At 36.9% G+C, this 105,008-nt stretch overlaps 1 protein-coding gene across 6 annotated transcripts; it reads right to left on the reverse strand.

The window, feature by feature from the left end:
* Positions 1-10,408: 10,408 nt before the first annotated feature.
* Positions 10,409-78,521, reverse strand: SCEL (sciellin). 6 transcript variants are annotated; one of them, XM_088051441.1, is made up of 20 exons: positions 78,326-78,521; positions 56,626-56,727; positions 56,428-56,535; positions 50,267-50,345; positions 47,050-47,167; positions 46,370-46,432; positions 45,990-46,061; positions 42,163-42,231; positions 40,440-40,505; positions 39,196-39,261; positions 37,141-37,173; positions 35,797-35,868; positions 24,453-24,512; positions 22,794-22,850; positions 21,758-21,817; positions 20,165-20,254; positions 16,665-16,739; positions 15,403-15,511; positions 12,971-13,073; positions 10,409-11,926 (listed from the first exon to the last, which is right to left on the reverse strand). In XM_088051441.1, the coding sequence occupies exons 4-20, from the start codon at positions 50,307-50,309 to the stop codon at positions 11,910-11,912; spliced, it is 1,173 nt and encodes a 390-aa protein (XP_087907567.1). In that variant the 5' UTR covers positions 50,310-50,345; positions 56,428-56,535; positions 56,626-56,727; positions 78,326-78,521; the 3' UTR covers positions 10,409-11,909. The 6 variants fall into 6 exon arrangements, with proteins under 6 accessions (XP_087907567.1, XP_087907566.1, XP_087907568.1 ...); XM_088051440.1 differs by having other exon boundaries at positions 56,613-56,727; XM_088051442.1 differs by lacking the exon at positions 40,440-40,505 and having other exon boundaries at positions 56,428-56,727.
* Positions 78,522-105,008: the final 26,487 nt, after the last annotated feature.

Raw genomic sequence — 105,008 nt, forward strand, 5'->3', positions numbered from 1 at the left:
GAAAGGTGCCTTCCCCCCACTGCACCCCACCGCGTCTCGCCCCGCCCGCGGGCTGGATCCGGCCCAGGGCGCCGCGCCTCTCGTGAGCCGTGTAATTAGAGCCTCGTGGTGTCAGGGTTGTAATTATGCAGATTGAGCGTGTGAGGGGAATGGGAATCACAAATAGAGGCTTTGTTGGGCTTGAAAGGAGCTAATTCAGCCAAAAGCTGCCGTTTGTAGGTTTGAAACGTGCTGATTCTGGGAGTTTTGGCGCAAAGCGAGGAAAGCGACGCGTTTTTCAAGTTCCGTCGGTGGTGAAGCAAAGATTGAACCGAGCATTGCAGAAAACGACGTAACTATGTATTGGTTATGTACAGGAGAACTGAAGTGAAAGATGCTCTCGTATTGAAATGACTCCCTTAACCAAATCCAGACACATAGGTGCGCTTGTAGCTTGCAAATCTTTGAGAGAGAGTGGGATGAATAATGTTCACTTATGGTAGTGGTTTTGCGTTGTCTTTCATTGCCCAGGACTGTAAGAAGCCATTGCTTGGGTCCCTTGCGTCACCTAGGAGGTGAGCAGAGATTCGGTGTTACCCAAGACAGCTCAGGCATCACACAACCCTCCTTCAGTTCATTTCCTCTGGCTACAGCTTTAGGGGACAACCTTCTAAGTCACAGTCCTAAGTCTCCTACAGCTCTGATAAGAAATCAGGAACAAATCTCGTAAATCAGGCAGGTTCAGATTAGATATTATAAAATACTTCTTCACCAAAAGTGTCATCAAGCATAAGAACAGAGTGCCCAGGGAAGTGGTTGAGTCACAATCCTGCAAATATTTAAAGGATGTATAGATGTGACACTTGGGGATGGTTTAGTTGGCGTTGCTAGGTTAGCAGACTCAGTGATCTTTGATGTCTTTGCCAGCCTAAATGATTCTGTGAGTCTAAGGGTTGTAAGCTGCCCAGCTACCCACTAAAAATAGTCACTGGTCAGTCGCTACCCAATTCTTGAACATCAGCTTTAGGCAGAGCACTATCAGCCACTGCTGCCTTCACCCTGCTTTGTTACTCTCAGGTTTCTGGTGTAAGGATGAACAGACACTGATTCTATGTTCAGGGCATCGGTCAACTTTGAAATCATCCAGCCTGTCACAATTTTGTCTCTTTTGTTTATAATCTGGAAACTTTCTTCTGCACAGGACAACAGCACTCTTGCAGTATAGATAACAACCAGTCCTTTAAGAATGACTAGAAAGGAAGCTAGAGTGGAGCACAAAGCATTGACTTCCAGATGATATAACTTCTATCAGTGAAGAGAGTAAACACACCCCCCCAGTGTACTGCTTTGCAACCAGATAGCGCTTAATCTAAAACTTTGGTGGTGTCTTCTTTGTCCCTTTGGAAGAAAGAAGAGGGAAATGTTGAGAGTGTAAAAGCCATCTGGCCCAAATTCTTCCATGTTTTATTAGAATGAGTAGCAGAATCTAGTTTTCACTACTACAGATAGCTGTAATCTTAATTCCCTCAAGTAAAAGGACAATTGAGCTTCTTTCTACATGTTTAGTCAGGGGAAAAAATGTGTATCTCTCAGTTTGTTATCACTAATAACAGTACTAGCCTTAATTCTTAGAAGTGCTTTGTTAATCCAGTAAAATTGCAAAATGATATAAAATATTAATTGGCAGCATATGTAATATTGAGTTTATTATACCTCACTACAGTGAAAGAAAAAAACAAGATGAAATTTATTATCAGTGCTGGAGGATGCAACAAGGCAGTAGAGATTCAGTTGTATATCATAACATTTTTTTCACTGAAAGAGTAGTTAGGCGTTTTAATAAATTGCCCGTGTAGGTGGTGGAACCACTGTCTCTGGAAGCATTCAAGAGGTGTCTGGATGTGGCAGTTGGGGATATGGTTTAGGGGTGATTATAGTGGTGCCAGGTTGATGGTTTGACTAGATGATCTTGGTCTCTTCCAGCCTTGATGATTCTGTGAAATACTCAAAATAGATTCAAAATGGAGGAAATCTTTATTTATTTATTTATTTTATTTGAACCAAGGATGCAAAGTCTTTTAGTGGACCAGGGAAAAAACCCAGTAAATAGGTCTCTGAAGTTTTCAGTTGTCAGAACTTAACAGTGTGATCTGGATATTGCAGCACTAAAAATATCTTGATGCAGACATCAGTTTGGAGATACATCAGGACACACATTTAAAGATGGGGTAGAGTATGTAGCATCATAGCACAGGATCTTAAGTCGCCATGGGAATGCTTGTCCTCAGTTATGAGTACAAGTAGTTGAAAATTTTCAAATGCCCTCTACTGTTTCTGTCACCTACACAAATGTTGCATGCAGGCATTCATTTCAGAACTCAGCTGCCAAAAAGAAAAAGCTTAGGACTCAGCATTGTGCCCTAGTATGGGTACAAATGCATCTTTCCCAGACAGACACATTGTTCATAGACATCATATCACCAAGAAAATGGTCCAGAGATCGACTCTTTCTTGACTGGGACTTCTTAAGTGAGATACCCAGTAGTATGGGTAGAAAACAGCTTAAAGTTATGCATAGTTGAGCTACCATGCTCCCAGTCAGCATGGAAGATGCTGGCTTTTCCAGGCGTTTCCTGTACAAGTGGATCTAGTAAAGGGAAAATATGCACTTCACTGTGTTATATTTGTTGCTCTAATTTAAGTGTACTTGTAATTTCACTAACACATAATTCCACTGATAACATAGCTTCAAAAAGAGGTGCTGGCAGGTAAAATTTTTGTTGATGAATACACCGTCCCATGGTTTTCAGGTTGGTCTGTTTGAATACTGCAAAGATGATTTGAACATATTAGTATTTTCAATTTAAATATAAATTTTTAAATATATAAATATATATAAAATTTAAATATATAAATATAAATAAAATAAATATATAAAATATAAAATTTTAAATATTAATTTTTAAATATAAATTACACTCCTCCCAATATTGACATTACTAATAAATTGTTAATGGGCTCCATTCAGTAGCCCAGCAATAGCTGATGAGTTTGATCAACCCAGAACTTCATCAGCACTTTACAAACCACACTGAAGACTTGATGGTTCCATTCTTTTTTTAAGGCATTGATAAAATGTGTCTAATAACAACTCCAAACACCCTAATGTGCCCATGAAACCTGTTACTCCTGGATTTGAGAAATTATATGCCCTAAATCAGTAGAAATCTGCTATAGGATGCTACTTACACAGTATCCTATAGTAGGAATTTCTGAATCAGCGTAGTTACTAATAGGCTGTCAATGCAGAGAACAAAGAAGCAGGAAGTCCGCAAATCCCATCTGCTCTTTTCTGGTAATAAGCTTGTTGCTTTATGCTGCAATAGCTGCAGGCTGGATCTGCCTTTCAGGCAAGCCAGTAAAGAATTAATTGCTGTAATCCAGTCTGGGCTATACAAAAGATGGGTAACAATAAGGTCAAAGCACGGACAGTAAACTCCTGGAGTCTTGTAAGGTTATTTTAAAGCACAGTTCCAGTCTGAAAAATGACTGTGAAAGTAGTTTTATAAAAATAGAGCCCCTATCATGCCAGAAGTCCATCCTATCCAGTATTCTGCCTTTAGCAAGGGCTGATAGTAGCTTCATAAGGAAAATATCTCAGAAACAAGAGAAATATTGAGGGATATTTTCCCTCTTTTAGAAGTCATTGAATCAGGACATCTGGATCATTTAATTTTGATAGCAACCAACGTGTAATAATATTCCATTTGCTGAGACCCATTTTTAAGCCATTTAAACATTAGGGCTCTACAACCCCCTATGGCAATTAGAGCTGCAATTTAATAATGTATTGTTAGAAAAACTACTTCTTATTATCTACTTTAAATCTGCTGCTTAGTAATTTGATTGGGTGCCCCTTAGTTCTGGTTTTCTGAGAAAGACAGAATGATTAATCATTCTCTATTCAGCTTCTCTTTGTCATTCATGACTATATAAAATTTAGATACTTCTCTTCCCAGCTGACAAGCCCTAATTTATATAGCCTTATCCCTACAGAAGTCGGGCCAAACCTCCCATTGTTTCCTGTCTCACTCCATAATGAAAATAGAATTTTCTAACCCACTGTTTTCTTTCTATTCTCACTGCATGTTTTCTTATAAAGCCAAATGATCTCAGTTAAAGAAATCAGCTTAACCAAAAGCATATTGGTGTCTTCAGAAACATTCATATATTCATGCCCTGATTTAAAAAAATCTGTGCACTCTCCTCCAATATATCATACATATCTAGATGCTTCTGTATTCTGTTATTTATTCCAATTTGTACAAATTGACTTGATAAAAAAAAAATAAGACTAAATGAAATGTAGTTACCTAGAGCAGTTTTCGTGTTTTTTTCAAGGCTGTTGCCCCAGCTGATGCTTCCAATTTCTTTGGCACCTAGCCTGCTTTGAATGGTAAGGTAAATGTTTCTGACATTGTTTCACTGTTTCAGCAATCTAATACCTGAGTTGGCCTAGAGGTTTTGTATAGACACTACCTAGACTTAGAAATTTGTTACTGTTAAATTTATATATTTACTCTGCATTATTTGAGCAATTAAACATTTTCCTTAAGTTACAGCATGTATTCTTCACTCTTGATGTCTCTTGGAAACATTTTGACTTCCTGTTGCTAATTTCATGCTAATTGACTTCCTCTTTTTTTATATTGTTTCCTTCCCTGAACTACCCTGGTTCCTTCAAGTTTTTTCCTTATTTAATTAATATTAAAGTGAATTTAATATTAATTCATATTAAATTGTAATCACCATTAGAATGGATTACATTAGAATGGATAACAAATCCAAAATTGCATCATTTCAGTGAGCTCGAATTGCTCCAGTGCTTATGGTATCCAAAGATATTGTCTGTGAATTAAGCTTAGGGTCTGCTAGTTTATAGATCCATCTAGAAGAATTATCCATGACAGCTCTTGTTCAAGGGGTTGTTATTTGATTGTTATCAAATCACTCTGACTTTCAAATGCTTTAGACCCTCCTCCCTTCCCATCCCTTATGTTTATTACAAACTGAAAGCATTAGCCTGAATCTTGCAAATCAGGTTGGGTTTCTTTCTAATGATCTTCATCGATAACAAAGACTAATTAGAATTTCAAAGAAGTTTGAATATTTACATTGTCTCCAGTATACAAGCATATTGGAGAGTATAATTTGGTTTACCACTGATGAATAAGAAAGAGAAGGTTGAGGGGGAGATATGATGTTCAAGGTTGTTAAAAAATGAGCTGATAATCTAAAAGTAGAATTTTTGAAACACTGTTTGAGTGTGAAGTGCTGAAGACCACAATGACAGAAATACAGCTTCTCTCCAAGAGGCTAAAAATCCACGACACACCTTCTTCCAAGACTCCAGAATTCAGCTTGACTTCAGGGAAAAGTGGCAGTTGATTCAGGAAAAATGCCTTATTTATAATAACGTGATTATACCAAATCATCTAATCCTGGTTATGATTTTTTCAATTTTTTTTCCCTTTTATTAATTTTTTGTCATCTTTACTTTTGTCTATTTGCATATAGCTGGAGAAAGAGATTCAAGAAATTCATCAACTTTGCAAAAAAAGTGGAAAAAAATTTAATATCCATGTTAACAAGTCCATCGTGTGCATACATAAGTGATTTTTACAGTTTGCAAAATGTTAGTAAGTGTAGGTCAACAGACTCAAAGCTTTATGATGCTGCAAAGTGGTTTAGAAGTTATCATCTTAAAAAAATAAACAGCAATATGCTTAGCATTGGTTATGTGATATATGTAGGAAAAATTAAATAATTGATAAAACCCTCAGTCCAGCAGTGTTTGAGAAGGCACATCTGAGTGGCACCATAGCAAAAGAGCATGGAAAATTTGCAGTTGCTTGCAAGGCTTTTCTTGTGTCAAAGTGGATGTGTTAGCTTTTCAGGTAGGAAATGGTTTAAAAAAATAAGTACCTTAACTTTCATTCAGATTCAGTTTGGTCAAGCAAGAATCTTTGCAGGAAAGCCCATTAATTTATTTTAATAATTTATTTTTTGCTGTCAGATGAGATAGAAAAAAAAAAGCCTATAAAAATAGTGTACAAAAGCTTGCATGTAAAAACTTGTCCTTGCTAATCTATAACCCACTGAATCACAAAAGATACAATAAAATGGCAAAGATACCTAGAGGGTAATTTAGGTACAGTTACAAAACTTACATCCAAACTTTTTTTTCTAGACCCACTGTTCCATAAACTGTATAACTTGCAGAGTACCTGAGATCTTTCCTGCATCACTAGAGTGGCATATAACCTTCCTTGCCCTTCCTCCTGCTATGCCAGAACTCCTGGGTCTGGGGTAGTGATGGATCTATCACAGGCGGTGATAGACCTATCAATCTTACTCCTTCTGGGTCCCTTTTGTCCATCCTGGAGACGTGCAGTCAGTTCTGGACACATTTCCAGGGCTGGGCAAGAGCTGGTCTAAAATCAGCCCTTCCTGGGACAATCTGGAAATAGAAGAAATGCAGTACAGCAAAGGTATTTCTTGAGTACATTCACTGGATTGATGAAGGGTGTACTAATTGTGGTATTATGAAAAGAGTGTATTCTTCTTAGCTAGATCTTTTCCTTGTGTTTGTTCCAATTTCATGATGAGAAGTAAAGTCCCTGCTATCTTCACTCCCTGTTTTTTAATATGTGTTCCTACTGAGGAGATTCTGATTCTGAATTAGAAGGCAGGGAAGTTTTTAAATAGTCCTGGTGATCTCCAGATTAAAACCCAGAAACCACAGTTCTCAAAGAATGTGCCCCCCTCTGACTGGGTATCTGGGATGTCTCTCACTAGAGTGGAAGAGGCAGAAAAAATATTGTTCCTTCCTGGCTTTCCTCCTTCAGCTTTCCACAGATGTCAGTCATGTCAGACCTGGTACGCTTGTTCCCAGAAGGAGTTTTGCTGTAAGAAAACTGCTGCTTTGTTCAAAAGACTTTACTGTTACTTTGACATACGTTGCTTGGGCAGATGGATAAAGTCAATGCTCAAATGCATTATCAGTTGTGAAAACAACTAAAAACAGTGTTCAAATATGTTATCAGTTGCATACTTCTGTAGATTTCCCAAATATCATTTAACCATTTGGCTATTTGAAATTGAAATACTACAAATATGGTTAGCTGGATTTTCATTCTTAATTCCAAGATTTGAACTACATACAGGGATAATATAATTCAAAGTTCCATGGGTGGAAACTCCCTGGAGGAACCAGAAGATATGAAGACAGACCAATGTTTTCTGGGATATTCATCTTACAGTTGAGTTTGACTATTAATTTCAATGGCACCATTATTTACAACAACACTAGTACCATTAAAATTCCTTAATTGACTTATTTGCATAATGCTTTCATCTTTTTTGTAATTTCTCCCTTTTCTGCTTCTTTTAGTATTTAAACATGTGGAAAAAATGGCTTGAATGCCAGAAGTTTGTCCTTTCTTGCCAGAATTGATTTTGTCTTCTTTTTTTCCTGAGTAGGTAGTTTTAAAATGTTGGCTGCCAATTGTTTTGACCGCAATAGCTGTCTAAGCTCCCTAAACAGATGCCTGATGACTGCACAGCAATGCCAAGACTCAGACAAGTGCTTTTGGCATGATTATATTCAGATATTGATTCTTACAGGACCAAAACAGTCACTTTTAAGTCCTGGCACAGCCTGCAAGGCTGTAGCTGTCAATTTGTAACTGACACAGTTATAAAAACCCTATGAAAAACATATTCTGTTTCCAAGCAGCTTGCTTGGAAAGGGAGGTAAAGGGAATTTTTCTTGGGTCATTCATACAGGTGCAGCAGTACCACCCAGAGGCCACTGCTGTGTTGGACACTGGACAAAATGGAGAGAGCTCCTGTCCAAAAGGGCTCAGAGGCTGGAAAGACAAAGATACTAAGGCTTAGAAGAAATTATCATATTCAGAGATATTTAGAATAGTCTTCAGATGAAACCCCCCAAAACTTCACTCTCCTACTGTCCTACTCAAGCTAAATCTGACTGTAGACAACCCCTCTAATCATTCACACTGCTTTTAATTCTTAGTTAGACCACTTGGATGAGATGATGAAATTCCAGGATTTGGTCTTTGCTCCCAAGACAATCTATTTTTTTTTTATTCAGGAGTCATTCCCGAGTTATCAATAAGCATATAATGAATGTGTAAGCAGTGTGTGGCTATCCAGTGGAACATGGGCCATAAGGATCCAGCTTTCACTGGGCAGGGAATGTGGCAAAAGACTACTGGGAACATCTCCTTTATTCCACACACCCAGCTGTTCCACTGTGTTACACAACCTGCTTAGGTATGTTGGGAGAGACACTGAACTTTGCACTCCATTTTCTGGGCACAGTTCATCTGTTCAGAGAACACCATCTCCATGGTTTTAAAAGGTGGTAATTGAGGTATTCAAGAAGGTCTGATTTGAGCAGATTGTGCCAAGCGTATTTGAGAATACCTGCAGATTCTCCTCTCTGAAATGCAAGTCTGAATGTTTGAAAGTCCTGAATGTTTGTAAGTCCTAGTTTTACTGATGCAGGATATTAGAGATTAGTTGCTCAGGCCAGGAAAAGCACAACAGAAGAGGAGGCCTTTGAAGTCAAAAAAAGACCTTATCAGTTTAAGAATTCAGTTGTTCTGCATCAATTAAGCAGCTAAACAGAGCTACTTTGGTCAACAATTTCAGACTTTGGCACATCAAACCTACCTAAGTATTTAGTCTCTTTATCCTTTGTCTTTATGGAATGCTGGATGTCTGTGCTGCTCTGAAGAAAAATGAGGTGTCGTGATGCAGCAGAAGGAAAAAAAGGAGGCATTTCTCTCTCTTAGTCTGGTATATGCTAGTCTGAAAGCTGAAACCACCTCCTGGTGTAACAGTAACTACAATGAGCAATGTGCATGATCAGAGAGAAACAAACCAAGAGAGTGGGTACTTCTCATTGTAAACAAAGAGATTATGTTAAAATACCAAGGATCAAGGAAAGCAAGGAGTAATAGAGTTCTTACCTTATTGTTGTGAGTAAATAAACTGAACACCTGAAGCTATCTCAACACTACACACATCCCTATATGAAGAAGCAAGGAATAGAGGTGACCTACAGAATAAATGCAAGAGCCATTTGGTGTTCTCTACAAGCCTAGCTAAAGAGACTGTGTGAAGTAACAGAGGGTATGTCTTGTAAAACTGACACTGTCCCTTCATCCTCTTTCAAGAGGAGGAGGATGAGGAGACATGTTAGAGACGTTTGTCATTCTGTGTCAAGCACTGATAGGGAGGGATGCTCAGGCTGAGCATTCTGTAGAAACCTACAGAGAATACAACAGAATATATTAACACAGCAAAGATGTTCTTATGACATTCCTTGTTCTTGTAAATATCAGTAGCTTTGAAGCAATCTACATATTTAAATGCATCAATATGCATTTTATGCATTATTTCACTCCTTTCCTCTGATTGCTTGATTCCCCTCCCTGTAGAGCAGTGCCCCAGCTTTGTAAAATAAAGTATCCATTACACACTGAAAAAATGGGCCTGATGAATCACAAACCCCCACATAATTTAGTACATCATCTCTCAATACAGCTTTTCAGTCTAATTTAATGCATTATTGAAAATAACACATTCATTAAAACAGCTGCCAGCAAACTCTTCATTTGGATTGTTTTGTGGAAGGACTAGTCAAAGGGAAATGAAACACCACAGGCTAATGATATGCAAAAAGGAGAAAAAACATTTAAGTTTTGCTACATTGGTATTGAGATGTTAATATGATTTTTCTTAATGAGTACTGCTCTGCCAGATTTTATATGGTAAATCACAAACCTGGTGTTTCTTCTTAGCCAACTTACAACATATAATGAAAAATAACAAAAAAAAACACATGGCACAATTATCGGGGCTGTTCAGTGAGGATAACTTAATGAGCATAGAATTATTATTTATTGTTTCTTATTGCTACTTCTCCATCAATGAGCATTTAAGCAGCAGATATTTTCATCCAGAGCTCCTGATCTCTGGGGGAGTGAACTAAAATCTCTCATCCCCTCAAACACTAGGAATTCCTAGATTCTCATGTTCTGGCTCAAATGAATGTCTTACATCTTCCACTGTAACTGGGCTTTAGCAATAAATGCTGGTCTGTCAACAGGACCAAATCTGTGGACATTAAAATTTTGCCACTACTTTATTCAACCCATTGTGCAAATCATTGTTTCCTGGTAAAGCAGAGTTTTAACAATTACAGTTTAACTAGGATATGTCATCAGCAAGAGACACACACCAGAAAAAATATCAATAATTAAAGATTTATTAGAGTTACTGACATTAATTCATAAGATTTTCATAAAACAAAACAAAAAAAAAATCTACTGTCTCATGTCTCCATTCCATAATCAGTTTGAACATCCTTTAAGGCAGACAAAATCCTTACTCAGCTGCAGGCCCAGTGGTTTAAATTACACAGACATCCTCCTGCCTCCCCTATGAAATGTGCAATCAAGGAGAGTTTGACTAGGACAGCCACTCACCAGTCTATTATTAGTCTATGACTTTAATACTTTGTATGCCTTTAAGCTCTTGCCTAGGTCCACCAGCCTCCAAACACTAACTCTGTCATGGTCATATCCAGGAAGTCCTTTTAAACTGAGATGTAAGGCAGAAAAATCAGTTCTAAATAATTATAAACGAAAGCATCTCATGACAAAGACTAGTAGTCAATACCTTTGTCTGTCCAGTAAGCCACTGAACTATTGATTATTTTAGGCAACATATTATAACAGTGCATGAATTCTTTCAGTTTCTATACTTGTATATACATACACTCTCCAAAAGGAAAAAAAAATGCTTTCACTCTAGTCTCAAAGGAAGGAGCATATCTGACCTAGTGTAGATGTCTAAAAATCTGAGTTGTTCATTCCAGGTTCCTTTGCAAACCATGGAAGTAAGATAGATGTACACTGGTTAACGTCACAGTAAAATAGATGTTTGCAATCTGACCAATTGAATTGCCTCCTAAAAATGTCTGCTTCTCTGTATAAGATAGGATCGATCAAGTAACTCAGAAAAAGAAGTCTACACTGTAGATGTATAAATTTAAGCAAGATGAATCCATCCAAAGTGTTTACATAGTCAATTTAATAAAGTAGGAAATATAAATACAACATAATGTCATGCAAAATATATATTTCATTATTTCATGGCAACTATTTAGTGTGCACTTCTTTAAAAAATGGTCATTAAGTAGTTACCAGAATTACAAACATAGAGTGGGGTGGTTTTACTTAAATCCCTCTAGCAATTTTTGTCTAGAATACTTCTGCAGTTGCAGAGATGCATTTTCCAAAGATGAGTTGTTCCATCTCAAATTTATCATTTAAGTTACTTGGGAAGAACCTTTCTCTGGAGGTTGAAGGTGCAGTATGAACCCACTTCCTTCTGCATGAAAACAGCAGTTTAAACTGAATAGCTGACTTCTAAATGGCTAATCTTGATGAGGTGACTCCCATGCATGTTTTATTAAGCATAGAACTTTATATGGGAGGAAAAGGGAATACAGCCTTTTAAAAAATCAATGTGTAGGAATGTCCTGACATTCAGAAAATTTCAATAAATTATCATTGATTTTACATACAATTTAGTGGTTTCATAGATCTGGTAAATATACTGACCAATATCTTGTTTTGCTTCCTGCAATGTGTGTATGAAAATGCATCTAAATTCTCATTAAATTAATTCCTTTGATAACCATGCAGTAGGACTTCATTCAGAGAATTCCCAGCAGTAAAAATGAATAATTTCCCACAGTGTTTTGAATTAACAGGCCAATACAGTTAACTAAACAATAGTAACTTCTTCATTATATATTCTGTATATCAAAATTAGTAGATCCATTTTTCTGCAAGAGAGAAAAGATTGGTCAGAGATGCCAAGCAAAGCAGTATGCTCTAAATGTCCTACAAGGAAACTTTAGATTTTTTTGATTTTTTTTTTTTTAGAATGTCTACTGAAGTCTAACTGTCTATCTTGTAACTTGATGAAATAAGACATAAAAATTTATTGTGCTTAATACAGAGACCCTTGGTATATCTTTCTACAGTTTTATAACGGTTTCTATGCTTTGTTAATTTTCTAATCTGATTATTTGCAAAATTTCCCATTCCCATCAGATTTTGCAATGACTTAATAACAAAAATATTTTAAGGAAACAAATTTTTAATATAATATTAGTTAACATGATCTTATCTCAGAGTTACATAGTTGAAAACCAGTTTATCAGAGGATTTAATCTAAGTCTCTGTCTTAATTTGGTACAGAGGTACTAATTTATACTGTTGTGAAATAGTAATTGCCATGAAAAGAGAAGAATTAAAATCCAGTAACTTCTAGAAAAATTAATAAAACAAAATGTTCATTTGTTCATGCCTTGCACATTTTTTCACTCACCTTGCTCCTCACAAAGGTAATAATCACATAATCACAGTGTAATATTTTCAGTATGATTTCATAGATTTTGTATCTTCTACTGGTCACAATTACTCCACTAGGTGAAAATACCTTTGCTCCCTGGCTTATTTGTTTCAATAGAACAATCTGATTCTCAGATGGCCTTGCAATTTATTCTCACTTCCAGGGCAAGGTGCCATTGCCTCCCTCCAAGTGCCTCTATTGATTGCATAGGTACAACTTTACAGAGAGGCTTGAAGAGATGAACTTGCAGTGCAACCAAGATCCCCCTCACAGGTACAGAATAATTGTGTCTAGAACATGGGGTTGGATATCATCTTAAGCACCCTTGCTTACTGAAGTAGATGCTTTGAAAATGTTTAAGTACACACAAATAAGCAAAAGCAACAGCTCTGCTGTCATATACTGAAGTCTTTTGAATGAAGTTCACTAAATGTTTTTTCCCACATTCAGTATTACATGTCTTGTGCCTTACCTTTAACTTTGGAATAACAAGGCTCACAGTGCACAGTTTGTTTATAAATCCAAATGCTGTCTCCTGCTTTTAGATCTTCCAGAGGTCTCTTACATACTTCACACTTCAACACACAAGTCAAAGAATGAAAAAAATTAAAATGAAACATTTCTCTAATACTCATACCCAGCATGATTTCCTTTAGGAAACAAGCAACCCCAGACCAGAATAGGAGTTATTAGTACCACATCATAAAAACTGAGCTCTGGAAGAATAGTTTTAGACAACAGGAAGTTAGGTATCTGACTGTGTCATCTTTAGGCATCTAAAGATCAGATACCATTGTCTCAACTGGTTGCCTAGGTACTCATTATACTCAACAACCCTGTCCTTCCCCCAGACATTTCCAAAGGGTACTTTTACTTTCTCTCTCTTAGCTTAGGGGTTTATGCTACAGTAAGATGTATCACCATTTTGAGATCCTTTTTATTCTTTACTGAATAAAGGAAGAATGATCACACATAATCATACAACTCAGAGTATATCTTAAATAATCTAGACCTGTTTATTTAAAAATACCTTATGACACTTTATCTTAACAGTTAACTATGTCTCCCATTCTTGCAAAATCTGGACGCTGCTTTCACAAATGTCTCAAAAAAGCTCATTTTTTGAGATAGAGAAGCATTGCCCATGTTTCACATATGAAAATGCATAGATACACACAGAAGCTGACTTACCAAGATCACAAGGAAGGCCTACAGTGGATCAAGGAGCATGGTAACTTGATACAGAAACTAGGATCTTGATACCCAGAAAATTTTATTTATTTAAATCTAATAAAAGAATAGTGAATTCTGGCTTCTTTGTATATTTTATCCACTGATAAGTGAAAATCAGGATTAGTATTAAGGTGTTGTTAAAACAATCTGCTGTCTTCACTGATTTTATATTTCTTTGTTTAAATCAGCAAAAGGATGGCTATGTCTTTAAAGCTCTGATCACCAATATTAGCTAGAATTTTTACACAGAGAAAAAAAAATCTACAATTTGGGTTATTTACTTTTGGTATATACCTTTACAAGGATATGAAGATGGTGTACTGCTGTCAGCTATGGGCAAATCTCTAATAGGTACGGGGTATTTGTAAGGAGCTAAATGAATATTGACGATAAGAAATTGCACTACTTAGCTAAATACGTAACTGCAAGCATGAACCACAGACCTACATCAATTCTTGGGTTTTTTTTGGACAATGCTTTCATAAGATTGTAGTTATACAAAAATTAAGCTGAATATTGATGGCCAGGCATGTCCCCAGTTGATTGTAGGTAACAAAAAAATATAGTTTGAAAAATAAGCATAAATATTTAACAGATAATTCAGCCACTACCAACATGTTAATACTCTTAACTAACAAAAAGTCCTTTCTTCTTTATGTGGGTTGATCTAAAAAGAATGGAAGCAGACCAGATCTTGTATTTACTTGGAATAATAGTATTGAGGAACTATTACACAGTAGTTCTCATGTGACATAGTACATAGTAGTTCTCATGGCAGAAAATGCCTTTCAGGAGCTCACAGAGCTCAGAGTCAACAAAAGAGTCCACAGTGAACAAAAAGCACATGCAGCTTCATACATGTGAAGTGCAACCTTAGTGCTGTATTCTGATTTGTGGTACTTTTCATGTAGTAAATAGGGACTAGAACTGCTGTCAGAAGCAGAAACAGAAGCTGTGCAGGACTGGGTGGAAATATGAACTATGCTAATGCAGTGATTTTGCTGAGTATTGTTTGTTAGAACAACAAACTCTGTGCGTTCCAAGCAGAAATAAGACAAATGAGGCAGAAAGAAAACAGACTATGGGATTGAGCACTGCCAGGCATACCCTGAAAAAAGTTTAAGAGCAAATTTTAGGCTGAGGCTTAGGGTTTGGATTACAAACAAAAAAGAAATTTCTGCTGTGCTTTCATTCTTAATGGAACTAGGAAAAAAATTACCTACTTTTTAATAATTAAGACTGCTTAAGATGTCAATCAAGACTATCTACAAAACTTCATAAAAAACTGAATAAAATTTTACAATATGAAGAAAATATAAGTTGATATAATTCACTGTATCAGACTTGAAGTGAAGGCTTATAAATGTGTAGGACTCAAAGAATACATTCAGCTGCATCCTTTATCTTGCTCTTTGTTGCAAGGGAGGAGTGGCAAGGAGGAGAGTAGAGAGAGGAGGAGGGAGAGATATAGAAAGAAAAAAGGGATTGTGTAGGGAAGAGAGGGAAAAAGAGAGATTAGTATTTCCTACATTTATCTTCTACTCCAGTCTCAAGACTTATTCTCCCAGGTGGAGAAGGCCTAAGGCCTAAATAATCTCTTATTATAGGTATACTATAATGCAGCTATTACTATCAAATTTTATTTCTTGGTAGCAGGTGAAATCTTCTTACCTTGAAGCAAGTTGAATGACAGTGAATTTGCAAGGCATCTAAGATCATTTTGGCATCTATGCCCAAGGGCTTCCTGCAGTATGTGCATATATCTTTTCCCATTATACTCCTGTGTATATAATACAACATCAGCTGTCAGAAAAAGAGCTGCCATTGAGATCTCAAGCAGAAAATTGATAAGGTTAGCACAATGCGTGGGAAAGACATTTGTATACTGTACAACGGCCATTGATGGAAAAATGTCATTTGTGTATTCTCTCCCTTCCAGTTGACAGGTGTCATACATGGTCTCCTCTGATGGGCAAATTACTGAGTATAATTGTCAAGTAGCAAAAATACCTTGGTGGATAGAATGGTCTTCTCTGGTGAACTGAATTAAGCTGCTGAATATCTGGGAGCATGTACACTAAATAGGGATAAAGTGGAGGGGAATGATTTTAATGTTTTAATCACAAAAGTAAACTGGTAGTTGAATCAAACTGCCATAATTAGATCAGTCTGGTTCCCAGAATTCTATGCAATGCAGAAGTGCCTGAAAACTTTTTTGACTTTCTGCACTGCAGACAGAACTCATACCTTCATGGCAATTATAATGAATATATGTATAGAACAGCCTACAAGGTATTCGTGATAGTAATATTTTAAATTTTTTTCTCAGCTCTTGTTGGACTCCTACGTGACATCACTGTACTTTGTCTGGATACAATTGTTGGTGTTGTTTTATCATTACAAAATCAATGGTCTTGTTCCTTTCCTGTCAGTGACAAACTGCTGTACTAATATTTAATCATCCCAAGTTCTTTATCCTTATGTTGGAAAGGAGATAAGTTATTTTGATCAGGTATTTCCAGATAGTAGGGCTGTCTGAAAAAAAAGATAGTCTTCAACAGCAGTCTCTTGTGAACCTATTCCTCCACACTTGTACATAAATTGGTCATTACTGTTCTCACAAAGGAAGGAAATTTTGCAGAGTAAGTGGCTGCCTGAGATAGAAACCTACAGAATCACAAAGCTAACTCTGTCACTTAAGGCATTGGCTCTTGTTTCTATAGATATTTTAAAATGTCAACTGTGACAAGCCTAACATAATATTAGGCTGAACTGTGGTAATGATTTGATGGCAAGATCTCACTGAAAGAGAGCTTTGTTTGAAAAGCTGTCTCATGATGGTGACTTCCACTGCTCTCTTTTGTCTGAGGACTTGAATGCTTATGTAAATGTGTGTCCTTTGGTACTCTATGATGTTATTAATGTGTACTTACCGATCAGAAGTAGAATAAACAGTTTTGATAGTATTTCCAGTTATATTTTCTTCATAGATACCAAGTGATGATTTGCTGTGAAGCAGAGAGTACATAGCTATCACTAAGCAGTACATTTTTGTAAAGGTTTCACTACATTGATGATAATATGCAAAATAAACATGCTTGCAAAAAAAAATCATACATGGTGATGAGTTCTTTTTCTGGTTTTTTTACAACCATAAAGAATGAGGTATCAAATAAAAAGTGTAAATTAATAATATAGTAATATTTGTAATATAGTGTCTTTAGACTGTTCTATTTTTGAATGATTCTTCAGCATTTCAAAATTAAATCCAGAAGCTGATTGAGAAAAATTTATGTAACAGTATTGGGTTTCCTGTGCTGATATCTCAGCCTAAATGATACATATCAGAAAATGGTGACAGACTACATTTTTCTTTTTCCTCTGCTTCTTTCACTTGTCCTCAAAAAGCTGTCAAACAGCCAAACAAAATTACAACATGTCCCTAGAATTAGAGTGAGGGTCTTTGTAATACAGGCTTTTCAGTGTATGATTTGTTTTCACTACAGTAACTGTATTGTTCCTTATAACAGAGTAGAAAGGGTTATACTGAATTTAATTATCAGGGAAGTTAAATCTTCCATTTTTAACAGTCCCATTTCCAAGTTACTTAAATGTCAGTTTTGTTTCCATGGAAGGGGTTAACATGTATGTGACAGTTGAAGAAGTAATCTTGCCATATGTGTTTTCAAGATTTCTGAGTTGATTTATTAATCCTACTCTCCAGAAATTCTTAAGGTATATAGTAATTATTACATGTTGCATATCATTCTTAAATAATATTCTGCTATGTTAGGAGCAATTATTTATAATCATGTGTATTTAACAAACATTGGGTTTTATGCGGGAAAATATAAGAGATTGGTAACATTTAAGGCGTTATGAAGGTCAGATGCTCTTTTCTACATACCTGTATTTCGTAAAGTACATATGCCTTATTTCCATACAACACCAGAAATGTATTTAAATTGCACAGTTACTGATAAGCTGAAACTATAAATCTTTTATTTATATTTCATAGAACATAGCAATGGGCTTGTTATTTAATCAGAATGTAACAAACCTGGGTTTGCTCACCACAGAGGAAGTATCTCCTTGAATGAACACCCAGTGCTCCATTTATATTTCAGGTGAGATGAAAGTAAGCTTACTAAGTAGGAATGCAAACTAAAGCTAAGTGATCAGCTTTTGAAAGAGTTTCTCTGTCTGAGAAATTCTCCTGACCACGAATGTGCATAGCACATGTCACAGGGTGGAGTATATTATTAGTGCAGTTGCCTAAAGTTTCTTGCTACAGTGAAAAGTGGCAAAGGAATATAATTTCTCTGTAAAGTATGAGCCTGTAATTCTTTTTTATTTTTTTTGTTAAGCTTATTTTTCCCAAATCTTCCATTTAATTTATTGTATTTAACTGCACAATCTTGGGCAAACTGAGTACTGTGCATGGCACACTCAACATAATATGGGTCTTTACACGCTGCATGCCTAAAAGTAACATTATCTTACAGGAAGCTGTATACTTTCCTCAAGTGTCCTAGTGTAGAGAACAGCATCCCTTGGATTTTACTAACTGACTGGAGTATTATGATTGAAACACACAAAAACATATATAACCACAGCTTAGGTAGAAAACCACAACTGGAATGTATAAAACAAAATATGCTAAAGCTAAAGCAAAAATATTTCCAAAGCATCAGGTTTTAACCTTGTCAACTGAAAGTGCAAGGAAACTCAGAACATTTAAATAAATGCATAGTGTGACAGCTTGATGAGACACCAAGTGAAAACTGAGTCCCAGTGTAGCCTGAGAGCTGTGCACCTTATCACGTCCCTTCTTTCAGTTCGTATCAGTCACTCCTTCACTTGCTGTATGAACAATGACTTGTTCATACAACAAAGTACTCAACAATAAATACTCTGTAGAATCTGTTGCATAAAACCTGAAAGAATAACCTACACAGACCATTCATTTAATAAGTCTTCATGAATTAAAATGGGATTAGAGCTTCAGGTGGAGGGTATAAAGTCTATCAAGTGTAAGGTAACATTGCATATTGCAGCACATTCTTTGCCCTGTCGTTCTTCTATTACTGTTCTCTATTTTAACTTTCAAAGATAATCAGAATATTAAAACTCAGAGCCTGTATGTACACAAAATTCTGAAAAATGTTAATTAATTTTTCTGTTGAATATTCATTTCAAATCTTAAATTATATGCTGTTTGGCTTTGTTTTTATTCTCAGACAATTTATGGGTTTGTCTTTCAAGGTCATGCAGAATTTTCACAATACACAGGTTTCAACTGTACTCGAACAGCAGATGTAAGAATATGAGGGATTAAAGATCATGTGCCCATTCATATCCACAGTAAGGACTGGGTGTGCAATCAATTAATCAAATTAACCTTAAGGTTAAGGATGGGGACATTGACCATAATTCCCATAAAGTACCAGATCTTTACTTTCCCTGTCAGTAAGGCTCAATAGATTTCTCCTCTCCCTGCTGAGTCTTCAGCCCTGACTCAGGCAGTTCACAGCTATTATACAGCAATACAACATACAGGTTATGTCTTTAAGCAATCCTTCCTACATAAAAAATGAATCTGTATAGATGGGTGGATTGATGCAGGAGAGAGGTCTTCTTAATCCAAAATAGTCAGGAACTATTCAAGAACTATATATATTTTTAGTAACTTTTTGTAACAATTATATTATTTTGTAACTATTTGTTGTCTTATTTTGTGATAATAATTTTGACCATGAAGAACAAGGTAACATTTCCTTTTATTTCAATTATTTCCTGATACCAATAGACCTGGTGTACAACTAGTTCTATTAGATATCCCTACATCACATTTTTCACTCAGATTTGCAATATGTGGGTTTGTAGAGGCAGAATCCAGCTAGAGCATGAATATTGTAAGAAAAATGGATTTTAAAATAGTTTGTTCTTGGTCAAAAATTCAGAATCCCTAGCTACAGTGTCAGTGATTGGATTGATGATATGTGGGTTCAGATTCATCCCATACAGGTTTAGGAAATTTAAAAGGCACTTTAAGTGAAGAATGTAATGTTTTCCTTACGGTTTCAGAAAGAAACAAGTTCATATGAAATAAGAGCATTCAGGAAATGCCTTTCCTCTATTGATTAGATAAGAATTCTGGCCTAACTGCCCTCCTAAATTTTATGTTTCAGGTATATCTCTAGAGCTACACAGGGTGTGTGTTCTGCTTCTCACTCAGTGCACTAGAGTTAGGATTTGTGACCTGTGCCTGGGATCCTGGATGCAGATTTGGAAAGGGGGTGGCATGATTCCAGAGATCAATGAGAGCTTTCTAAGCATTCCTGAAATTTCTTGCACAAAAAAGTTCTTTACGTATTTTTTTCAAGAAATAGCACTTTAGACATTACAGTACCAAATTAATTTTCCACAGTACCTGTTCTTTTTTTTACTGTCACTAGAGCAGTTTGTTTCTGGGAGACTATTTGGAGCCCTTGGAGGATTTTCATATCCTTTCTCAATTATCCTAAAATAAAAAAGAAACCACACAACAAGAAAATAAACTCTTTTCAGAAATCTCTTTCAGCTACACAGTTTTAATTTACACTTACAGTCATGAATGCAGAAGCTTGGTCTAGAAAAAACAGGTGAAACAAATTTACCTTATTATCGTTAAATTGTTGCTGGTGAAAAATAATGCAGCCATTTGACCTATAATTTTTATTCCTCCATTTTATGCTGATATATTCATATATATTCATATTGGAAACTTGATTTAACTTTAATTGAACTCTAGTTTCCTCAAAGTGCCTACTGGGGTTTTCAACTGTGCAATAATGTCTCAGTTGTTGAAAGCATTCCACATTTTCTTGTCAGTATTCCATAATGTTTTATTCTTAGGCTTACTATATTTCAGTTCCAAATTCTCTTTTTTTGGGTATACTACAGTTATGTTTTTATTAGAAATTACCAACTAAACAGATACATAGACTCATTTCAAAAAGCAGGGCTATGATTCAAGCAAGAGAAACCTCCTCCTGCAGTTTTCCCTGCCACAAAACATAACACACAAACAAACATAAAAATAGAATTTGCCAAACAAATGATAGGATTTCAGGAATAAGTGCTAATAATGTTTTTGATGATTTTACTAAGCAACTCAGATGAAGGCTGCTCCTGTTTGGTTCTGCCAAAGGTTATTCTCTGTAACAACATGATCATTATCTGCATTAACTCTGGATGTGTGGGCTGCAGCTTGATTATTTCAGTGAGCTTGCCAAGGACTGAGGCTCTGTTGAGCCCTCTCTCAATGCTTGTTGCGCTTTATATGCAGAGTGGTGCTGCAAGAAGCAGCACTTCCTTTGTGCCCGACTGCTGATGGGGCAAGGCCATGTCAGAACTAAAAGAGAAATTCATTCACTGGAGATGCTCAGTATATGCTTCCCTGGTCAAACTGTTGACCTGGAACTGCTGGGATAAAAATACTTTCTATTAAAAAATAGCAAAACTGCCTATATATACACAGATAACTACATTCTCCCTCTTTATGTGGATATACAACTAAGTGGATTACTCAAAAAAGACTCCATCAGATTGGTACCTAAAAACATACTACTAACCTCACTTTAATTAACCAAAATGGATCCTAGCTTTTGTAAATAATTAAATCTAGTAGCAGTAAAGCTTTCATACTAGGAATACCTTTTCTTATATTTATTTGAGATGCCAGCAGCTGAATTCACAGAACACTTAGATAAGCACAAAAATAGTTAGAAGGATCTTGTCACTAGTCATTTTCATTCTCCTTGAGGGTTTATAGGTTTGAGTCATTGCTTATCAAAATACATGCAGCTTTATTTTTGTATTTGGTTAATCAGGCACGTTTTAGAAATAATACAGATATCTTACTCACACTGGGCAAATTATCTCTGCTTGTATTAGGAATTCATATTTTCTGGTTTTACTAAACAGCTACAAGCCTCGATATTTGATCATTAAACTTTAGAGAGAACTATGAATTGATTCTTACCACTTTTTAATTTGGTCATCAGCAGACTTTACTTCAGTGTGATCCCCAAGGTCCCCATCGCTGAAAGTGAGAAAGACCTCACAATTAAATTATCTAAATTATTTACGTTGAAGAGGAAAAAAATTGTATGCATTTCCTAGGTAAGGTTCCTGACTACAACAAGTAAGTTATCTGTTCAGGCTTCGATATTTTTCAGTTCCTTTCCAATGTGACACTGCAAAAGAATTTCAAATGACTCAAAAATGTCAAGTCCATTACAGTATTATAGGATAATTCAGGCTGGAATTCAGGGACTTCAGGACCTCTCTGGTCCAACCTTCTGCTCAAAGCAGGGGCAGCACTGAGGCCAGACTAGGTTGCTCAAGTATTTGTCTAGTTGGGTTTTGAGAATCTTCAAGGAGAGAGGTGGCACAACCTCTCCAAGCAAGCTGCTCCACTGCTGAACTGCTGTCCATTAGCCAGTCAGAATGTCTCGTGTTTCAGCTCATGACCACTGTGTCACATCTTGGTGCCACACTACAGGTGAAGGTCCTGCCTACATCTTCCAAACTGACTGTGGCTCTGTCATTTTAACTTGATAACAGACTTGCATTCAGTTCAGGCATCAGTACCATGAGTTATGGAAATGCCTGCCAAAGTGTAACCCTTGCTTTGTTACCATATCCAGCCCAAATCTCACTTAGAACTGCTATTATCCAGGGTTCTGTACAGTCTCTAGGTCTATGTGGTCACATTTATACCAGTAACCATCAATCGTTGGCTGTTAAAAAGCTGATTTAATGTAATAAGTTTCATGTATTAACATGTCAGGTATGTAAAATATAAATTGACAGTAATATTGTACAAAAAATGCTCTATAATAAAAAAATATTAGCCATTGACACTTTTTTAAAGTTTGAAAAAAGGTAACTGTCAGCCTCATTTGAAAACAAATAAAAATCTAATTATTTTTACTGAACTGAACCTATTAATACCACTGTCCAATTAAACATAAATATTTTATAAACTTATAAGGGGCCAATTATGACAGGCTTGCCTCTTATGTTTCTGATCAGCAGTATTTTTTCCATCCAAATCTGAAAGGTCTTCTCCCCTGAAAAAAAAAACAAATAGAGCCTTTAAGGTATTCCCCCTATCTAGGAAAGGATAAACTGTCATAAAAGAAAGAAATATATTTAGGCACACATTTAAAAGGAAAAAAGTAAATGTTCAGCTAATTTTATTTTCAAAATTTACAAAAATCTTATGTTCTTGAAGAAAATATGTTTGTAATTTTCCCCTAGCAAGGTAAAGTTCTGTACCATTTATTTATTTATAGAAATTATTATCTAGTGCATCCAAGAAAATAAAAATGCTTTTTAAAATAGTATTAATGTCGTAGTTTAAGATTATTCTTTGCCAGTAAAGACAGTGAAGAAGAAACATGAAATTTCAAAGAATTTAGACTAAATTTACAGATTCCAAACAGCTTAATCTATGTTTGCATCATTTATTTGCAAAAGTGGATTTTTATTTAAACTAAGAAACTTCAGCTTCTGAAGAAAACACCTAAATATATGGCCAAATGTCCAAAATTTTGCTTCTGGAATGACAAGAAATTACCTCTGTCTGTCACCATGGTTAACAATTAAAGCACTGATCATGATAATTTAATTTATATTGAAAATATTAGTATCTGAACACTAACATATTTTACACATAAGGAAGCATTTTTTTTTATTATTTCATAAATACAATTAAACTAGAGGCTGGGTTTTCTTCTGTTTTCTTTACAATATTAAAATGGTTCAATGAATTATATGACTTATGAAAAGTACTGTAAGAAAAACCTCATGGTTCTCTTTGGGTAGAAGTAGAGCAGAACAAAAGGCCAAATTAGCTCTGTGAAACTCCTAATTTGGTCTTTTCAATCCATGATAAGCTTAGAACTTTGGATACTCCTAAAATTCAGTAATGTCTCAAAGCCTTGGACTCTATTCTAATAAATTCTCTCTGAATTAACATTAAAAAAAAAAAAAAAAGCCCAACTTTAGTGCTAAATGTCTAACTATATGTATGCATACGTGTGCATATATGTAAGATTATCTACTGTAAAAAAGATGATCACAGGTTGGCAACATTTATCTGTTGTTACTGTTTAGAACATGGTTCTTGAAACTCATCTGCAGAGTATCAGCGCTCAGTGTTGCAGATATAACGCAGCTCTCACTAGCAGAGTACCCCACCAGTTCCTCCCTTTCTCTGTGCTGAAGGGCTGCTTGCAGACCTCCAGAAACTTGGCTTGAAACTCACTGAACTGACACAGTGCTCAAAAAAGAAAGCTCGATCTGTTTTCTACGGATCACTTCCCTTGCTGATTGAAATGCTTTGTTACACCTTGCTGGGCAACACTTACCATCCATGAGTTCTAAGATACTTTGTTTACTGCCCCTTCTCTAACCATATCAAAATATTTCAGTGACAGTTTAATTGTAGAAGCATATAAGGCAGGTATGGAAACTTGCTATTGGTAGTACTTGTTCAGCTGACAGTGCACATGTCAGTGAATTAATCTGTATTGCATCAGGAATGCTACTGATCTATAAAAATTTTACAGATTAGCAACATTACCAACATTACCTTTCCTGACATTCTCATAGTTACAAACTACTCACTGCCTTAGAAAAGTAGGGCCTGAAAAACTTTGAACACTTACTCCTTGTCACTTGTGAAGGAACTTGAATTCGCCTTGCTGAGGTTATCAAGGCCTTGGCTCCTTTAGAGACAGAACAAAACCCAGATCAAATCATAATTAGAATAGCCAGCTTTCAATTAGTCATATTAAATACTCACTTTAAAAAAATGTTATAATTGACACATTTTTAATGGAAGGAAAAATTTAACTCATGACCATCATTTTAGTAATTCAAATGTATTCATAGATAAAGCAATATGCTCACCATATGCACATTAATCACATACTCTTCCTGGAACAAAAAGATGAAATTATATTTTGGAAACAAAAAGTTATACCTACTACTTTTTTCAAAAGGGATAATTCCTGCTGAACATGCATTGTGGAGAATATCAAAGAGTGTCTGACCCCTAACATGCTATGACAGAACAAAAAACCTTTAGCAAGTAGTACTATCAAACAAGTACTCCTGATATGTGAATCATATCTTACCTAAAAAAGTGATTATGCACTAAGTCTTTCTGTCTAAATAAATCAGTAATTTAAAAAAAGTTTTTTTGTCTATTTGGTAGGCTATCTAGACCAGCTTCTTCCCAAGTAAACTCTCCCTTCTCACAAGAAATGTCATATTTAAACTGAGAGGTGCTGAGATCTGGTTACATCCACTGATTCTTGCACTTCCACAAAGGGATAGAATGTCATTTATCATTACTCCTGATGTAAGGAAAAAAAAATCTTCCTTGAATTACATCTTGTTGGTTAATTAATTTTCCTTTTTCAATATACTTGATATATCAATACTTCAAAATACTGGCATATACTTCAATATTAATATATTAAACATATATTAATCTATAATATATAACTATTAACAATAGAAATGGAAATTAAGGTATTTTATACTTTTTGAATGGAACTTTTAGTAGTATCATGGCAAAACATGGAGCGTTGCTTTGACTACCTTTATTTCCCTTGAAAGGGTTGCACTGGTGTTAACATTTCTATAAAATGCTTAGTTTCTGTGAAAATGCATTTTCAGAATGCAAACCTCTACTTGAAAATTTTCCAGCAGCTTCACCTAAAAAGCTACCATCTAGTAACATTAGCTCACTACAAAAAAATTACAATTTTACTCCTCAAAAGAAAGCAAGGGGAAAGAATGATACGTTTGATGCCTTTGATGATATGACCTCCTATAGGACCTGTTATATAACCTGGCAGTCAACAATGTTCATATGTTTCTTTACTGACTTTTCATTCTGATCTGTTCCATCATGAAACAACATCTCCATGGAAGATAAAGGTAGCCTTTTCAGGTTTCTTCTTGGTCATACTTGCCAGATTTGGGACTCCCTTTGATAAGATTATCAAAATCTCCTTTTGTTTAGCAATTAAACATCTCAGTGCAAGGAGAGTCAACTGCCATTTAGCTAGAATTCCATACCAGTCATTAATAAATTATATACTTGTGGAAATTCTCTTTATATTATCACAGACTTAAGACTTTTCAGACTGTTCCTTCAGAAACTGAAGCCTTGCAGTTATCCAAAAATATCCTTGGTGAACTGGATGGCAAACTGCTTCCTCAGTATGTGGAGGCAGCAACACTAAAATTATAGTAAGTGTAAATAAGAGCTCAGGTAGTTACTTAACTTTCATTTTTGCAACTTTTATATTAAAAAAAACCTAATCAACCAAACCCAGCTGTGCATTTGTCTGACTAGAGTAAAATATGTATTATTACTTTTGTCTCTTGCATCCTCCATTTCTTTCTGTTCTTAGGGGTGTTTTAAATATCAAGTCTTCTCTAAAGTCTACTGACTTGAAATTGCAGCAATCTCAATTACAATCTCAAATGTGCTGCGCAACCTGCACATATACGTCAGCCTCATTGCTGTATATTCACCCAAAACATAGGAAGCAGCTTTGGGGCTCCTGTTGATTCTGCCTGCAGTCACATGGTTACATGCAGTTTACTCAGCAAAGTTATCAGTAGCCTTTCTGCTGACTTCTGCTGCCTTTCCCAGCACAGAGCAATGGAAAAGCTGTGACTGTAGCAAAGCTGTGCCCTGCAGGCCACTGTGTCTGTACCCTCCTGTGTCTGATTGTCAAAGGCATGTAAGTATTTGCAGAAGCAAATCCCAATGTGCTTCTAATGAGATTTAGGTCCATAATACAGATACATTTGAAATTTTTACTTGTGGTGTAGATAATCTGTTCACATTTTTATGATTTTCGATTTCATATTTTTAATAATCCCTCTGGGTTCCTCTTTCAGAATTAGATACCTTAATTGAAGAAGCCTTCCTATAAAAATATTCCAGTACAATGCAGATAAAATATGCTCCCACAACAAGGCCCAAATACAAGAACTTTCTGTGTTAATCTTTGTAAGGAATCCTAAAATATCTCAGTATTATTCTCTCAAATACTACATAATTGAATGAATAATGCTATAGAAATGTATTTTAGAACACTAGGAAGTTGTATCACCTATGTATTTGTTCTTGTAGGTAGTAGCTTTCTGTCAAAAGGGGAGGAAGAAACTCCTTTGAGATAAGCAGGAAAGATTCTGGCTGTAACACATGGGTTTTTTTAAGTTTTCACATGTATTTTAACACTCTTCCCACAGAACTGCAGATTCCTTTACCTTAAATTTCTCTGTTCACTTTGCAAAGAGTTTTCAAAAAAAGAATGTCAGTTACCTAAAATAGTTGGCCTGTTTGGAAGTAATGGGGGAAAGAAATTTCCAATATTTTAGGACTTACTCCTTCAGAAACACATGTACTGGCTTACATTATTCCTTGGTACAACTCAAAGGATAGATGAGTTAGCTCCCTTCTAATCTTTAAACCATTATGACTTTGTGGCCGACAGCATTTTGTTACTTCCTCTCACATTATTTTGTTCTTGTCAGTGCTTTGGGTATTTCAGTGCACTGACTGGTTTGCAAGGAAGATTTTACTTGCTATCTAGGAGAGGCTACATGTGCACTCTTTGCTTCTACAGCCTGATTCATAGAACACCAACCCTGAAGGGTCCTAATAAGTGAACAGAAACAGTTGCTGCTGCAGATGGCAGCACAAAAATACAGACTGACCTGTTCACATCATGGTTCCTATGAAAGAGAAGTTCTGTAAAACAGAACCTTGGGAGACATTAATTTATTGTACACTTCTTGAACTTTCAGCCTTATGAAGCATCTTGGCATGACTGCAGCCCGTAACCAGGACTGACATCCTGCAAGTCCTTTGCCTTGAGGTGGCTGGCTTAGCGCAAAGCAGAGGTCATAGGATACACAACTGCAAGTTACTGGTTCAAGTATTGTTCAGGTTATTTGCAACTAAAGAGCTGTTATTCATAAAAGGACAAAATGTAAGGTAGGACAAGCTGTAGGACGTGGGGCATAACTCAGAATTTATCTATGCTCAGGGCATACTTTTGCTGACTTTTTAAATCTCTCTTTGTTAGCAAAGTTACATTTACTTCTAAGCATTAGCATACAGTGCTATCAACCAGTGTCGATATTAGAACATAATCCAGCCTCACATTAAAAATTAGAGTAGATCTACATTACAGAACCTGAACAGAATTTCAGGTAAGGTTTCATTTGAGAGTTGTTACTGTGTTAAAAATCAGCAATATAACTTAAATATTTTTAATACTTCTAAAAGAGATGACAAGTATTAAAGTAGAAAAAGACTAACCTAAATTCATACATTTAAAAAGCTTGTGAATATTGGAATATCAGATGCAGTGAAAGGCTTCTGTGGAAAAGGATTTCCAGTTGCAAGTATAATTTTCCCTTGAAAAAATAAACTACTTTGGTGTCCAAGGCTGGCTGAATTGAGTTAATACTTCTTACATTTGTCAACAACTTTTAAAAACATAGATGATGATGGAAAACAGCAGCATGAAACTTCTATACAAAGCAATTTAGACAAACTAGGGGAAATATCGTTCAAATACGGTAGGTGGCCTGTAATAGATGATGACATTTTTCATAGATCATTCCAAAGGATGCCACCTCCAAGTGTAGTATTTTCTGAGACAGCCATTAAATCCCTGTGAACATTCTGCCTAGGGTGAGTATTTTTGAAATGGATGAGAATGAGCTAGATCAGACAGCCTGCCTGGAGGAGAATATATAGTTTGCTCACAAATTCAATAGGATGAAATCTTTTAATAAAGACTCAGGACATGACTGGAAGTTTTTTGGAACACCTAACTTAGGATATATTATTTGCATATATGCATTTTTGTATAAATTTTGCACATAAAAATATTTTAAATGGCAATACAGAATATTTTGTATATTGCATATTCTACAAAAGGATCTCAACTACTGAAGAAAACAAATTAATTTATTATAAAATAGAAAGATTAAGATTTGGATTAAGACCTTAAGGTCATTATTTTATATTTTATATATAATATAAATAAATTTATATTCATATTGTTAAAGTATGGAAGACAATTCTCTTGATTCATTTACTTTTCTGCTTATATGCGACCACCTCCTAAAAAAAACCCAAACAACAAAATAAAACAAGCCTATTCTGCCTTTAACAACATCTTTGCAGAAAAATGCACAAAATAGCACTGTGAATCCAAAAAAAGTCCTGCCCGAAAGGACAGAAAAACTCATGTGCAGCTGGGCTGCTGTAGGCCTCATGCTATAGACTTGTTAGCCATGAAATTTGCTGCTGCTCTCTGCTATTTTGCCTCTAGCTGCTTGTGTAAAATAGGATTAGAAATCTGACAACTAATGAAGACAGTCCAGCAGAATAAAAGACTAGAAAAGAACATAAATAAAGTAGGTTTTAAAAAAGCTGGCAAAGCAAGCTGTGTGCAAAATGTATGGCTCAGTTTAACCAGGGACTCCTATTCTGCCATATCTTGGATCCCTACGCCTCTCAGACACAAACAGTAATGGAAACTACATAAGGCTTGTGTGACAAGCTCTACAGAAATCTACAGAATTTTCAAAAGTTTAATATCTCTGATCCTTTATCAATATCAGCAAATGTTCCTTTTTTATGGAACAAGAGTGGTTTGCAATACCTGATTCTATTAATGTTATCACGAATCACGAAGTGTGATTTTTTTTCCCTTTTATGCTCTGTATCAAAAAGTTGGAGAAATTTAATTGTCTACATTTTCCTTTGTTTTTCAGTCTGCATTTAATTTCTAACTTCGTTCTCTTGAGATAGAGATCTAATATTTTCAGTCCTTCTGCTCTGTGATCTATGCTTATGAATCTCTCTTATTTCAGATAGTAGTTCTGAAATCCTAGTGTAACTGATGACAGGTCAGATTACCATCAAAAAGAAAAACACATATTAATCTGATCCACACATTCAAGCACTTCTCATATTCTGATTTCTTGGGGATTTTTTCATCTTGAAAACATTCAGATAAAGTTTCAATCAGTAAACATGAATCACACCAACAAAAAAAGCATTAGTGATGTTATTCTTTAGTGAAAGCAATGAAAATTTTTCTAATATTTGTATTTGAAAATTCTGATGGTAATGAAGAAAGTATCAATGCAAATAGACTGTCCTTAATGCTGAGGTGAAACTGAAGTTGATCCTAGACATGTGGGAGTGAAAAACGAAATTTTAAACAGACCCCAGCTAAGCCCTTGAACCTCAAAGATGAGGAAGCAGAGTACGTGCCCATGACTCTCTTGTTATTCAGTGATTACTTACCTAACCTGTAAAAGTCCTGAGCCTCTATCTAGTTCCAAATATTCCCTAATTATTGAAGCCATTCTTGCTTTGTTGCCTAGAACTTTATCATCCATCTTTGCTGATACACCAACAGTTGACATAGCATATACCAGTAATACCCAAGCACCAATATTGTGTTATTTTATGAACTAGAAAACTGAAGGACCATGCATATTCAGACTTGTTGGAATGCCTTTGAAGACTAGGGCACTTGATGTCAAAGCTGGGGATGCTCAGTGAGGTTTTGAATTTAGTCACTCCGTCATCATCAACATAATCATGAGCAATCTAGAGGCAGGTCTATTAAAGGAATCATGCACAGTATTTTTAATAGATCTGCATCTATTTTCTGATTAAAAGGCCTGAGCAGAATTATAAAAACTACTGAAATGACTCCCTATTTCTAATATATTATATAATAAGATATATATATATAATATTTTTAAATGTGATACCAAACAATTTGCATCTGATGTCCCTTCTTCAGTGATCTCACCCTGTTGACCTACAAAGTGTTCTGATCAACAGCTGCTTCTTCTGATATGATGGAATATGTAAAGACCGCACTAAGAAAGTCTGGCAAAAACCATATGGGAATTTTTTAATTGGACATGGCAGCACAGGAGAAAAAAAAAAAGCAACCAATTGCCAAGTGGGCTTTCCAACTCTGGAATAGAAGAATTGGGCTAGAGCATATTAATCAAGTCGGCTGTCTTACTGGGTAAAATTTAGCATCATGGGCCCAGCTGAATTTTGATCTGCTGCTATGGCTGCTTTACTGTCCCTGTATCATGTTTTTTCAAATATAACTGAGGATGAATAAAGGAACTTTTTGAGAGAAGATTGGCATTTATCCTGGAGAAGGGTGCATTTCCTTTCACACTGCTATGCTCACTAATCAGTGCCAGGAGCCCTTGCTCAGACCTTTCATCAATAACAACTGAGAGTTAGGGGACAGAAGAGGACTGCAGTCAACTGTGAAAACCAATTTACAATGTGCCAAAACAAGTGTAATGCTTAGCCCAGAGGACTTTGGAGTTAAATACGGAGGAAGAAGCTGTTGATCAGAATGTTTTATAGGAGATAGACTGGGAAAGATCACTGGAAAAAGACAACTTACTCAATTTTTCTGGAAGTATATGTATGACCCTGTAAACACTGTTAAAATTTCAGTTCAGAATAAGGGGCTCTTCACAGAAGCTGTGCAACAGTGAATCATTTGTATCAACATGCAGAAAAGCTGCAAACCAGTGTCAAAGTGAATGCCAAATCTATCAGAATTGAGAAATAGAAGGAGCCCGTCACTTGGAAGAGCCTTCTGCTGAAATGCAAAAAAAAATAAATTAAAAATTACTGTATTGATTTGTACTATCAAAAACAATTTAGGAAGTGTAAAGCAACTTCACTTTACCATAAAGAAACAATTGTCATTGCAGCAAAAGCAAGCTAGTGAATTGTGGGTGTGCTTATGTGAGTTCTGTTTCAGTATCCTTGCTTCCAACAACTTTTGAGGGACACAGGTGTCCTCCAGGACGTTTTAGAGGTCTCTAGATGGTCTAGCAAAAAAGTCAAAGTATATAAAAGACATCCCAAAGGAAAAGTCATACAGAAATTATGCTTTGAGGAGATATGCCTTTAAATTCTGGCCATCTAAACTTTAGTCCAACCTAAGATAATTCCTGTGAATATTTCTCGTGGTTCTTTGTAATTGTGTATTGTACAGACTCATAGAATGGTTTGGGTTCGACCTAAAAGACCATCCAGTTCCAACCCCCATGCCATGGACTGGGATACCTTTCACTAGACCAGGTTGCTCAGAGCTCCATCCAACCTGGCGTTGAACATTTCCAGGGATGGCAATCTAATGAGAAGACATAATTATCAATGTCTCAAAATGCACCTACATGTTTTCAATTCTGTGCTTTATGCAGCTCTCGATCAAGAAAGGTTTTGTCAATAAATATTCGTTTAGGAGACGTGACATCATTGTTTTAATTCCATTGGTTTGGTAAATTCCAAGTCAATAACAATTCACTTTTTTTTTCTTTTAATAGAACCCCTGTATCTTATATTTTTTCCACTTTTAAAAGTTTCCAGGCATTGATAGACACAGAGTTGTGAGTCCTTATAACAAGAGTTAGTTTAAGCACAGATAATTAATGTGTTGTTCTTTCACAATCTATTGCAATGAGAATCGGGAACACATTTTGGGTCAAATAGGAATATCATTAAAAAGGAGCATAGTACACACAGATTTACAGCACTGTCTGAATTTTCTACTACCTGAGAGGAGTAATAATAGCGAGTTACCCTCTACGTTAGGGGAAAAACTGGTACAGGAGAAGAATATAGGATTCTCTAAATTATGTCAGAAAAATTCTAGTCCCTTGTTTCTGTTCCCTGGAAATTGCCTATTACCCACATACTTGCAAATATACAGCTGAAATATTTTCTTCAGGACAACTTCTGTCACCGGCATACCAAAAAGACATCTTTATGTAAGGGTTTCTGCAATATGCCCTTTGCCCCTACAGACTAATAGTCTTTCCCTGGTAGCAGACAATCTCACTACAGATGCTGTAAGAGCTGAGTGAGATCTCTCTCTAATTTCTCATATAGGCCCTGTTACTATCGCCTCAAAGATTTTCCTCAGGTATGTCCAACATGAATTAATTCTGATATATCTATGAAAAATAAAAAATAAATTCATTACTTCTACAGTTTATGAACTTATGGAAATACAGCTTTTTGATTATCAGGCATTCTTGGGTGGCAACAACTTTGTAAATGCCCTGGTAAATGTGGCTCGCTGTGCCAAATACCATTACTTTCTGTAACAATATGTCGTTCAATACATATGATCCCCATTATAAAAGCCTTTTTATAGAAGCACACACTTTTTTGTATCCTAACTGTAATCATTAAAGACTGACTAAAGCTGTATTAAGCACCCCCAGAATATTTGAAGTGGTTTAACATGATTTTCTACAGAACATTGTTCTTTAAAAAATACCTGTTTTTAAACACCTGCATTTAATGGTTACTACAATTAGGGAAGGGGAAAAGGCAGAGGAAGAATTTTCCATCTTCACTGATGTGGAAATAAAGCACAAAAAGGACTTGATAAGCCACAAATTAAAGGCCCAATGAGGAAATCAGAAAAATGTCTCTGTATGTATCCAGTGTAGTGCTCATCTGCTGCATTTATGAGATACCAAGAGACCTGATTTGACCTGTTATGCTCTGAAAGATGCACAATTTTTAGGCAGTAATCTTCATATCATCTGTGTCCTAGCCTACTTATGCTGCTTAGACTATCTATAGATGCCCTAGCTAATCATGAGATGCCTATTCCATTGTCAATCATATGCAACAGGTGAAGGTCTGTATGTCCATGCCTTCAGACCTGAGATGTGTGTATACACACACACACACACACACACACACACACACACACACACACACACACACACACACACACACGCGCGCGCGCGCGCGCACACACACACACACACACACTGTATTTTAAGATGGATGTCAGGTCTAACTGTTGTCCTTAAAAATGATGCAATAATTGCTTTCTGGTTTTTGGGTTTTTTTTACAATTTTAGCCAGAAGAGAGTGTCTGACATCTTTTTAAGGTAAATCCTGTATGAAACATTTTCCTTGTATCATTAAACAGTTTTTTAGAAAGCCAGTTGCCATTTTCCACTTATTTTATACTGAAATTAATTCCTTATTCCTTTAACATCCCAATCAGAATCCTGAATGACAGACAATTTATCAGTTAAGTCTGACTTTAAAAGCATGACCTGAAAATCTTTCTATTCTAAGTAAAAATACAGGTAACTAAAGGATGTAAATTAAAACAGTATTCTAATACAAATTAATATTACTATATACACTCTTCATGTAACTGTTTACTTACCCTGTGTGACACAACCATTTTTACCAAAAAAATTATGTGCCATCTTTAATAGCAAAAGGGAACTTTTGCTGGCAGCTGATTAATGTATTTTTTGGCTAGCGAAAATGTAACAAAAATCTGTAGTTTTGTGAAGCTAACCCATCAGTAGCAGATGGATGACATCTGAAGCACCAGCCAAATGTAAAGGAATTATAGCAGCAGTAGAGAGGGCTGAATTTTGCCTACTAAGATTACAGACTACTTACAGTTTATGTAGTGACACAAATAGCAGTGCAGTGTTGCCATAGAAACTTGTAGACCAGTAAAATATTCCTCCACCTCTTCTCCAATGAAGGGACAGGAATACAGAGCTTGGTATGGTAATGAGAGCAACCAGGGGATGATGAATGTGAACTGATTGAGGGTGAGGATTAAGTCAGATCTTAACAAGCCCTTAGCAGTAAAGAAAGGCTGCGACTTCCCTAGTTAATGCTAGGCGTATTTAATTCTCTAAGATCTCCCACATTTGTTGACAGGAAAATGTTTCACTGAAACACTGCATTTTTTTTTTCCTTTTCCTAGGGATTACATTGTCAGACATCTTTTGGATGTTTTCTTAGTAATTTTGTACTGGTTTTATGTTTTTAGGGCTTTGGGGGTGGGGAACAGGATTCAAAATAGCATAGATTGTAGCTTCAGATCTCACAAAACTGAAGTTTATGAATCAAATAAAATTAGCTAATTTAAATTAATTTTAATGTCTGCACCGTTTAATATTTCTACATAAAAACTGTAAATGAGCTATTGTAATTCTCAGTGCCTATCTAGGAATCTCTTTCTAATTTAATTCATTTTATGATTGCATATTCAGGCATTTTTCTCTGGGCAAGGTCACAGAGTAAATTTTTTTGCATGTTCATAGAATCATAGAATGTCCTTGAGTTGGAACAGACTTTAAAAATCATCCAGGTCCAATCCCCTTCCCTTGCACGAGATGCATCTTCCACTAAACCAGGTTGCTTAGAGCCCCATCCAACCCTTCCTGTAACATTTCCAGGGATGGGGCTTTAAAAATTGCTTTAAAAATACAGCATCTCAATCAGTTCAGAACCTTTCAATTTGCTGAAATTTTAGTTAAAAAATGTCAACAAAAAAGTCTGTGTCTTTTCCTCCAACAATTTTTATGGTATTCTGCATATTTTCAAAGATTTCAAAGATACGCCTTCTAACTCATCCCTCAAAAACAAGCCCATCTGTTGAAACATGCTAATTTTGTCACCCTAACGGGTATATTTGGGTTTTCACTATTCAAAATGCTAACACCACAGTGCTCAAGTTGAGGTGTTTTTATATACATAGTAAAGTGTAGTTACTACCTCTCCCTGAAGAGCAAAGAAAATGCACTGTATAATCCATACTACCCCAATTTTTCTGTTTCAAAACATTTGCAGCAACTTAAAAAACACATATGCTGCTTTTTAGGATGCAGGCTGGACAGACTGAAAGATAAAAAATGAAACAGCTGAGATAACCTTGGAAGTCAGTGAGAGGGAACTCAGAGTTTGGACTTCTAGGCCAACGGTTAGGGACTGGAAAAATGCTGCATTAATCACATAGCATGTCCAAACAAGCTATCAAATAAGAAATAAAGCAAATTGAGTACTTAATATCCCAATAATCAATGCTTATGAAAACATTGTTTTGATTATACTGTTTATGTTACCTTGCTGTAGCTTGATCATCCACATCAGTCTTTGATTTCTGAGGGGTCACCTGTGCTGATGGAAGGGCAGCCCTGCAACAGGTGAAAACATATTTAAGGCTCAAGAAGATATTTGAAAACATGTTGTATCAATTAAATGGTTTATCATTGTAGATATTATATTTCTTTCAGGTGTAACTACAATGAGTTTGCATTATCTTTAGGAAATTAATTTTTTTTTTGTTTTTCTCTTTAAATATATATATCTATATAATGTGTATAAAGAATTATACATATATAAAAAAAGAAATGTAATCCTTTGGTTCACTAGATTACCACATCCACTGAGCCTTTTGAAAAAATAATATCCCTAAACTAGCTATTTTGCTAGTATGGACATAGCAATAAAGTGGACTTTCTTTACTGTTCAAGAACTATTTTAGTAGTATAAAAAACTTGAAAAACTGTTTCTCCTACCTAATGTATCCTATTTAGTAAAGACAAAACTTTTGTTTAACCAACAAGTTCTGAATTTTTAAAAGCTAAATAAATACACATTTACTCTTTCCTATTTTTCTTTATTTATGGGAACAATCAAATTGTTCACTACGGGGATACTAAAATTATGAGTAATTATAAGAGAAGGAGAAGGCAACAGAGTTTATGAGGGTTACCTGCTTCTTTAGAGAATTTTTCTATTGGTATGGCAACTAAACCATGACAAGTTGCATGGCTCTCTTAATTATAAGTCATGAAATTGCAGGATGGTTAAGTAATCTTTCCTTAATTTAGACCATGTGAAATGGACATTTAATTAATGAATTAATTTAATAAATTTATTTTCTAAAATTAGAGCAACCTTTGCAGACACTCAAGTTTAGAGTACTTTGCATCAATTCATCCTAATGCCTTCTATTACAAGCCTTTGCATGTGCAGAGCTTCTTGATTTAACTGTCTTTTTCTTCACGTTGCTTATACACTCTTTAACAATTTCTTTTACTTTGCATAGCTCACACTGTCTTTCACTGACTTTAGAACAGCAGTTGCATATAAAAGAGTATTTGCATTAGCAACATATATGACTGTGGAACTAAAACTGCAAAGCAGTTTTTAATGTTTTATGCAGTTTAATGTTTTTTCAATTTGAGTAAATATCCATTGAAGTGTTTTAAACTATATGCAAATAATAGTATTTCTGCAGGGAAGGAAGTCTTCATGCAGTTCTTCAACATCGACTATAGAGGAAGCCTCGCAGGTAAATTATACAATGTTTGTATTATAAATAAATGTAAAATAATAATCAAGGTTTATGCAAAGGAACGTGTTACATTTCTAAATCTTCTAAGAAGCAAAGTAAAACGTACGTTGTTGGAGCCTCTGAATTTTCTGAAGTGGTTCTAGAGAAAGAAAAGAGTAAACATTTCAGAAACCAAGTAGCAAAACGCTAGTATTGAAGCACTTTACAAGATTTAGATCAATCAACAGCAATTACTTTTACTTTCCCTTCCTTCCAAAATAATATATTTTTTTTAAATGTAGAATATATGTTTAACTCAAGTAGCATAATACTAAATTTAAACCATAATCTTTATGTCACTAAGACAATCATTCTTCAATTAACATTCTCCAGTTAATCACTTTGATTAATAGTGTTTTGTTTTCAGCACACAATCCACCACCATAAAACTCAAATACAGTGAGCTGCTTATAGTCTTAGCTCCAATTGCAATTTCTTTCAAGTGTTCTGTAAAGTGTGTTTAATCAGTGGGAACTGAGGCAAAGAACTCTGGAAGTTTATATATCATGTTTAACTATAAAAGGCTAGAATTACACCTCAGAATTACAAAAGTATATAAATATCCCTGACCAAGAAAACCCACATACCCATGATTGCTGGACTCCCTTCCTGAGGACAGCAGAACAGTCAGCCATTCTCAAATGTGAAGAAAAGACAGCTGACATAGCTCTTTGCTCAGTCTTTAAGACTGATAGTGACCTTTAGAAACTGTGCTTATTAGCATCTATACATGGCATTTTATTTCCTAAAACTCACAAGCAAGTAAAAACCTTTCCTTTGATAACTATTTTTAGTTATTGTAATATTCACAATTTGAAATAGCTTTTACATCTTCAAACCACTTTTAAAAGCTAAACTGAGTAATCATTAAATGCCCATCACTTTTTAAACAGCTGTTCATGATGGCAGCATTGTTACAGGATCCAGGAAGGGTTGTGAAAGCTTCAGAAAGAATATGCCTGTTTTCAGTCTTCTCTGAACTGTGAGACTGGAAGAGTAACTGGACAATTAATGTTGAGAAGAATACAGGAATTCTGGCTTGCTACTAGAAGCTGGGTGGATGCCATATAGTGCATTAACCCAAGCTTTCAGAATTACCATCAATTTAGCAAGACATTAAAATGAAGCCAGATAAGTTCTTCTCAGTTGGCACATTGAGAACATCTAGTAAGGACCAACTTCAAAGAAAATAAACTTTAACATCTCTAAGCTGTCTTTCTGCCAAGTGGAGAGTGACTTTGAATCTTGGCCAAACAGACAGAGGGTAGTAAACACAGAATAAGATTAAAAATAATTGCTAAACTTGGTTTTAAGTCTTCCAGTGCCAGACATTCCATAAACTCCCTGGGCAATAGTCCACCAAGGCCTATATCTAACATCACAGTGTATCCATTCATTTCTGTTTCATTTAATTTTCATCATTGCTGCACATGAGACTCATGTTGGAAGTCTCCCAGATTAAAACTAGGGAAGCAGAAAGCCATGCTGCAGCAAATAGTGGACATAAGCAAAGAGTATCATGAAGGTTTATTTATTAAAATTTTAAACCATCCATATTCTGCTTTTTGATAAAACCACGAGAAATGTTCCCTGTTCTCTTTGTATTCTGCCAGAAAACAACCACAACTTCAGAAATAAAAATCAAACATTCATCTGCAAGTAACTTTAGTCTGATTGTTTGCTCTTGGATACTTTGCTGACAGGGGACTTAGTAGATTTTGAAGTTTTGTTCACAGTGATACCCAAAAGGGCCAAGGGTGAGCCCCTGACTGCGAACCCAAATGACACCGACAGATCCCTGCCCTGAGGTCAGTCTCTCTACAGCACATTTACCTTGAGGAGAATTAACTGGAATAGTCCAAAGTGAAACTGCAAGCATGATAGAAAAATTTTGGGAGCACTCATTACCTCAGGTTGCCAGCACTTCATATACTCAGGCCCCAGTCAATGCTGGGCATCAAGCTGCCAAGAGTCCAAACAAGTACTTAGGCACGGGATGCTTTCTCTTTGCATGGCATCTTCTGCATCAAACTCAGTCCATCAAAGAACTGCCCTGTTCTCTTGCTCCCAAAATTAGCTCTAGCCAAGAGTTAGGAAATAACCAGCGATCACTGATACGCACCCTTGGCTTTCCACTGTTTCTGTCGGAGTCTTACTACTCGAAACTGGGGGAGGCATCCAAGATTGCCTGTAAATTTTAATAAATATTTTTTTCAGTATTAGTTTAATGCTCTGGTCCTGAACAGAATACTGTGAATGCTGGAATAAAATTGATGTAAAAATACCTAGAACTTTTCTTAAATTACCAGTATTTTTAAAGACCGCATGTTGATACTTTTTAGACCACATTTATAGAAAACTGAATAGAAAAGGAAACAATTCAGTATTTTTATTTATTTTGAAAAACGTATTTTGGGATGCTAGGTGGTCTTTTTTGCAATCTGAGTGGTACAAATAAATGGATCATTCATGGAAAGGACAACCAGATAAAATGCACAAAGAGTATCAAGTGTCAACACAAGAAACACAATCAGGCTTTTAGAGATCACATAAAGAGCACAAGCACTTTCAGTTCCTTTTTTGTTTGTGGTTTTTTTACCCTCAAAACTATCAATCCAGCAATTGTTTGTGAGGTTAAAACAATTACACCAGAAGCAGTGCAATGTATTGATGGCCTTTCATATCTTCCAAGAGCCTGAAGAGAACTACTGGACTGAAAACATCATATACTTCCACTAAACAGGTCTGTTAATATAAATTCGATGACATTTTCCTTTCTACATTCATTATTCTACTGATCACATTTTTCTGCATTAAATATGAAATAGAAAATCATGAATGAACAGAATTTTTGCTGGGAAGGATGCAGAAAAGTATGGCTATCACCAGCTGTAGCTTTTAAATTAAAAATGGATTTAGTTCTACACCCTGTTTTTATTCTTGCTTAGCTCTCTGAAATCCAGATTTTTAAAGGTAGCTGTGTATCATTCAGAAAACTGTGTGATTCATATGCACTGCAACAGCTCAGGGTCAAGTTTGGCATCAGAGATTTCACAATTACAGTGAGCTACAATGCTTGAAAACTGGACACTGAAAATGAGGACACCAGCTGAGTTGGTGGCTGCAGCCAAGTGTTAGCACCTATTGTGCCACCTCCACCAGGCTCACATAACTGGCTCTACAGAGACAAAACTTGTAAATCCCATGGAAAAAGACAAGAGGATCTAAAAGTTTGATTCTTGAAGCTTGTTGAGGAGTTTGAGTGTGCTGGAGGAGAAAGTTGGTAATTTAAATACAACTGTGATACATTACTGAGGCTTAACACAATATAGCCCCTGGCAACCAAGCAGTGGTGGTAATGAGTACCTCTTTTTCTTGATTGGAGAAGTGACTGCAGTGTTTGTGGATACTGCGTTAGGAGTCCAAGATTGTCTGTTAGGAAATATGCTTGGTGAGTTAATCTTCAGAAAGAGTATAATTTTAAATTATCTTAAAAAATATCATATTTCTGCTATCAGAATGGTACAAAAGTGTATGGTAAATGCTGTAACTATGTTTGTATACCTCAAAGGACACAAGATGTAGGAGACCTTAAGGGGTTCTGATGTTTAGACAGCTGCATTTTTACTTGATATCCAAAGTCACTTCTGACTTAAAATCTTGACTTCCATACGTACACTTTAGTCTCCAAACACTAATAATAATATCTTTCATTTTCTTACTTTAAATTTTGTTTCTTGTTCAATTAGAATGCTTTGTGTTATGATATGCTTGTAAAACTGACATATATAAAACCAAGGCAGTGATTTCTCATAAAATTTATCATAAGTTATATTCTTATCCTCTGCAATTCTTAATGATAGTAATTGGCAATTCATAATAACAGTAATTGAAGAATAGCACTTTACAAATCATTTTGCTCTCTGGCAGGAAAAAATATATTCAATTTAAATCTCTCTTAAGTCCCATTCAGAATTAATTGTTGGTCTGTTAATAAACCTTCTCAAAAAAAAACCCATAAAATCCAATTTATATGAAGCTTCATGTGTCATCATCACCATGATTTACAACATAGTGGTGCAAAATTATAATTTGAAAGAGTGACCTCAGTTGAACTTTAAATGCCAGAGATACTGATTTGCTCTTCAGATTAATAGCTCAATTCTCCACAAGATGACTTTTAATTGCTGTGCTCTCTAGAAACTATGTTCTGTGTAATTTATTACTGACAGAATTCTACTGACACTGATGAAAGCACAAAGCGATGTATTTGTCCCTTTGCATTTACAAGTATGGTGGCTGAGGTCTTCTGACTTTCCTTTCTTAAATGAAAATTTCAATTAGGGAATAGGTGTAAGTTTTTTAGAAAATAATTTTTCAGTGTTGTGGAATTATTTGACATGTATAGGGTGGCCACCTCTGAATTATAGCAACTTTTAAAAAATGTATCAACAATGTTATGCTAACTTATTTTAAATTAAAACTGTTTAATCAATAGATTGGTCTTCTGACAAAAAAAAAAGTTTCCACTGCAAAAATCAGCAATGTACAACAGCATTTTCCACTGAAAGCATTAATAGAATTTTTTCATTATCCTTCCTCAGAATTATGTATTTTATTTGGTAGATATTATGCAGATAAATCTAGAGCTCTAGAACATACCCATGTTTTTCAAAATACTCTTATTCTTTCTCTTTTTTTGTATTTAAAATACTGTAATTATTAAATAATCATTATGCTGAGTAAATGTGTAATCTGAGCTGGTCTCCCTTTTAAACTGTGTGGAGAAATTGAAAATTTTCTTTAAGGAGAATTGTTCTTATTTTAATGATTTTTTTTTCTCCTCACCAACTATAAAAAGAGTCCATGATAATTTAAATATAGATGCCTACGTTCCAGAGGTCAGGTGGTCAAATGAAGCATACACCAGGCCATATGCCATACAAATAATTTCTCTGTATAATCTTGGTATGTACATGAATTCTAAAGTTATGGTAATATATAAGAATGAGATAGTAATGCATGATAAATGATACATGATAAATTATAATACATAATACTTAGATGATACCGTTCCTGAAATTCATACCTGTTGTTTTGTTTATGGTTCAGAGTTGGGGACTTATTGATTTTATCAATATCACTTCCAGCTGGAATTCTGTCAGAAACACAGGAATTATTTCTAATACACACTCTATTTTTTAAAAAAAATCCATTTTCAATAAAATTAAAAGATGGAGTATCATTTTGCCCTGTGTACTGATATCCCAGTACCACAAATATCTCAGTATCACAAAAGGTAGATAATAGAAGCTGAAATTATATAAATTTAGTGCATTATTATATGAAGATTCTAAGTAGCTCATTGAAAAAGAGTTTTCCAAGATGATGTTCAAACAATAATACTGTATTAAACCTCACTGTTGCTAATAATTTATTACAACTCCTTTAAATTAGCTCAAAATACCAGAAAGAAAGCCATGTTCACTCAAGCAGTACACACATTGTCTTTTTCTCTGCCTCACCATTCCTAGAGATGCAACAGTCTTATTTATAGATTTAATAGTTCAATGTGATGTGAAAATAATCTAGTGCAAAATCCCTGGCAAAGCATGGGAGTACAGGAGTAACTTGTATCAAAGAATTTGGATTCTTTGTGTTTGAACTGATTTCATTGAGCCATGAAATTTACATGAAGAAACAACCACATGACTTTTCAAGCCCTTTGTGGATTCTATAGCTGTTGCCTAAAGCCCTTCAAAATTTTCACAGAAAACACATGAAGCTATCATAACTGAAGCAGATTAGGTTCTTATTTTATTCCAGCTTACTTCCTATACATGGAATATTCTTTAGTAAGAACTGGAGGGCTCTGAAAAGCTTAAAGTGATATACATTGAAATAGAGGACAAATACTAGACTGAGAGGGTTATTAAATATTTGATCTGTTTTGATTTGGTCTTAAATATTTGATTAAATCAGATGCCACACATCTTGAGCTACAACCTATATATATATTTTTTTTAATTATTTATTTATTCTCATCTATAAACTGAAGCTATAGATGCAAAACAACTACTCCTATAACTATAATCTGATGTTGCATACAAAATATTTTGTATCCTGCCTTCAAGCAGCACAGAATATTGCTGTATTTAATGAAAAGCCTTCCAGGGAGTTCTGGGACACAATCTGCACCAGGTGTGCTCTGTGTCTTCTGCAAATCTTGAATGCAGTTTTGCAAAGAGACCTCTCTTATCAGGAAAGCTTGTGACTGTGACAGCAGCTACAGTTGCTGGGAAGGTCACTAGAGGTCTCACTAACCCTGCTGCTATTGCTACAGATGCAAACTCGAGCGTTCCCTCTCATTCCCCCCTCTCCAGCGAACCAGCATTTCTTTCACATTTCATCGCGTATTTTCAAAATTCCAGCGCAATGCTTTACACTGTTCTGGTTTTTTTCTCATTTTAAAGCCTTAAGGGTTCGATCTGGCATCCTGCTCCATTACTGCCCAATGCAACAGAAGCTTTTTTAAAAAAACCTGAAAGAAAGGTAAGCATTATGTTAACTTCTCCTTGTATAACTTTCAAGCTTCTGATAAGGAATCAAAAAATACCCACAACGCTGTATCCAATACACATTCCTGGATCAATGGTCCATTTACACATGTATGTTTATCTGAACCAAGTTAAAATTCTGATCTCCACAGTATCTTCTGGTGGTGACTCCTACAATTAATATACACATTAAAGGAAAAATAAATGTTCTTTTTATCTCTTCTCTTCTCTTCTCTTCTCTTCTCTTCTCTTCTCTTCTCTTCTCTTCTCTTCTCTTCTCTTCTCTTCTCTTCTCTTCTCTTCTCTTCTCTTTCCTTTTTCCTTTTCTTTTCTCTTTTCTTTCCTTTTCTCTTTTCTTTCTTTTTCTTTCTTTCTCCCTCTCTCTCTCGGTGTTTCATTATTTTTTCTCAATTATCCAAACATTTATAGTCTTCATTCTTACAGTGCAACAAACAGAAAATATTCTTTCATTACTCAGTTTCCCCATATCATTCTTCTCCAAGCTGAGGACTGTTTGTTTTTTCAGACATTTTACATATGAAAGCTATTCCATCCTTTCTCACTTTCCCTGTTAATTTTTTTTTCTGATTCCATTGTAGTTTCTTCACATCAGTAAAATGATGCATGTAGTGTTTGAGATGTGCAAAGCAGGTTCATACCACACACTGCAATGGTTTCTGGTTTGCCCTCTGATCCTTTCCTACTAATTTCTATCTTTCCAAAGTATTCGATTATTAATAAAGCAAAACATGAAAGTATGTAAATTGCTTCTGCCTCATCTATCCAGATCTAATTGCTATAGATGTAGTTAGGATTTTGTGTTTCTGGAAGCTCTTCTGGGCTTAGAATCATTTAGTACATGGAAAAATAGCAATGTAATTTTCATCCCTACCTGACTTGTAAGGTTTCTCTCATCTTTTGCCAAATAGTTAGTTCCTAATAATACTTCTGCTTCCTCTGGGAAGGATGTTCTCCACCTAAAATCCTTTTTTGGTATACTTTGTCATCAGTTGCAGATATTGAACCTTTTATGTTAGATATTTGTTGTATGAAAAGACAAAGATAGCTTACAACCTGAAATAATTAAGAGACTTTAAGATCTCAGCATAAACCAAAAAGATATAGAGTACAAAAGAACAGAGCTCCTCAGTGACCCTGTAGATTTCTCCTGTGACTTCTAAATTAGCAATCAGGGTTCGAGGCATGAAAATCAACCTTTAAAAATTGTTTTGAAGTAAGTGGCCATCTGGATAAGTGCGACAAAGGTGATACATGCTACTTGGATTTCCAAAAATCTTCACAGAAGTCTGTTTTTAAGTAAACTGATCTCACATGGGTAATAGAGAAAAAACTGCTTAAAATGTAAGAAACAAAGGCTAGAAAGAAATGGCAAGTTTCCAGAGTGACAGGAGAGATCTGTACAAAACCTGTGTTCTTCCACACATTCATGAATTATCTAGGAAAAAGGAGAGTGGGATGATGCTGCTTGCCAATGTCGTTACTTCATGGTAGTCAAAACAAATGGCAACTGGCAAAGCTTTTCAGAAGTCATCTGCTAACATGTCAGATTTCTAAAATGGCAGATGACATTCACTTTTCTTGGATGCAACGTAATGCCTGCCAAGTGAAACTCTTGATCTCTAAACCTGCAATTATCACTCAGAAAATAAATCTTGGAATTATATAAATAACATTGTGAAAATTAAAACTCAATTCTTAGCAGCACTCAAAAGAGCAAACTCAGTGTTATGAAGTACACAGGGAGGAACTGCAAATGAAATAGTAATCACTGTTATTACTCCTCTGTGTATGTACAAGGTGTGCACCGTCTTAAATGCCTACACGGAGATTTGGATTCCTGGATCAAAAAAACCAATATGGAAACAGAAAAGATACAAAGAAGAGCAACAGGTAAATTGAAGTTATAGAATGGCTTCCTCATGATGAGTGAACCAACACAACAGGATTCACTGAGCAGTAGAAGAATAGGCAGGGTGATGATACTGCACAGGTCTCTAGCCTATTCTTTTTCAAACTCCTGTGGAGATGGCAAATTTTATGTAACAATTTCACATTGTTTCCTACAAGAGAATTAAGGATCATAAAATAAAATAATAGTGGTAAAACTCAACTAAATAAAGTGCACTTTTCCCACAGCATGCATTTAAGTGCTGGTTCTCATAGACTCAGTAAGTTCTGGATACCAGATGTTAATGGTGGCTGGATTTTGAAGATGCAACACAGAAAGAATCTGCAAACACAAGCATGGTCAGCACTGACTTCATTCATGCTTTCATTTTTAAGACCTCTCACAGGCATGACAATCACAATGTACAATCCCTCCAGAAAAAAGCCCTACCTGTCCAAGGTGGTGTCAGATCTGTATCGTCCAAGTACAGCTTTCTGATCTTCCTTTTCATTTGTGCTACTGCTGCAATAAAAAATTTAGAAATGCCACTTTGGTCATTGATTTTATTAAACAACTCATCATTAATAAGAGAGTAACTATGTCTCAGATTAAGGTATCATACACGGTTTTACACCTTCCAGGTATCAACAGATCTAACCCTGGATCCACTGCAGTGACCAATCATTGACATCGGAGTCAGATTTACATGAAAATATGTATAGACTAAAACCGAACAAAACAAGTTCTTTGCTTTGTTCATGACATAGTGAAAGGATATCCAGTTTTCTTTGGTAATAAAATTGGAAAGGTCTTTAGATACTCTACCATACCTGTGTAGGCTATCTTGGGATTTGTATTGGTTAAGCACAGCCCTTCCGTAGTTTTCATCAGCACTTAAAGCAAAAGAAAAACAATGAGTATTAAAAATAAATAACTTTTTCTTGGCAAAAGATTTCTGTCTTCAATCAGATTTCATAGCTGCCCACTACCACTGTAACTGCACCAGCTGCAGAACTCTGCAGTAGAAAACTCCAGACATTTTGGAGTAAGAATTATCTCTTCCTACAAGCTGTTCATGGACCAGATAATGATAACATGGTCCCAAGACATTGTTTCTGCTGTAATTTAAGTCCTGGTTTACATTAAAGTAAATCTAAACTGATTCTGACTTAGGCTCCTTAAAAGAACTTGGCAAGATTTACAATCTTGGTTATAGAAAGAAAAAGATCATAGTCTTGCAACCTAGACATGTGAAATGTGGGATTTTATTTGTAGGGCAGAACTTCACAAAATACCCAGCACTCAAAAGTCATAATGAAAAACAGTCAGTGACTATTCAGCAAACCAATACTTCCAAAAAGGAATAAATACCTCTTAAAGATAAATAAATGAGTTATTCGATTGAATTCCCCTAATTTTGTTTGATACCATCCATGGAAAAGTAGACTTTCCATGGAAAGGTACATGGCATACTTAAGTATGGAAAAAATGCATTTAATATTTTTCTTACCTTTCCTCCTCAGGCCTCTTCTTTATCCAGCTGTTATCTTGCAAAAGGGTCCGTCGTTTGTTAATATCATGAGTAGCCTGTTGTCTGCTTTTAATTGCAACAGAGGGGCTCTTCTTATCTGAAAATTCAGAGAAACATGTCTTAAAAATGAACATGTAGAAAAACTTTGTAAACCTAAAGTAATATTACATAGGTTGAAATAGGTAAAAATTTAATACTGATTGAATTTTCAGTTATCACACTTGTTTAATCCAGATTGCTTCTTGAAAAGTTTGTAGCTTCACCTTGAAGGGCCTGCAGAAGTCCAGCTTAGCAAACTAAATAGAGTTTCATCCTTAATATGAAACTGCTTCACATGTTTCTAATGTAAACACATTTCACAGATCCGATAAAGGAATTATGATATTTGCATACCGCAATAATCCCAGAAAAGTCAAACTAATTACTCCTGTTTCCTGGGGTGTTGTCTGTGGGTTTTGTATTTGCAGATGTATGATAGGATACAGATTTTAAACCAAGGCTAATCTTGAGGTGACCACTTGGCCCTCCAACTACACCCAACTCAAAATATGTGGATTTCCATATTTCTCAGAGTTGGATTCCCTCTGAAACTTTTTCCTCAAATGCTGAATGAAGAAAGACTCTTTTCTAGTCAGTTACTTAGTCTTACTGAACCTTAATTAGAGCAATACTTTCACATCAAATTCAACTAAAATTAGTGTATGGTTTCAAAGATTATTGGGAGAGACAGACTGACATGCTGAACAAACATGGAAGCCTTACTTTCTTTTGAAAACAACCTAAAATAACTTTGTCCAACAAGGCTGATATTTAGTTCATTGGTTATATATATTGGGTGAATATTATAACAGTGTGATATTCACTTAATTTAGGAGAATTTGGATTCTTCTCTGTATTAGAAAGCCGATGTTTATCTCTTTTTATTTTTTCATGAGGATTTTGGCCCTTTTTGCAATCAAAAATATGCAACAATTATTGTTCAGTATTCTCAGTCCACCTACACCTATATATCATCAGCCTGTTTGAGGCAAGACGAAATACTGATGTGATATTGTAACATGGGCTATTAAAATGAAAAGATAGAAGTTCAGATTGAATAGAAATTCCATCTTTTAATTGCTATATTTGCCGCAAATATTCCAGAGAAGGTGAAATATTAAATTTGAAAATATTTGTTAATACAATCAATTAATAAAAATTTTAAAAAAATATATTAAAAATACAGTGGATCTTGTGTTTTCTTCTAAAGACCCTCACGGTTTTCTCCATTAATTCCTCGCTCTCTGAGCATTCATGCAAAAGGATTTTCAAATTTCAGGAGACATCACTATCTGGTGTTCAGTAATTACACTGTAAACATTGTGTGTAGAAACACACTCCAGAGAAAACAGACACAGTAAGTAATATGTCATTTGTCAGAGCTGTGTTTTGGCATTCCACTCTGATTATAAGAAAATGTACTCCTTGCATTTAATACAAGAACTTCACCTGTAGTGATAGCATTAAAAATGACAAATAACTATAGTGAGTGGAAGACCAAATCGTAATAAAGCACCAAAATATTTAAGTGACAACAGCCAAGAGTGTATTTTTAAATATTTTTGTAAAAGCTGGTAGAGATAAAATTCTGTTAAAAAAATAAAAAGAGATCTGTAAAAAGAGATAAAATTCAGTCTAAAAATGTATATATCTCTGTAATTCAAACTGTGCCTGTTTTAATTCCCTGTAGTTGTGTCCATACTGCCCAGTGAAAGAGAAGGAATGAAAGGTTTAGACTCATCACTGATGTTGCCAAGTTGCAAAGGTTCTCTGATTCTGTGTTGGACTTGCTCTCTTCAAGATTGAGATGCTAGAGAAGTGGCAGATGTTTTAGAAACCACGGCTGTGATAGCACAGATGCGTGCTTCTGTCTCTTGGCCTTGATACCCAGGTTTGGCTTTTCTTCTTTTTAAGCAGCATAGATCTAGCCATTTGACAAATGACCAGGAACAGGAAAAATGTTTTTTTGCAAAAATGAGCTGACAATCACAGTAGATTAACGAAAACTAATTTATCCTCACTGCATGAATTCTGCATCAGCTTGTTCACTGCCAATTGCACTAGTTTTTCTCTTAAAAATATTTATTAAAATCTGACTTTAAAGACTTCAAAAAAACAAAGGCATCCAAAGGCTTGCCTGAATAGCTCCAGTGGGTTGTCAAAAATCACTTGGATTTCTCAGAAATTGTGGCTTTTTAAATGGAGAAGTGCAAAGAATGTTTCATGAAATCTTGTATAAAGGTGGTAGACAGGGAATATATATTGTTTTATTGCCACAAGAAACACTTCACAAGTGTTTAGCAGATTAGCAAGCAATCTGCTAATGCCTGAGGCCCTGGGCTAGCAGAACAGTACTCATTTCTGGCCTAATGAATTTTCTCCTGAGCTTCAGCTAAAAAATTAAACATAGATCTGATACAACAGATTAGGTCACATGAGCACAGGCAGATCCAGCTCCTCCCTGTCTCTACTTGACAATAAATATTTATGTCCTCAATACAGTAGAGCCAAGCAGCTCCCTGCTGTGGCTACATCAATTTTGGTGCACTTAAGCCTGCCACATCCCACCTGAACCAGGTCTTCATACATCTCGAAACCTCTCAGTCTACATAAATCTTTTTGAGGCTAAGGGAAATGGAAAATTTCATCACGTTTCTAGTTTGCCACTGGTTATTTCTCTGCATAGAAAGCAAATTCCAGCCCTCCTCGAGTTTTATTCCTCCAGAGGAGTAAACAATCCCATCAGACAATGAATAAACAGCTTTTCTCTCTCCTTCCCCCGTTCTACTTTTCCTCGATTTCTCCTCATTTTCCCTGTGCGAGTCAAAGAGACGGTGCTGAGACCAGTGGATCTTCCCACTGCCCTTGCAGCCACCCTGCTCCTGCGGGTTTCCCAACCCACACCAGCTTTCCCCGCACCACCACACTCTGCTGTCCGGGGAGATGTCTTGGCCTGAATCCCTGCCAGCCACAGGTGGTGCACAAAACCGATAGTTTGGCATCTGAAGAGGGGCGCAGTGGCTCTAATCACCCTCCTGCCACTGCCCCCTGAGGGAGGGAGCTGCGCCTGGGCCATGGAGAGGCCTGGACAGGAGGGAGGCCGCGCCTCAGCCTGCAAGCGCCCCTGGAGCAGGAAATGGAGGAGACTCAGTATTACCGCTTTGGTGAGGAGACTGTTTCCGTATGCTGAAAGCTGACATTTGTTCCGCGGGATTGTTCCGTCCTTCTGCGGGAATCTAAAAGTAAACATGACAAAAAAAAAGGGAAGTGAGCGTTGACAGCGAGATTTGGAATCAGCCCTAAAGACAGGTCAAGTTTGTTGTTCGCTTCTATCATCTCCTTGTACAAGTTTAGTGTGACAGGCTGGAATGGCTCAGGGCAGCTCTCCTCAGAGTGAATCTGGTGGCTTTTCCCTGCCTGGTGACAACGATGTGCATTCCTGCCCCTCTGCCTGTCACACGGCCTCTTCCCTGCTGGGAGCTCCTTTCTGAGGGCAATGGGTGCGGTGAGAGCCTTCAGGAGTACTGAAGGATGGGTTGAGGTGATAAGCTTCCTGGGAAGACGGTATCAGTCCCTGGCACAGCACCTGGAGCACAGGTGAGCTCATCCAGCCCTGCTGACGGGTCTCTCAGATTCAGCAGCTAATACAGAGGGCCAGGACAGAAATACGCAGTTCTGCTGCCCTGCTATAGTTTTCCAGTCACTGACTTCTTCCCTTATTTCAAATCAGGTCAAAAGCCTCCAACACTGATGATTAAAAAACAAACAAACAAACAAACAAACAAACAAACAAACCCCCCACACATTATTTGTGAGTTTTGGGAGTTCAGCCACTCAAAAGATTTCATGTTTTGCTTTGAAACTGGACTGTGAATACCGGCTTTGCTAGAGAAAGCATCAAGCAGAACATAATGACATTTTGAGGACATAAAATTCCCCCTTAAGTTAAAGAAGCCCCAAATGCTTACATTGACTTAAGAGTTTGGCCAAAACCGACGCTCTTTAGCAAATGGATTCCATTTTGTAAAGCAGCATTTTCCAAGAAAACGATGTTTTGCTGGAAAGCTCATAACCAGCTCCATTGTCAGTCTGCTAAAATTTACAGAAGCACCAGGAAACTGTTTCTGTGACAGAAGCAGTCTTTAAAAATCAGAAACATTCCTGGTTCTCTGGATGACAGGGCTATCCTTTTTTTCTTTTTGCAGACATAAAGTGTATTGCTCACACACCTAAAATAGAGTGGAGACGCCAGGGCCTGTGGCTGTTTCTTTACTAATGGAAGGTGTAGATTTTGCATTCTGGCAGAAGCTTAAGAATAATGCTTACTCTGACAATAAAACACTGTGGATGCCACAAAGGATTGCACTTAGAGCAGATTTTTCTTTTCCATGCTTTTGCTGCCCAACAACGAAAAAAGCTTATTATTAAAAAAACCCAAAATAAAATGCCAAAACACAACAAAAAACATAAAGAGAATCCCAAGTGGTCCCCCCCAAAAAAACAAGCCAAAAGAAACCTCACAAAAATATCCTAACATAAACAAACAAGCAAGCAAACAAAAAGAAGCATTAAAAAACTAGAGATCTTTTTAAAAAGTAAAGATATAAATATAAAACTAATACTGGGGTCCAAAGTCTGCATGTGTCTTAATCAGTTCTGAAATTCCAAATATTCTGTAGAGTTTAAAATTCGGGCATTTTGAAAGGCTCCTGTCTGCATTCCTTTTTTTTTAACCTTAGTTGTTGGTATCGAGCAAGCGTTGGCACAGGATATGTAGAAAACCTGTGACTGCTATATCTGGTTCCCACACAATAAAAATATGCTCAGGGCTATGGTTGGCCTTATATATATATATTGCAATAGGTTATAAAATACCTTTTAAAAATATTTATATAAGGTTTCAAGCATATGTGAACTGAATTTCCTAGAAACTGTTCAGGTAGGTTATCAAGCAATTAGGTTTTTTAGATAGCTACCCCTTTCACTATAAATTTTCCTGAACTGTCTCAGGATGATAGAGAAGTCTCTGGTTTACTTTTTCAGTTTAGGTACAGCTGGGTATCTGATGTAGTCAGTCCCAGGATAATAGAAAGTTTGATATTTCAGTATATTTTTAAGCAATGAGAACTGGCACTTCTTCATCTCAAGTAGTAGTTTGTATAGAAAGATTTTGGATTTATTTTCTATTAAGTACTTTTTAAGCCATTTTCTAAGGGAAATGACTCATAAAACTTTGAAAAAGGAGACTTCTTTTGTGAAAATTAAACCAAATTAAAAGCGACTATAAAGAGGTTTGCAATTCCTCTTGTATGCATGAGAGTCCAATGCGTTTCTTTCATCCTCCAACATTTAATTAAAACTGTTTTTTCTCATCCTGAATTATTTTTTTTAATATTTTTATGGCAAAACGATATTTCTGTTGCACATGTGTACAGCATCCAGAATAAACTGCTGCACAGTCTCCCAACCCAAAAGTAGTATGCATAAATGAATATAAGAAACAGGTACACTCCCTTTTCCAGTCAGCACTGAAAATGTGCCAGGAATTCTGAAATTTCAAACCCAGGAATTTTAGTCCTACAGAATAATGACATTTTGTCCTTAAGGCTTTTTTCTTACCTCTGAGCTTTCAAGTTTTATATCAAAGATTAATCCATTAAAATTTAAAATACAAATTAAAAAAAAATTACTTTAATCTGTAGCACAGACAATCAAGAATCATCAGAGTGAGGATTTAAATTTTAGGACTTAGAAATGAAAAGAATCTTGCATAAAAAGGCAGAATGGTGTGTGTTTGCATCTGTGTATTTGAAAAGGGGAGTCCCTTTGAGAAGGGACAAGAGATTAGGAGGATCACATTAGTTTAAAAATATCAGCTCATAAAGATCTGGAACTGTCACATTATTCACACAGGCTCATCTTCAGACCATAGGGAGATAAAAAAAAGTTTTTAACTTTGTAAATGAGACTGTGAGAAAGCAGGGTTATAGCTTTCTATACTATGCTGTAGTAGTAAATTATGTTCAGACATTCTTAATAAGATCCCAACCACCAAAGCAAAACAACTCAGCTGGAATGCAAAACAAAAACAAACAGGAATGCAACTCCAGTGTAATTTGAATTTAAAAACAGCGTCAGGAAACTCTAAACAAAAATTAAAACTGCCCTGGCCAGTCCAGTGAGCAGCTCCCAAATGGTTTAATGACATGCCAATCCTAGATTCAGACCCTCACACATTTTGTGGGAAATCCAAACATAATCCCAAGAAATTCAGAAAAAACTTCAGATATTACTTCAGGGAAAGTCAAAAGTCCATCTAACCTGGCAAAAAAATTACTCCACAAGCAGCACAAGTCTCCAACACTATTTTTATCACAAATAGCTATATTTACACTTCTACATCTCCTTTTCATCTCCTGCAGTGACTGATTAGCAGAATACCTCAGGCCTGCCTCTAAGTTCTGAAAGCTAGACCTTCTAGTTTTCAGATCATCTGAACACACCCATTCCTCCATTACAGAGTCCTTTTGCCATACTTCTGCTCTTGGCTGTAGCTATGTGATTAGGCTTCACACATATGCATTGCTGTATTTAAAAAAATACATAATAGAAGCATTTCCTTTAAGATTCATGTTTTCCACATCAGACGGAACTAGTTCCAACAAAAAATATCTTTGTTCTTTGGCTTCTAGCTATGACAGTGATTAAGACCATATTCATAAGTAGTCAGTTGATATGTATATTGCTTCTAATAAAACAATATTAATTTCCACAGCTTAGAGGCAAAAAGCCTCTGCATTATCATCACACTGTAAAATAAAGAATTCAGCACAGTAAATGTTGAAGGAGTGTTGAGAGAGAGATACACCTTCTTCTCTTAAAAGTCAAAATATTTGTAAATGTTTGTTTTTATAGTGAGGTTTTTCATATAAAGCATTGCCAAGTGCAAATGCCTAAAATGTCAAATTTCCTTTTATTATTAACTGGGTGATTGAAACAGTGGTAGCTGAACAACTGATTTAACAAAAGGAATGTTTCAGAATTTTCCTGTTATCCAGCTTCTCATGCTGTATTGCTAAACCTAAGTTGCAGACAAATTGCTGAGATTGGCATGTCCACATGAAACACCAGCTGGAACAAATGGGTTTCATATATGGCTCTACACAGTCACATCTTGCTGGCTACTGTTTGCTACATGACCAAGTTCCAGCTTTTTAAAAGCATCTAATATTTGCTACATGAAAAAGAAAATAGGCCTATACTTTGTTCTTTCTTTATCCCAAATATGAAGCTTGCCACCAAAATTTCATCTTCTTGAAGACCATTCTGCTCTGAAATAAGATGAACAGTCAGCCTCTTGTGAGCAACCAGAGCTCAAAATTTTAGAATTATTCCATTAGAACTGAAGACTTCAGCTCTACTTTTTGTTTTGCTTTGGTTTTTCTTGTAACTCTTAATCTTAATTCTATAGTGTGTGGCTTATCTTTCATTTATGACCTGAATGTGGAGAATATGACAGTTTAAAGAAAAGCACATTCGATTAAAACATTTGACCTTAATTACAATTATGAAACCCAACACTGTTTCCTTGCTTTCAGTTAACAACTTTCAAGCCAGCAAACTTCATTAATTCCTCCATCTTTCTCTTAAATATAGTGTGAGCAATCAACTGAATTAAGTAATTCTGACTTGATCCAGGATAAAGATGTCCAAGCCCTATAACTAAGACACTGGGGACACACATAATTGCATCTGTTCTTCTAGACAGGCACCTGCAAGTGTGTGCGAGGTAAAATCTTTCTGGTTTGGAAGTCAATACCAATTTTGCTGTTGTCTATATCCATCCTTTCTTCCCTCACAATAACAGTGCTGTGGCTGGGGCTGTCAGATCTACCTACCTATACTTACACTCAAATAAGAATCTCCTGATTGAAGATAAAGGCTGTTTTGCAAATCACCATCACAGCCAGAACCATTCAAGGCTGTACAGTCCTTCATACATCCAAACTTGTTACTACAGACAAGAATATGTTCTCTTAAAATAGCCTTAAAGGCTTTTTCTGTCAGATGCAGACCTATATGTATAACCGATGCTCTAATTTCTTCCCTACACAATTGCCGCCAGTAACATGATTCTGTTTGTTTGGTAATTTGTCTTTTTTGTGTGTGTGAAAACTACATTTGAAAATTACTACATTTATTTTACAGACATTAAACAATCACAAAAATGTATTCCTTAACGGATTTTTTTTCAGGAGTTAATCAGAGCAATAGCCATATAATACATTTGTGTACTTCTGGAAATAATACATTGTGTTTAAATAAATATTTTACTCTACCATTTTGTCCACAGAACTAATAAAACAGAAAAGAGTTCACACAGAAAATAGAAATAACATGTGTATTTGTGTAAGAAAGAAAACAGGCAAGGTAGGACTAGAGAACATGTGAATGTATGACAGCAATCATTCACTTATTTGTAGCTGAAAGAGCACTCAAAACTGGTTTTTCAAGACGTGGGCGGAGGAGATTCTGTTTTGAAAGAAGCTTTGGAACTGTCACTAATGTAAAATCAACCAAATCACAATCCAAATCAGTATGTGTTTTCAAATTAGAAATACACATTCAGTTGTAAATTTTTGGGGTTTTTTTATAGAGTGTAGAAAATGGGGTAATAATTTTAATTTTCTTTATTCAGCTCTGTCATTCAATTCACTGGGTTTTTGATGAAGAACCCTTCCTATTTATACATGTGTTCAGGTCATTAAATAGATAAGTCCGTGCATTAAAGTAGAATAGGTATTTTTGCAAAGGTGAAAATGAAAGGGAACTGTTGTTTTGGATTTTGTTTTTTTTCCAAAATAATAATGAAAAGATAACTCAAGAAAATGAGAAAAGAGTAAATACTCATTAATTTTAGATAAAAATTCCAGATAAAGAAGAAAACAAGCAGTAAAATGAACCAAAGACCAAAAATGACATTAAAACAGCCACTCATGAAAAGTGGTCTGAACAGTGAATTTATCATCAGAGAATTATCACTAGAATAAAATACAATTAGCAATATAATGTGAATAATAAAATAATTAAGACGGTATGGACAGAAGAAGTCAGAAAGGTCCAGGGAATCTGAACGCCTAAACTGCAAAACTTTTGGAGCTGCATTTTCATAGTCAAGTTCTCCATCCTTCTTGAAAATCAGATCCTTTGAAATGGCATCCTGAACTGGACATTAAGAAATCACAGAACATCTGAAAATGCAGGAGTTTCCCTATGTGGTAGGGAACAGCATAAAACCAGCACAGTAAACATCCTTACCTAGGTAGAAGTTAGTGTCCTAGCGTGGCTCAGTGTGGTTAGTCAGCCTGGAAGGGAGGCACAATCAAAGCAGACAGAGAGCTGAACTGTTCTTCCCCATCCAGCTGTCTGAAAAGTCAAGAGATTTCTCCTTCAGAGGCTGAGTCACTTAAGGAGGAGGTAGGAGGTGTGGAAAAGGGTGGCACCTTGTAGAAATACCAGATCAATTAAGAGTACGGGTGAGTTGTTATTCTTCTCTGCTTGCTGTTCTTTTCAAGTGCAGTAGGGTTGGGTTTCACAAAATGAACTGCCTTCACAGACCTTTAAACAGAAAACCAAGCAATTACCATTTGGAAAATATACTACAGTAATTTGGATTTTCCACAGAAATACACGTTGCAGAGCTGTAGGGCTGCCTCTCAGCTACAGACTTGCAGGTATTTACACGGGTGAACGTGAAGTAACACCGTATTTCACCAAAGTTCTGCAGAAGTGTTACGTGGACAACACACAGTGGAATCCAATCTGAGTTAAGTGTTTGCACCATTTGGGTATGTGGGCAGAGGCAAAAGATCTGGGGGGAAATCCCTCCCACACGAGATCTTGTTGCATGTCTTTCTTATCTCTGCACATTTGCATTCTCCTTCAGTACTGCCAGCAATAAACAAAGGAGGGAAGAACTTGTGTTTACTTTTTTTCTTTCTTTAAAATGGCTGCAGATAAGTTCATAGGCTAAGAACTGCCTTAATATTAGTAAACACAGTAGTATGAAATTAATACTTTTCTTATAGGAACACTGTATACAACTCCATGCTTCTGTTTAAGGTACAGAGGTTGTTTTTAATATATCTTATACAAGTCCACCTTATTTTATATTTGGGGAACTTTTGTAGTGAAATATATAATGAAATATGTGAGAGGTTGTTTAACAAGATGCTGGCCAACCTTTAGTCCTATTGTCTTTTGTGAAAATTAAGAATTTCTTTCAACTCCGAAAAAGCAAGCTGACATGAATTAACTTAGTAATTGCATGTATTTTTGTTCATTGTTACCTTTTCATAGACTTGGTACTTAGTAATATGAAGCTATTCTCCAAACATTGGTACTGTCTGATAAAATACAGCTGATGAAGCAGAGCTGCAGGCAAGAAAATACCACGTATAAACTACTAACTACCACAAATCTCAGAATTAATGAATACAAGCACATATACATTTCTAAATTTTGTACATTTCAAGTTCTGTGTCCCTTAAAGTCAAAAATACTTACAGCAGTCCTAGAATTTTCAGGTATTATGTGTTTATCTTTTTACAGTCAAGAAGAAATGTCTGTGAATACATCTCTTTACAGATATTTTGAGACATTTTGAGAGTTTGGTTGCCTCCCATATGAAACAGATGTCTTTCCTCATAAGAAACAAGGAATTAGCATTAAATGGGAATTAGCTTTAAAAAAATCTACATACACTTTAATTTGAAATGGACATCTAGCTTTTATTTGTAATAAAACCTGAGGCTAGGAATATCTTCTTTTTTGAAACATTTTTCTTTCATAATTCAGCTGCTACATGATATGAATTTGTTATCATTTTCCATTCAACCAGACAAGCCCCATTTGTAAATCAGAAATACACTTAACCTGTCTCACAACACTGCCTTCTTTAGCCAAAGTGTTTGAGAAACACAAATAGAGATGCAAACAATACAGTCTGGAGAAGTTAAATTGATATTTTCCTGTATTTATGGCCTTTGAACACAGAAGAAACTATAGAACAGAACAGGCCAGTTCTGCTACCCAAAAGAAGCCCAAGGCTTACACTAAGGAAGTCCTTGCTAAGTCTTTGGTGTCTGATGTGACAGAATATACAGTCTATAGGAAGATGCATACATATGAAATTCCAACAATGCTGACCTCAGCCTAGGAATAAAGCAGGCCAGGTGTCTTTTAGTGACTGGTCTGTGACAATGAGTATATTAATTGGATGGTGAATTTTTCGTGTTAGCTATGCTGACTACTTAATATTTCAAAACTGTAAAAAATTATTTAAACTTTTTTTTAGACTAAAGAAAATCTGACTTACTGATAAAGTCTGTCTCATTTTCTGTGTTGTAACCACATGCAAGCATTTTTCCCTATGAATAAAGAATATATGATGCAGTGCTGTTCATCAGGAATTGAACAGTTTCAGCATAACCATAATAGTGAAAATGACCCATAGCTATTTTCCATGAAAAAACTTCCCATACTGTAAAGAAATTCAGCTTCCAGAAATTCAGAGGAACTCAAACTTTGCCTCTGGATCTCAGTATAACAAGTAACACTCACAAAATCCAGCCTTGCCCAGTGTGTGAACTGTTCTGCTGTCAGGTTTCATTTTTCTTTTATTTCTCTAGTACAAGGTCCATATTAAATTGAAGGAAAGATAGAAGTGAAATACAGCAAAATGTAATTTCTCAGACTATTTCAGAACTTGAATTATATCTCCCTTACTACCTTTCTCGCTCTTAAGAAAACCTCCAAATTGAAGCATGGACAGACAGTATTCTAGACACAGATTTTTCCATAGTGTCAGGAAAGACCAGTGCAAAAAATACAAACAAGTTGTTTTGACAACTGATGACTATCAATTGAGTATGTGATTTAGCTGATCATTACATTGGGCCAAGTATTACTATTGATTTATCACATTTCAAGGACTTTTTTTTTTCTTTTTAGTTCAACAGTAAGGTGCTTTGCTGCAAAAAGTGACTTGTTTCGTATTTATCTATCAATAATCTACTTGGTGGGACTTAAGTAAATACTCAGGTTCTGCTTGTCATTCTCTCAAGAAGAAAAGAGGAAGTTCTCTGAAGAACAGATACAAATATAACTGCCAACATCCTAGGCTTATATAACTGGATATAACCCCATCAAAATCATTCTGATAGCTTGATTTAGCACAGTGTGTGGCCTGTCATGATTTATGATAGAAAACAAGACATATCTTAGAATTCCTCCCTACAATAAATCCTCTTTATCCTTTATTAATAACCAGCAGTAGGGACACATTAGTGATCAGTAATCAGAGGCCACTATCTCTTGCAGTGTAGATTTTTAACACAGTTTGAAGGACATTTCAAGCAGTCTCATTTTAAATACCTCATCTACAATGGAGGCTTATTTGCCATCCAAGGAATTTGCACAATGCCTGCTAAGAAACTGCCAATAGGGGATGTTGTCTTTTAAAATAGAGTAGCACTGGCAGAAAACTGAGCATAAGTATTTCAGAAGTGCCATAATTTAGATTTGAATGGTTTATTCAGTGTTATTAAAGTCAAATGCTTATAGCATCCTAGAGTGGCAATACATTACCATACTTCCCAACTCTCACAGTTTTCTGAAGAAGATGATTGCATTCAGTGTTCTTAGCTTCAGCTTATACACTTTTCTAAAAAGTCTATATCCCCTGATTGCTAGTAAAATGTATTTTTCTCTACATGATTTTCTTGCCAATCTTTGTTGTTTTTCCATTTCTCAGTACAAAACATACCACAAAATATTGTGCTATCTCCACATCTTTGTTAAGGTTTATAAGACCTTTGTTTTCATGGCATCATGAAAATAGCATAATGTAGCCTAGCTCCACTGAGTTTTTATGCAGATTCACAACACAGAGCTGGGAATGAGCAGTGACTCAGAAGACAATTTTTGGATAAATATGATTCTGTAGCTCCTCCCATAAAGGGAGGAATATGTTACTGAATAACTACATTTTCTTCATACATTCAGTCCTCTGAAAGAGAATTCCTGTAATACTTCAGACTTCCCAAGTAGGACTGGTTAACTGTGGTGTTATGGGTTATAATATTGTATAACTGGTATATCCAGAAGATTTGAAGACAGTCTAGCAAATAATGTTCAATTTTTTTAGTTTCATGATAGGATAAAGCAGCTACATTTGTGTTATTAAGTGAAACATACCAAAGCCCAATATCTGGCCTGAGGACAAGGAGCACAGCATGTTCTTTACCTGTATCACTAAAGTTGTTTTTCAAAAAGAACTATGTGGCCTCATCCACATCCTACTGAAAGCAGTCCAAAGCTTCTGTCCATGCCTAAGTCTTTATTCAGAGATGGAAAATTAGCATGAACAATACTGTGCCAAGGAGTGTACATGATAATAGTATGGACAAACAGAGGATATTGCTCAGGTCCAGATCCTACTCCTACTGAGTTAACTAGTATGGTCCTATTAATTTGCCTTGATTTCTCCAAATATAATTGTGTTCAATAGAGCTCATGTCAAAAGATGACTATTACTAAACACTCTGAAACATACAGATAGGTGTAGGCAGTGGATGGTGCCCAGCTGCTAGGCAGCATTTAGCAGACTGACACAGCTGTTTAGTGTAATCTTTATCAGGGAGGTGGGTTCCGCATCTGTGCCACCTGCACGTTTTTCTTGCTTAAGCTTAGTGTAAGCTCACTTGTGTATGTAGATAGCACTTCCAACAGGTTAAGTCAAAAAGGAAGGGGTCACTTGTGCAAAAAAGAACCCAGTGCAGCAAATAGAAAATGAAGTGATGCTCATGCATAGGGTGACATCTTCCTCTTGAAGGTGAATAGCACAAGGCACGCTCCTCCCTAAATTCCTAGTCCAGCCCTACATAAAATAAGATGATGGTCAGGACCTGTGCTACGTCTTTATACACAGTTACTTTTCACTGTGGCAAAAATAATTGACCAAGGGAATATATTGCCTATGGGTACACCCTTACCAAGAGGTATGTGTGACTCAGAACTAGATTATGAATGTCTCTATGAATCCTAGAAGCATTCATGGCTACAACACAGAGGAGAGGGAAATATCAGAAGTACGACTTTTTCCCGTGGGAAGGTTATTCTAACATTATAAATTCCCCCTGAAGATTCTTGTCCTCCTGCTCCTAGATAAACTTCTTAAAATAAAATATACTAATGATCTAATGTGAGATGGAAAGCCTCTTCCTTCATGGGCTGCCTTGCTCCTACTAGGATATGGGTTTTAAAGCTAGGTAAGCAATGTCCTGGGCTGCCTTGTGAAGGGCAACTACTGGCAGTGCCCAGTGCCTGTGGTACTTCATAACAACTTTGTTCTTTCCTTCATGCTCAAATCTAATTCATATACGAGGCTCATGCTGTTACAATCCAATGATTCAGAGATGCCTCTGCCCAAGTTTAGGTGCAGATGAGACCACATGCGCAAGTCAATAATAGATTTATTTGAACAATGAGCATGAGGTAGAGTGATAGAAAGAAATAGAAAAGAAGTGAGGGGGACAGGGGGATGGGAGGGAAACTTTTCACCATTTTTACATCTCTTATTAATTAGTATTCTATCTTCTATTGGTTAAATGGTTCCCTCGATTCTGAAGCTAATTAGTCTGCATGCCCAGTATTTTCCTGGAGTTGGTGGGTTTCTTGGGTCAGTGGGTTATGAGTCAGTGGACATGATCTCCTCCTGTGAATTGTATTTATTAGTTTCTTCTTAACTTCAAGTTCTGCCAAATGTCCTTGTAGCCTGTAAACTCTGCATTATTTGTGTCTGCAATCAGTGATACATTTTTCTTCCCAAGCTTTGTTAACCTTCCCCTAGACCTGAGATCACTGAAGCCTGTCAAGCCCTAAACTTCAGTGCGTTCTACAGACAAGTAATTTACCCTCCAACACGCAGATAACAGTACCACCTTTATATAGCCCAAGTTCCAGGTATCCACAGAGACATATATGGGGGGGCCCTGGTGGCCATTGGTGGTCACAGATGCTATCTGTCCCATAACTGGGATGATCCTTGTTTGACCGATGATATGTGTATGAGCCATCGCTTCTTTTCATTTGCCATGGTGATAATTTTTGTTCAGACCCTTTAACCAGGATGTGCTAACCAGATCTTGCCTCTACCAGGCCTGGAATTGGGGCTGTCCTGTCTCAAATTCCTCCCTTCTGTGCCCACTGTGGTGGCTTATCTTATGGCAAGTTCCTTCTGAGGCGTTACAGAATTTGAGACAGCCAACTGTGCTCTTTAACAACACACACTTAACTCTCTCAAAGAACAGATCAAGAAAGCAACAGCTTACCAATTGGATCACTTAGCATATGACTAAACCGAAGTTCAAATCATTCCTCCTTTTGATAACAGCTTATTTTTACCAGCAGACTACCTTAACCACTGAGTGATAATTTTTTGTGTGAGGGAACACAATTACCTGTAGTTTTCTACCTCCTGAAAGTTTAAATAGTCACTGGAGAAGGAATAATGCTACAGCCCTTTTACTATGGCATAAAAATATTGGCCTCACTACTGTCAAAATGAATATTTAGATATTAAGTATGGAATTCGCATTTTTCTTTTTATGTTGTAGTTTCTCAGCATTTTATCACTTGATTAAAATAGGTAGACATAAGACTTATTTTTAATATTATGTAGCAACAACTGTTGTGCAGAGACAGAAGAACTTAAAAACACTTTCACTAGATTAAGTTACTGCCAAAGTGAGTACAGCATTTCATGAAGTCTGATATGAAATACTGTAATGCACCAGAGATAATGCTGTGTTTTATGGAATAACTTTTGCCATCCAAGCCATTTCCTTTAGTTATTGTAGGTTGCTGATCCTGGGGAAATCCTTTCAACCAGTTAAAATAAGGCATGCAATCTTTTTTTAACCACACCTTTCTGAATACAGGAAGGAGCACTGTCAGAGCTTTTTCATATGCATTTTTTGAATGCTAAGAAAACCTTAGTCATAATGCAGACATATTTTCAGTCAGTCCATTGTTCTCCCAAAGGGTGTGGCAAAGTTCATAAACTAAAGGAGGAAGAAAAAATGCCATAAATAGTATGCAAAATGTCTAAAACTTTTCATATCTTCTAGTTGCCATAGAAAATGTCAGAGCAGCATCTTCTGCTTATAGCAGGTGCCAACACATTTCATGGAGGTATATATTATTGGGCCTGATTTCCCCACCATTTAAATAGGTCCTTACTCTGCAAATAACTGAAATATATTTCAGAAGCCTCCAAAAGTCTGATCCACAGCATGCTAAACTTGCATATTTTGATCTTGCACCACTGCCATTACTGCCTTAGCTAAAGAACACAGTTACTAGCTTTATCAGTTACTGATAAAATCAGTTATTTGAGGAAAATTGTGCTGAAAATCTGGCCAAGTCAAATGACACCCGTGTGGTACCAGCTGAATGGCTGTAACCAGTTGTGTAGCTTGTGTTATTGATAAATAGCTTATTTGTTAATTTGTTACCAGTACTGAATAAACAAGTAATGTTCACATAGGTGGCTAAAGAAATGAGAATCAGATTGTGACCAATAGTAGTAGAGGGAGTGTGAGAATTATGATTAGATGTGCTTTTTTCATTTAAGAGTGACTTTGTAATATTTCTATCAAATTCCCCACTGAGAGAACTCAGTGGGAAAGAACAAACAGTGCTGATCTCAGGAAAAGCCACCTCTTTAAAAGATGTTAGAAGAGACAAAGTTAAAAGGAGGAGATTTTTTCCTGCTCCTTGTCTGAAATTTTCTTACAGCATTTAATTGGTCATGGGCACTGTAAATACATAGGAGACAACCCCCACAGGCTGTTTTTTTTATAGTGCAGATAAGGAGATGTATCTGCCCCATAGAAGGATATCCATGTGAGGAAGTTCACATTACTCTTTATCTGATAGACTTGTTCTTCTCTCCTTGCCCTGGTATTGTGTTTGAATTTTATGCTAGGGCTAAGCAGCCTTCTCTTGTAATTCTTTCTTTTATTAATTGGATTAAATTAGTTGACTGAGAACTTGATTGTCATTTGAAAACCTACACAGAAATTTCATACCAATCAAAACAACCCAACGAACCAATATCCCACCTATTTATTGAAATCTTCCTTTGATGTACATTCCATACTGGTGTTATCAGCACACTTAACTGCTGTGCTTGATAGGCAAATATTACAGATGGTGATCCTGTTCTCTAGCCACATCAAAGTTGAATACGGGCATGGAAGAAAGGAAGGCTTTTCCCTGTTCCTGGAATATGCTGGCTGTGGTATAGTTAGCACAGAAGAGCTTATTGTAGAAGAGTTGTTAGAAAATGTGTTCTAAAATCAGTAACTGCAAAAATAAGACACAGATCAAAAAAATATGAATCAGAAGGGGTGCAATTGAACTTTAAAAGGTTCAGAGAATTAAAAAAAAAGATGATTGAAGATTCATAATTACTTCTCCCCACACTGAACAAATGCATCAGCTAAGACTGTCTTAGTGTGGTGAGAGGAGGTGTAAGTGTAAAAACATCAAAAACAGTATGAGAAGGGTGTACTTCAGTTCTCCTCCCAGTACAAGAGCTAGTTGGAATGAAAGAAGAGAAGAGAAGAGAAGAGAAGAGAAGAGAAGAGAAGAGAAGAGAAGAGAAGAGAAGAGAAGAGAAGAGAAGAGAAGAGAAGAGAAGAGAAGAGAAGAGAAGAGAAGAGAAGAGAAGAGAAGAGAAGAGAAGAGAAGAGAAGAGAAGAGAAGAGAAGAGAAGAGAAGAGAAGAAGAGGAAAAAGGAAAAAAGGAGAGATGTTTCTTTCTACATGTAGGATGTAAGCTGTCCTTGCTGCAGGAAGATGTATTTCCAATAGTTTATGAAATGCAAGTTTATTTATATATGTGTCTGTCTGTACTTGTGCATGTGTATATGTATGTGTATGCATGTATGTACTTATACTGGTATGTGTGTACCCATACATCAGATATCTCAATGAGACACAAGCTTGTTAAAGAGAAAAGCAGTGATGATTACTAAATAAACAGAAACTCCATTGGGCTAAAGAAGAGCATGACAAGCAAATTGATAGAGACTCTAAGGACACTTAAGGAGAGCAACTTAAATGCTCTCCCTCTTCTTCCACTCTTTCCTTAACTCCTGAATTTTGCTTTTGGCAAGTCTTGGAGACAGAATACAGGGCTGACTAAGAAGTGACACTGTCATGTTATGCCCCTATGGTCAAAATTTTTATAAGGCACGTAACTAAAATTTCATTAAAATTCTTTCCTAATTCTTTGATGATAATGCAAACAATCAGCAATACAATCAAAGTGATACCATTTTTCGGTGGAATGCCAATTCGTCAGGTTTTAAAATAAGCCTTAGTGAAGGGGTTGTCATTCAGCCCCTCAACTGAGAGTCATACAGCCTTGTCACTTTACTTTTTTTCAGAGTTTATTCTCTATTTACACGACAGATGTGGAGACTATGCATATATGTAAACATGGAGAGGATTTTACTTTGTTAGTACGTGTTTAAGACCCTTTCCTTACTAATAAATGCCTTTGCAAACCAGTAAAATTTTTCACCTGTTCAAACAACAGAAAAAATAGCAAAGCAGATTTATGATATGTGTTGAAATGTAGTTCATCTGCAGGAGTAAAACTGGAAATGGTATAATGGAAATTGAATCAGCCCTCCACATTCCCCTTCCATCTTCTCTGGAAAAGAATTCAGCTTGCTCTCCCTTATCCACAGAATTAGAAGGCTTAATAGCATTTCCAAGAATCTTCCAAGGAATAAACTTCAGGTACAGATTTCAATCACAAATTATGTGAAGGAAAAGAGAACACATTTTCTAAATTAATGCTTCTGTAAACAGGGCTTTATGAGCTAGCAAGCTGAAGAAATAACTGAGCTTTCTTCTTGCCTTTTCAAAATACTTGTCCTTTGATATAAACTGGCCAATAGACTGGTATTGAAATCAGTACATTTTAAATATCAACTCCTCTTTCCCTTTTATTTTGAGTAAATTATATTCTTCTAAAAATTGTTTTCCAAACTGTGAATACTTTGGAAAAAATGTTGGAAGAAAAAAACCTTTACATGAGTTTTAATGTTCAATACATGAAAAAGAACTGAAGGTTTTTTCATTTGTTTTAGTTGCTCTTGTTAAATGAAATATAAACAAGGCTAGGCTTTGAAATGGGATGATTTTTAAATAATTTGTGTGATATTACAAGGGAAAGAATCAGAACAAAATAATTATAATTATCTAGATGTAATCACAGAGGCCCAGATAAGTTCCTCAGGTTCCAGATTCTGCCACGGTGCAGTAAGAGCATAATGTGAGGAACACAGTAATTTCAGGTGTAGGCTTCTCTGGATCTCCATGCAGGCTATTAGCCTGAGAGAGCTAAATGCCAAATCATGTGTAAGTAAATAATTTGAATTCTACTCAATGAAGGAGATGCTAGACCAGTGACATCTATTTTCAAACACTTGTTTCCTGAGAGCTGGGCGAGATTTTCCATCACAGGCCCCATTTAGCAAAAAAAGCTAGGCTACATCAAAAGCTAGGCTTCTATCTCTAAATTTATCACTCAAGACACCCCTAATGTAATCTCACACCAATGCAGATCAAAGTAGGTCAGAGGATTGGGCTATGGAAGTTACTATTTCTCTTCACTGTTTTGAAAGGAAGCCTAAAAATGACAAGTCAGATATAGGCATCTACACTGTAGGTACCTATACATGTCAGATGAATTCCATATAATGGCAGGATTTCAAACCATTTTTTTTTGTCTTGCAGAAAGCAATGGCTTTTTGTCAAATTAAAAGGAAAAGGAAACAAGGATGCAGAGTTTTTTCTCTCTGACTGGACAAAGTTCAAGCTGCAAAGATTATGCTGCAGCCTCAACAGCACTGTGTCTGTAAAAATGTGCTCCCCTACTGCACTGTGGCCCCTTACACAAAAAGTGCAAACTAGAAAACTATAGAAAGTCTAGAAAACTATTATCTGTCTGTGTAGGAGTCTGACACACAAAGAAATTGTAAGATGAGAGAAGAGAGAAGACAGAAAAATAACGACAACAAAAAAATGCTTTCCTGACAGTTTTGTCCATTTCACTCATGGGTACTAAGGAAATATTACTTTTATTCTTAGAAAGAATATTTCATATTTTCCTGTATTTAAGTCCTCCAGCTATAGCAACAGTAAGACTTGAATTTTGGGGTTTAACTGCTTTACTTGTGGGTGTCTATATTCAATGTGTTCAGATCCCTAATCTTCAGATAAAACACTATAAATGAGTTTTGGCATCTTCTATGAATTTATGAATAGAACCTCATAGCATTGTACATAATCACAATCTTTGAATTCTAAATATTTTCTTCGTTTTCTTAATATAATTTTGAAATAAGCAATTCTGCTCCAGAATATTTGAGACTTCTAAACTCAGAGTGCTGAACTCATTTTAGGTTGAAGCAGAAAGCTCCAAGCTAGTGAGCTTTGTTGTAACTTAATTATATGGCCAAGCTGGGTGTGTGAACATATCCAGTGCGCACTGGAGAATAAATTGCTGGGTTTGGTTTTTCTTGATTTACAAGTTGCTATAAGTGGTGCATGTTCCCAGGGAGTGGTAAAAAGTAGGGGTGTGTTAAACAGGTTTAAGAACATTTTAAAGAAACACTGTCAGGTTTGAGACATAGTAGATTTGGTGTACATCCTCCCTCTTTCCAAATAACATTTTCTGTTTCTGTGGTTACAAACAGCTGAGTTGCACACTGACTCTCTGTTTAAGCAATACCACAAAACCCAGTGTAGCAGTTATGTGTCACACTGTTGCTCCCCTTTTTTTCTTTATTTTTGCCATCAGTGGGGAAACGAAACTGCCAGAATTGCTGTTCTTTGCACTCCTTGGAGAGCTCAGTACACGTGCCATTGAGTTCAGCCAGTAAAATCTTGTGGTTTTCTGCAAAAAATAGCTGTGGTGAAGACAAGCAGCTTCTGGATCAAACAATTTCTCTGCTCAGAGTTGTACAATAGTTATTTGGTAGTGTTGCTGGGGCCACCACTTCAAGGTCTGAAACTCCCCAGTATAAAGTCTGGGCTGCAAGTTCCCAGGAACCTTGGAAAACTCACATGATTTTGAACCTAAATCTTTTATGTTTCTCAGAAGTTTTACATGGAGAATGGACATAATTTTAAGTTTTTTATACACATAGCACTGATTTTGAGCCTTGGAGACCTAATGGATATTTCCTTCTTCTGGATATCCTACTGGAACTAAGGATAATTCCAAGTGAAAATGAGAGCAAACTTTCTTAAACAGATTTCACAAGAGATATCCATTTTGACAGCTTGTTTAGTGTAGGAGAACATAATCAGCTGAGAAGAGTATATATACAAAATTCTGTATATACAAACAACTATTTGCCATTATTGCAAACAACACTAAGGTCTTTGTTTAGAAGGATTCTAGGCAACATTTTGAAATCACTTTTTCTCCTCAAAGCCGGTAAATCTGTTAATTTTATTTATCTCTCCTGTGTCATTATGCTACAGTACTTACAGTGCTATTCAAAATTCTATAAAATAACATTCAACACCAAAAGGTCCAGCAGAATCATAGAATATCCTGAGCTGGAAGGGACCTACAGGATCATTGAGTCCAACTCCTGGCCCTGCATGGGACATCCTCAAGAACCACACCCCGTACCTGAGATCGTTGTCCAAACACCTCTTGACGTCTGGCAGGCTTTGTGTCATGACCTCTTCCCAGGAAAACTGTTCAGTCTTAGGTATTTGAGCAAATACACCTTTTAAATTCTCCCTTCCAAAGGTAATAAGGGAGTACCATGATATGCACACGAATCACTGTTTGCCAGAACAACACTTAGTCCATGAAAAAGGCGGAGTGCCGTTGTGATTTGCAAGTGCCAACTGTTTGGAAGACACGGACCAGAGGGAAGCTGAAATTTGGAAGCAGGTATCAAAGTAACTGAAGAGGACTTGAAATAATAATGAAGGAAAAATATGTCAAATTAAAAATGGAAGTGAGCAAGAAAGGATCTCAAAGGTCAAAGATCAGTCTGATTTCCTGTACTGACAATGCAAATCCTCCATGGCAATGTTCATGAAGAGTTTCTAGAGCAGTGTCCTTGTAAATGAAGATTAATGTATCCTACTGGTTTTAAGCAATGGTAGAGATGTTTGTGTAAAAAACAGAAAATTCTTTGCCCGGAAATTGCACACTTTAGAAAAACTGCAGTCAAATTAAGAGAGACAGGATGAGCAGTGATGTTGCATGAGAACTATGTCATGAACAATGCATGGCATGTCAACTATTCCATCCAAATGTCTTGTGTTTGGGACAGATGAATATCTGAATTATGCTGCAGAAGGAGCAAATAAAGGCAAACACAGAGGATAAGAGGGTTGATGAGTTACAAACAAGGGAACCAAGTGATTTGAAGACAATGCCACAAACAAGCAATACTCAAAAGTTTTGGCATGAGGGCAAGGGCCTCTCAATACAGTAGCCTCTCAATACAATTTTTTCTCTGGGTTTTGCAAGGTCAGCCTCCTAAACAGCCAAAGGTATCACTGCAGGGACTACATGTTCAGGAAACACCACAGAGATTGTCATGAATCAGTATCTCTATCATTTATCTAACTGTACAGTGCAGTGATCCAGTAAATGGGTGTTGACAATAGGTTTTGCAGTGAACGGCAAGGGTGCGGTTTGTTTATCAGTTTAAACTGATCTAGTACCACATTCCCACCAAAAGTAACATTTGTGCTTGGCTTGTGCTGCCCTTGACCATCTAGTCCCTTAGATTGCCTTGGTCAGATCATCAAACATCAAGATTTGATTCACTTCAAGTCTCATGATCAAAACAGCTGAAATAAAGCATGTGGAGAAAAAAAATATTCCAGGTAGGCCAAGTCCATTCCCTTGCCAGAGTGTGATTGGGTGGTTTACATCAGTCAGGAAACCAGCTCTTTTGAGTTAGCACCTTAATTTAGTAACTATTGGAACAAAAAATCCCCTCAAAACCAATATTTTTACCTCTCTCTAAATTCAGTCATATTGTTATTAGTGATTATTAGTAGTAATTTCCCTGCCCTAACAGCTACAATTTTTTTAATTCAAGAGGTCTCCCACAGGATTTCAATCGAAAGGACTTTCTAACACTTAGAAGGAACCACCTATGGCCTTTCTGAGGGTGCCTAAAGTTTCTTGAAATACTGCATTAGCTTTGCTCTCATCTGTAAGTCACACTTTGTTCAGATCTCTACATGCATACATATGGGAAAGGTTAGTAAAAACATAATTTGGTGTATATTTGGTAATTTGCCAATTATTACCAATTCATGTCCTTTTCCATATGGAGTAACTTTGTCTGATATCAACTTTTTTTCATATCAATGGTCTTTGATATCTTTCAGGCACTGCTGGGAAGGGTAAAATTTGAGGATGGGATTTGAATGACAGGAACTGTTATCACTTTAGGTTTAAAAGAAGCCATCTGATCTCCAAAGTAGTCAAATATGCTCCAGTACTTTAATCATCACTGCACTGGACTTACTGCAGTATACCATAGCATTTTTCTACTGGATAATCCAGAACTGGACACAGTACTCCAGATGTGGCCTCACCAATGTTGAAGAGCAAAAGGATTCTCTTCCTCATCCTGATGGCAATGCTCTTACAAATGTAGCCCAGGAAGCTGCTGCCCTTTTTTCCATGAAGGGTGTGTTAGTAGCTCATGGTCATCTGGTTTTCCATTTCCTGAAAACTTTCACTCCAAGGACCTTTTAAGCAAAGCAACTTTCCAGCCAGTGCATCCCCAGCATGTACTGGTGCTTGGGGTAATGCCTCCACAGATATAAGGGTTTGCCTTTACCAGTATTGAAGTTGAGATTCCTCCCTGCCCTGTTCTCCAGCTTGTGGCGGTCCCTCTGAAAGGTGGCACAACCAGCCAGTCTGCCCAGTTTGTATCATCGGTGAACCTGCTGAAGGTGCACTGTGCTCCTTCCTCCAGATCGCTCATAAATATGGAGAACAGTATCAGACCCACTACTGAGCCCTGGCATACAGCACTAGTGGCTTTACCAGATTAGATTCAGCCATCTAAAACACAGACCATCCTGCTTCTTGTGATGAAAGACCATTTCTCTTCTCCCTAAGCACCATGTACGCCATATAAATTGCTACTACCCCAGAGGGAAGACCAAGCCAGAATGAATAACTTTAGAAAGAAGCCCATGCTTTCTCTCTTTAATTATATACATCTTCTTTTCATGTGACAGCATTAACCTGCTTCCTTCCTCATTTTCTCCCATTCTTGCCACATCCCACCTCTGACAACCATGTAGAAAAAAATTAAGGGCTTCCTTGAACACTTCATTTAATAACAAACAAGAAGGAAGGAGGTAATCACCCATACATTGGCAACTCTATAATTATAAAGTCAATGAAATGTAAACCATCTTCTCTACTGCCTTCTAAATAATTTCTTGTAATTACTAAAATGTACTTATTTATTTTCATTCTTCCGTTGTGACAGAAATTACTATTAAAAAGTTTGCAAAAAAGAAAGAATATTAAAAACCCAAAGTCCCAAATTCATACCCAGGAAGATGTTGAAATGTAAGCATAAATTTGTATTAGAAGCAAAGGAGATGAACATAATAAATAGGCATGTTTTACTGCAGTATTTCCACTAAGGTATTTAATCACTTGCAGTTTTGTGTAAGTACTAGAGAAATTGCTCTGTGACGAGCATCCAAGCTAATCTGAGTATAGATGTACTGTATCTCATTAGCAGTAATACTATGGAAGGTAAAGTACACAACTGCTTTGATTTATCAACAAGGTACAGAATATGCATTCAAGTAAATATATGACCACACAGTAGAAGCAGACTTCATAGATAGTATGCAGATGAGTGAAACTTTAAGCAGTACTTTATGTGTTTTAATTTCACAGTAAATTTAATGTATGTATAATATAAATATTAGTTTACTGAGCTTAAATATGGTCATGTACAAAATTAAAGTTCCACATGACAAGCTTTCTCTATAGTTGTCCTGAAAAGTGTGCCACCATCCAGTCGGGAGGTGTCTCAGTTCTGGCCCCTGGGCTGTTCATGCAGAGTCTCTGATTCCAAGGTGGCCACATGTCCCTTGTATTACTTTCTCATCAATTTGTAGTTAATGGAGTGGTCCTTAGGCATTACCTTGAGGAAATGGTGGCGAACACCCACCCGTCTCCAGTTCCAGATGGGTATAGTACAGAATAAGGCACCTGCAAGCCAGATGTAAGACATACTCTGCCCTCAGTAATTCTGCACTGAGCACTCCTAGATGACTGCATAAAGAGAAAGGGAATTTCAGGTGGCTCCTTAATCAGGCATCTCTGGCTCCATTAATTATTTAAGGCAGGCAGAGATGGCCTGACTCAGCTTTGAGTGTAAGTGGCAGACACATCACTGGTGTGGTGAGGTCACATACCCTCTGGTTATGTCTGACATCCCTCAAACTTCTTTAATTTTATTGTTGAGACCTTTGAAAGTTCTACCTACAAATTCAGGGAGAAAGTTGATATTAAGACCAAGAAAAGTGCAAGTTCTGAAATCATCACAAAGCAGCACCAAACACAAGGGATTAGATTACTCCCTTGTAACAAACACAAGGAAATATCAGCTCACCTCTCCCAGTGGATAGGGATTTTTAGTAAGCATGCCTGGCATGCCCACCTGTGAATTGTTACAGGTGTTGGAGTGGGATCTGCCCCAGCTGTTGTTGCCCCTGCCTCCCAGCCTCATGAAGTGCCTTCAAGTCACAGCAACCATTCCATTTTGTTACACTGAAGTTTCAAATAAGGATCAGACTTGAGAGCTTCTGTAGTTCAGAATCATTCAGTGCAATAGACAGAAAAATCTGTGAAGAGTTTATTCATTATTTCTGGCACCACAAGATGAATTTTCAGGAGGCTGGTCAAGCTGTGTGGACAGATTTATAACTTTAATATTAGAGAAAGAGCAGTGCCCTTACTTCTGACTGCAGGTCCTTGCACCTTCCTCTGAAGCATCTCCCTCCAGGCTCCACCAGAAACAAATTACTGTCCTGGATAGGTCTAAGCTAGTGTGTCCATGCCTCTCTAAAGGAAAACATTAAAAGCAGAAGTGCACTTCTTCCTACCAGCCTTTGCAACAGAAAAGTGATTCGAACTATGGTATTGCCATTGAAATGTTACAAATGTTGAAACAGGGTTACCCCTCATTTTTAAGTGTGATAATTTATTTAATTGATTTCATTTTCTACACTCTCACTCAAAAAAAACCCCTCAAACCATATTTTCATCCAAATACTAATTAGTTCAAAGATCACAGGACAGGACTATATAGACAAGTCTGAAGAGGAGACATAGTGCTAATTTAATTTAATCACAATGTATTAAGTATTTACATAAATATAGTCCTCCAAGGAAAAAAACTTTTATTTTGCCAAGAGCAGTTCCTTGAAGGATGATACAGAAATAAATACTAAAGATATTACTACAAAATATTATTTAGAAGTTAAAGTATTCATTTTAATTATATTGGATAATACTGAGGCTTTCCATTCTTTCAAAACTTAATTTATTCTGCTTGCACCATTTTATAGTTGCTTTCAGATGCAGGCAGTACTTCTTTCTCCTGTAACAAAGTCGTATGTTCCATCCCCTTGGAAAGACACACTCTGTCTGAAATAATACAAAGACTCGGATAGTCTTCAACTGACTGGGCAACTGTAGAGGATAAAAGAGCCCCTCACCTTACTGTGGTCCAAGACAAGAACAGCTGCTTCCAGACAGGTGGGACTTTCTCGCAGACCCCAAATACAGACCCTGCCCTCTTCAAGGGCTGCCTTCTGTACTGCAGAGTTGCATCCACAGCAATCCCTTCCCTAGTTTACATTTCCTCCAGATCATTTAAGGACTCAAACCAAATAAAATCTATGCTTCAATGCAGGAGACTTTCTTTCAGGAATGGGGGCCTCAGGTACAGACAATATAATACAATGGTACTGTTCATTTAAACCTCCCCATGCATTCTCTGTTAAAAGCACTATTTCATTAATATTATTTCACTAATAAGGAAAATTTGACTGTAAATAATTTTTTATTTTACTATTCAAGCAAGAAGGCTGCGTAACAGAAACTGGTGAAAATTTGAACCATTCTGTAGCTCAGAGTTCATAGCAATGTTCACAATGGTAAAAAGGATACAGTATTTTAATAAGGAGCTTCTGCTAGAAAAATGCTGACTTATACAGTCCTATGCACTTAGTCTTTTGGAAGGTTAAACAAGCTATTCTGCAAAATGAAATTTAAATCTAAAACAGGAAGTATAAAAAAAACTCAGCCCACCTGTTGCATCTATCCAGAAAAATGTAAATTCTATAGGGAGGTCACTGTATTTGGAGTTCCCTACCAACATATGTATATGCCTCTGTAGAGGTATCTGCATGGCTTAAAGCAAATAGCTCGGTGTCTGCCTTACATCTAAACTGGGAGAAGAGTATCCAGAAGACCTAAAAGGAGTTTGGTGCAACACAGGTTTTCAGAGTGCCCCAATGAAGCAGTCAGTGCTGGGCACTTAATAAACCAGAGGAGATGCAGAAGCTTTATTATAAAATAAATATTATCACAGCTGGTGTAGTACGAAGGGGCCTCTCTTGTTTTATTCACAGTTTATGACATGTTATTTAATTTGTGATTGATACCCTGCTTTTACCCAGGAAAAGGTGGCCACAGCTGTGCTGCTTCCTACCTGTTAAACCAGAGGTTACTAAACCAAGGACATAGCAGTTTCTTTGTCTGGGCATTAACTCATTCATATTTTGCACACGCTCAAAGAGAAAGCACAAGGGAAAAGCAGGCATTCAAGCCATTTTTCTAAAGAAAATGTTAAAACTACAAATTGTGGAAAAAGAGGTTCCATCTTCCCACACATCAGACACCAGAAGAAATAACCATCCTGTGTTTTTCAGATTGTGCCTGTGTTACAGCTAAGAGTTATTCAGCTATTTTTCTTTTTATAAGCATATATACCATAAAAATGTCTTAGAACCTGAAAGCAATTTAAAACATCACTTGCCCTGTCTGTGTATGCTTGTATCTGTCCATAAGCCTCCTTCTACATTTGGCAAGGTAAATCCACAACTTCTGTCTTTAGCTCTTTTCAACCTTCTGAAAAAAATATAGATTTCATAATCCATCACAAGATCTCTTCTTTTTTTTCTGCAACATCGACTTTTTGAATCCCCCAGTTGTGTTAATAAAAGGTTATGATTGTTATAAAATGTAAAATGTGGTTTATAACCTGAGCTATATGGGGAAAGGATATCCAGATGAGTCCAGATGAGTCTTAACTATCCCTTTCTAGTCTGTATCCTGAGCACACACTTATGCCTGTGAGAGTAATGAATGTCTCTCAGTTACTGTGGTGTAGTCCTTTTTATTCACATGCATTCATTTATCTTCAGTTAACAAGAGAACTACCACCAAAAAATGCATCCACAGGAGGGATTCTGAGAGTTAAACCAAGTAACTGACACTCCTGTTTCTGCGCAGATCCTGCAGTGAAGACCATATAGACACTTGACAGACTTTATTGTGGGAACTGGTGCTTTTTATAAAAATGACATTTAATCTTAATTAAATTTGTACTGCAGATTCCATGAAAACAGAGCACCGAATTGCCATTCTGGATTCTAGAACATACGTACAGCGTGGTGCAATGTGCACTTTGAGCACTAGGTGGAAACAGAGAAATGAAAATTAGACCTGTTCTCAACCCTTCAGCATAACAAATGGAAGAGCTTTTCTTCCATTTCCACAGATCCCAGAAGGGAGGAATGGCAGCTAAAAAGCTAAATTTTGTTGGGGGGCTTCTATCATTCTCTCTTCTTTCACACAAGATTAAGAGAAAATATTATCCTTAGTCTTCTCAAAATTGATTTTTAATTGTCTTCCTTTAATTTTTGGGATACTTTATTCAGAGTGCTCAAATACATTTATGTTGGCTATTCTTCAAATATTTCCATGGAAATTAGACACATAGAAATTTTTCCTCTATTGCTAATGCAGTTCTGCAAAATTTTATGTTGAGCATATACTGCTGCTTTTGTCTGCTGACATTTGCTTGTTAGAGATTCTAAACAAATAAAATAGTGAAAATAGAAATGTAATATTTTCCTTTCACTTGCTTATGCAACAAGAAAATCAGAGCTAGAAAAGTTACCCTACTTTTGCTCCTTTTATCAGACAGTTCTAGGAGGCTCCTTATCAAAATATTTTTTGGGATTTTTTTTCATCTCAGGAAAGAGAACTGGAATTATATTTAGCTTTGGATGGTAGCCATATTTTATATATTATGTTGCTTGTGGAAAACTTGCTTCAGAAAAGTCTACGTGCAGCTGCAGCAAAAGCCCACAGAATCGAGGAGGAATGATGTGGCATTACACTGGAAACCACAAAGAAGAAGTGAGACACACAACAGCAGTTCTGGTCCAAGCATTTGTGGTCATGATGGGACATCCAGGCCTTCTCATCTTACTTCCATGTTCAATGGTGTAAGACCATCCAATTGAAAGGATATAGTCATAATTTATGCAGCCTCAAAAGAGTCTGACCTAGTCACGCCTCATCTTTTCAGTACTGTCTGCAGAGCTTGAAAGGTCTGGGTTGAGAAGCTGGTACTATTGGGACATCAAGGGAGATCTCTAGTTTTATTTAGAGTTCATGACATGCGGTTTCATTTGTGACTGTTACCCTGTTTCATTTTCACTTCTTCCAAATTCTATTTTTTTTTTTTCTTTAGCTAAAACATTGGTCATTACCAATAAGTTGCTCAACCTCATTGTGCATCATTGTCCAAGTTCTTCATCTATGACTGCTTTTTAACCAAGAAGAGACCAGACAACTCATATCTCAAGCCAATTTTATGAATTGAAGCAGATTTCAACTGCCTGAGGTAACTTAGTCAATTGGCTCAGATGCCAGAGCAAGTATTCATACTGATGGAATGCAAGTCAAAATCTGAACCAAACTTGAAACCTGTTGAAGCTTGGGGGTAACTAGGATTATTGTTCAAGATCCAAGAAAATATAATCTTCTATCTACTGTCTAAATATATTCAGTAAGTTAGATTAAGTTATTTCAAATATTCTAAATTTTCTAAACTCTGTAGGAACAACAGCTAAGCTAAATTCAAAGTGCTAATATCAGATAGGTGCATAAACCTACTGTCCACATTCCTGAAAGAAGTTTGTACATGATGTGTGCAATGAAGGTTAGATAGGCCAAGATACAAATGCAATTGTAAAGTAAAACCTTTGGTTCTGGAAAGGTTTTGAGTAATTCAGTGCCAGTAGGCATTACATAAAACCTGCCAGTGGGATACTGTATATTTCCTCGAAGATTTTTGAAAATAGCTTAAAAAATAAATAAACTCCATAGGACAAATAGTGAGTGTCTAGCTTAGTCCTTTTCCCTCATGAGGTGGTCATTCCAATCTTTATAATTATGGTCATCTTTTAGAGAAGACACATGTTAAATAGCATGAAAATCTCCTTGCAATATAATAAAAGTGTGTCACTCATCCTTCACTTACAACTGAAAGGTGATGAATTCCTAAATAAAGTACAGGAATTGTTAAACACGACTTTAAGAGGTTCTTGTGTACATTCACTAGCATCTCTGCTTGAAATAGTGTCAGAAGATACTGGCATGCATTCAATTTATCCTATTATTCCAAATCTGCCAGGTATTAGAGACTGGATTTTCTATCAATGGGACTTTTTAGTAATCTAGCTACATGACTGAACAGTTTCATGATGGCAACTTAAAGAATTCACATATTGGTTCTGAAATAAGGAGAAAAAAAATTACTTTTCAGGACAATCAGAACCCACATTACACATGTAAAGACGAGGTGAAAATTTCTCCCATTACACAGGGGAAGTTCTACTTGTAAATTAAACAGAGATTATATGGAAAACACTGCAAGTCAAGCACAGATGTTATTTTTTTTTATCTCAAATTAATTTCCATTTTAAGTTCCTCAGGTAAGCTTATTGCTACAACATGGACTCACCAATTTTGGCACCGAAGAGTGTAGCTCAGGAAAGCTTTCCAGATGCAAAAACTTCCACTGCTCACAAAGCCTTTGAAGACTTGGCCACTGAATAGAGGATGCCTGATGTGCTGTCTGTTACTACTCCCAACAGCTAAAATCCCTTTTCCACCAAGATTCAAGTTTCAGGCTCAAGCAGACTGGAAGTTTACCTCTGGTGTTATCTGCTTTTGCTGGCTAGCAGTTGCTGTTGGTGACTGGAAGTGTTACTAGGAGTGGTTTTGGCTCTGAATAGGATAGCTGTGAGTCAACATGTGGGATAAATCCAGACATGCCCAGCTTTCCTCCTGCTCTGTAAACACAGTGATCTGATACAGAAATCTGACTTTAGAGCACTTCAGATCTCTGCCTTTCTGACACATAAAGACTGTCTTCATTCTCAGCCTGATAGTCATGTGTCACAGGTTCTTTTTTGAGGCACTCGAAATTGCGATGACTTCCTTGCCTGCAAGGTCAAGCATGAGTGATAAGCATCAAGAGTGAGATCTTGGCTGTTGTAAAGCCCAGAGAAAAATCCCATTTATCTCAGCAGAATAATGGCATTGCCTCAAGACACTGCAGATAGTGGAGGAGACTTCCCACAGAACCCATTTTTTTCCTCTCCATTGTACTGTTCTGGCTACTTCTTTATATCTTCTCCATCTAGAGCCAGTCTCTTCTACCAGAAAACCTCTCATGACATATTTTCCCATCCTGTTTCCATTGCTTCTTCAAACAGGCTGCCTTTATATTCTTGTTTGTTTTGTTCAAGTTAAATTTCAGCTAATACTGTAATCTGGAATATTTACACACTATTTTTTTTTTCTGGGTGAATAGCTGTGTTAAAGCAAGAGTCATTCAGCCAAGTTCTTTAGAGTATGTCTTTATGCTACACATCAGGAGGATAGCAATTCCTTTCCTGGGTTTAATGTCACACATACCACATACAGTCTTGGCAGTGCAGACTATCTTCTGCAGACAGACTGGATTTTAAGCAGGTGACCAGCAGGTAGGCTGTATTCATTCACTGAAGCTCTTATGTCAATGCCACAGTAAAAATGGAATTTCATACATGAAATGTTAAAGAAATATATTCAATAGGCAAACTGCTACTGTTCTTTTGCAGGAGAGGACATCAGGAATTTGTGTTTCAAATGTTTGGAAATAAGGTGGTCATAGACAGAAACAGACATACATGGCCATATTCTTTGCAGTCTCTGCCTAATCCTGGTATCTCTAATAAGCAGAAGAAACAGACATCAACACAGTTTTTAAAATGTTTATTAAGAAAATTCAAGGAGAAATGAAGATAGAAAGAAATAAGAAGACTGACTCCAGTGAAGTCAGGATTCCTCCATGAGAGGCTACTTATATCACCTACATATCTACTTATGAATCTGTGAGGTTTTGTCCATATAACAGTTTAGAATTAAAAGGAACCCTTTGAGCTTTACTCTGACATCCTGTAAAGACCATTGGTATCCTGTAAATGGATGGTCATTCAAGGTCATCAGCCCAGTGAACTGCTCTGAATTTTGTTTATCTTAGAATGCATTTTTTTAAGATAAAGTGGATAATATAATTAATTAGACACTGTAGTATATATTTATCACAGATAGTAGAAAACTGGATCCTTGCAGTGATGCTAAATCTGCAACACAGGTATTTGCAGAATCCATATACAGGGCATAAAATATTTGCTCATTACTCAAATTAGGCCATCAAACTGGCAGGGCATGAAAGAATTCTAAAATGGTTCTCAGATAGTTTTCCATCATCCTTTAACACTACAAAATTTATTTGCCATTGTATCTTTGAGTAACCAGCTACAGGGTAATCTCTCCCTTAGTCATCAAAAAGTTTGACAGCACTTGATTAAAATGTAAGCATCTTAGATGCAGAGTTGCTTGTAGGAGACTTTTAGAACTTGAAGACTTACCTAAAGCAAAAAGTAGTTTATCTATGTGGCTTGCTTATCTTTTGGATGCTGGTCTCCCTCTTGGTAACTAAAATGTACTGAAAACAATTAATTATAAGCTCTGTATACACAGGTGTGCACATGCATGAACATACTCGTGTTTAATTTTCTCTACATCAAATTTCTCTTAGGAGTCTTGGATATCATAAACTGTAATGATATTATACAACTAAATAGACCAGTATCTGACAATGCTCAGTGAACAGCACTGAAAATACCACTTATATAATAATACATTAGGTTGATACCATCCTTTCCTATTGAACTAGTTCATAACTGGAAATTTGTTAGAATATTTAGCATATGCCATCATAAAATCACAGTGAATCATTAAATAGCTGCCCTAACCGCATTTTAATATGACAAGAGTGTATTTAATGTCAGTTAACAGTGAGTGTAACTCTAGAAATATACACTGCCTGTGAGTCTGTGTTTCTTGGATAGTAATTCAGGACATGTACATTTTATAATGTCAGTCCTCTGTCACCCCATCAAAACCTTTGGTTCAGTGACCCTTTCAAAATGGCGTAAATTCAAGAGCATATCAAGGAGTGGAGAGCTTAAAGCACACACAGTCACAAGTATTATCATGCACTCAGAATAATTGCTACTAAAAAAAGCCAGGGTCTATCAAGCAACATTTTAATCTTAATTCAGAGTAACTACATACAGTGTAATGTATACAGTGTAATGCTCCTCTCTGTAGTTTCTAGCTGGAGATTCTTAAAAATACTTTCCTTTCCAGCTGAAATGAAGGGAACTATTAAGGAATTCTCATTGACTGGTGTTTCCTCAAGTTACTGAGGATCACAACAGACTTTAAGTTACAAGTAGACACAACACCTCTTTCACTGTTTCATTTAGATTAATTCATTTGGATGGTTTTTAGATTAACAATCCAAAACCAAGCTGAATTTTGACTAACAGCATATCTTCTCATAGCTGTGCTTTAAATAGAAGCCTATTTGGCACATGAAAAAGGAAATCTTGTCTTACTACACACAATATATAGAGGCGTGACCTGTATTTTAAGAATTCAGTTCATAGCATTTTATGTTAATCTACTGTACTCTGCCTTCTATCACTGTAAAGAAGACAAATAATAAAAATTCATATTATATATAAATTGAAATTAACTGCTTTTCATCTTGAATAAAGAAATCACAAAATCAAGTTGTCCATTACAACACAGTATGGACACATGAAATTTTAAGAGAAAAAAATTGAAAACTCCCAGGAGGTGTAATTGTTTCTTTCATAGAAGGTAGCTCAGCAATAAATACCCAAATCTGTTCTTCAGTATTGAAATGACACATCCTAAACTATTCCAAGACATAAAGGACAAAGCCAGTCTTAATATGGCAAGAAATTCTTGTAAAATCTGCTGTGAACAAATCTAGGCCTGGTAGCTAAACCAGAAGGAAATATAACGTAATTACTTCCAGTGTTCTCACGGGGCCTTGCTCAGAGTCGTAACAATGAGAATTCACTCATTAACGATGTTCATCGCTGTTCTCATTAATTAACCTGTTTCCTTCTACAGGTGCAATAGAAGAAAAAATAAAATGATGGAGACATAAACTGTCAGCAGGTCTCTGAGCTTCATTGTGCAGAGGGGCTCCATGGGAAAGCCCCTTATTCACGAAGTAGCAGGGAGCAATGGCTGTCTCTTGCTGTGCCAGGGGAGAGCACACAGGCGAGCAGACAAAGAAATCAGCTGGTCACTTCAGCTTTGCAGAACCGGTGATCTCATCCTCTCCTCCCACTAGAACAGAGTAAAGAGCTGCTACACTTTGACTGATTGGTTTTATTTCATTACCTACTCTCCTGACATATAAGAGAAGTTAACGCCCAGTTCTTGATCACTTAAATTAATTTGGAATTATTAGACACAAGCCAGCTGATGATGACAGAGCTTGGGATTTTCTATTCCCTATATGAAAAGGAAAACAGTGCTGGACAGTTACATCAGTGCTTTTTAGCAAAGCATTAATAAATCATGTGGAGATTACTGATACTGATGATAACTCACAAGCAATACTTGAGAGCTCAAGTTCCTGAAAAGAACCACGTGCCTAAAACACACATTTCAATAATTATTTGTGTATTGAGAATGTCTCCCTTCTCTGTACTGATGACATGAAATTAATTCATGATTTATAGAAATACTATGGAAACACCTTGCTTGATTCAATGTTATGTTTGTATAAAAGTCGAAAGAGTATGAACGGAATTGGCTTCATTTTGAGAATTTTTTCTCGTGAACAGATGCCTAGGTTTATTCGTTGTTATTTAATAGCAGAGTTTAAATTTGTCTCATAAGTAACAAAAAAATATTGCTAAAATAATGCTGCTTCTCACTGCCATGGAAAATAGCAACATTATTTTAATGGCTGGACTGACTATCTACAGAACTGAAAAATGGATACCAAAAATAATCTACATGCCCAAATTCTACAAGTGACTAAACTATTTCAGAACTGTGTCACCTGACCTACCTTGTCATTTTGCACACTGGCAGACTGCTGAAAAAAACTCATTTCATATAGTTTGGCTCTCTTAACTCTTCCTTGCTTTGTGGTGTTATATCCATCCCTGGATGTTCTGCAGCTCTGCTTTTCTATTTTTTTAAACAAAAGCTGCTGCTTTGATCATCTCTAGCATGTGACAAGACACAAGACAAATGCTCCAATGGTGCAGTTAAGCACCCTCATAAGGAAACTTATTGGAGAAAAAAATTACCTCTGCACTTGAGACTAAAGAAAGGATTTACTCTTCGTTTGTTTATTCTCCTGCTGCAGGCAAAGTGCGACTGCCTCTGCAAAGGGAGAAGAGATTCCACCTTTTCTCAGCAGCAGTCAATGGCAGCTTGGGCTGGATTTCCCAGATTTGGAAGCACAGGAAATCATCTACAAACAGCTCCCAGGAACGCAAAATGTGCAATGAAACATGTGGCAACACTGAGTGATTAATAAACACATCACAGCTAGAATCTGGTTACACAACTAAGTGGTAAAACAGCCAGCTTGATAGAAGGACAGATTATAGAATGCCTTCACTTTTAAAAATTTAGGGAAGGAAGGAAAGAAGGGAGGAACAAAGGAGGGAGAAAGGGAATAGAAGGGAAGGAAAGGGAAGTGGAAGAAAATATAAAACAAAGGAGAGAGGGATGGTGGAAAGACTTGTGTTTCATTTTTTTAATATAAATACTTTTAAATTATTTTTTTAAATTCCTGATGAGCTAAATGAGTAAATAAAAAGTTAATATTAGAGAATCACAAAGGTTCTACAAAACAGCCTTTACAATTGACATATTCTGAGTTTCTTTTTGTTTTAACAGTTTTTGCTGTAGTAGAAATCTGTGCTCCATCTCTTTCCCATCCCCTAAAGATTTTCTGACGTAACCACTGGGACTGTGTTAACAATTCAGAATGACTCGGTCATGTTCTTCTGCCAGATCAAGCCTAACTGTTCCAAATCAAGCAGGAACTCCATGGTTTCAGTTAGACACTTCAAATATGTTCTTCTGAAAATAAACATTATGTCTTATTTCCTACAATGAGATGAGACAAACCACATCTTAAAAGAGTCCTAAAATTTCTAAGATACCAAAATAGTGATGTTTATTGGTCCAAGAAAATCCTCTATAAATAATTATTTAGAGTTAATGGTTTAAATACAAGCATAGATTTATATCAGAAATAACATTTATTGATACACCCATTTTGCTGTTACATTTTTGTACCAAAGAAATGACCCACTCCAATGACCAGGTAAGTAATTTCTCTCAGAAAGGAACAAGATGAAAAATAAACCCATTCACTTTTTAATAGGGCTCTGTCATCCTTTCTTCTAAATCTCAGAGGTACTTATGCTTATACGAGAGTCAGTTACAGTTCATCATGTTGCTCGAGCTCTACATTTGTAGCAGCACAATGCCATTAGTCATTTCCACAACCATAGGTATTAGAGATTGAAGTGACCTTTTAATGTCATCACATCCTACCCTGATTCCTACTATCCATGGCAACAGACTAATGTCAAACAGACAATTATGACTTCACTGCAAAGTGTAGCAACAGAGAAGCTGATTTCCAGTTTTAAGCTAAATTTCAGAAGTCTGAGACCTGGCTTTTGCCATCCTAATCAATGAAAATTATTTGTATTCCATTTGCAAGCTGTTCAATGGTCAAGGTATTTCTAACCACTCACCTCTCACTGAATAAAAATTTGATTATTTTTGGCAGAGGAAAGAAAATTAAAATGGCCACATGATGCAGATTAAATCGGTGTTTGATCCTAGAATCTTTCCAACAAAGGACAGCTTTTTTATACCACAGGGTGGACATGGTTTATCTGTCTCCCTTACCCCAATCAAAGCATGAAGGCAGGGATATTGCAGGGGTGGGGTATAGACAGCCCTATATCCATTTTTTATCATGTGGACTCCAGTGCAAAGCAGTTCTCAGTCCTATCCCAAATCACCCTGAAGGAACCACTCTGCTCCACATTGGACTAAAATAACACATCTACAATACAAGGTGTTGGAGAACCTGGGATAAACACAAGGTTCACCAATGTTGTAGCATAAATACAGTTTTGGAAATGAGCAGTTTGTATCTGCTGCACGTATCTGGGTGTGCAAGTGTCTGAAATGCAGTGCTGTGTAAAGATATTTCAGCTTGCATTAGACTAATTGCAATATAATGCAGTTTCAATGTAGCACTACACTTATGGGAATAGCCCTTCCTCAGAGGTGGGAATACTCACCCTGCCATGCTAGCACACATCTATTCCTGTAGGACCAGAGCTGGTGTGTATACAAGGCTATTTACTGGGCCATACCTGCCCATTCCAAGTGCACTGTGCTTCACTGAAATTCACTGGTGAGTTTGCTCAGATGTATAAACATTAGTACCTGAACATAATAGAAACAATAATCAAGCCTCCTTCAGCTGTGGTTAATTACATTCCTGCAGCAAATTTATTTTGCTTGCAAGAGTTTGAACGCCAAGAGTAATCACATCAAGATCATTTATCAAGAATTGAGATGTGAGACTCGATTTTGTAGCTGGACCTCTGTCTCTAATAGGATTTAAAGAACATTTCAGAAAGAATTAAAACCCTCACTATTATCATAGGGAGTTAGAGTCCTATGACATCTCACCTCTGATATAAACCCACAGGCTATTGCAGCTAGAGACCTATGGTGATATAGCATTAGGTAAGTGCAAAGTGCTTAAAAATGTACTCAGACAAGGTCATGTGTGAATGGGAAATTATTTTGTAATGAAGAAGGTTCATTTCCCACTGAAGCTCCAGTAATGAAACAGAAGAAAAGAGATATATTCTTAATTTGTCTCTATTCAAATGAATTCATGCTGAAATAAAAAAAAAGTTACACCTAATTTCACTTCAAAAGTACTGAATAGGACTACATAAGGGCTTACTTAAGGACTTGGCTCAGAGCTTTGTAAAATGCAGTGTTGGGAAACTGAGCATCTGTGGTTTTATATTTCAGGGATGATGCAAGGTTTTTCAACCTTTAAATTACAGCTTGTGCAAGCAATACTCTGTTATTTAACAGATTTGCAGATGTGTCCATCTCCAAGGCAATGGGCATTGCATTTCTGTGATTCAAATGGCTGTGATTCAAAATAATTCAAAGAATGAATGAATCCCACCCTCTCCTTCTCTAAAAGCTTCTAAACACTACTTGGAGGGATTCTAGCAGAGGCTATAATAGATTTGCATAAAGATACTCCTTGAAGATTTTGCATACATAAGAATTTTCCATCTCTATTTTAGAAGCAAAAGGCATGAGGGAGCTTTACTTGAACCAGTTATACAGGCAGCCACTGGCAAAGCTTAGTCCAAGTCTAAGTTCTTGCTAGACTCCTCCCTATCTGTCCATCTCCTGAAAAAATCCTAAATGGGGGAGGGGAGGGGAGGGGAGGGGAGGGGAGGGGAGGGGAGGGAGGGGAGGGGAGGGGAGGGGAGGGGGAGGGGAGGGGGGGGGAGGGAAGGGGGAGGGAGGGGAGGGGAGGGGAGGGGAGGGGAGGGGAGGGGAGGGGAGGGAGGCAGGAAGGAAGGCAGGTAGGCAGGAAGGAAGGAAGGAAGGAAGGCAGGTAGGAAGGAAGGCAGGAAAGCAGGAAGGCAGGAAGGAAGGAAGGAAGGAAGAAAGGAAGGAAGGAAGGCAGGCAGGAAGGAAGGAAGGTAGGAAGGAAGGCAGGCAGGAAGGAAGGCAGGAAGGAAGGCAGGAAGGAAGGAAGGAAGGCAGGAAGGAAGGAAGGAAGGAAGGAAGGAAGGAAGGAAGGAAGGAAGGAAGGAAGGAAGGAAGGAAGGAAGGAAGGAAGGAAGGAAGGAAGGAAGGCAGGAAGGAAGGAAGGAAGGAAGGAAGGAAGGAAGGAAGGAAGGCAGGCAGGAAGGAAGGCAGGAAGGAAGGAAGGAGGGGAGGCAGGAAGGAAGGCAGGAAGGAAGGCAGGAAGGAAGCAAGGAAGGAAGGAAGGCAGGCAGGATGGCAGGAAGGAAGGAAGGAAGGAAGGAAGGAAGGAAGGAAGGAAGGAAGGAAGGAAGGAAGGAAGGAAGGAAGGAAGGAAGGAAGGAAGGAAGGAAGGAAGGAAGGAAGGAAGGAAGGAAGGAAGGAAGGAAGGAAGGAAGGAAGGAAGGAAATTTTTCTTTGACTGTTGAACATATGGCATAAATAGCTGCATAGGTTTATGACTAATAATATCTGCAGTGATGCAAGCTACAATAATAGCTATTTCTCAGAAATAAAAGCTGAGTTCAGTGAAAGGACATTAGGTTACATGTGTACAATCGCTGGGAAATACTGACTGGCATTTTTCCTTTTAACCTTACTTGACAGTGTTACATTCCAATGGAAAACATTGCCAAGTCTCAGTTCAGCATAAAAACAACATGAGGAAAATACTCTGTAGCAAACAAACAGAACTAAAAACTGTTTGAATAAAAAAAAGTCACACTTGGAGCCACCAGCATCTCTGAAAGCCTGTTTATTTTGTTGCTTGAAATCTGACAGGCCCATGATTAATTAAATTTGCTACAATTAGAAGAAGTGTTTGGGGTAAACTAGAAATGCTTTGTTTTCTTTTTCACACTGGGACTCAGCTGACTTACATACCTCATCACAAGATGCAAGGATGTGGCAACTCTGCCCTTCTTGCTATGTGATAAACCCCCCTCCCCCCAAAAAAAAGGCTATGATAAAATTAGAAACAGAAATCTTGAAAGCTTAATATTTTACAAGATATTCTGCAATAGAGGTTTTTTGGGTTTTTTTTACACTTTGGTTTCATGATTTGGAGTTTTGGCTGTCAGTTTACAGTAATAAATCTCAGAGAGTCAGATTTGCGTGGGACTTAAGAGCCGCCTCAGCTCTCATAATGCTCTCTTTGCATTGGGCTGGAAATATCAGGCTGTTAACCTGGTCTTTCTGAAATAAAAGAAATAGTATCTTTTACTAGGAAAAATGTAAGATTTTGCCAGATTGTCAAAGGTGTTAGTTGAAATGAATCTTCTAAAAATTAACCTCTTGCTGTGCTGTGCTGTTTCCGCTTCTGAAAAATTTTCAGACTCTGACCCCTGAGCAATTTTTTATTTCCCAAAAGGGACAGACAATAAAGCCACTGTCTGTAAAAAAGAAGCAACGCTGTCCCTGTACAACAAAAGTCAGACTTCTCTCCTTTTTTCACAGTCAGGACAAGGATATTGAAGAAATATTTTTTGAGGGTTCCCCTCTGCACTTGTACTGCCACTGCCTGGGCTAGGAGCAGAGAGATGAAGGCTCCCCACAAGAAGGTGCCCCACCAGCTCCTGAGGAGACTATGGATCCAGAAAGAGATGCAGGAAGGTCTTGAAAATAAGTCCACCTGGTTATGTCTATATTGGCAAACCGATGCTGACATTGTGATTTTGCCATCTCTATTGTTAAAGAAGTAAAACAGTCCCTGGTATGGTTTAGGCCCTGAACCAATTCCTAAACAAATGCTCAGTACAGGCCCAGAGTTAGAGAAAAGCTGTGCACTATTTCCCAATAGATAGCTGGGATGTAGCAAGCTTGTTTATGAGTTGTAAGAACTAGACTAGTCCATGCCAGCTGGCCAGAGAGGATTGAAGCATGGATCCTGGCACTGCTGCATTTGCACACAGGGATAGCCCTGTGTTGATGAGAAAAAAGCTATGGTGTTTAGTACTGGGAATGGGATGAAATCAGTATGACTCCTGACATTAATAACACTTATGGAAGTGCCTAGAGAAACCTAGAGAGGTGAAAAACAGCTTATATCCTGTAGAGCAGTAATGCGGATTTGAGTAGGGAGGAAAGCAGATGGAGAGAATGGACATGCTATTCAGAGGGGAGAGAGGAAATGGGCTCCTCCCAGCACATTTTTGACATTAAAAGTCGAATGGTTTTCTTTTTTTATTCCTCAGTGTTTACAGATGTGTTCAGTATTTTCAAGATCCAAGATTTTTTTGTGTGTTCCTTTGTATCTTGGTCAACTATATTTCATGGCTTTGGGAGCTGTTGGCATTACAGCAAAATAAGATTGCCTTTCCATGTCATGGGCTTTTGTATAAATTCAAAATGCTGAGTAAAATCCCTCAAATTTTCCTATTTTTCAGATAAACTATTGGGAAGTATAAAAGGCTAATCAAGCTGAATGGAAAGGAGCAACTGCACATCTACTAAATTACCATGCTTTATAATCATTTTCAAATGGATTTTCTATCTGTAGACAAAGCTGACCATCAAGTTCAGTAGCAAAAATAAGACCTGTTTATTTGAATTTTCTGATAAGGTTCACTGCCTCTGCAGTAAGAGGCAAGAAATCCCAAGAAGTCAGACTGACAAATTTTAATAATTACTTTGTGTTGGAGGAGAGAGTGGCAATTTTATATCCTTACCCCTTTCTGAGATTATCCAATTGGCCAGGTTAATAAACCTGTTTCTATCACCTTCAAATTTACTTTGAAACAAATGAGGATTATTTCAATTGCACTTGTAAATGAAAAAAAAACCTCATTTAAACTCACCAGTTTTAATTCCTTCCCTTTATCATTCTTACCCCAACTAAGTCAAAAGAGGGTATTAAACACTACCCCTTCTTTAGGAATTCAGTAAGATAGATTAAATCCTAGGTTTTGACTATTTCATTGAATTAGAAGATAAATTTACTTTTGGTACACTGAATCACTAAAGCATATTAACAGCCATTTTAGATAGGTGTTAATTTAAACCCTAAACCAGCAAAGGTTTTTCATGTCCCTGAGCCCAAAATTATGTGGGTATTTTTCTTTTACACAGAGTGAGCTGAATTGAATGTTGATTTTATCGGACACCTACTTTTGCTGAAGTTTCATTTCCTGTGTGAACCTGTTCTGCAATGGCATTTTCACAGATAAATAACACACTAGATTCTACTGAAAGACAGATCATCTTACAGCATTTCTTACTGCCTTATGAAATAGTTGTTTCACCCATTACCTCCTCACTCCATCTTCATTAAACTGCCACACCCATATGACAACTTATGACAACAACATGTAGAATACACGAATTTAAGGAATGTAGGGGCCGCCAAGCAAATTTTGTTTCCATCAAGAATCACAAGAAGTTAACAATATAGTAGAGATACCTTGAATGTTGTGCTAAAATGGTCAGAGGAGAGAAAAGTCTGTGTCCTAATTTTCCAGTGCCACTAGACGTGGTAACTGATGTCTAGGTGGCAGCACTGCTTTCAGAGTCATCTCTACAGGGAAGTCTTCCCACTGCACCACGGAGCGGTGCTAATCCTGATGAGTCAAAATCAGCTAATGATTTCATACCACAGGAAGCCAAGTTGTGGAATGACGACAGACTACAATGTGCCAAGTGCCACAGACACACCAGAGATGTGTAAATGGAGAGAAAGATGAACTGAGACATCCTCCAGAACTATTTGGTTTCTTTCTACCTAAAAGGGCCTGGGGTGGAACCAGTATTGGGAGCAAATATGTGCCTCTGTATCCAACATTGCAAGTCTGCTTTATGCACCCTACCCCTAAAATCACAAAGACTCACCAATCACCTTCTTGTTTGCTTTTAATTTGCTTTATTAGGATTGACTTAACAAACATATCCCAAGTGTCTCACCAGCCATAACCTGAAACCTTACATCTGCTTTACCTCCACAAAGACCTCAATCCTTGATCTAAAAATAAGACAAGCTGCAATGAAGTTTGGTTCCATAAAAATAGCAAATGAACTTTGTAATTTTTCTTTATGTACCTCCAAAGGCAAAGACAGTGGTGTTACCCACTCTGTGTCAAATGATACGAATATTGGGACACTCACTAGAACCTGGGACATATTCCACCTTTTCTCCTGAAGCTGATGGAGACTCAAATCCACATCTCCCTTCTCTGAAAGGGTAATCTAACCATGGGGCTACAAGTCATACAGAAAAAGGAATGAATGGCAGGATTGTATAGTGACACAGATCCAGAAACAGAAGGAAGGAGCATCTGAACCCAAAGGAGCCTGATAGAGAAAGGATTTTTCTAGGATGTGGAGAAGGTGGGGTTGAGCTCTCCATCAGCAGAGTAGTGATCTGAATCTTAGGTTTCAATGCTTGAGCATGAGCTGAAATTATAAAGAAAAAAGCAAAGAGAACAACTCCATGTTATGATTTCAACTTTTAAAACTAAGAGTGTGCCCACCCAGAAGGAAAAAAAAATTGTCTTCAGGAGAAGACTTCTAGTAGTACATCACAACTAGAAAAAGGCTTTGTAAAAAGAAGCAAGGCACAAAAAGACTCATAGAGCACATGCTGTGGCAATTCAGAAGCTGTACTTGGCTTGGTGTTGCCATACCATGAAGTGCCAGTCAGTCTGGCTCTAAATGCCAGCTCAATGCAGAGAACCACTGTTACCCTCAGGAAAGTAATGGACAACCTACACCACCTTTGCACAGCTGCAAAGGCATCAAGGAACTCTTGAACTGCAGTGCAACAAGGGAAGTTTTTGTCCATCCTTTTCTTTCTGCTCCTGCCTTTCCTTCAGCCAAGACACACAGAGTCTTGCTCTTCCCCTCAAATCTAACTTGGTGAACCAACTTTGTGTTCCATTCACAAAGTATGCTCACACCACAAAGTGTTCTCACCACTCAGTCAATGTTTTTTCTTATCTAATTTCATCCTAGAATTTCTGCCTCTTAAAGCACAGATATAATGTCCCTGGATAATAAGACTGGGAATATTATCAGCTATTTATTTTTATACTGGTATTAGAAAGGCATGTCCTAGGTCTGAATCTCATTAAATAATTTCTCTACAAGTTTGGTATTTACATTCTATAGGCACATGGGAAAACATTGTAAATATTTATAATACTCTGGATGAGGAGACTTGAAAATCAGTAGAAAGAAGGTTTCCATTCTGCAGTGAAGACTGTGAACATTTGCTTTCCTAGATAAGATGTGCCTACTTTCATTTTGAAGGCTTGCCAGGTGGTAAGACTGAGTTAAAGTACCTGGCAAACGCGAGTTCTGGGTACATCTGAGCTGTCAGTTGGGCCTGCTTCTATTGCCCACGTGCACATGCTGGATCCTTCATGGAGAAACTTGGTTTCCAACCAGCTAAAACCTGGAAATGCCTCAATGACAAAACCATCTCAGAGCCTGCTCCAATAAGCATTATGGGTGGAAGCAAGCCAGCTCCCATCACCTCCACCTGGCCCAGGCTTCAAACCCCTTTCTAGCAGGCAGTGAGCTGTCATAATACATAACTCCTTATGCAAACACACCCTTGGCATCCTGCACAAATACACCAGTGTTTGAGATGCCTGGGAGTAAGTGGCTGCAAGGGATAGCTGCTGCATCTGTCATATCCTAGTGCTATAGATAGGGCCAGGCTGCTCGAGGGGGCGTGAAGCAAGTTGTAGAACACAATTCACTGATTGAAGAAATGGGAATCCATCCTTAGAGCAGGTGGTGGGACCAGCACAGACACAATCATCCTTTCACTGCTGAATCCTTTCAGACAGAGGTTGTGTGCAAGCCAAACACAGAGAAGTTGCAACTGAGAAAAGTCTGGTTATGCCAACTACTGAAGCTTATTTGAAGCTCATTTCCTGCTAAGTCTCAGCTTGAGAACTAGTATCAGCCAGTCATGCACTGAATGCCCTACTTACTAGGCTTACTTGCCTATATTTTTGGGGGAGGTGCTGTCTGTTTTTATTTTAACCACTGATAGAGACTGTGCTGAATGCTGTAGATCAGGTTTGGTTAACCAGCATTGCCCTGGGGCTTTGTGCTGTGTACAAATTCCTGCATGCACAACCTACTTTTTCTTGTTTGGTGACTCCTCCCAGATTCATTGTCCACTTTCACCCCAATTGCCTCTTTCTATTTTCTGTCCTTCTTGTAGTTCTGTCCAAATGTCTTATTATGTTCATTTTCTAGGATGTGTAAAATATTTTGTTATTTTTATCTACTTTTGTTTTTGCTGGGTTTTGGGTTTCTTTCTGGTTTGTTTTTGGGTTGTTTTTTTTTTTGGGGGGGGGGGTTTGTTTGTTTGTTTGTTTGTTTGTTTGTTTGTTTGTTTGTTTTGGGGTGGTCATTGTTGTTGCTGCTTTGGTTTGGTTTGGTTAGGGTTTTTGTTTTCTTTTCTTTTCTTTATGTCAGCTCTGTGATTACCTGCAACCTATTGCATAAGAACACAAACACATTGTTCAGGGTTTGGGGATTTTCTTTGATCATTAATAACTGAACTCTACAGAGGACTAGTAGAGTTCTGCATCGTCTACATTCAATAAATTGCTCAAAAGTGGCAATCTTTGTAGTTTTGTGAGTTATTATTCAAGTGACAATTTATTGAAAATTGCTTTTGGAATAAATATTAAAGTAATAATTGATAGATATTCAAGTAGTTTATTAGAATTCATATAAGAACTATACTATATGTCTTTTACCTAGTGGGTTTTTTTCCAGCAATTTTTTTTCTCTGACAATTTTTCTCCACTCATAGGACCAATTAAGTACTGACTTAGATATTGCTCACCATATTTCTTTGTTCTACAGACACCTGTTTCAAAATCTGATGACCTCATAATACTATAACTGATAAACTATTTTCTTCTTATATTTATTATTAAATATAAGTATTTTTCTACAACTAGATAGTTTTTAGAATTAGAATTATCATAAAAAGTAGATGAAGAACTTCAGCATTCAATGGATGTTTTAATATCTATATTCTAAACTTGTTCTCTAATCTATTTCACAAAGCCCATTTCATGATGATTTCTTATCCAGTGGTGGTCAAATTACCTGAGATTCTTCTACAAGGTAATTATTTGTTATGAAATCTTTGCTACTCTTAGTAGCAAGTAGATTAAGTTATAATCAAAGCCTGCTGACATTTCTTTCATTCCTCATCCATTTCATCTTTCCCAAGACAACTTCTCAGCTAGGCTTTACTTTCACTTCGCATTTCATCAACAATGCACATGACCCTGTTGCTTTTTCCACCTTGCACTATCTTCTTGTACTTATATTGGCTAGTCAACAAAAATCCCTTGAGTGGCAGCAGGCTCTTGCTGACCTCCTGTGTTGGTGGGTTCAAAATTAGGCGTGAGCCACACACCAGCCAGCAGTGCACCTTGTCAAAAGATGTTGAAGATGGCTGACATCATCCAGAACTGTATTAGTAGGAGAAGAGGCAGAATTTCTTAGGTCACATGAATAATAGTGTCCAGTTTTAGGCCTTCAGCACAGGAGGCAGCAGTAAACAGGGATGAGTTCAGTAGGGGCAAGTCAGCATGATTGTGGCTGGACCATTTGTCCCAAGAAGAAAGGTTGTAGGACTGGGGCTTGCTCAGTCAGGAGAAGAGATGGCTCTGGAGGGACATGATAGAAGCCCCCAGTATCTGCAGGCATGTCAGTAAGGAGATGGAGCCATGGTGAGAGGTGTGAGGCTGAGAGGCAGCAGGCACAAATTAATAAAAGGGTGTTTCAAAGAGGATATGAGGAAAGACTTTCATCCCATGAGTGCTGTCAGGAGGAGAAGGTTGTGCTGAGAGGTTACACCATCTCCATTCATGGAAGAGATGACCAGATAAATCCCTGAGCATCCTGGTCTGGCCTCAGAGCTGGTCATGATTTAAGCAGGAGACAGAGCTAGACCTCTCAAGGTTCCTCCTCTCTGAATCATACTGTAATTCCGTGGTTACAAGGATTTCCTGCAGAGCAGCATTAAATATCACATAATGCAATTCTCATAGATCCTCTTATTAAAACTGTTCAGATTTAGCATTTACCTGGTTAGCACAAAGACTGCATTTCATCACTTGTAACAATCATAGCTGATGGTGAGATCTAAAGCTTATTTCATATACTCTTTGCTATTGTGTGGAGACACTAGAGCACATTCATGCTCTTGTTCCTTGCCTTCTGTCTCCTAGCAACTCCATCTGCTGCCTTATTTTGAATGTTGGAAGCACAAGTCAGATTTATTTTTTCTAGTTGGTGAAAAGCTGCTCCTTCACTGATTCCAACATATCTTAGCACACAGTTTTATATTTAAGATGCTGGAGTGCCTTTTGCACAAGCAAAGATGATTTCATCCTGCATTCTGTCATGACAAGAACTTCTTTTCCACAGATCTAGGCCACTTCTTTACCCATGGGTTCTTGACCACGTAGGAGTTTTGGTGACTATTAGTATTGTCAGTTGTCTGCAAAAATCATTAATCCACCTTTGGTTTGAGGGAGTGATTCTGTTGGGTTTTGTTATTGGTTATTGTTTGGTCTTTCATGAGCTATAATTAGTCATTCTCTGGCATCCATATTTCACACAAATCTCTATTACTCATTCCCTGGCACATGACATATTTCCTTGCCAATATTTGTGGAGCACGCTGTGAGCTGAGTGGCGCTGAGAAATACGTAATAAAAGTGCTTATCCTGTACATGCCTGTCAGTTACACACCCGTTAAATTTAACTCATCCAGCTCCACTGTGATATTTTTATCCTTGACTACAAGTGATTAACCATTACAGCAACACAATCTCTAATCCCTCCAATGGATAAAACGATCAGGTGATGGGTAAAAAAAAGGAGGCAAAAATCAATCTGCACATGGAGGATGTGAGAACGCCTGAAGAGAGCACCAAAATATTGCAAAATATTTCACCTTTCTTAAAACATTTGATTCTTTATACATGGAGGAGTGACTTTTATTAACAAAGTAACAAACTGAAGCCTAAACCTTCTTTGTAGACTACAGAAAAATCATGATGACTTTAATGTATTTTCAACAGAATTGGAGCTGAACCTTTTGTTTTAGAGATCGGTGGCTCCCTAGTCTGAATTTTTCCCTCTTCAGTAGCTTTCATTCCTTTTCATAGTTGAAATGTTTGTTAGTCATGTCTCCAAAGCTTCTTCATTTATCTTTGCAACCGCTTCAGGCATTGCCTTTTCTGATATTAGTAAAATTTACTGTTGGGCTGCTCATTTTTGGAGTGGAGTCTGTGCTCAAAATTTGAAAAGGTGAATTGAGTGGGAAAATATTCAGGTTGGATTGTACCCTTAAACAGAATCTGAAACAGGAAAGCAGCAAGTGCAAAGGCTACAAAGTATTTACTGGTAAACATCCAAATGAATTTTCAGCTTTATAACTCATCATTCCTTGGAGTCTCTCTTTTGAGCTATAGGACTGAATTGTGACACTGAAACAAAATTGATGTAGTGATTGTAGCAGTTTTAGGAGACCAGATTAAAAGAAAATGCAATCATCAAAGTACATAACAGTGCAGGAATATGCAGCATACAGACTGTTAAGCTGTTACACAGCCAAATTATTTATTTTGACTCCATTACATATGACCCCTTATATAGAAGGGTGAGTTTCAAGAAAACCCACATAGCAACATTGTCCAGGATTTTAATTTTTAAAACATTCCTAAGCAATAACTAATGGCCCACAGTTAAACAGCACAGGTGATCATTGTGTTGGTATATAGATGATGTTATCAACTATAAAACCCCACCCCTTCCAAAATTCCCATGTGGAAACAAAGTAGAACGTAGCCCAGCAGCCCTTTCTCCCTGGAATCTAGAATCTGTTGAGGCTGTTGTGAACAGAACCAAAAATCAGCCAATTTAACAGAGCAAAATTATGACGATGAGTTAATCCTCCCAAATGTTTTGCCCATGACACAGTAACAAATAGAGAACAAGCATGGAACACACTGGCTGTTTGTGTTTATTTCTTCTGTAGTTGCTCCTGGCAACAATAAAATTAGCATGTAAAAAAGTATAGTAAGATACATATTGATTTTATTTTATGAATATATAGTTTTGAAAATGTAAAAAATAGTTGGGAAAAAAAAGAAATTTAAATGTTGATCTTTTTAAGATTTCTATTTTGATTTGCACAGCTGCAGTCTTCTATCATAGTGAACTAAAAGAGCAGTGAATACCAGGCAGCTGACACTTAAATCATATATATCTTCTAGTTTTCAGCTCAGCATCTGCTGCATCATTTCTCAGATTTCAAAGTGGCTGGGAAGAGAGACCAAGGATAAGAAAAGTGCATCTTTTCAGCAGTAAGCATGTTTTTTTCAGTAACAAAGGACTACAGGCCATTGTCCATTGCTATTACACGATTGAGGGGCACTCTGAATGTCTCATTTTAATTTAAAAAAAAATTTACCTCTATGATAGCAATTTGAGGGGAGAGGACGGTCACAGGAAAAAGAAACTTGACTCAAACATATCAAATTTTCATTTTCAGGAAAATGAACATACCCATTTTTCCAAAAGAAGTAATGTTACAGTGCAGACAAGCTGTTTCCAAGGCAGGGTAACACCTTCAACTACCTCCAGAAACCAGCTCAGGGAAGTTGTTGTCTTTTGTATTCTGCACTAGTTTTTAGTGCCAGAGCAGAGTTCTGATTTCAAGAATTTCTTCCTTAAAATGAAAGGGCCAGATTCTTCTCTTACACTTACAGAAACTAGGGGAGAAATACAATGGAGTAACACCATCATTGGAGCAAGGAAAGGATAAGAGACAAGAGCTTGAATATAGCTTTATTTATCATCCTTTCATTAAAAGAAATCAGAGTTAATTAGTCCAGTTAATTAGAGTTAATTAGCCCAGCAAAATTAAGATATTCCATGCATATCCTATTTAGCCTTTCTATTATCTTTCCCTACATTTTCTCTGTATTTGTCAGAGCTTATATAAAGGAGCATATCAGATGACTTTGGCCCACATCATTAGCGAAATCAATATGTTTTATTTTAGAGTCAAATTTAAAAAAAAGAAAATTGCCACGGAGAAAGCCAATCTTGAGCAGACAGTTCATGCCAAGGCAGATAAATCCCCAAAATCAGCAATCAGTATTTCACAAAACAGATTTATCCACAAACTAGAATTTAGAGACTGGCACTCAACACCAAAATGGGATGAAGTGGTGAGGTTCTCCTCCTACACTGGTGTTCATGGGCTAACCACGGGGGTGCTGCCAAGCTATAACTAGTCTGATGTGCTCAGAGCACCAGTTCTCATGAAGCTTTAGGGAAAAACTGATTAAGCTGCTGGGTCTAAAGAATGAGGATGCTTTTTCTTCCTCCAAACTTCCCACTGAAGAACAATAACCTTGTTTGGCAGTTCTTCGATTCGAACAAGCAGATGCATGGTCACAGCTGGAACAAGTGGCTTTTTGCAGTCAGGACTCACCACTGGGAAATATTTACTGATTCCTAAAGATTAAAGGCACATCTCAAAAACCATTCTTGTTTCTTAAAATACATTTGAAGGTTAACGAGTTGTGTTAGGTGATTTCAGATGCACTCTCCATGTTCCTCATGACCATTTCCATTTTTCAGGCAGTAAGAAGGTTGTCCAGGGAAGAGGGAATACTCTCAATTATTCCTGCTGAATATTTTTTACCTTGAATAAAACAACTAACTAACTTGTGACAGGGAGTGTCAGCACACAAATGAAGCCTGCTGTCCAATTAGGTTCATTACTCTGGATCCTAGATTAGTACAAGCACTTCACGCTGGGTCATGTTACTGTCTTTTAAAGATAGCTTCCCCTGTGTGTCTTACTGTCCAGCAGCTGTAACAGCTCTTTATCTGACTTGATGAGGTTTTATGCTTCCCCTCAAAAGCCCTGATTCTATACACACATGCACATTAGCACAGAAATACCTTTCCTGGCGTGCATGGTGCTCTCATCCCATGGTGCTGCAGGGTGAGTTCCCTAGCCAGCAGTGTCTTTGCAAGGCACATTTTGTAACAGCACATTTTTCTTTGAACGCAGCCCTGGTGTAAGAACCTAGTTAGGTGCTTTTCAAAACGTTAGTTGCGTTGCTTGGTTACAACACACAATATTTAAGAACTGGACAAAACAGACTTAAGTAACCTGGTGCAAGAAATCATCTAAAAAACAAAATCCAACGTACCACATAAACCCTGTTCTGGACAAATACAGATGAAATGCTAAAAAAGATGCTATTTTTGCCACAAACGTCAATAAAACAAGCTTTCCCCATTACAGCTCATTGACAATTCACCCAGTTTGAACAGTAGACATGAAAACTTATTCCTGGAAAAGGTTACTTTGCACATTGATTTTAAAATTGTGAAGTGCAATTTCAAAATACATCTGAGAGTTTTTGCTCCCAGTATATCAAGACTTATTATTAGTCTTCATATGATCTGTCTTCTGTCATTAAAAAGGATGCCGGGGGATAGGAATTCACTCTTGCAGTGCTAAATAAATACCATCATTAAGGAATATAAGATACTCAGCTTCAATAGCTCACTTTTATAGCAGTAATTTACTAGGTTTTTCTTATGACATAGCAGTACACTACACACTTAACAAGGATGTTCATAATCATTCAAATATTGAGACAAACCTCTGGCTGTTGCTATGATACAGCACTCATTTTACATTCCCATTTAGGTTAGAAGAACATTTGCTCTGCTGTTTACTACAAAAAAGGCAAGACAAAAAAAAAAATCTGTGTTTTATTTCCACTCCTATTTAAGGCTGCCTTAAAATAACTCACAATACCTCTTGCCCTGCCTTTTGTTAGAATTACAGGACTGAGACATCACATTAGATAACAGCATTGAGTCTCCCAGCTTATTGCTTTTAACCTAATTTCTATAACATTGAAAATTAATAAAAAATATTACATGTGGGCTCGTATGATGCATTTACATCTCTGATAAGGAAACAGCCCAGAAACAGTTACTGCTGGTTCTAATTTTCTCTTCCCCTTGTTCCAAATCTGAGATTTAAAAGGAGCTAGTAAAGGGGAGAATCATGGTGATGGCAGGTGTGAAGCTTGTCTTGGAGATATTTTGTTGGCATTGCAGATGAAGTGGAAAAATTAACAAGGAGAAAATTATTGAGAGGGGAAGATAAATAAGGGTGAGCTAAGGTGTTGATCTTTTCTTCTTTCCACTTTTTCTTGTCTTTCCATTTGAAGTTCTTGCCCTGTGGTTTCAAGTAGGATCTGGTACTGGCTCCCCTGTATCTCAGAATACTTCAAGCCCTGGTTGGGGCTGAAGGGACCTGTGAGTTCATCTGGTATAACCCCCTGCTAAAGCTGGTTTACCTTGAGCAGGCTGCACTGATTGTGACCAGGAGTTGGTTTATACGTCTCCATAGAAAGAGACTCAATGACATCTCTGAGGGTGACAGAGCAGAGCAAGGAAATTTTCCCTCACATTCACATGGAACTTCCTGTGTTTCAGTGCCCACCCCTTGCCCCTTGTCCTGTCACAGCACCACTGAAAAGAACCTGGCCCCACCTTTTCAACCCTTGCCCTTAAGATAGTTCTATACATTGATGACTCATCAGTCATCTCTTCAGGCTATACAGGCCCAGCTCTCTCATAACTTTTTAAATAATTGCTCCAGTTCTCTAAAATAATGCTCCACTGGATCATCTTCTTGTTCCTTGTCTTTCTCCTACTAGGGAGCCACAAAATGGACACAGCACTCCAGATTTGGCCTCATCAGGGCTGAGTAGAGGGGCAGGATCACCTCCTTCATCCTTCTGGAAAAGTTCTTCTTAATGCACCCCAGGATACCACTGGCCTTCTTAGCCACAAGAGCACACTGCTGGATCATGGACAGCTTGTTGTCCACCAGGATGCCCAGGTCCTTCTCCATAAAGCTTCTTTCCAGTTCATATTATCCTGCAGCTATTTTATGGCAGGATGGATTGTTTTGTCTGCTCTTGAGATAGTGATGAAGCTTCTTTACCCTGAAAAATTTAGTCTCTTCCCACACAGTCTTGTGTTCCACCTGGGGAATATATACCTACAACTATATGGTGTCTTTCTGGCTTTGCTGTGCTTTACATCCTTTCCTTCTTCCATGGAATAGCATTGCCTCTTTTGCTTTTTTCTACAATTTCAGAGACTCTAGAGGGTAAAAAGAGATAAGCAACACAGTTGTCCAGACCACTGCAGAAATGAGAAAAGTCTGAAGGAGAGCAGTGGCCATTGAGAGGAAGGAGGGAGTTTCCTTTCTACAACATCTCATACCCCTTTTCTCTTGCTATCTATTTGTCATTTCCTTAGAGCCTTACAGATCTTCCTCTCTCACCTCTTACCCCCATGGGATCTTCCTAGAAACCTGCTTCTCTGGAAAAGCTCATCACTGTCACAAGATTCGAGTTAGTTCTTCCCCTTAGCTGGAAGGGAAGTGGTAGCTTTGGAGATAAGGGAAAAAAGGTCTAACAAGCATCACAGTGGAGAGAGGTCAAGGCTGATCTGATCATATAATTGCCCTGATTATATGGTGGGCATATGCAACTCCAAAATCTCTGTTGGATGGGATTAATCCCTTAATTATATTATCAGGAGACGTTGTGAGTGCCTATGATAAGTTCAACTAGAGGGGATTTCGTGGCGATTGTTGGAGCTCTTTGTGTAAATACAGAATTGAGTATTCCAACAAGAGCATCAACCATGCAGGAGGACACTTAAAATACATAGGAAATAATCCCAGGCAGTGGGTGAAGACTTCTGTAGGTGTAGCAGTGCAGCCACGTGTCATATATTCATACTTTCAGAACGAAGCTGCTAAAGGTCTAAAATGGAGAAATTTCTGGTGTAACTATTCTGGCATAACAATATTAGCAATGGGTTGTTACACTGGTCTGATTATATCCCACCATAAATGCACTAGTGATTTTCCTCTGCAAACAAGCCTTGTAGAGGAAAGTGCAGTGTCTTTCATTACTTCCTGATGAAAGACTAAAATATAAAAAGAACAGCATGCAAAATCTGCCCTTTGAAAGGAAAAACAGCAATTCTGAGTGTCTGTTTTCCTCTCAGGCAAACACAAAGGAGTTGAAGGCAAGCCTGTTGTATGTCTGTTTTAGAGCTCTCTGCCCCTCATTTAATTAATGCACAGCACTGAGGAAGAGCTAAATCAGGCAAGTGATGCCATCAACTTGAATTAAGCTACCTGCAGGATTAGAAGTAGAAAGACTAAGACCTCAGAGTAGCAAATTCATTTCACTCTGTTTTCAAATGCAAATAGTTGCCTCTCAATTGTCAGTTTGATTCATCTGTTGGTTGTTTAGCACAATAAGGCTCTGATTCTGCTCCCTGATTGTGTCTCCTAGGCTGCTTTCTACCACAAACATACTCAGCTTCCATAGAATAATTGGGATGGAAGTGGAACAGTAAGTCCTCTGCAATTTTTAAGATATATATCAATATATATTGATGCATAAATATATCTCAAACTAGACAGAAAACCTTTCTCGTAGAGAACTTGTTCCATTAGTTGAATCCCTGAGCTTTCCGTTTGCAACGTGGTTTTATACCTATTTTATCTGTTATGTGGACAAGCTTTTTCTCACCTCTCAACTCCACTGTAATGATGGAGGGAGAAACATGGGAAGTCTCACATTATCTTACAACAGGTGCCACTATCCTGTGAAACTGCTTTATAGCTGCTCTCATTAGAATGTCTTCAGCAAGTTAAATTACTCGATAATAACTCATCTGTAACCAAGGACATATTTTCATCTGAAATGCAATTTTAATATGTAACCTGTCATTTTAACATATATATATTAGTTATTGTGGATGGGGGCACTGCTGACAGATTACTGTTGCTTTAATTTAAATTATTTGAAAAATCCAGTACAGGAGACTGTTCCAGTGTTTATCAGAAGCCTCACCACATCTTGAACCAAATTATTCCTAGTTGTACAATGCATACCTTTACCTTTACAGCTATGCTGAATCTTTCCAGAGCTTCTTTTTAATAATTTATTTGATCTGTCACAAAACTTATGTTTTATCTTGCTACAAAAAAAACATAACCAAAATAAAACCCATTAGGTCAATGTTATAATTTCTTTTTTTTTTTTTATTTTGAAGAAATTAAAATTGATATTATGTATCACTGCAAATTATTACAAAAGGAAAACAGTAATATATGGTGAGGTTATATATCATACCAAGGTGTTGAGTTGCACAGAGAAACTAAAAATGAGGAAAACCAGGAAAAGAATACAGCTTAGCAGAGCACATTTAAATGTTGAAACTGATTTTAAGAATGTATGATCCATTTGTCTGCATTTATAGTGTCTCAAAATTCTATTAAAAAAAAACAAAACATGGTTTATTTTAGCATTTCAAACTTTGTAGCAAGGATCACTGTGTGAGTCTTTGCTGCTTATAGGAAAATGTTTAGCCTTCTGAAACTAAATTTTTTTGAAAAACAGTGCTTATTAAAAGCAGCATATTTATGTAGCCCTCAGAAACCGAGGTACTTTATTGAGTGGATAGCAGGCTTACAGCTGCATTTGCCTACTCTGATTCTACAGGAGTCAGTACTCCTGGGTATGTGCCACCTATATCTACAATTCTGACTGAGGAGCAAAAGCTCAAAAGTTGGCACACTTCTCTGAATAAATATTTCAGGTCTTATTTCTTGAAGCTTCAATGTTGTTTTTTTGTTTTTTTTTAATATCTCGCCAGTTCAAACCTTCTTGCTTTGGCTTTATCATTGCATTGTCCTAAACTGGCAGTGAGACTCATTTGAGGGAAAGGTGCCTTAGAATATAGAAGTTTACGATGCCAAATCCTGATCAAATTTAGTAAAAAAAGGGAGGAAAAAACCAATAAATTACCTGGCAATTCTGATTTTGCAGCAAGAAATACCCTGGATATATTTATATTTCAATTGCAAAGTCAAATATGTGATCTGGCTTTAAAAAGTCAGAATGTCCTTAAGGGAGGCATAACAAATATGGTGAAATTGGGATTTGAGTTTTGTAATTTAACATATTGTGCTGGTTTTGTGTGGGATAGAATTCGTTTTCTTCATAGTATAGTAGCTGGTATGGGGCTATATTTTGGATTTCTGATGGAAACAAGATTGATAATATGATGGTTTTTTTGTTGCTGGGCAGTGCTTACACAGAGCCAGGGGCTTCTCTGCTCCTCACCCCACCCCACCATTGAGGAGGCTGGTGGTGCACGAGATGTTGGGAAGGGACAGATCTGGGGCAGCTGATACCAGCTGACCCAAGGGATATCCCTTACTGTCTGGTGTCATGCTCAGCATATAAACCCAGGGGAAAAGAAGAAAAAGGGGAACATTTGGAGTATGGAAATGGTGTTTGTCATCCCAAGTTATCATTTTGTGTGATGAGGCCCTGCTTCCCTGGGGATGGCTGAACACCTGCCTGCCCATGGGAAGCAGTGAATCAGATTATTCCTTGCTTTGCTTTTCTTGCATTTGTGGCTTTTCCTTTACCTGTTGAACTATCTTATCTCAGCCCATGAGTTTTCTCACTTTTACAGCTTTGATTGTCTCCCCCATCCTGCAGGTGGAGGAGTGAGTGAGCAGCACTGTGGGGGTGAGCTGCCTGCTGGGGTTAAACCACAACACTTAACAAATCTTCAGAAAGATGTTTGACACAATAATACAGCAGATTAATAAATAGTGAGGTACAAATTAGACACTTGTTTTTACTCTTCAAAGGACTGTTTGGACTTACAACAGACAGCAGTTATCCACACTTATTACAAGGTCATGGTACAGACAAAGGCTTGTAAATGATGTAATAGAGTTAAGTGAAAAATAAATTCTTTTCCTGGTGATATTTCACAGAAATACTACAACATCACAAATTATTTGCTAAAACAAAGACGTGCTTAACTCTGTAAGATATCCAAGCAAGTCTTTACTGTATTGCAATAAACATTTTGCAGGTAAAATGGGCGGTAAATAAAACATTAATTTCAATGCATTAGTTTTTTAATCATAGGATTGCTAGAGATCTGGCATGGCTCAGAGGATTGAAAAAGTGCTGAACTTCACTAATATTAGATGTAGGCCCAGACAATTGACTTTACAAATATTGCATTGATAGGAACTAGATTGTAAGTAGATCTTGGGTAGGAATAAATTGCATTTAGAGGGTGGTGGTCAACAGCTCAGAGTCCTGATGGATGTCAGTGACAAGCGGTGTCCCTGAGGGGCCCATACTGTTTAAACTTGTTTAATATCTTCATTAATGATATAGACAAAGAGTTCAAGTGCAAATTTGCTCATGCCACCAGGCTGAGCAGCGCAGTTGGCACACCTGAGAGATGGAATGGCATTCAGAGACAAACTTGAGAAC

The sequence above is a fragment of the Pseudopodoces humilis genome, chromosome 2 (genome assembly GCF_049639895.1).
Source record: "Pseudopodoces humilis isolate 2021_Gansu_Grassland_sample_001 chromosome 2, ASM4963989v1, whole genome shotgun sequence".
Lineage (NCBI taxonomy): Eukaryota > Metazoa > Chordata > Aves > Passeriformes > Paridae > Pseudopodoces > Pseudopodoces humilis.

What these genes read in the sequence shown, in the direction of transcription:
- SCEL (XM_088051441.1), bottom strand. Translation starts at nt 50,309, where the DNA reads ATGTCAGCTTTCAGCATACGGAAACAGTCTCCTCACCAAAGCG. An exon ending in AAGAGGCCTGAGGAGGAAAG is followed by an intron (nt 46,433 to 47,049) that starts GTAAGAAAAATA and finishes TTTTGCTTTAAG; the next exon opens with TGCTGATGAAAACTACGGAA. An exon ending in AATTCAGAGGCTCCAACAAC is followed by an intron (nt 35,869 to 37,140) that starts GTACGTTTTACT and finishes CACCTGTTGCAG; the next exon opens with GGCTGCCCTTCCATCAGCAC.